We start from the raw sequence: 141,321 nt of genomic DNA on the forward strand, positions 1-141,321 counted from the left end.
TGAGTTCTTATCCTGGCTCTGCGAAGAGGCTTGGGCAAGTTCCTTAAGCTCTCTGTGCCTCGGTTTCCTCATCTGTAAACAGGGCCTGATGGTAGTACCTACCACAGGGCCACTGGGGAGTGAATGAGTCAACAATGTAAATGTTAACTGGCACATAGTAAGCTTCATGTGGTGTCTGCTTTTATCATTTTTGTTACTGTCAATATTGTTATCTCCAGGGGCATAGTGAAGGCTGTGAGCTCTGGAGCCACAGGCTGGGTTTGTGTCTTGGTTCTACCACTTATTGTTGGACCTTGGGCAACTCCCTGTGTCTCAGTTCCCATATCCGTAAAATAGAAGTGGCAATAATGCCTGCCTCTTAGGGTTTTTCTGGGGATTAAATAAGATAAAATGTGCAAAAGTGCTTAAAACAGGGCCAGACATGTTGTAAATGCTCAAGAAACTTTATCATCTACTATGATTATTTCTGTCTAATGAGGAGGAAGGTACTATTCTTATTATTTTAGAGATGAGGAAACCGAGACTCAGAGAGGTTAAGTAGTTTGCCCAAGGCCAGCCAGCTCATAAGTGGGTACAGCAGGGATTCCTGTGTGCCCTGGGCTGACTGGCACAAAGGTCTGGGCGCTGAGCCACCACACCGTCCCTAGGGAGTTTAGACAGAGTATAGGAGGAAGAAGGAATCTGCTGCTCCAAACTGGGACTGAACCTCTAGCCTCTGAATTTTTTGGAGCAAATGCTTAACTCGAGGCTGGCTTTCCCCAGGAGCTGGTCCGGTGCAGGACCGGGGGACCTCGCTGCCTCAATTCTTGGTGTTGTCAGGAAAATCAGAGCAAAGGTTAATACTGCATTTTCAAATTCAGGCCCGAGCCTGTAAAACACCCCTTCTCTGCAGATTCCTTAGTTTGGTGTTCCACGCTATTCATTGTCACACCCTCCTTGCCCTTCCAGCCTCATTTTGCTATGTACCCACCGCCCACCCTGCTGTTGCCATCCACCCTGCACTCCGGCCACAGTGGATATTCACCCACATCAAATACGCCTCAACATTCCCAGCCTAGTGCCTTTGCTTATGCTGTGCCCCAAGATGGGAAGACCCTTGTCCCCAGCGAAAATCGTTTTTATCTCTCAAGGCCCAGCTCAAAAGCCAGCTCTTCAAGGTGCCCTCTCTGACCTCTCCCCCACGAGAATTAAGCACTTCCTCCCTGTGTAGCCCCAGAGCCCTCTGCCTACACCTTGATTTTAGTAAGTGTCACGCTCTGCTTGTACTATTTGCTAGCTGCTCCACGTCTCACCTTCCCTTTAGACTTGGGGAGCCAGGAGGGGCTACAGATTGTTCATCTTTGGGTCTCAGTATGGGTACATGGGAGGTGAACAAAACCAGTCATGGAACTGGATTGAAATAGCCTCAGCTAAACGTGACTATGGACAGCAGTTAGTTATGTTAACTCCTCCTTCCAATCATAACGATCTTGAAGGCCTAATCTAGGCACATATATATGATTATAAAGGAATGTAGAATGTTTGATGTAGGAAATTTGGAAAATCTGGAGAAATATTAATAACATAGTAAAAGTTATCTATAAAACCCTCATCCAACAATTGTTAACATGCTGGTAAATTTTCTTCTATGTTTGTAACTAACTAAATAAAAATAAATAAATGGGCTCACGTTGCATATACTGTTTTGTGGCCTCCCTTTCCCATAACATATCATGAATATTCTTATAGGTATTAAATATTCCTGAAAAACAGTTTTAATGGCTATATGGAATTCCATTTGTCTACGCCTACTGTCCACCCCACCACCTTGTAGAGGTCAAGCTGGCGGCCTCGTCCGAGAGGCGGGACCCTTGGAGCCTCATGTTGCCCATGAAGGGAAAACACATGGTTTTTGTAAGAGCAAACTGGGCACGGCTCACCCACCTGTCAGAAGCCAGTCCTCTGGCAAATATTTACTCACTCGTGGGACCTGCCAGCCTCGTGCTGGGAGGTGCGGGCACTGAGACAGGAGACACCTTCTACCTTCTGGGAGCTCGTGCAGAGACCAACAACAATACCACACACTATATATAGGCTGGCAGGATAGACACAGGGACTGCAAGGGAAGGAGGGTTCAAAGAAAGTGCCATGGGCACGGCATTGGCGCTGGCACTCTGGGAAAGAGATGAGGGTCCCTGGGAACCCTTCTCTCAGATGGGAGTCACACTGGCAATCCCATAGGCATCCATCTGGTTATTATCCCAGAAGGGGGGCATTTACTCATTTGGGGGGGGCCACTGCTTCCACATTTCACATGCTTGTTCTTTCAAAACTCCCAAGTGATATTGCTAATTCTTTAAAAGTTTCCTCTGAGTTTCTTGGTCAAATGGTAGAGATGGCAAAAGCGATAAGCTTACCTGGATGTTAACACCAGATGATGAGATGAAGATGGAGAAAGGGATAGGACTACCCAAATTATCTGGATTTTAGCATCACTTTCTTTCCCACCTTGGGCTCGTTAAGCTGCCCCTGGTGGTTGTAGGAGGATGCGAAGGTCTCCTGGTGGCTGGGACAATGTGGTCAATTCCAAAGCCGCAGCCACATGCTCTTGTCCACCATACGCGCCCTGGCATTTGTCCTGGGCTGGGGAAATCCCAGAAGGGAAATGTCCTGTTTTCCCTGTGGTCCAGCTGGAACCTACTCTTTCCAAGCCTGAGCCCCACAGCACTCCATGAACCTCATCGTCGTGGAGAAGTGAGACGTGGCAGACGCTCTCCCATTTCTCTGTGCTGAATATCACCAGAGACTTGGCAAGAGGCTTTCCTCACCTTCCCGTGTACTCCATGGGAACAGCAAGCGGTCTTAGCTGTTCTAGCCTGGGGGAGGGTGGTGGGGTGAGCACAGGAGAAGGGAGGGGCTGGATTGTGGGTTAAGTGCAGGCTAGGAAGTGCCACTCTAAGGCGTTGAAATGTCATTCTCCAAGCAATGGGGAGTCATCCATGACTTTTCAGCAGGACAGAAACATCACCAGTCTACGCTTTAGGAAGTAACTGCCAGCATCGAGGAGGATGGACTGAAACGCAGGGGGCCTGGTAGCCTGAGCAGTGTGAATGGAGAGGCAGCTGAGTCCAGAGAAATTCAGGAAGTAAAAGCCCTGAGTTTGCTTAGGGGTCTGAACGTGAGAGAGGAGGAAGGCAGCATGTGAAGTCAGTAGCTCGGGTGAATGGGAGGTGCCCTTCTCCAGGACAGAGAATTCCGGCAGAGGAGGATGTGGAGATGACAGGTTCCAGACTTGCCATGCTGAAGGTGAGGTGGCTGTGGGATAGTCTGTCCAATGGCAGCTACACAATCCAGTCAGGAGCTCAAGAGAGGGAGCGGGTGCAGGAGTCGTTCATCAACACACTGCACCTGACAGCATTATCATCAGTAACAACACTAGCACTTATCGAACATGTAATGTGCCAGGCACTATGCTGGATACATCACACATGTGCATTTAATTCTCACCACAACCTTTTGAGGTAGGCACAGTCGTGAGCCCCAAATACAGATGAGGAATCTAAGGCATAGAGAGAGTGAGTGACTGGCCCAGAGTCATGTAGCGTGCAAGTGGACCAGTCGACGGTGGTACCCGCTCCGCTGGATTCCCTCTGCGAGAACATCCAGCAAATTGTAGGATTTGTGGAAAGCCAGGGCAATGGCCTGAGGGCAGGGCAAAGTTGGGGTAAGGGTTTCTTAGAAGAGGGCATCCTGTGGTGTTTATAGGTATGAAGCAGAGACAGGGGGAGAAAGAAGGAACTGAGTGTCTCCTGAAGCAGACAGGAGGGTTGGGCTTGAGAGCAAAAAGGACATCTCATCCTCTGACAGGAGGAGAGACAATAAGGGCCTGAACCAGGTAGAAGCTGGAGGAGTAAAGGGTGAAGGGGCATGAAGGAGGAATGAACAGGACCTGATAACCAACTGAATGTGGAGAGTGGGACACTGAGGAATGAGGTTTCCTGCTGGGAAGCCAGAGAGGGAGAAGGCAGCTTGGGGAGGGAATGGCTCTGAGTTTGCTTGTGGCCTCCTTGAGGATGAGGCCTCTGAGGGACCGGCAGGTGGACAGCCTCTGTGGGCAGCTGGGTGTGGGGTCTGACCCGCAGGACAGGGGTCTGGCCTGGGAGCCTGGAGCACGGGGAACAGTCAGCTCAGAGGCAGTGGCGGGAGTGCAGGAGGTTACCCAGTGGTTGTGTGAGGCAGGGAAGGGGTCTGAGGAAAAGCTTCCAGCAAGACAGCCCTGAAAGGAAGCATCCGTTAGCCAGGCCCAAGAAGAGTTCTTCAGGGAAGAGCGTCCATTACAGCGACTGGTTTCATTTGATGACTATGTGAGTAACTATTAAAAGATTTTGTGAGCACTCAGAGGCGAGTGCAAACAGGGAAACCCCCAAGTTTGCAGATGCATTTTCTGGGCTCTGAAACCCCAAAGTGATAGGGAGGAACTGCAGAAGGATCTTGCGAGTAAGCAGAAAAGTGGCCGATGAACCACGCCATGCATGTGTAGGGTAACAAAAGTGGCAGCAGGATCCAGCGAGGAGGCTGAATCCTGAGCTCTGTGACAGCTTCAGCAGAGGAGCCAGGAGTCAACATGCAGGAAGGGCCAGGCCATCCAGATTAAGATCCTTAACCTGGGTGTGTCCACCACGTCCTGGGGTTTCAAGAGCCCTCTGAAACTGAGTGTACCACCAGGCAAAGGAGCCTGAGGAGAGGCAGCAGGAGAGAGGAGATCCTGGGATGCGTAGGGAAACCCAGTCCTGGAGCTCAGCTCCACATGTGAACCCAATGTTGGGCCTCCTCAAGAGGGTGCGGTTCTGAGGTTTCTCCCCCTCCCAGGTTCCCAACCTGCTGAAGAAACCTACCCTTGACATGCAAATGATGGAAACACACTGGTGTCTGGGGCACTTTGGTTTGTGGTTTTTACCATCAGATGTCTCTGTGGCTGAGCATGTTGATGTGTCTCAGCAGAGCTAGGGGACTGCAGGCCCTCAGAGGAGGAGGGGAGAGGGGGCTATTCCCAGGAGTCTGAGCCCCGATGGGCAAGTGGGTCTCCAAGGCAGGCTCTTCCAGGAGGAGGGTGCAGACCCTTCACAAGCTGTCTAGGGGCAGAGCTGGAACTGCATTCTGGCCTTCACCCTCCTCAACAACGAAGGCAGCTCCTCTTCAAAGCAGGTGCTTGGTGGTCACCATGTGCCCCACCCTACCCATCCCCAAATTGGAGTCAGAAACCAAACTACGTGGAGAAAGAACAGCCAAGGTTGATTTCCCATTTATTCAACAATCTTCTGTGGAAAATCTTCTCAGGGCTCATAAACCCCTGAAGTGGCCAGGGATGTTGGGGAAGCAGGAGGGGAGATGGCAAGTGGTATCTGATGGTATGAATGAGGAATATCTTTGATTTCCTGACCCCCTCCCCACCATCTCCTCTGACCTCAGCATTTTATTTGTTTCCTTTCCCGAGCCTTAACTCCCAGAAGGCCGCCCCTCCCCCACCCTTCAGCTGTCCCAGGCCCCAGATGTGCGTCCACACACTGCATTCTCTCGGTGCAGCCCTGCTGTCAGGCTCCCCTCCGAGCCCGGGTCTCGGGTCTCCCCGGCCCTCTCTCTTGGGGGTGCGCCTTCCCAGCGCCGCTCCTCGAGCCAGGGGGAGCAGGACGCCCCGCACCCCGCTCTGCCCGGGAGACCCAGGCTCCTCGCTCACCAGGAGTCACCGCGGCCGGTCCTGGCTGGCGCGGGGGGTGGCGGGGGGTTGGGGGGACACGACCGGGATTTTCCTAATCTTCACCCGGCGTCCCCCGGCCCCCGAAACTGTGTTGCTTTCGGACCCCATTCCTGCTGCCGGCCTCTCTTGCATGGAGTCAGGCGTCGGAGAGGGTCTGGGGGCGCCGCGGCCTGGCCCCCGCCCCGCCCGCAGCCCCGCTCCTCCCCGCCGCCCCACTTGCGGCCCCGCCGGCAGCCGCGCAGGCACAGCTGCATTTCTCGCCGCCCGCCGCTAGGAAACTGGCCTCGCCTCGCATTCTCCGCCTCCCGCGCCCCAGCCGCGCCGCCGCGCCGGGCCCGCCGCCGCCGCCGCGGGATCGCGGCCCCTCCCCCGCCCGCCGGCCCCACCGGCCCGCGGGGAGCGGACGCGCGTGGCGGCTGCTCGGTAAGACCCTCCCTTCGCCCCCGCCGGCGCCCGCCCGGGCCCCGGCCGCGGACCCCGCGGGCCGCCCCGCGCGCGATCCCGGCCCCGGCCCCGGCCCGGCGGCCCCACCTTCCCCGGCCCCGATCGCCGAGGCGCCGCCGGGAGGGCCGGGTCGGCGCGAGTTTGATTCCCGGTGCTACCGCCGCGCCTTCCCGGAGCCCGCGCCGCCCCGGCCGCGTGCGGCAGGTCCGGCCCGCGCTTCCTGCCCGAGCCCCCACCTCATCCCGGGCCGTGGGCGCGCGGGGCGTGCGGGCAGCCGGGGCTGGGAGCCGGGCGTGGGATCAGAGGGGTGGGCGCGGGGAAGGGAAGCGAGGCCTCCCTGCGCCGGTGCCGGTGCCGGCGCCGCCCTGAGCCCCTTCTCCCGCCGCTCCCCCTTTTGTGCGGGCGCCCCTCCCCGCTGTGCCTGGGCCTGGGGGCGTTGACTGGTTGGCGACGGCTGGCGGGGGGCGCAGGGGGCAGAGCTCCTTTTTGGAGGAGGGGAGGTTCGCTTCCTGCCGCCGCCGATGTCACAGGTCAGCTCAGCCTTTCCTGGTCCCACCCGGTCCCCTGGGAGCTGCATCTCCCGCCGGCTCGGCTAGGAAAGTTCAGCACGCACTGTCCCCGCCCCTGCTCCCCCGCCCCTCCGGCGCTAGGTGCCCCGGGCTCTAAGCTCTAGGGGGTTGGTGTTGCCGTTAATTCATTCTCTCCTCTTGGTTTTCTCCTTGCATTGTTGCCTTACACCTAGCGCTGGCTTGCCCATGTCTTTTCCCCTTAAAAGAAGTTTTAGCTCCAAGAATTTATACTGAAATTAAATTCCTGGAGAGGAATTTGTTTTAGGGGGAGGGAGGTTTTAGATTTTACTTTTTTTTTTTTTGGTGAGAATGGAAGGTGAGGGGAGTGACCGCGAGTTTAGAAATAAGATATCCTAGAGGTGATACAGGCTACGAGAAGACCATCTCACTCCCCACCTGACCCTGAGGCAGGAGCATCACCTTCCTGTTGTTTATCCTGAGGCGGGGTGAGCCACCTGGCCCAGGAGAAGGGACTCCAGGAGATGCTCTGGGCCTCTTATCTCTTTTCTTGGCCAGGCATGCTCATCTTCACAGCCTGGGTGGAGTTAGCCAGGTGTGCCTGAAGGAGGTGAGGGACGCCAGGAACTCTCATGGGGGAAGTCATCTCATCATGAGGTTCGGCTCCTGTGGGATCATGTGTGAAATTGGGCCCTCTCTCTTGTTGGGGGTCGATGCCATTGGGACTTCAATTTGAATGGAGGGTGGCATCATCCCAAAGATGGCTCAGGGCTCCAGGAAGTTGGAGGCTGGGTTTGAAACCCCTCTGTCCACTTTCTGCAGCTGGAGGAAGCAGGAGACAGGGGAACAGGAGAGGTGCCTCAGGCCAGGGCACATCCCTGAATAGGAGCGAGACCGTGGACCACTAGGATGGCCTGGGGATGATATTATTATGACTAGGGGGGAATTTGGGGCCAGAGGTTGGATGGGCCCATTTGAGAATCTGATGAAAGCTCTAACTCCTTCCTCCTCAGAAACTTGCCTGCCTGCAGGGACACATTTCCTATGCAGTATCAGAGGGTTACTCTACCCGTTGCAACTGGGACCCCTGTTAAGACCCCTGATCTAGAGTCTGTAGTCCAGCCTAGGCCGTTCAGAACAGTTCCCTCCTTTGTGAGCAGTCCGTGAATAACCCCCAGGGTGCGAAGAGCAGACCTCTCAAGAGAGGTCTTTTCTCATGACCTTCCACTGCAAATGTGGGCTTGTGGCCCATGGAGATCTGGAAACTCTGGACCAGATCCCAGCTCCTTACGGATAGCCAGAGGATGGGGGCAGATGGGGTGGCCCTTCTCCGGGGCTGATTTTGCTGTGCCTGTGGGTGGGAAGGCTCTGGGCGCTGGCCCAGAGAATTAGGTAAATACAGGGATTAGGGTGAGGGATGGATGTTCTGGTGTTTCAATTGGCTGTAGGAGCCAGGTGCTTTAGGAGCCCCAGCTCATTCTTGGGGAAATGGGGTGAGGTGGGAGAAGGTGCTTCAGTGGAGAGTGTAAGGGGGACACTCTTCCTCTTGAGGAAGTGTTGGGGCAGAGTTGTCCAAGGTCAGGATCTAGGTATTGTAGGTTCCTCAGGTCCTTCTGGACTTAAAAGGCAAGTGGGGGCCAGAGGGAATGGCTGTCACCATCCCCAGGGCATCCCCGAGGGCGCCTGGCCTGCTTTTTCTTTCTTAGCCAGACTTCACTGGGCTCTGGGCTGCTGCTCAGGTGACTGTGGCATCTACACTCGCCGGGGATCTGGAAGAGCCTGTAGTAGGGTCTCGCGTCTGTGAATTCCCTGCCTTGGTGTTGAGAAGCCCTTCTTAGGCTCAAGTGCCTGCAGACAACTGTAGCTCATGGGGGTTTTCTTTGTCTAACTAGCAGGCGCCATGTTTGGCATATCGTAGCACTCACATTTGTTTCTTCCCTAAAAGCTTCCTACATTTGCTCTGCCTTGATGGATTTCCCCATCCTGGCCATAAGCAACATAGGCAGGAGTATTCTAGTACTCGGGGGCAGGAAGCTGGGAGGCAGACAGGGACCACCTCTGACTATACAAGGTAGCCTGGAAGAGGCGATGCCTCTGTTGTGTTGCTCTTACACTTATGGGAAGTAAGAGCCATAAAGGGCCTTGGGAATGCTGTTGGCAGGTGGTCCCTGACTTGTGACTTGGAAGTTGTCTGGGTTGGATGTAAGGGTCCTATGGCAGTGACTAAAGATTCACCTTCCTCGGTGGCCAGGACTTGTCTGCTGCTGCCCACATGCCACAGGTTGTTGAGTTTAGGATGCTGGTTGTGTTGGCTCACTCAGTGCTTCTCTGATTCCCTCTGCTTCCAGCCTCCTCTGATGTGTCAGAGCAATACAATGGACTCCTAATAATGCAGCTACCACTCTCATCTTTGAAACAGGTCCTAAATGATAAAAATGGTAACAATGGCTGTAAACAGAAACTCCCTTTTCAGAAAAAGTGACCGTTTCACCTGGTTACGGTGGCACCAAGTATCTTTGAGGAATGATTGGTGGGGTAAAAAAGTCCCAACTCTCTCTAACCTCCACCCCCAGGAGACTGTCCGGCCACTTCATGCCCTTTTCCGTCAGAGCTTAGTGGTTTGAGTGTAGGATCTGAAGTTACATATCCCGTTAGAATCCCAGCTCTCCATTTTACTCGAGGACTTTGTAAGTGCCTCAGTTTCTCAGCTTTGGAAAGAGTTAAAGGAGATCTAACATGTATGCCAGACGAAGAGTAAGCATGCTTTAGAGTAGAAGCTGTTGTTATTATTATTATTTCTGCGCAGGGGTGCTAATGGGCTGAGGCTCCTTATTGTTAAGGAAAATCTTTGGTGAAAACTGTAGAGCCTGAGGCTGGCTTTTGGAGGGGTGGCATGGGGTAGGGGAAGGCTCTTAAATGATGAGCTGAGGGGACTGCATAGTGGGGAGCCAGGGAGCCTGGGCTGTCAAGGGTGACTATAGAGAAGTGTGGTTGGGCACAGAACGACTCAGCATTTGTAGCCGGGCTATGGAACCAAGTCTTCTGCTCTTCGGAGAATTTGAGGGGGAGGGTGGTAACTCGTGAGGAGGGTCGTATGGCTTTTTATGTTAGCGCTAGCATTTGTCCTGGAGGAGGAGGGGAATCTCGTGAGGGGGCAGGACCAATATGTAGCCTAGAGTGGAAGCTGCAGGGGGTGGGTGGGGGTTCTGTGAAGGAATAGCTTTGGAAAATAGTCATTCCAACACCCGCTGAGCACTTACTTTAGTGGGTCAGACTTTATTCCAAGTGCTTCTCACGGATGGGCTCATTTAATCCTCACAAGACCCTATGAGATGTTATATGTATTGTTCAGTGAAGAAAGAGAGACGTAGAGAGGTTAAATAACTTGCCCAAGATCGTGTGGCTACAAAGTGGCAGACCCAGGACTTGAACCCAAAAGGCCTGGCTACAGAGCTTACATCCTTAGAGAAATTCTTAGAGAGACCCCTGCTGAGCTCCGCGCTGGAGTCAGGTGGGGATGATGGGGTGGGGGTGGGGGGTTGGAGGGCTTTTGTGCTCTGCTTGAAGGCCTGACAATGCAGTGTTCAAGCATCACTGGAACATGCCTGGAGGGTTCAGCCCAGCACAGTCTGCTGAGAACCACTGGCCAAGTGCCAGATTCTCTCCAGGAGCCTGACCCCAAGTACAGAGGTCACTAAGACATGGCCCCTGCCTGCGAGATGCCTATCGTCTAGTAGGGGAGACAAACATGTTAGCCTAGAGCCCCAGTTGCCATGGCAAGTACTGCGATGAGACAAAGTGCTGAAGAGAGGGGCGCTTTGCCATCTAGAAGAGGAGTTGGGGCGGGGAAGACTTCCTGGAAGGGGAGGCACTTGAGCTGAGTGAGGGTAAAGGTGGCTGCTGTCTCCGGGGCTTTTGATCTGGCCAAGGAGGACATTGCTCTCCTACTCTGTGAACAGTACGTAGGACCGAGGGTCAGATTTTCTGGATCCTGCTGTACCCTTGCCAGGGTGAGGCAGGAACTGGGAAGTGTGGTTGGCTTCCTTGATGCCTTTGTGGTTTTTAATAGTCACCTCCTGTAATGCCTGCAGTGAACATGCTGAAGAAGAAATAAAAATCTCATAAGGAGTACTGCACAGAACACAGTGATTCACGCTTGTCTCTTCATACTTAGAAGCAGAACCAGGGGCCAAAGGAATGTAAACTGCAGAGCAAGGACTCAAGTAAGATATGGGGACCACGTTCCAGATAGGATGTGAGAACAAGTGACTCAGAGGGTCAGAGGGGAGCGGCCTCCCAAAGGTCTTTAGAAATGGGAACAAGTTTCATTTGTCTTTGTGATTTAAGAGCTTTCATCTGGAGACAGGAAGATGAAGTAGAGGCCCCTAGAGGTCTGTGTCAGCTCAGTGATAGGAGGGGAAAAGGAGCTGGAATTTTTGAGCCAGAAGGTTGCTCAAATCTGGCCTTACCCGTCCTTTTACCATTGAAGTGACTGAAGCATGTCCAGTAATGGTGAGTGGCTCATCCATTAATTAGTGAGCCAGGACACAAACCACATCTGCCCCACAGCTGGGGTCTTGCCCTGCGCTGCTCCTGCTCAGATGGAATGCTCGCTGGGAGGGCCCCGCAGCCCTACAGGATGGAGTCCAGGCCTGGTGAAGAGGGCTGCAGGGAGCCTGCAAGTAGTTGACCATTTGTCTGGCTGTTGGAATTGGAGAAAGCACCAGCTCCTCAGGAGATTTTTCTGAGAATAAGTTTCCCAGTTGGAGCTAGAGGGTCATCTTATTCACCCTGCTGGCCCAGCACCTAGAGGAGCTTCTGGTGCTCATACGGGGTCTTCAGTAAACGTTGTTGAGTGAAGAGTACGTAGCAGACAATCCAAAAGTTAATACTCTTACCATATACTTGCTGGGCTGGTGCGTTTACCCTGCCAGTTCTGTTTTGCTTAAGCCGACAGTAGAATCATTCTATAATACCCCCAGCAACAGAGAAAGGTGTCCGGAAGTGTGCTGGGGGCATGGGTAATTAACAAAACACAGTTTAGGATCTTTCTCAAAATTTATAGTTTTCAGAAGGATCATCAAGAGGTGATGTTATGTTCATTTGTAATGACTTTTGCTTTTTTGGTTTGTTTTCTTTTTTTTGTTGTTCCTAGCACAAAAGTCAAGGCTGCATTTTTTCAAATTTAGGAAAAGCATGAAGCATAGCAATCTAAACTGCATTCAGCAAGATGGCCACAGGGATCTCCAAAGAGAACAAGGCTTGGTCCCAGAGGAGACTCTGATTAAGCATGAGCCAAATATGAACTGGTGCTAGACAACGAGTTTAAAATACTGGGTTGTATACTTTCCGGGGTGAATTTAAATTGACTTGTACAAATTAAAGAGAAGCAGCAGCAGAAAACACTATGGCAAGAACTCTTGCTTCCTCCTGTAACCCCGTCATCCCCTATTCATTAAGAAAGCATTAGGTTCTAGGAGGGCACCTATAGAGCTGTTTTTTGGGGGGACCAGCAAGCTGGGTTGGCGCTCTGTTGAGGAGATTCTCTGTGGTCACATAGGGTGATCAGGCATAGGAAATGATTTCACTTTGTTCAGGTCTGAGATTAGTTTCGGTTTCAGGCTGTACCAGGAGCTGAGAGGGCGAGCTAGGGAGAGCGAGAGGAGGGCTGAGCTGGGAGAGAGTTTCGCCATTGGCTGTGTCGGCTAGTGGCAAGGTGGGTGGGCAGGGAACTCCTGTGCTGAGCAGGGAGGGGAAGGAGATGAATCAGAGATGGAGTCGGGGAAGGCAGCCATTGAGTGTCCGTGTATCTGGAGACAGGGGTGCTGATGAGAGAGGGAGTGTGCGAAGATATCAGCAGGTGTGCCCAGGACCAAAACCTGTGCAATTACAGGACTACTGAGCTACAGGCTAGGGGGTCTTAGGGAGGCTGTAACACACGGATTACCTGGATGAGGTGGGTTTCCCATGAGCAGGTGTAGGCCCGAGAGGAAAGCAAGGTGTTAAGTATGCCACAAGGCTTACATGCGTCTTGTCCTGACATCCGTAAAACCAGCCCCCGCTGTGCTGCATTTTCTTCCATTTGACTTTCCTTAAAAAAAAAAAAAGTCAAATGAAGCTTTGAGGGGTGATAGTTGAGATCTTGCAGACCTTTGCAAGTTGGTGCATCCTCTAAGAACCTCAAGCTGTCATTTTTCCTGAGACGGTTTGAGGCCAGGCTGGTTGTTTCACAGGGCATTATTATCCTAGAAAATCGGCAGTGTTCCTCCCCTGTCTGCACCTGGGGGAGGCACACACAAATGTTTTATTCCGTCTTCACAGGGCTTGGACCATCACTGCATTTTATTTCTCAAAGTGGTAAATTCATTTTATTTCTAAGAGAGCGGATCACTGAATTTTAAAGCCGGAAAGGATTTGGAAGATCATCCAGACTGCTCCTGGAGGAATTTGTGGTCCTGGGTCGTTAAGCACCTTGAAAAGACCTATGGTATGTGGTTAAGAATACTGAGTCAGAGTCAGACCACCTGTGTGTGAATCCAGCCTCCGCTAGCCGCTGCTGTGTTCCTGGGGCAAGTCACTCAGTCTCTCTGAGTCTTAGTTTCCTGATGCCATACAATGGGAGGAATATTCCCTAATGGTTGCTAGCGAGGATCAAATACTTATTAAGCCCTTAGCATGATGCTTGGCATATTGTAAATTCTCAGTAAATGTCAGCTGCTGCTGCCGCCGCTGCTGTTATTATTATTATTTCATGAAATCATGTGGCTAGTTAGTGGTGGAGCCAGGGCTATCAGGCTAAACTCTTTTTATTCTTAGCTGTCTCGAGCATGGCCGTAGGTGATTTCATCACAGTCTTGAAATATGTGAAGAGCGTTTATGGAAGTGTTTCTGTAGAAATCTTCTAATGAATGTTCGTAATAGAGCTGGAAGAAATGGGCTTAATCCGTTTATTCGATATAGTGAGACTTTGGGCATGAGGGTGTATCTTTACCCAATAATTTGTTTCCACAAATATTATTTACTAGTGTTTAGAGGTTTCTTAAATGCCAGATTGGTTACCTCTGCTGGAGAGGTTGGGGTGTTTTTTGATGTTTTTGTTGAGGCGTTCTTCTCAAATTGGAAACATCCATTTCAATGAGTTGTGGTGGCAAGCAAGCTTTTGGGTGTAATGGAAATATTTCTGTAGCCTGGCTGCTATTTATCAAGGGTGAAGACAGTACTTGTTTTAAAAAACTATGGGCTTGGCAGAAGTCCACATGTCTTAGGCCATGCCTGCACAAATGTGCTCTCAAATGATTCGCACTGACCCTTTTTGCAAATTGCAGACAGCCTAGGAGCCTCCCAAGGGAGCCCATTTAGTCTGAAACCTTGTTGAGGCAGGTGTGATCCTCAGCCCAGAGGGGTCTTTTGACACCTTTGATCGGGTGGCACCCTCTCCTGTAAGGCTTTGATATGTTTCCTTAGAATATGAAAACAAATGGAAATTAATTTTGTTTGGCAAATCCTGCGACATTCCCTTGAGATACTGCCGGCTCTCTGGGGGTTACAGACTTTAATCTGTTTTTGATGCCGATCCACGGGACTTCTCAAATTTCCATGTCTGAGGGAGGGAGTGTGTTAAAGTGTGAAATCTGTGAGTGTTTGATTTGGAGTCCAAAAACCAGAGAGCCAGTCTCGGCTCTGCCACGAATGGACTGTGTCATTCTGGGAGGATCACTTAACTTCTTAATTTGTACTTTTCTTGAGGCTAATGTATTATTATACCCACAGCAACAAATGCCTATTGAACACATCTGTTACATAGAGCTGGTAATCATAGTCCCTACTGCACAGGATTGTTTTGATGGTCTAGTAAGAGCTAACATTTATTACATGCTATTGCACGCCAGGCACTTTTCTAAGCATTTTACGAAAATTTATGTACTCAGCCCTATATGAGTATAGTATTATCACCACTTTACACATGAGGAGACTGAGGCACAGAGAGTTAAGTCGACTTGCCCAGGGTCACACAGCTAGTTAGTTGAGGAGCTGGGATCCGAACTCAGAAAGCCAGGCTGCTGGGTCTGTAGATGTGTTTACAAAAGGGCTTTATAACTTTGCAGCATTGGGCTTCTTATTCTTTGACTGTTCCTCTTCTTATTTGACGAGCTGTGGGAGGGATAAGCTGAGCCTGGTGGTAGATTAAGTGTACAGATCACAGTGTTGGAAAGAATGAGGAGACGGAGCATATGAGAGCTTTTTTTGGAGTTAAAGGGAAACAGCTGTTTCTAAGTTTGGGCCAGAGCTGAAGAGAGCCGGCAGGGACAGAGGACATTTTCTGGGCGGATTTTTACTATCTGCCTTGAGGGACTGCAGGGTCTGTGGACTTAAGAGCCACGTGTCTCCTCCCTCTCCTATCACATTTTATTTGGAAGCCCGTCTTTAAATCCCGACTCAGCCCTCAGCTGTGACAGCTTTAGAAACTTAGGAAACTGCCAAGGATAGTGAACTCTTGAGACATGAAAGGAGAGGTGAGGGATGGGCTTTTTAGTCGACTTTCTTCTTTGTTGTTTCGTTTCTGTGAAGTGCGTATGGGGATGAGCCATGGGGTGGCTTGCGTTCCTCAGAGAGAGGATTGCGAACTTGGGTGACTTCCTTTTTTCTTATGAGGCAACTTAATAAGAGAATGAATCATCCTATTAGCTTTCATCCTGGGAAAGAAAAAAGAAAGAAGAGAACGAGTGAGTGAGATGGCATTTGACTGCAACCAGAAGCCTTCTGTGTCCGTCTCCCAGGGCAGAGGCTGACAGTGTGGGCCCTTGGTGGTTTGAGCCAAGGGTGAGGTCCCTCTAGGGACTTTGGGTCGGGATCCCAGCTTCCTGTCACTGCCACCCTCAGCCCTCTCCATCCCTGTGCGGCTCTGGGGAATGAATAGGCCTTAAGGGGAAATGAATAGAGTGTGTCATTTTATAATGATAAACCACTGGTGAAATTCACACACAGCAGTGATAATTTTGAAAACATTAACATAAAAATTCCTTACATAAAACTAGACAATTCACAAATAGCTTTTGACCCTCAGGGATGTGAATGGCTAGTCATACCCCTTTCCGTGAAGCAGGCAGGGGCCCTCTCTGTGCTTATGCCTGACCCTGGGACACCTTTGGGGAGCTCTTGTTCTCTTTGAGGACTCCTTCCAGGTGTGAGAACTCCCTGCCCAGCCAGCTGCACCCCCCACGAGCCGCCCTGCCCTTCTCTGAGTTTGCCGGGAGGCTGGGGAGCACATCCTTTTTTGTGCCACTCTTTATGACCTTGCTGTGGACCTTAATCTGGACTCTGAGCTGAGGCTGGGGTCCCCAGAAGAATGTGAAGTCTGCCCTGGAGAGATGGGTTGCAGGAAAGCTCCCTGGGGCTCAGCCCCCTGGAAGCCCGATTCAGGAATGTTAATGGGGTGGTCGTGTTTCAGACTCTCTCTGGCTTCCTGGCACACATTTCCCAGACTGTGTGCTTTTCTCAACTGTGCCCAGTTCCTGGCAGAGTGATGATTTCTCTGGTTGGTCCTCAACTATGAGGGGTCAGGGGAGGAAAGCTCAGTCACTGGGGACTTTTGGGGCTAAAATAAATTAAGCAGGGGGGTGATCCCCAGAGGAGATACTTCTGCGGCAGAGCGGGAAGGCAGATGAGCTGCGTCTTTTGCTGCTGCTGTTTTTTATTAGCCACCTGCTCTCTGGATGACTCCTCCTTGATGCCTTCTCTCCTCTGTTCCGTGCCCAGGGCAAGGGAAGCACTTGTGTCTGGCCACGAGGCTGGCGGCAAGGGAGCTGGGAGAGCCCAGGGTGTGAAAATCTGGTGTGAACTCACTCTTGGCTGCCATACTCCCGGAGTTGTTGGGACAAGCTGTCTTTGCCTCCTGGCAGCTTACCTCTTCTCTGGCTCAGTTTAGCCAGTGGCTGGGTGGGAGGTCCTGCTTTCACTCCTGTAGCACCGTTCCTTGTAGTCCCAAAGTAGGGCCTGTGGGGCACCAGATCGGGAGCTTCTTGAGGGGCAGGATTGGGTCTTTTTTTACCACTGTGCTCTTGGCTGTATCCGTTACAGCATCTGGCATTGGTGCTCTAGAAATATTTGTTAAACAAACGAGTGCAGGATCCTGCACATCAGAGAAATGTGCTGATGGGCCCAGGCTGAATAATTTATGTGCTTCAGTCAGAAGAGGCTGGACTATGCTGCAAAAATAATCAAACCCTGACATCCCAGGGGCTGGACACAATGAAGATTTAATTTGTGCTCATGGAAAGTCTGATGTGGGTTAGGCAGTCTCCTCCTCCCCCCTGCCCCACCACGCCGGATCTGTAGCCACACCATCTGGAATATGGGGCCTTCAGGGTTACCACAGGAGGGGAAGAGAGAGATGGAGCCAGCCCCTGGCTTTTAACTGTCTTGGCAAGAAACTGACACCTGTTACTTCCATTCACATTTCATTGGCCAGAACTAGTCACATGGCTCCAACCTAACTGCAAGGGATACTGGGAAATGTAGAGGGGACAAGGGCTGTCTTCATGGTTTCAAAGGAGAGGATTTTGTATTTCTTGTTCCTGGCTTTAGTCTATTGGAGTGACTAGCCTCTGGCCTAGTTACTTATCCTCAGTTACCATTTGTTACACTGACAGGAGGGGAACACCTGCCACGTCCTTTGATCCAGGGAAGGAGGCATGAGATGGCATTGAAGGACAGTCACATAACAGGGAGTTTAACCTCCCCTTTATTACATGTTGGTCATGTGACATTCCTTTAGTCACTTCACCTCAGTGAGCCTCTTTCCTCATCTGTAAAAGAAAGAGAATAGGGGGGCCGGCCCCATGGCTGAGTGGTTAAGTTCATGCACTCTGCTTTGGCGGCCCAGGGTTTTGCTGGTTCAGATCCTGGGCGCGGACATGGCACCACTTGTCAAGCCATGCTGAGGTGGCATCCCACATGCTACAACTCGAAGGACCCACAACTAAAAATACACAACCATGTCCCGGGGGGCTTTGGGAGAAAAAAGAAAAATAAAATCTTAATCTAGCCCAACTCTTAGTTCAACTCTACTGATTGCAAGTAACAGAAACCAGCACGAGCTGTTTGAAGTCAGGGGGAAATGGAAGACTCAAGAGCAGGAAATATGTCTTTGTCTAGAACTCCCAAGTGTCTAGAACTGCAGGCTGCCACTGCTTCTGTGGACATGTGCCAGATGTCATGGCCCCTCATCTCCCAACTACACTTGTCTGGGTCCCAGTAGACATCAGACTGAATTTATCTCAGAACCTTGATTCAAATTCCTGGGGAAGGAATCTGATTGGCCCATTTGTGTCAGCCATCTCCCACTGGTCCAATCAGCTGTAGCTGAGAAGACATGGTCCTATAGTCCATCATGGCTTGGGGGCCTTGTCTGCGAATGGGGATGGAAGGAGTACTCAGAAAGGTGCTGCTGCTTGCCTGGTTCAAGGGTCATCGAGTTGATTGGATAATGTCTATGATAATGTCTGTAAGAAAGCTCCAAGAACTATGTGCTGCATAAATGCGAGCTGGCATGGTGGCGGGATTTCTCCTTAGGAATCTTGGAGATTGCACTGCCCTGAAGACGGGCGGGAGAGATTATAATGGTGTGAGAGAGAATTTGAAAGTCTTGGTGCAGGAGGGGGAGCTGTTCGTTGGAAGGTCATGGCGCAGGGACTCGAGGCAGTGGATAGTACTAGCAGGGGGCATTGCCAGGCTGGATTTATAGGTTATTAGACCATAACACTGTAAAAGAGAAAGTACCTTGAGTATGCTCTCACCTGCGTATATATGGATGCTTCTGTAGCTGAAGCTGTGTGATGGAGAAAGGATGTTAGCCTAGATTATGGCACTTTGGTCCTTGGCTGAAACTGGCCCAGCTGGCTCTGTGACTATGAGCAAGTCACTGCACCTCTCTGAGCTTAGTTCTGCTCTTTGAAGATTCAGCACGTGCAGCATATGCATATTTCTGTGTAAGGTGAGGGTTAACGCGCGGCGTCTGCAGTTAGCTGGATCTAAGTGCTTGTTCTTCACTTGCCAGCTATAAGACCTGGGGAAGTTCCCTAACCTCCCTGAGGCTCGGTTTCCTCACTTGTGAAATGAGGATTTTCGCAGTACCTCCCTCGGTTGATTGTTGCGAGGATTACATGAAATGAGTGCTCAATAAAATATCAGCTAATACTCTTAATAGAAGCCAAGCTGGCCAATTCCAGGGACTGGGCGGTGTGGTGATGCTGTGTGCCCAGCCGTTTGAGTCACAGGGAACCCGAGGGCTGCGCAGGGGTGGGTGGGGGGTGGGAAGGGCGCCGGGCAGCCTGTGGGACAGAGGCAGGTCTGCGGGCTGACGCTCGGTCTTTGGGAAGGAGGCGCTCGGGCGCACAGCTGGTGCCCCGGCCCTGCCCTGGAGAGCCCGCCGCCCGCTTCCCAGCCGCTGCAGCTGCGCCCCGGCGTTCGCCGAATTCGGGCCGGCCCCGCCGAAGTTCTGGAGCTTAGCGGCTCCTTCCTGCAGTCCTGGGCTTGGGGCTGGGGAGGCGCTGGGTCTTGGTGCAGGCGGAGTGGGACTAAGGTGCCCCCTGGGGTGAGCCTGCAGATCGCGGAGAGTTAACAAAGAAGCGAAGACACCTGTGACCACAGAGCGATTTGCGGGCTGAGTTATTTGGGTGCCCCGCTCCCCCTGGCTTCTCCGGGGGAGGGGACAAGAGAGGAGGGCGGGGCCGGCGAGGGCTGAGGCGCCCGGGCCGCTGGCGAGCGCCGGGCCCCATCGTTGTCCTTGGGCCGCGCGCTGCGTAGTTCAGGCCGAGGCCCAGGGTCGGCCCTCCCGCCTCCCCGCGCCCGGGGCACGTCCCCGACGCTGCCCGCTCGGGACGCGGCGGCGATGAGCGACAGAAGGAAGTCGCCCCCAGGAGCGGGCGGCGGGCGGGGTGGTGTGGACGCGGAGCCGCATCCCTGGGCCGCGGGCGGGCCCAGTGGCCCGGCCTTTGTCTGGGGAGCCCCAGGGAGGTGGCCGCTGGGCCCGCTGGGGGAGCCTTAGTCCTCCTTCCTCCCATTCAGAATGCGGTTTTCCGCCGAAGACACGAGGAGAATCAGCGCTTCCAGCCCCGCGGGGCTCGGGAGAGGGTGCTGGGGGCCCGACGGGTCCCCTGGAAGGCGGTCGGGGCGGGTGTCCGCGCTGAGGCCGGCTCTGGCCCGCCGTGGCCCGTGGCCATGGCAACCCCTGCCCGGCCGGTAAACACAGGCTGTCAAAGGGGGCCTTGTTCCCTGTGGGAGCCCTTCAGTTCCAGCCTGCTGGGGCCTTTCAAACCTGGGAGGAAGGGGAGGGGAGCCGGGACGGACGGGCCTGTGTGTGAGGAAATGTCACTCCGGGTTCCCCCCTTCTCACCCGCCCCGGGCATGTTTCCTGCAGGCCCCAGTTTCCAAAGCTCCTGCTTCTGGAGAATGAAAAGAAGCCTGAGCATCAGGAATGTGTTCAGTCTCCAGGCAACAGGGTGTGTGTGAGAGTGAGGGGAGGGAAGGAAGCTTGGAAAAAAAATCACCATCCCCCTAGGCCACCTCAGAATGGAAGCCTCAGGGCCCTGCACCCATTTCAGTATATGTGCCACAGAAGGGAGCACCCAGACGGAACTGAGCTAGTTAGCCAGGGCCACCTGAAGCAGATCTTTAAGACTTACTCATCCTTTTGGCAGTAAATATCAAATGAGTATAATCTCCGAGAAAACACAAAATCATTCCTTAAATGTAATGCAACCGCATTGGCTATTTGGTTTCTTAGGTGTTAACCAGTGAGTTTTAGTGAGAATGCTGATCTTGGGAGCTGCAGTAGCCTCTGCTCTCTTTGGGGGAGCTTGGTCCTGGGATTCCCTCCCATCGTTTTGTCTTTAAGCCAAGTATAAAAATCGAGAAGGATGGTGTGTCTGCTCTCTAAGCACCTCGATCACTTATAAGGTACTCCATATGTTTGTTACTGAATGAGTGAGTGATGAGTGCATTTCCACTTAGGGAAGATGGGGGTTAATAATCAGATCTTCTCCTTGGACTCTGCATTCCTCTTTGGCTTTGTCTGAAGGGGTGACCAGCAGGGGCAGCCTCAGGTGTGGGGAGGTGGGGAGGCAGGACACAGACCCGACTACCTCTATTAACTGTTAACATTGGCCGGGCCTCTCTCGGTCAGCTCGCCAGTCCTCATGGGGATTCTTGAGGGAGGTGTGGGAAAAGATCCCAGCCTTTCGCACTCAGGAAGGAGCTGATTCTGGGCTTGGGTGTGTTTATTTTCAAGTCACTGTCAGCCTGAGGAAAACAGCATCCAATCTGGTAGATTGGAGTTTTTACTACTGTTATTGACCCCCAGCCTCATGCCTTCCATTCTGGTCAAGAGGGATGGGGAGCCATAAACTTAAGTATGCATAGGTGGGCGTCCTGGCCACTCAGCAAAGTTTCCTCACACTCGAGAATGCATGAACCGGGGCTCATTCAGAGGCTGGACACTGGGACCAAAATCAGGTGGCTGGATTCTCACAGACTCCCATCTCTTCCGTCCCCTCCTCCTTTTGAACTTTGCAAGGTTGTAAATTCTTCTTGTCATATGCTGTTGAATTGGGGGGAGATGGTGCCATTTGACGTGGCTTCGTCATCCGAAGTGGGGATGGAGGGGGCTCAGTAACTTTCCAAAGCTTTCTGATTAGCATAAGATAGGAGGAACTGCATGGAGCAGTGTCTAGAGCTTTGTGGAGGGAGGAAAAAAGAAGATACAGTTCATGCTTCTATAGAGATTCAATCTAATGGATGAACCAACCAACACATTAAAAGAACATTAAGGGCTTGTGAAGTGACAGACACTCTTGTTTACTTGTAGAATCTTAGACCAGAATCAGAGTGTGTGTGGGGTGGGGGCCCAGGCATGGGTGAGTTTTATAAGCTCTCCAGGTGTTTCTTACGTGCAGCTAGGGTTGCAGGCCATCCCTCTAGTGCAGTGTTCACAAATGGGGATGATTTTGTCCACCAGGAGACATTGGCAGGAGACAAAAGTGTCTGGAGACATTTTTGGTTATCATAATTGAGGGGAGGGTGCTACTGACATTTCTGGGTAGAAGGCTCAACATGTTCCAATATATAGGAGAGCCCCCCAAAACAGACGATTATCTGGTCCCAAATGTCAGTAGTACCCAAGGCTGAGAGACCCTGCTCTTGTGCCTGGACCAGACCTGGAGATTTGTGTTAAGCAGAATTCTGAGAGAGGGAAGGACCGGTGGTTGGGTGGAGAGGGGCAGGGTGAGACCATCTTGTAGGGAAATAGCACATGGCGCGGTTTGGAGATAGGAGAATGTGGTTTGGTTTTTGCAAAGGAGAAAGGGGCTCATGGTTTCATGAGAGTCATCTGAGATCTAGAGGTTTCACAGCCTGATGCTGCCTGGAGTTGGGTTTGCTTCTTGTCCAGACACTTTTGGTTCGGACATCAAGCCCCTCTGACTGTTTCTGTGTGTGTCCGTAACCCTCAGGCCTTTCCTCGCTCTGTGTGAGTCAAGTGAAGGAGCCCCTGTTGGGTACCATCAGCTTCAAATGCCCAGTCCCAGCTCGGGCTGACTTTCCGTAAGTCCACGCGTATGTGAAAGCTAGTGTTCAGGAGCTCGCTTTCTCCAGCTCCAGGAACAGGCAGTGCCCTTTGCCTTAGTTCACGGCTTCTTGGCCCCTTCTGTCATTTATTCCTGCTTCTCCAAGAAAGGTATGGAAAGGGCCCTCATCTGACAGGTCCGTGATGGTGCCTGGCACGTAGCAGTTGCTCCATAAATGTTTTTGAATGAATGAGTGCGGCTCTGAATGAATGGGAGGTCTGGGCCTTTTACTGTAGGTTGCTCTTAATAAGTCCATAGTCCTTCAGTGCTTGTGCCATAAGTTGAATTAGGAGAGACTGAGATCGTAATGAGGAGGAAGGCCTCTACGGTCAAGAATTGCCATGAGTAGGACAGGTAACCTGAGGCTTACCTGAAGGAAGTGGGGACCGCTTCCCTTTAGAGTTGTGCTGCTCATGCCCCTTTCCGGCTGCAGGAGTGGCCACTGAGGAGCCACTTCTGCACTCCTGAGGTGACCCACGTTACGCCCCTTCTTCTGAGGCTTCTAGCTCTTAATTAGATTTCTTAGCTCTCACAATAGATGCGAGTATCCTTTTTTAAGAAGTAAAAAGTGCTGTCCGAGTGTGCGTGTGTGGTAATCCTCCCAGGGCATCGCTGTGTGAGAGCCAGCCGCAGCCTGGCACAAGCAGAGCTGAGGCGGGAAGCACAGTTTTCTCAGAACACCTCCTCTCCTCGGGTATGGCTACAGGTAGTATTCCTCTGAGCATTCGCAAATGCTTCTGAGCTGCTTCTCTCTGCCTTCTGTCAAGCCTTTGGGACAGAAAGGACTTCTGTCTCTGCAGCTCAGCAAGAAAGGGCCCCTGGGTGTGCCAGGCTCAGTCTGGAGTGGGGGAAGAGTGTGTGGCCAGGGCTGCCTGTGAGGCGAGCCTCATCCGCACAAGACCTTCTGCCCTCCTCGCAGCTGGTCCGCACCCACAGGGGAGCCTGCTCTCCGGCCCTTTGCTGGGCTCTGGTTGCCTTTGTCAGGTGGAGTTTCCGGCACCAGCCTCATCTGCCCCGGTGTCCTTGTGCAATTAGAGCTTTGCTCCTCGAAGTCCAGTCCCCAGACCAGCAGCACCCATGTCACCTGGTTGGAAATGGAGAGTCTCGGGCCTCACCTGGGACTGCCCGAGTCAGTCCACCTTTTAACAGGATCCCCGCGTGGTGTGTGTGCTTGCTGAAGTCTGAGAAGCACCGTGCTAGAAGACAGGGTGCTGAGGGGTGACTGAGGGCCTCCTTTGAGCAGGTCTTTGCAGGGCACTTCCCAAACTCTGAGGTGAAGGACAGGTTGTTCCTTCATTCATTTGGGGACGTATCTGTGGTCCCAATGAGCATGACCAGCCTGCACAAGTCTGATGGTGTCTCAACTGATCTGTATGCATTCCTTCTTCAAAGAGGCAAGTTCGCTGTCACGCCTCAGATGATGTGGCAAGGTCAAATTGCTAGAAACATTTCCAAATCCTTACTTAGTTTCTTCTCCTCTCCTTATTTTGCCAAGAACTCATAACCAACAGTTTGTGAGTGGTCTGCGGACTTGCTTTTACTGGTCCTGGTCCAGGGCCCTATCTTTAGGGTCAAATAGACCTGGGTTTGAATCCTGACTCTGTCACTTACTTGCTGTGTGTTCATGGGCAGCTATTTAACCTCTCCGAGGCTTAATTTTGTCATTGTAAGTCAGAGGTAATAATGCTCCTGCCTCATAGGATTGGGATGAGGATGAAATGAAGTAAGCATGGGGAAAGCATGGAGCCCAGTGCACAGAATATGCGCTTGATAATATTGGCTGTCAAATGTAAGCAGCAGCACCATTGTTACTGTTTGCTGTCTTGGAGCATCTGAAAATGAGGACAATGACCCCAGTTGAGGAATACTGTTGTTTTTAGAAAGACAGTGGTCTTTAAAACTGTAGCAAATTAGTTTGGAACAGGAATTCTTTTTCCCTGCTAATTTCTGATAGTTTGGGCTTGCTGGTAATGAATTTTCCTCTATATGGATTCAAGCAAAAGCCAGGATCAGAGTTGGGACACTGCTGGAACTTGTTTTTAAGTGATGGAGAGAAGTAAGAAACACTGTGTAGAAAATCCCTTCCATCCGCAGGGCCTGGCTGTTAACCCCCCCCCCCTCCCCTCCCTGCAGAATATCTCCTGGATACGCACTCAGGGCCAAGTTGCTGAATTCTAGACTGCCAGTGCATCCTCCCTTTCTGGAGAAATTCAGACTGCCCTCTTGGTCATTTGTGCAGAGCAAAGATGTGAAGTGAAAAAGTAGAGAACTCAAGTCAGAAGATCTGTGTTCTAGCGTCAGTTTAGCAAGGCATTGGAGTGTTACCTCATTGGCCCATGGCTCTTAGCCTCTTTTCGGGTCCCAGACCCCTTTGATAATCTAAAGAGAACTCTGACACCCCCTTCACCCTGAGAACAGCATGCACACACAAACACATTAAATTGTGCGTTTGATTTTGGGGACGGGGGTCCGTGGACCTCATTGAAACTTCAAGGACCCTTGGCTAAGAACTTCTTACTGGGTTGTAAGCACCACCAGGCTTGTTTCTAGAATATCTGAGTGACCTTCAGCGTGGAATAGAGGTTAAATGCTTTGGAGTCAATGTGCTGGGATCTGAATTGTTCCTCTGCTACTTGCTGGCTTGTTGACCTTGGTTATTTATCTCCTCTAAGCCTTAGTTTCCCCATCTATAAAGCAGGACAAGAATAGCGCCTGCCTCATAGGGTAGCTGTGCGATTAGATGAGGGAATGTTTGTCAGATGCTTACGTTGCGTTGTGTTGCTTTAGCCTACGGAGTGTCCCATTGCCCTCTGGAGGAATCCCACCTTGGTAGCAAGAACTTGCGCCGCCCTTGTTGGAGAGCACCCAGCATTTGGACTGAGAACACGAGGCTTCTCTTTGGATGGGTGGGGAGTGGACCCCTTGACATACCTCTGGGATTCTGGAGGTTTGGAGAACTTTGAGCAGAGCTCCTAGAAGCCCTCTACACCCAGCTGCTCCTGTTCAATAATTTCCATGTGCCGTTGTTGGTTTTGGCTCTCGGTGTGGAGCTCCCTGCCTCCTGCCTCCGGAGCTTCCCTGAAACGAGACGCCCAACCCAGCAGGCTGAGGAGGAGGGAAATGAAGAGAAGCAGACTTTTTTTCTCTCCTTAATTAACTCTGGCTCTTTTGCTCGCCTGGGCTCTCAGGCTCTCCGGCAGCCCCAGCAATTAGTGGGAGTGTTAACTGGGGTCAGGGCAGTGGCAGGGCTTCAGGGCACTCCTGGGGACAGTGCCGAGGAGGAGGAAGTGCCTCTCAGGCCTAGAATGAGGGTTTCACCTCCTGCTGCCCAGACCTCCAGCCCCTTGCTGCCCCCTTTTAGCAGAGCTGCCCAGAAACCCGGTGCCGCCCCCAGTCCCAGCCCCACGCTCTGGCTCAGCTGCTCTGTGAGAATGGCGAGGAGTTAAAGGATTCCAAACATTGCCCCCACCGGGCCCTTAATTACATTAAGGCACAAAGCGCAGTGCCGGCTGGCTGCTCGGGTGCAGCGCCCGCCTGTCCTGGCGGACAATTGCCGGTCTGTTCTCACGGCCTGTTTCCCCCAGCTGCGCCTCCCTTTCATCTCGGCCCTTTTCCCAGGGATGCGGGGCTCCTTCCCAGGAGGGTGGAATCTCTGTTCTAACCTCCTTACTTCTCCCCTGGTTCCATTTACTCCTTTCCCTCTTTCCCCTTCCTCTCTCCGAGCCCTTCCTTTCTCCTCCTGTTCAGGAGGTCAGATGTGGCCCCCAGCCTCCGAGCCCCATTTCACATGTTCCTGAAGCAGCCCATCCAATCCTGTTTTAGACTGTATAGGTGAATAGTTTGAAAAGAAAATTAACCTGCTCCTTTGTTTTTGCTGCTAATTTGCATGTTATCACGAAAGGGAAGCAAAATGCCCCCACCTTATAATGGCACCTCACTAACCACAGTCACACCTTCCGTTTGTTTAGAACTTGATAGTTTTTAGAAGTACCATCCCATACATTTCTCATGGGTCTGCAAACATTGTTATGCAGTAACTAGGATGGATAATACACCTGTTGCAGGAGAGCGACGGGGCCTGCCCCCAGCCCCGCAGCTAGGAAGCAACAGACCATGGACAAGACCCTGGTGTGACTCCCAGGCCCTCCCTGCCTTCCCGACTTCATGAGTTTGGGCCTTTTCAGTCCTCCCGGTGTCTCAGCAAAAATGCTAGTGGCAGGACCACATCCAGGAGGGGCACCGTGGGTGATGGTGAACTTGAGCTCCTTGCCCTGACCCCTGAGTGAGGGACCCCTGGGAACTTGGGTTTCTAATCTCTCTGCTTGACTCTGCCGCGTCCCCAGCTTCAAGGGATGAGGACGTCGCTTTTTTCCATTCCAGGATTGAGCTATTCCAGATGCTTAGGTCTTTAAAATCTCCAGAGAAGGAAATTCTCTAGTCCTCTCCACGTTCCTGTGTCTCCCAGCCCTGGCACCCGGCACAGGCCTCCTGACCTTGTCATGTGGACTTCTTAGTAAGCAGGACCTGTGGAAGCTGCTTTCTGGGCCTGGGCTTCCCTGCCCATCTCAGGGAGGCGGCAGGCCCCCAGCCCCCGTCAGATGCCCTCTGGGCCAGCCACAGGCAGCCGAGCACAGGCGGCTGGGTGACTGCTGGGCCCCTGGGAGCATCTTTGCTTGTGGTACCAGGCCTTGCTCAGGCAGCACAGCGCCTGTAATTAGTGTTCTTTTGGAGACAGCTGGTGCAGTTTTTTCTCTCTAAACCCCCTTCCTTCTTCACGTTTGCACATGGCTTAGGGACCTGCCACTCTCCCTCCCACCAACATTCCCAGGAGGCTCCTGAGCCCCATATGGTGAAGCTTGTTTCTTTTATATCCCTGTGCTGCGTGGTGGTGGGCAGAAATCCTCGTCTGCTGCGGGCCTCCGAGGGACATTGGCTCCGCAGTGGCAGCTGTCTTCTGTCTCTTTGCCGGGGGCAGAGCACCTGACTGCACTGTTTCACTTTGGCGTCTTTCACCAAAATCCTTTAGAGCACTTTAAGGGCTGATGGGCTTTTTGTTATCTTCCCTGGAGAATTTCAGCCCCTTGGGAAGGGCGCCCCCCTGGCTTGCTTGTCCAGGTGTAACCACAATAGCCCCGTGGGCCTCTGGATTACAGCTGGGCCTGTTCCATCTCATTGTTGTGGCTGCCTGGATGGGGGTGGGTTTATGCCATCCCAGCAGGTCTTCATCTTGACTTCTCTGACACCAGTTTTGGTCAGAATGTCTTCCCCTTGCCCTGAGTAGTTTACATGCTCATTAAAGAAAAAGCAGAAAGTGCTTAATTTCCAACAAAAAATGATCATTCTGGTAATTTAAATACCGCCACTGGTAACATTTGGTTGTATTTCCCTCTGCTCGTTTTTTTATGTGCCTAAATTTAAAAAAAGAAGTCTTACTTTTTTTTTTCACTGTGATCTTACTGGTTACACACTTTCATATCTAGCTTTTTGCTGCACAGTGAGCATGTTCAATGAATTGGTGTGGTTTTAAAACATTATTTTAAATGGCTGTATAATATTTCATCCAGTGGCCATGCCAGGGCTGGCTTGTGCATTCCCCTATTGTCAGCCACCCTCCTCCCCAACACATCTTTATTCTAAGCCTCCAAATTGTAGGGAGCATGACTCTCGGGAGCCATTTGTTTGGGTTCTATTGGTGTAGTATTAATCCAGAGTTGGGGCCTCTACCAAGGCCCCTTCTTGCCAAGACACTGGTAGGGGGGCCTGGCCATGGGATAGGTCCAGGGCCTTGATGGGACAGAGGCTCTTAGGATGATCTCATCAGCCTTCAACTCCATAGTCCTTAAAGTGGGGCACTCATTCGAGTGGCCTCTGGCTGCTTCAGGAAGCTTCTGTGGCTTATGCAGGGGGGAGGCGATGGGACACAGGGTCATGTTGGCTCTCAGGGCCCATCAGTGCATCAGTTGAGTGTCTTTTCCAGCCTCGAGCCTGGCACAGTGGCCCAACTGCCAGGACCATGCTCCTGTGACCCAGCTCGGTCTCCTTCCTTGAGCTGTTGGGTTTTTGGACTGTTGTTCTATGCCACAGCCGGGGCCTTCCCCCAAGGATCCCCGGTATTCACCCTGGAGTCATCAGGTGCTGTTCACCCTTTCTCAGAGGGGCTGGGACTGCAGTGGCCTGGGCTGCTGGAAACTGCCTGGGGCCGGTGCCTTGCTTAGCCACCTAAACGTCAGGATGGACACCATCCTTTCCTCCCAGTGTCTCTTCATTACACTTCTTACGATGATAATGATTAATAAGAATTACACTGATGATAGGCATTTTCCTTTGTTCTTGGAGACCCGAAGTTGCTTTCAGTTCTGTTGATTTATACCCTCTCCCCTTCTTCCCTGCTCCGGTGAAAGGGTAAAGGGGGCATCAAGAGATTTAAGAGTTTTGAGCAGCAATGTAAAGTAATAGGGAAGATTGGCCAGGCTTGGGTTCCAATCCTGGCTCTGTCCTTTATAAGTTCTGCTGTCACTTATCCACCTAGCCTCAGTTTCCTCATCTACACAATGAACACAACGATGCCCGACTTGCAAAGTTGATGTAGGAGCAAATGAGAATATTTCTGTAAAACTCCCTGGTGCGTAATAGGCACCCAATCAGTGTTGTTTCATTGATGTTGTTCAGGGTCACAAAACGTACCAACCTCCAAGCCAGAAGGGACTTGCCCACCCAGCCCCCTTCCTGCTCACGTTTCCTCGGAGTCCATTCAACTGTGTACCTGCCGAGCCAGCTCCAGGCAGGAGGCTTTCTGCTTGGCTGATCAGAGGAGTCTGGCTGACCAGAGCTGCTATTGTTTTCAGCTCCTTCTGGCTGGGACATCCTGCCAAGTCAGGCCATGTTCTCTTCCACCCCGCTCATCCGAGTGAAAGTAACTAGGGCCTTTTCCTTCTGGCTTTTCCCCTGGACAGCCTTGAGAAGGCAACTCCACGTGAACGCAGCGTGTGGCGTCACGATTGATTTGCTAGCACGTCCTTGTGGCCACGCTTGTCTGCAGGCTCTTGCTTGGACCCAAAAAGCCAACAGGGGGCCAAAGAGAGAGTCATCTAGGGACAGGCTTTGATTCTGGGTCCCCGTGCCCCAGTTTGAGGTCATATGGTTGATTATTTGCTTCCAGGAGGCAGTGAACTCTAGTCTAGCCAGACAGAGCTGGACTGTGAGAGTGTCCAGAGAAGAATCTTATAAACTTTCCTGCCATCTCCCCAAGACCTTGAGTTGTGGGTGCCATTCCTCCTGAGGCCATGGACCAGTAGCACTGGCATCACCTGGGAGCTAGTTGGAAATGCAGACTCTCGGGCCTCACACCAAACCTACTGAGTCAGAACTTGCGTTTGAGCACGATTCCCCGGAGATTCGTGTGCACGTTAACGGTTGAGGAGCACTGATTTAGATGGGTTCTCCACCGCAGGGGGCGCTCAGAATCACATGTAGAACTATTAAAAAAAGTCCTGATTCCCTGGGTCCCACCCCAGACCAATGAATCAGAATCACTGAGGATAAGATCCAGGCATTGGTGTTACAAAAAAACCAAAACTTTCCTAGGTGATTCTAATGTGCTGCTGGAGGGGAGAACTGACCTGGACCCCTGTTGGGAGGGATGGTCCCAAACGAAGATGATCATGATGGTAATAGTTGCTGTTTATTAAGCTCCTACTCTGCATGAAGGATGTAACCCTTATCTAGAGTCTTTGTTCCAGACGGAAAGGCGGCAGTCCCCTCACTGTCACTGAGTGATTTTTCTCAGATGTGAGAAAACTGAGGCTCAGAGAGGTGAATCAAGGCACCCAGGGCCACGTAAGCAGTGGGGCTGGAACTGTCTGCCCAGAGGTTTCTCTTGCCATTACTTTCCTGTAACCGGAGCTCATAATGGTTTAGACGGGCCTGGTTCTCCTTGGAAAATCTGGCAGGGGATTCTTTTCTGGCTCAATTTCAACGATACTTTCAGACTGTGTGGTTTTAGGATCGTTTCATTTGAGGAAAAGCACAGCCGCTTTTAGTCCTCAGCTTTGGGTGTCTCCTAGAATGAAGGGACAGAGGGGCGAGGTCGGTGACAGGCAAGTTGCCAACGAATGCGAGAGAGATCTTAAGGAGGGAAGGTGTCTCCAGAGGTCACAGAGACCTGGCCCGGCTCTGTTTATTTTAAGCTCCCTGTGTGGGTCTGAGAGGTCACTGTATCCCTCTATGCCCAGCCCTCCCGCCCGCCTGATGAGCGAGGGGTGCCTCTTGCTGCTCCTTCCAGCCCTGCCAATCTGAGTTCTCTGGTAAAAGCTGGGAGGCGGAGACGCTGGCCAGAAGGAGCCACACCACGACCCCGAGTCTTTTGCTTCAGGAGCAGGTGGGAGGCGGCGCTGGGGATGACTGGCTGGGGACGACTGCCCTAGGCGGTCGTGGGCAGCAGAGCAGAGCACGGGCGCTGTGCCCCAACAGGAAGTGCACGGAACCTGCAACAGAACCTCCCCGGAGCTGTGGGCCCACAGAGAAACCAGGCGAGCAGAGCAAAGAAAATGGGCCAGACACTGAGAAACAGCCCTTTCTCTTTGTGTTTTGAACTACGTCCAAATTGAACTTTTAAGTTCGAATAAGGATTTGCATTTCAGCCTGCGGCTCCCGTGGAAACTCCGTCCAGGTTACTCTGTATGTCTTCCTTATAAAGTCATGGAGTATCTGTGCAGAGAAGGGAATGAGTGAGGGTGAACATTTCGCAGCTCTTTTTCATCGCTTTTCTTTCCAAGAAAACACTCAGCCCTTGCATTGTACGGCATCTTGCTGTTCACAGGGGCCGTTCATGCGTCTCAGTGCAGGGTTGATCCTGTGGGATCAACACTGTGGGGCTGGAAGGGTGTGTGGGGGGGTGATCCTCATTTTATAGCGGAAGAAACAGGCCTACAGATGCTGAGTGAGAGCCTTGGGGTCCGACAGCAAATTAGGGGCCAAGCCTGGACTTGAATCCAGGTCTTCTAACTCCAAGCATAGCACTCTATTGTTCCACCAACGCTTCCCGTTGGCTCCCTCCCCTGGCTTTCCAGGGCCTGGAGCTGGGGTCTGCCAATAGCCTTGGGTAGGTGTAGCTCATAAAGTGCAGTCAGTTTCCACCAGGGGCTGGCCCCGTGGCCGAGTGGTTGAGTTTGTGTGCTCTGCCTCAGAGGCCCAGGGTTTCGCTAGTTCGGATCCTGGGTGCGGACCTGGCACTGCTCATCAGGCCACACTGAGGCGGCATCTCACATGCCACAACCAGAAGGACCTACATCTAGAATATACAACTATGTACTCAGGGGCTCTGGGGAGAAGAAGAAGAAGAAGAAGAAGAAGAAGAAGAAGAGAAAATTCCAGTGATCTGAACTTATGTTTTAAAACATGCTTTCCTTTCTAATTATATAACCAATACATAAGTGCATTATTGTTAGTAAAAATTTCAAATAATACAAATAGAAAGCTCCCCTTTGACCACCATGTCTCCCCATCCCATACCGCTCCTCATCACATAACTACTGATGACAGTTGGATGCAAATCCTCCTAGCCCTTTAAAAAAATGCATTTCGCATGTGTCGCTGACGGATTATTATAATCCCTCACCATCTTGCTTGCTTTAATTGCCAGCTGTGTGTGTGTGCGTGGAGAAAGCAAACATTCTAATATTACCTTCCGCAGAGAAAGCCAGGATGGTGAGTCAGCGGGACGGGTGGTTTAGAGCAGTGATTCTCCGAGTTGGATGTGCGTGTGAATCACCCGTAGGTTTTGCTAAAATGCAGGTTCAGATTCAGTGGGTTAAGAGTGGGTGCTGGGATCCTGCATTTCTGTTCAGGCCCCGGTTGGTGCAGATGCTGCTGGTTGCAGGCCATACTTGGGTTTGGAGCACAGGCTCTGGAATCAGACAGACCCCCTCCGCCTTTCATTGCTGGTTGATGGAGCTGGGCAACTGTGTAAGCTTTTCACGCCTGTGAATCGGGGCTAAGAATGACACCTTGCCCATAGGATTGCAGTGAAAACACAATCAGCTGGGGCCTGTGAAGCACTCAGTCCAGTGCTGCACATAGTGAGCACTCAATAAATATCACTTATTAATGTCGTCTAGAGGCAAATACCATAAAGTTGTCCAAGCCAAACAGAAAATGCTTGTTGGTTGGCTGCTATTTGGGGCTGTTTATGCGGATGCACTTCTCCATTATTCATTTAGTATTATCATCATCATCAGGATTTTTTTTTTCTTTGTGAGGAAGATTGGCCCTGAGCTAACATCTGTGCCAGTCTTCCTCTGTTTTATGTGGGATGCCACCACGGCGTGGCTTGACAAGTGGTGTTAGGTCCACACCCGGGATCCAAACCTGTGAACCCTGGACCCCTGAAGCATAGCACTCAAACTTAGCCACTACGCCACCAGGCTGGCCTCCATCAGCATTTTTAATATGCCTTATATGGTATTATTCTCATTTGCTGTTGGGGAAGCTGAGGCTCCAACGGTTTGGGTGATGTAACCAGATCCACACAGCTACAACGTAGCAGAAACAAACCTCCACCCAGGCTCCAGGTCTAGTGCTTGTTGTAGACACTGTGGCTGCCTTCTCTCGAGAGCTTACTACTGGCGTGGCCCAGTGGGGCTGCCGGTGGCCTGGAAGCTAGAGCCTCTGAAGCATGGCTCCAAGGAAGTGACGCGATAGGCTTCATTCTGTTTTTCCTCCCATACCTGTGAAAAGGCTGCCAAAAAACTGTATCCCCTTACACATTTTAAAATTCACATATAAATTTCTTATCTTAACTTGAAGTAGAGTGTATTTCCAGGCTTATTGTAAGTCATATACTTGCTTCAAATATATTTTTGTCAAAGCCTTAGGATGGCAAACTCAGCTCAGGCAGTTATGGAGAATGTCTGCCGTAATTCCTAACTGGCGGAGCTGGACCTCGCCGTTAGACCGGTGGGCGAGTCACGCTTCGGGGCAGAAAATGTCTGACTCGATTTTTTGATTCCAATAAATGTGTTAAACAGGTGTCCCTGTGTCAGCTTCCTTGCTTCCTAATTCTAAGCCTAAAACAAACGGATGGGCGGTAAGATAGATAAGGCCTTGGTAAAGAAAGGCCAGCCCCATCTCAGTGTCCATCCTGGGGGGGGAGGGCAGGGGCGGCTCCCCCAGGAGTGCTCTATTCTCCATTGTCCCTTTGTTTGGTGGCTTTTTCACCCCAGGGCAGAGCATGAGTATAGTTGGGATGGCTGGGAGGGTGGCTTTCCTTTGAAATGTTTAGGAGGGCCCTTGTGAAAGAGAACTGGTGGACCCCTACGGTTCCCAGCACAACAGTTTACGGGAGGCTACGAGAGGAAGTGGAGGGTTGGAAATTGATTCCCTGAAAGCCAACCATGTCTGAACACCCCCAGGAAGTCCCCGGGTTTCCCGAATGTACGCTGGTGGGAAGACCATTGGACCAGCTGCTTCCTGGAGAGGCTGCCCAGGGTTTGCTCTGTTACCTTACGCTGCTCTCTCCAGGGCTGTGGATCTTTGGGAATCTTTGCGGAGCTGGGACGGAGCCTTTTTTTCCTACAGGTTCCTTGATGACAACCCTGGACCTTGTCCCATGTTTCCTCCCAGTTCCTCTCTCTCAGTGAGGCGGTGGCGGGGGGCTCACACTACAATGATGCCTCCTTGTCTCAGAGGGGTAAACTGAGGCCCAGAACAGGAGAATGACTTCATGGCCACAGAACAGTCCGTGTACCCCACTGAGAAAGCCTTCCCGGGGAGGCTTCACAAGGCAAAGAGGCCTTAGGGGGGTCAGGAGAGCTGGTCTTCAGAGTCCATGCCCTGCCTCAGTGCAGGTCACTTGCAGTCTCTCATCCTCGGCATCTCCTTCTGTGAAATGGGCTGATGTGGTAGCATTTAGCCTGGTGTTCACAGTCTTTGAAGTCGGACAGGCCTGTGTCTGAATCCGGGCTTTGCCACTTAATAGCTGTGTGACCTTGGGCAAGTTACCTCTCTCTCTGTGCCTGTCTCCACATGGGTAGATGGGGCTAAGAATAGTGTCTCCCTCATGGGGTGGATGAGAGGATAAATGAGACAATCGCTGTTTAGTGCTGGAGCCACACAGCGTGCTCAGTAACTATTATTGTTGTTGTCGTGGTGGTTTCTCGTTCCGTAGGAATTGCAGTCAGGAAAAGACTGCATGGAGCAAAGGCCTGGTTGGGACTCTCCAAGGGCAGGGCTATGCTGGTGCGTGGCGTTGTCCCCTTCCCAGGATGGCAACATGCGCAGAGAGGCACTTAATACGTGTCACCTGATGAAAGGCGAGAGCAAGCCAGGAGGCTCTTAAGGCTGCTCTTGAGCCCCACCAGCTGCTGATCCCCGACTGTTGACTGTTGGCATCTTCCTCTGGCCTTCACCCCGGAGCATTTCAAGCCTCTTGACTTCTTGTTGCTGCGGGAGGTGGGGGGGGGGGGGGTGGGCTGCCCTCTTACTGCTCCACACATTTCCCCTCAGCCTAAGGTCTTTGAGAGTGCCCTGCTTTAGGGGTCCACCCCACTGGGGACCTGTTGGAAACCTGTTGCTGCCCAGCCTCCTCCACTGCCATGGAGGTTCCTGTGCCCTCCCTGGTGAATGGCCGGCCGGCCGCAGGCGCTCAGCTCACTCGCCTTTCCGTTTTAAAGCTGCTCTGTCTCAATTTCTTGTGGGCCTCTCCCAGCAGATGTTTTATAAACAGAGTCTTGTCCCCACCCCTCCAATCCCTTGGGAATTTTGTCATCTTTTCTTACAAACTTTCAACTGGAAGTTACTCCCTTGTCTTCCTCCTCCTCAGCTGCAGAGAAATAAATAATGAGACAAAACAGGGCCCTCCAGTCCACCGTGGGCTTTTGCAGTTTCAAGGAATCCCTTTGTCAAGCAAAGAATCCTTTTGTCAAGTGAATAATCGCTCACTTTGGATTTCTGTTTGGGGTTTTTTTGTTCGGGATCTTTCTCAAGAGTGGGGCCCAGGCTAATTCGTAGGCCTGGGGGCGGGGGAGGCTGCTGCCTCCCTCTCCACCAACTGAAAGGGCTCCCGGTTTGGCTTCTAGATCTTCTGATTGCCTTTAATCCTTCCGATGTCTTCCTGTCGGGGCTCTGGCCCGCCATCGATCACGCTGGCCCGGAAGGTGGTGACGGGTTTGTGTTTCTTGCTCTGTTTTGTTCCTTTGCTTCGCCAATCACGTCTCCATGGAAACAGGTGCAGCCTTTGTGCTGCCTTTGCTTTGGGCGAATCGATGCCGAGGCCGCGGCCGACTGGGGATTTCTCTTTGCTCTCCACCCCGCTCCCCTCTTTGGGATCAAAGGGGGAGGTGGGGGCAGTGCTGGAGGCCTTGTGGTGGCCTGAAGCACCAGGGGTGAGGGAGCTATAATCAGTCCTCCAGCTGAGGACCCCGGAGCATGGCTCCTGGCCTGGCCTGCCCTGCGTGCTCGCACCTTGTTCCTCATGAGGCCGTTGGATGGAGCGGAGTGTACAGTGGTCTATAGACACTCTCAGCCCCCCTTGGCCCACTGTATTCTCAGAGGCAGCTGCTGCCACCTGGGTGGGAGGCTGAGTGTGAGAGCTGGCACCAGCTCTGATTCTTTGGCAGGACCTTGAGGGCGAGGCCTTGAACCTCTCCCGGCCTTGGTTTCTCCTTAGGGGGTAGAGAGGTTTTGAACCTCTTTCGTAATGTGACCCCTTTTACCTTAAGGAAACCCCACATCTGGGTAAACTCTGCAAAGTTATTGTCATAGGATTGTTCTATGGTGAATAGTAAAGTCAGTGATTCAAACCGGTGAATTGCCTGGTTTGAAATGAAACTTCAGAATCGGGAACCTCTCTTTAGACTGAGCATCTTGCTTATGATCCAGCCCCCAGATGGCTCATCCTCCTGCCCAGGGTGTCCTGCATCCCGGGCTGACCACGGCCTGTTAGGGGAGCCCTCTGTTCCAGGCCGAAGTACAAGCGTTGGCCGGAGCAGCCGGGACCACAGCCGATCGGCTCTGCGTCCTCACGGTCCTCCCAGCAGTTCAGCAGTGAGTGGGCGAGGATGGTTACGCAGGATGGGCTTCCTGAGGCCAAGCAGCAGTTTTCTGCCAGAGCCATTTGCCACCCACACTTTCCGTAGTCATCTCGGTCACTGCTGGTTGGACGAACTACATTACCCAGCAGGAGAAACAGTAGGCTGAGCGATACGGTCCTGCACTGTGCTAACCCTGCCCAGTCACATCCACCTCATGGATGAAGCCAGCCAATGCCACGCTGCATTTTAATATCTGAATTCTCTACCCATCTGCTTTTTAAATTTAGCAAAGGATGTGTTTAACCTCAGATTTGCATTGTCCAAAAGCCCCGCTCAAGACGGGAGCTGGAGCTAAGCTGCCTGCGAGACCTCTGAGTGTGATGGGTGAGGCTCCCATGGTGATCAAGGTCAGCTTGTTCAGTCTTCTGCCTGCAGAATGGGCACCTAATGGAGCCGCTACTTCCGGGATCTGTCCCGGGAAGTAATACATCTTTACAGTCCCCGGGTTTCTTCTGGAATCTAACCTAAATCTCATTTTATTTTGTTCTGTCTTTAAGAAAGATAGAGAACAAAGAGCAGGTATCCTTAATGCTTTACTCAAAGACCCTTAAATCTCTACTCAGCCTTGGCCAAACACACCCGATTTTTGAGGGTTGCCTCCTCGCCTTCTCTCCTTCCAGCAGAACAGTGCCCTAGTTTCCTGTTGTTAAGACAAGGAGAATAGTAGCTGCCTCATTGGGTTGCTGACAAAATTAAATAAAGACTGTGGGGACGCACCTAGCCAGGTGCCTGGCATATGGTTCGCTTTCAATTACTCCAGGTGACTCCAAATGCATTTTCTTTCCTGTCTACTTTTACACCACTCTGGGCCCCTGCTTTTCGTCACAGCCTCTCCTGAGTAGATTCCCCTGGGCTAGTGGGACAGCCAAGGCCTTGGATGGTGTTGTTCCTGTCCTTGTTTGCAAAATGGCCTGCAGGAGCTCCCAGTTGGGACTGCTGACTCCCAGGCTCTCCCAGTGGATGCGGCAGTGTCCCTGGTACCTCATCGCGAGAGGCCTTCCGCAGACACAACTTGCTCCTGCTCCTCTGGACAGCACCCTGGATCTGTGCTTTGTCCAAACTGTGAGATATGGAGTCACTGGGACCCCTAAACCACAGGGAGCAAGGACTGCAGAGGTAGCTATTTTCTTCCAGATTTTTAAAACTCTATCTCCCTTGGAACTACAAATACCATAGCAGAGTGGTTGAGAGCAAGGACTCTGGAGCTGCACTGCCCGGGTTCTCGCCCAGCTCTGCCACTGTGGGCACCTTACCTCCCTGTGTCTCAGCCTTCTCTGTGGCACGTAGGAAGTGCTAAGAAAAATATTTGCTGTAATTTCCCTAGAGCTTTGAAAAATTTGCCTAGTGGAGCTGTTTGATTTAAAATTTCCTCCCTTCCCTTTTCTCTTGATCAGCATAAAGATACATGTCGCTTGCCTGCTCTGTGCTGGGCACTGAGCTAGGTTTTGGGGACAGAGAACTGAATGAGGCCAAAAAAAATCTCTGCCCGCCCTCCAGGTGGGCACTGTCTATTGGGGCCACCAACCTGGCACATTGGTAATTGTGGCATCACGTGACTAATGCTGCCCCCTCGATGGTGCAGGAAGAGAGGGAATCTAACAGGTTGAGGCCATGTGGGGGTGAGCCAAGGAGGGTATCTGGAAGACTTCCTGGAGGAGGAGGTCTGCAGTCAGAATCCTAAAATAAAGAGTTACCGTTGACCAGGGTGAGGCTGCTGGGGCTGAGGGGTGAGGGTGCAGGACCAGGGAAATGTGCTGGGATGGGGTGTGGTCAGCGGTGGCCGGAGGAAGGAGCTGCCGAGGACTTGGCCATGCTGTGGCTGACGCAGCAGGGCCCTGGAGGACTGGTGGACCTGCACTAGGAGGATGATAGCTCCTCTCCAGCACCAGATCTCTCGGGCGGGGGGCAGAAACGAAGGGCTCCTCAGTGTTGACCTTCCTTCTCCTCTCTGGCTGGTCTCTGGGCTCCTCTGTTGCTTTATAGCCCCTGAGGCCACTGCCTTTCCCTCTTTTCCTCCTACAGGATGATTTGCCCTGGGATGGCGTCTCCTAACTGGGAGTAGCGCAGAGTATCCCAAACCTCTTTGACTTGCTAGGGTTTGGGGGATGGGGATGGCGTGCACCCCAGGAGATTCTGACTCACAGGGGGTCCTGGGCCTCTGTCTTTCAAAAGCTCCGCAGGGATTCTGCTGCACCCTCCGGCTGAGAATCGCTGCTCAGGATGCCTGTGTACAGTTAGGGTTCCCCCCTGAGCCGCTGATGGGTCTTCCCTGCCCCGTCTCCTTCCAGTTTCTCTTTTTCACTTTTACAGAGTGGCATTATTCTCATTTGTTTTTGAATCTCTCCTTTTATTCTTCCAAAAGGGATCTCCATCAACTCATCTTTTGGCTTTACTACTTTTTAAAAAGATATTAGTGAAACTGGGGCACAAAGCGGTCAAAGTGGTCCAAGGTCACGAGAAGCCAACATCTGCCTTACAGAATCCATGGTGTCTTCAGCCTGCTCAAAATGGCTTGGGGGGCAGAGGGCTCAAGTGTCCAGAGCCCCAGCCGTTTGAAGAAATGGGGCAGGGGTCTGCTCCTCAGACACTTACCGCCTTTTAATCAGGAGGCAGTGTCTTCTTGCCTCCCCCCAGTGGGTTCCAGGCCTGCACAATCACGGCCATTGTTCCCAGTTGCTCTGCCCGCTTGCCTGGACATCTGTTCTCCTAACAATATCTGCCCATAAATCCTGTCCCCGAGTCCAGGGTGGCTTAGCTGGGGAACAACGAAGCCTGCGACTGGCGGCCAAACCTTCACCATGGCTACACGAGGGTGTGACCACAACTGTGTGTGTTTGCTGGCGGGCACCAACACCTGCATCTCAGGCCAAGGTTGTGTGTGCGTAGCGGTCTCCAGGCTGCAGGGGCGGGGGGCCGTTTGGCTGCAGTTAGAAGGATTCCTCACGGAGCCTTTCTGCAGGCTTCTGTTATAACTCATGCTATTGCAATTCTTGGTCTCCGTGAAGAAAGGAGATTTTTTTTTTGCTGAGGAAGATTAGCTCTGAGCTAATGTCTATTGGCAATCCTCCTCTTTTTTCTTGAGGAAGATTAGCCCTGATCTAACATCTGTGCCCATCTCCCTCCACTTTATATGTGGGTTGCCACAACACCATGGCTGATGAGTGGTATAGGTCTGCACCTCGGATCTGAACCCGTGAACCTGGGCTGCCGAAGTGGAGTGCACGGAACTCAGCCACTATGCCATGGGGCCAGCCCCAAGAAAAGAGATTTTTGTCCTGTGTATCCTGACATACAGCAGGTCCTCACTAAGTGTTTTTGACTGACAGTGAATGAATGGGTGAATAATTAGAAGTCTGTTGTGAATGTCACTGGGGTGCCTGTGATGAAACAGATTCCGTTCACTGGGACATGTAGAACACCTCCTGGGTAATGTGGGGTCCCTGAAGAAGTGTCCCTGCCAGATTCCGCCCTTAAGAGCCCATAGGATAGAGAGAGACAGCAAACGATAAAGTGCCACATTGCCCATCATCATGGCCACTAAGTGCCCTCTCCCCTCTTCCAGACCACCAGACCACTTTACGTGGCATCACTAGTGGTGGTCTGGAAGAGTGGAGAGAGATCAGTATTGGCGAAGTTTCCAGAGACTGCCTCCTGAAAAAGGGGAACTTGAGCTAGGTCCTGAAAGCTCGATAGGGCTTGTTGAGAAGGACAGAGGAGAGGTACAAATCATCGTTCTAAAATCTGGTCCCTGAACTGGGGGCGTCAGCGTCACCTGAGAGCTTGTCAGATATGCAAATTCTTGGGCCCCACCCTAGACCTAGGGCACCAGGAGCTTTGGGGGTGGAGCCCAGCAGCCTGTGTTTAACAAGCCCTGCGGGTGACCCTGATGCTCCTTGAGTGTAGTCACCGCTGGTACAGAAAAAGGAAGGAGTCTGATCTTTACACGAGAAGCTGAGGAGCTGGGAAGTGACCGGGTATGTTTTGGATGGGTTCATCTGTTGGTGGCACAGAGAGAAGACAGGAGGGAGACGGGAAGAGCAGCTAGGAGGCACCCAGGGAAGCAGGCTTGGGATGCTGAGGATCTCAGCTGGATTGGTGGTGGCCGTGGAAACAGAGAGCACAGCCAAGTGGTCCTGTGAAGGGAGAGTGGACAAGCCTGGTGACACATTTGATCTCATGTCACACTTTAAGAGCACTCTTTTCTTTAAAATGTTTAAAAACCACTTGTCCCCATCACATTGTTATGTGCTAATTGTGGGAAAATATAAGAGAGAAAAAAAGGGAGGGGGAATGCAGAATTCCACCGTGCAGGACGACTGTTAATACGTTGGCATATTTTCTTCTGGTCCTTCTTCCTATGCATTTTTTCTTTATGTAGTTGAAAGCATACCATACGTATCTGTTCGCATCCTGCATTCTTTGCTTAACAAATATCATAAGCATTTCCCGATGTGCTTCCAGGCCGTCTCCTTTTATTGTCACGGGAGCCCCGTAAGTTGGGCAGGATGATGCTGGTCAGGAAGAAGTAACTGAGGTTCAGAGAGAAGAGGAAACTGGCTCCAGGAACTTCAGACAGTGGGGAAGTCGACAGTCAAACAGCCTAGGTTCTTCAGCTCATAAATTATAAGGAAGAAAATGGATGAAGGGGAACCTGTAGGTTAAAATAGACTTAAAACAACGGGCAAGACGAGAGTGTCCAGGGATGTACACTGGAGTGATAAAGAAATGCAAGCAAGTGACGACTGCGAAAGTCGGCTTGTGGCACGTTGAGGGTCTTGGAGTGGCGGCAGAGTTTCGGCTCTTGACATGAGTGGTTACAAGATGTTTGCCATATGATAATTCATTAAACACTCATTTGTGTTGTGCAGTTTTCTGTATCTGTTTTATTTTATTAAAAAAAAAAACGTTAAGAGGAAAAAGGAGCTTGCTCGAGGATCCATGTGGCAGAGCCAGGACCCGAGCCCAGGTTCCCAGGTCCCCCTCGGGGTCTTCGTTCCCCTTGTTCCCACGCTTGGTGGGTTGTCTACTCACCTCCCAGCCCCCAGCTGCACTTGCTGGAAAAACTGCAGGTTTACAGCTCATTTTGGTTTACCTTCAGGGCGAAGCTGAGGCAAGTTGCGGGGAGAACAGTGATACCCTTTGACTCAAATGGGGAAATTCTTAAGGAGATTGGTTAAGTTCGGAGTGAAAGTGTCTCAGCCATTTCGGACCATCATGTGCAGTGTGTGTTGCAGGCGAGGAGGTGCTTGACTGCTTTCTCTCTCTGGTTAGTTCAAAGATTCAGGCCCAACACCCAGGCAACTCTGCCTTCTCAGAACCCCTTTCAGTTCATTTCCTTAGCCTGACCCATCGGATTCCTTGAAACGATGTTTTTTTCTTTAGTAAGCACTTACCCCCTGGATCCCCAACCCTCACACACGAACCACAGCCCCAGTTGCCTTGTTTCTCTGACTCCTTCCCATTGCTCTGGAGAAGCCCAAAGAGGCAGCGCCCGGGCCACCATGGGGCACACCCAGGAGAGGGGACAGTGAGGGAGCCCTGCCGATGCTGAGCATCCCCTTCCTCCTGGCGAGCATGTTGCAGGGCCTTTTCTGAATCGGGTCCTCTGAGCCCAGGGCCCTGCGAGTGCTGAACCCAGAACTGGGCTCCCCATGGCCTCTTGCTTCTCTCGCCTGGGGTGTCAAGTTTCACGGGAACCAGGCCAAAGCTTTGATCTTGAATGCGGCTGGGGCCACCAGAGGGGGCCTAGTGCTCACTGCAGGCCAGTGCTCTGCCTGCCCAGGAGAAGGGGGTCTTTGCACTTACCCACCCTTCCCAGAAGCATGTGGAAGGGTCCTTCTGTTGGGGCTCGGTTGTCCACAGTCCTTGGTCTTCCCCAGATAATGTAAGAAAGCCCTCAGTTAGGTGAACCATGGCTTCCTACTGGTGAGGAGGGCTGCCCTTTCCGTTCTGGAATGGCACTGTCGGATAGAACTTCTGCCATTGGAAATGTTCAGGAATATGTACTGTTCCATACGATGGCCACGAGCCGAAGTGGCTATCGAACACTTGAAATGTGGTAGTGTGACCGGGGAACTGAAGGTGGAATCTAATTTAAGCTTAGTTAGTTAAAATTTCAATTTATATCGCCGCACGTGACTAGTGGCTACCTTCGTGGACAGTACAGTTCTAGAAGGAGTAGGTCTTTGAAGGCCACACGTGGCCAAGTTGAGATGTTTCAGAGTGCCTGCCCCCTGCTCCCTGTGTGCACACGCACACACATTACACATTTCAGGAAGGCCCTGGACACGATGTCCTTTTATAACACAGTCCGCTGTTGATATATTCTTATCTCAAATGAGGCAGAGCTGCCACTGACCACAAATGGGGCCCCATGGGTGGCTTCTCGTTGTCCTTGCACAATTGGAGATAAGCGGGGTAAGGCCTGAGGAAGTGTGCACCGAGAAGCGTGAGCACAGCAGTCTCGGGCCCCAGAACCTGGTGTCCCGCCCTGGCACGCCCATGCTCCTCCCTGCGTCTCCCCTTTGGGAAGAAAGAACCTGGTATCGGTCGATGCCTGGTGACTGGAGACAGGCATCTTGTGTGAATAAGGCCCTGTCCCCAGGGTGGTCAGCCCACGCCAGCAGTTTTAACCTTATTTCCTCTTCTGGGTTGAACAGCTCGGCCTCAAGTAAGAGGGATTTTCACCTTTTGCGAGAAGGTGGAGGCTGGGGGCAGCTTTTGGTTTCTTGATTTACATATGTATATATTTTTGAACAAGGCGGAGGATGGGACTGAAGGTGCGCTAAAGTATTTGCCGGATGAGTTGGTCCTCTCATCCCTCCCCCCGCCCCCGCTTTCCCACTGCCTAGTGCGTGGGAGCGCTCTGTGATGTTCGTTGAATGAATGAGTGAGTGATTTCTGCCTGCCAGAGCACCCTCGAGAACAGACCTCTGCTTATCCTCTCTCTCTCTCCTCCTCCTGCCCTTCTCTTCCTCTCCCCCTGCACTATAGGCAAGCCATCCCTCCTTTCCCCTCCCCTTCTATCCGAGGCTCTCGGATGTGTGCCTCGTTTTCCAGCACACTAGCCTTTTCTAATAGCTGTTTCCTAACGTATCCTAATCCAGCTACTCCAAACGTCCAGAAAGAACCCCTGCACCACTGTCTCCCGCCAGCCCCGTGGCGTGTGTGGCTCTGCCGGCCGCGTGAACAGTCCTCATCAACAGGGGTGGCATTGTCCCCGGCCCACTCCGTGCACATGGGGACAGAGCCCTTCTGTGCAGGCAGGATTTCCTGTGCGCTGGTTGCCTTGTGTCTGAACAGCCCAAGAAGTGCCCCCTTCTGCCCGAGGCCTCACAGTGCCTTCTACAGCCCAGTGCCCCACCCTGCCTCACGTGTGTCTTCATTTATTTTTATTGCGGTAAAATATACATCATGTAAAATTTACCATTTTCACCATTTTTAATTGGCACCTCAGTGGCATTAAGTATATTTACAATGTGGTACAACCATCACCACTATCCATTTCCAGAACTTGTTCATCAGCCCTCACCGAAACTCTGTGTTCATTGAACACTAACTCTCCAATCCCCTGTCCCCACAGCTCCTCGCAGCTTGTATTCTAATTTCTGTCTCTAGGAATTTGCCTATTCTAGGTTCTTCCTAAGAGTGGAATCATACAATATTTGTCCCTTAGTGTCTGGCTTTTCGCATGTTTTCAAGGTTCATCCATGTCATAGTGTATATCAGAATTTCACTCCTTTTATGGCTGTATAATATTCCGTTAGTCCATACGTCTATACCACATTTTGTCTATCCATTCATCTATTATGGACACTTGGGTTGTTTCTACCTTTGGACTATTGTGAATAATGTTCCTGTGAACATTGGTGCACAAACATCCGTTTGAATCTCTGCTGTCAGTTCTTTTGGGATATATACCTCAGAATGGAATCACTGGATCTGTGGTAATTCTGTGTTTAACTCTTTAAGGAACCACCAAACAGTTTTCACAGCAGGTGTACCATTTTACATTCCCACCAGAAATGCACCTTATTCTTTTTTTAAATTCTTAATTTTAAACTACAGAAACAATTCATGTTCACTGAAAAATTTCAAAGGATGCAGAGGAGCATTAAGTAACAGCAAAAGATCCCCCTCATGCCACCCTACCTTTTAGACAACTGCTGCTTAGTATTTGGTGCGTATCCACTCAGACATCTTCCTGCGCATATGCACGTATCCGGGTATACACTTGGACACGTCAAGAAAAATAGTGGAGTGTACAAGTGGTACCGCAACATGGTGTTTCATGTCACTCCGTGTTGGCACTGATGGTCTCAGCTGCATGTGTTTCCTCCGTTTTGTGGATGTACCTTGTGTTATTTATTGGTTACTGTGTATTGAGAGTCAAGCAGGTGCTTCCCCCTTTCTCGCTCTCACAAACTGCTCTGTACTTACAGCTTTGCGCACGTGGGCTGCCATTTCACCGGACTGCAGCCTGTTTGGGGAATGGGAGCTGAGCTTGGCAGTGGGGAGGCCATGCAGCCCAGAACCAGCTTTCACACCAGTCTCTGCTATTCTCTAGTTACTCTGCACCTCCAGGGCAGCTGGACTAAGCTGAGCTGGGAGCTTGTTTGTGGGGGAGGGCCACCCACTTGGCCTTAGCTAGTGGGCAGCCCAGGCCAGGAATGCCCACCCCTCTGGGAATTCCAGGAGCCTGCCTCCTCGGAAATAAGGAACTCATAGCTGGGCAGAGAGGTGAGCAGCGGGCTAGAGTGTGTATATGTGTGTGTCTCTGGGATCTAGTAGTTTGGGGCCGGGTTTCTTTTTGGGGCTATGAGGAGGTGCTTGTGAGGCCATCAATCCCCTCACCCACTTGGAAAGACCCAGCTTAGGCTTGGCAAAAGGCCACCTTTCAAGCCAAGGAGCAGGCTGGCTTTTGCCAGCACCCTTTTCTGCAGAGCCCCAGGCAGCTGGTGGGAGAGTACACAGAGGCCTGGAAAACCCATAAACTGCATAATCAGCCCCTGCCTCTTGGCCGCTTGACTCTGTTTATTGCTTCCTGTCCCCAAAGCCCTTCACAAACAGAGCGGCCTCCAGGGGGTGAGTTGGACCTGGTGGGTGGCCTGCCCCTGCCAGACGCCCCACAACACTCCCTGAGAAGCCAGCTTCCTTCAGCGGGCCTCTCTACCTCGTGTTGCCATCCCCAACGGAGCCAAGGAGTGTGGGGACCGGGGGGTTGTCTGAGAGTGTGAGGGGACCCCCCAAAGGAGGGCGATCCCCCAGAGAGCATTTACTTTGTAATTGACAGAAGACAAGGGTCTCATTTCTACCAATTTCCTCAAAGGCCTGGAGCTGAAGCTCTAATGAGGCGCAGGAGGGGAGCAGGGTAAAACTTTAGCCTCTGACCGAGCCCTGCAAGGAGAGCAGGGGCCCTTTCTCTGGGATCGAGGGACAGTCCTGGTTCCAAGGGCTCATGGGGCTTGCTCAAAGCCTGTTTTATTCTTGTTGTTTGTATTACATTTTCTGAAACAGATTTTTCCTTGTCCACTGACTTCTTTCCTTCCCTCCCTCTCACCTCCCCAACCGTCATTCCCTCCCCCAGAAGTGACTAATTCACTTCACAGCCTTTCCCACCACCGCTGGTGGCTGAGATGTGCCGCTTTCAGTGGGGAGCCGCAGCCCTGAAGGCTGCCCTAGACGCGGTGTTTCAGGACGTGGTGGGGAGCCTGTGAGGCTGTGTGCTGTAGTTTCCTTGCATCTGGGAGACACGGGGTCGGGGGGCACGTGACACCTGCATGGTTAGAGGAGGGATGCTGTCTTTTGGGAAGAAGGGGGTGCAGGAAGGCAGTCTTCCCAGGGCTGAGGCCGCCCCTCCCAGGCAGATGTGGGGCAGTTGTCCTTCTCTGGGACCTCGGGCTCCCAGCATGGTGGTGGTCAGAGGCCTGAGTTCCCACCCTCCCTCTGCCGCCTTTCTGCTTCCTTCCTTTGCTTGGCTTCCCTGACTTGAAAGTCAATTGACCACAAAGCCCCACTCACCCGCTGTTGGAAGTGCTCTCTGATTTAAAAAGCAGTGGGGATGGGTTGGCCTGAACACTCCCTCTGTATGGACCTGCCGTGTGTGAGGACTGGTGGGTCAGCCTGAGCTTTTCCGCAGGGGGCCCGTCTAAGTAGACTTCCACGTGGGACCTGTGTGTGTCTGAGCCTGTGCTTTGGTTGTGCAATTCTGAGCCTGCCCCACCCTCCCAGCTCCTTCCTGAAAGTGAAATGCTACAGTCCTTGCTCAAGAACAAAAGCCCCAAGTTCAGCCCTGCATGTTAATGATTTTCAAGTGTGGCCACTTCCTCCTGCCTGTCCTGACTCACTCTGGCTGCTGCCTGATGTGGTTAGGATGGAAACACAACTGAAGAGACCCCAGACGGGGACAGGGAGGCCCTGCTGGGGGTGGGAGCGGGAGCCTGGCACAGTCCCCTCCGGGCCTGGGACTGCTGTGGCAGAGGAGGCATGTGGCAGGACTAGCCTGCTCAGCTCTGAGCTGGGGTGCCCCCGCTTGTTTTCCAACCCCTGCTCCCCAACCTCCTCTGTGCAGCCACTTCTCTCCTGCTCCAGGATGCCTGGAGGTGGGACCATTGCTAGGCTGATCCCATCTTCCCAACCCTCCTGGAGCCTCGGTTTCCCTCTTTGCCCCATGCAGAGGTCAAAGGCTCAGCATTATAAGTAGGGTGACAGTGCAGTAAGTGGTTGAGAGTGTGGGCTTTGGGGCAGAATCCTGACTCAGCCACTTCCTGTCTGTGGGACCTCGGGCAAGTTATTTAATTCCTCTGTGCCTCAGTTTCCTCCTCTGCAAAATAGCACTTCCTACCTCGGAGGATTGTTGCAAAGATTCCATGGAGGTAACGTGCCCAGCATAGTGCCAGGGCGAGTCCCCTGCAGGGTGGTAGCTGTAGGGTCCCTGCCTGGCCTAGAGCCTGGCTAAATGGAAAGGGCGTGTGCACCCCGTCGCCCAGCGCTGGAAACTGTTAAGTGCATGCACGTGTAGAGCATGACTGTTTGGGGCAGTCAGCATGCTCAGAGTGAGAGAATGATCTATTTCGGGATTTTTAAATGACGGGCTCAGCAGAGCCTGGCTACAATTCACGGATATTCCCACTGTGGAAGCTGGGTTTTCCTTCTTGCCCTTCCTGTTCGTCCTTCCTCTTTGGCTATTTCACATACACACAGGTTCACCATACACCAAAGGTAGCAGGAATCAGAATTCACCTGCGAGCTGTGGTCTGATAACCCCCACAGCTCCTCTGTTAAGGATTCCTAGACCTTGAAGGGCGAGTCAGTCATATGATTGCTGCCAGCAAGCAATGCTTGAGCACTAGCTGAATACATGGTGTTTTAATGGTGATCAGCAAAGAGCCAAAGCACTGAGGAATGTCTAGCTGCTTTTGGAAGTTTCCAGCAACTGCTGGGTGCTCCCTGTGCCATTGCCTCACACGCATTAAGTCTGGATAACCTTGCTACCCATTTGTAGACCAGGACCATTCTGGTGGCACCCTCTATTTGACCCACCCATCATGCCCCTTCTGTGACAAGAGGGAGTGGAGGGTCCACACCTCCAGGCTGGCTGCCTCCCCGGGAGAGACAGAGTGGATGCGGGTTTGGGCTTGTGGGGTGATTTGGCAATGCTTTTGTTTAATGACTGTTAACTAAGCCCAGGTGTGCAGACCCAGTGTTTACAGAGTTCTGGTTGGCTCAGGTTGGAATGAAGAAGATAGACGTTTGGGGGAGTGGGGAGGTGGCATGAATAATCCGAGAGCCATTTGTTTAGGGCCTGGAGCCAGAGATAAGGTATTTTTGCAGATCTCCCTAAGTCACCCAGACAGGAACTCTTTTGAATGTGTGCCTACAGTGTACATTGGCTGCTACCGGGACCAGGTTCATGCACTTGTGGACCATCTGGGGACTCAGGGCAGCCACAGAGGATGTCAGGGGTGAAAGGGTCTTAAAGAGCATCTAGTCCTTCCTGCCCATTTTTCAGATGGGAACTGAAGGTCCAGGAGGCAAAATGACTTGCCTAAAGTCACTTGGCTGATGGAGCTAAAAGCAGAATCCAGGGCTGCAAACTGCATCCTCCTGCCTGGTAGTGGTCCTCACACTTTATTGGGCATCAGAATGACCTGGGGAGCTTGCTAACATGCAGATTCCCAGGGCACACGCTTAGAGATTCTGACTTAAAAGTGGAGTGGAGAATATGTGTTATTAGCGACACTGCTGGGGGTTCTGATGAAGGTGTGTCCAGCACCCTAGGAGAGACACTGCTATAACACACAGAGCATTTCCTTCTTAGACTGATGGAAAAGCACAAGGGGCACTTCCTAGAGCCACGTGAGCTGGTCGTGGGCAGTGGGGGAAACAGGCAGGGGTGCAAAGAGCTCCGGAGATGAGAGCACGAGGGGTTAACCCCAGGTTTAAACCACATTCCAGAGTGACTCTGGCATGTCAGGAGTCTTGACAGGCACACTGGTCTCTGCTGTGTAAGGCCATGCAATTTGGATGTGGCATAACCCTGGACAACCTGTAGGTCACACGTGACTCAGGGTCCCTATCTGTAAAATGGCTCTGATAATGGTAGAAGGAAATAATCTGCAGTACTAGATTATCTTGAGGATGAACTGACACAATGCACGAGACACACCTTGCCAGCCCTCAGTAAATGGCAGGCTCTCTGGCTGTGCATAATTGCTAGGGGAATAAGGGGCAGGGGCACAGGGTGGGGGGCAGGCTTCTGCTTAATGTCTTTATAGAATGGACTTCTGCTGAGGATTTCATTTGAGGAGAGGAGTTCCGGTTCTGTAGTTAAAGAAAAGGTACAGGTCCTTCCGGACCTGGGCCTGAGATGCAGCCACCTCCTTCTGCAGAGGCGTCCTCGTGGTTTGTACTGCGTATGGGAGTGCCTTTTTCTGGCCTTGACCCATCCCACCCATGTCCTTGCATCCCTGGCAGGTTCCAGGGATGGGAAAGGTCAGACTGAATAGGGACTGTTTCTCTCCATTTTCTGGAGGTGGAAACTGTGGTGCCTGGAGGCTAAGAGGCTAGTTATGGGACCCTAGGAGCTTCTGCCCCATTCTTCTGACTGTCACATTGGAGGGTCAGGGCTACCAGCCCCAGCTGGCCTGAGGCCCCTGCCTGAACTCCCTTCCAGGAGCTGGTCCTGCTGGCAACCAGCAAGCCGGTATCTTGGCCAGCATGTGCCACTTTCCCGTTCTGGCCAGTTTTGCTGCAAGTCAGGTTGGCCCAACCTCATCCTCGCTGCACCAGACACTGTAGAAACCATTCTGGGCACAGATGGGTAGAGAGAGAGGGATCCGGGCCTCATCTGGCCCTGCCGTCAGCTGAATGAGGGAGTGGCTTGCAGCTGGGCTGTGGAAAGGGTGAGGGTGCTATGGGTGCACATTAGTGTGTGTAAGAGAGTGTGGCTGTAATTTTAAAAACACGGCTTCAGAGTTGGGTGAAGAGAGGAGTAGACTGAGTGCCTGGCCTGGATGGGAGGGTTCAGGAAAAATCTGAAGAAGGTGTCTGTGTCCTATGGCTGTGAGGGCCTGAGAGGAGCATGTGGCGCTGTGTGAGTGAACGGGTTTGAGTGAGCTGGTGCGTGTGGCACACGCAGGCACATGAGCTGTGTGTTGGCACGTACTGGTGTGTATGCCTGCTCAGGAAGAGAGTCCTGGCCCAGGAGTCACAGCTCTGGGTTGAAATCCCAGCTCTGCGACCACTGAGCTCTGTGACCTTTGGCAACACGCACCATCTGGAAGTGAGAACATGAGGTTTCTTCCTGCCTTCCCAGCCGTGGCGTCTCCAGAGGGTGTGTGGGTACGTGGCGGTGAAGCAGTGTGGATGAGGGAGGGCCTCAGGTGGGGAGAGGACGCCTGGCAGCTGGCCTCTGGGAGCCCCAGGCTGTGGAAGGGGAGCTTTGCTGCTACACAGACTGAGAAGGGGCAAGGGGAGGCGAGGAGGAGTGAGCAGCCTGTGGTTGAGGGGAGTAGCTGGCCTGGTAAGTGGCTCTAAACAATCCTGTCTGCTGTCTGGGCTGGGCCCTTCTCCAGGGGTGGAATTTCTGATGTGTCCCGCTGCCCGAGGCGAGGCGGGCGGGGCATGGCCCTCCCAGCTGCAGCTGCCGCCTGCTCTTTTGAAGCTCAGCCACGGGCCAACCCCCTCCCCAAGCCGTACTCCCCAGCCGGGCCTGCATTCCTCAGCTGCCTGAGGCGGCACTTCTGAGACTGCCACTCTGCTGTGCTCCTGCCGCCTGGGGTCTCTCAAGTCCCTCCCAATAGGGCAGGCCCCTGTCCAGCTGTCCAGCCACCTCCTACTGCCTCCCCCTGCCTGCCACCACCACCCCCCCCAAGCAGGAGTGGGAGGCCCGGGCAACCCAGGGCAGTCCAGTCACTTCTTCTCCCCGGGAAGCTTAGCTAGGGGCAGGGTATGGGCAGGAAAGGGCTGTGGCCCAGCTCTGCACTCCACTCAGGGGTCCCAGAGCCCCCCCAGCCTGAGGTCCTGAGAGGAGGCCTTTGTGCTGCACACTCTCCCCCTCCAGGGCTGAATACAAGATCATAACCCCAGGCCCCTCCTGGGTCAGGCTCTAGACTCAAACCCTGAGAACTATGTGGCCTTCAGGCCTGAATGGCCCATGACAGTCTTGCTAACAGCTGCCTCCCACTGAGAGCATCTGCGTGTGGGGCCTGTGTGTGCCCATCACATGAATCCCCCTCAGGAATTCATCCGAGGAGGAGTAGGTATCCCGTTCTACAGATGATGAAACTGGCTCAGAGAAGTCCGCTCACCCAGGAGGCAGCAGGATCGGGATGTGAGCTGAGGCCGGCCGGAGCTAAAGCCCCAGTCTTAACCGTTCTGCCCTATGGCCTGGTGCCCCAGACTCAGGACCGGTAAAATCCAACTTGCCATATATCTTCCAGAAGGAGCTTCCTGGCCAGCCCTGACCCTGCTCTGCCCCTGTGGGGCCCCCACCCAGTGGTCTGACCTCCGAAACAGCTGTGGCATGGATCATGACCTTGCCCACTGGGCCTTCATTCTCCTCTGCAACTCCACCAGGAGGTTGGCGGGACCCTGACCAGGAGGGCTCCAGGAAGCCCCGTGGGAGGAGCAGTGCCTGGGTTCCCACTGAGGCAAGACTGGAGAAGATCTGTCGAAACAGTGGCAGCAGGAAGGACTGAGTCGGGATTCTAAGGATGGTAAAGGTTTTAAAGCCCCAGAGGCTCTGGTTTGCTTTTTTCTTAAGATTTTTTTTTCTATCATCATTCAGTTTTTGTTTGTTTGTTTTCTAAAGATTGGCACCTGAGCTCATATCTTTCCAATCTTCGTTTTTTTCTTCTTCTCACCAAAGCTCCCCAGTACATAGTTGTATATTCTAGTTGTGAGTGCCTCTACTTGTGGCATGTGGGACACTGCCTCAGTGTGGCCTGATGAGCGGTGCCATGTCCACACCCAGGATTCGAACCGGTGAAACCCTGGGCCGCCGAAGCGGAGTACGCGAACTTAACCACTCGGCCATGGGGCTGGCCCCTGTTTTTTTTAAATAAAGAGACAATATAAGTGGAGGTTAAGAAATGCATGGACTTCAGAGCTAGAATTTGTTTGGATTCAAATTCTGGCTCTGTGACTACTGTGAGACCCTACCTACCTACGTAAGTTATTTAAATTCTCTGAGCCTTAGTTTCCTTATCTGTAAACTGGGTGGAATAATTGCTTTCCTGTGGGGCTTTGATGAGATAAGCATGCCAAGTACTTAGAAAGTCCTGGCACATAGTGAGTACTCAGAGATATTTGCTATCATTGTCATTAAAATCTCATTCATGTCCTTTGTAGATAATATATGTATGCAAAAACACCATAAAAAATCACTGCCTATGCTGTCACTTTGATATCCTTTATAGGTTATTTGCTTATTTTATTTTTAAATTAATAAACATGAGTAAAAATTTAAAAGGTATACAAGGATTTACAGGGAAAAATTTCCCTGATCTGTCTCTTACGACCCAATTCTCTCCAGAGGAAACCTACATTATGGGTCTCTTGTGAACCCTACAGAGCGCTCCCCCCTCCCCCTGCAGACATACAGATGCTCTCATACCATCATGCTCTACAGTGTAGTGACTGCTCACTGTTTTGTGCCTTGCATTGTTCCCCGTAGCAATATAGAGGCATAGAGATGCTTCATCTTTGTTTACTGTTATATGGTGTTTCATTATATATATTATATGAATTCCATAGGAGTGGAACTCATGGATCAGTGGGTGGGGGCAAAGTGTGTGTTAGTGTGGGGAAAGGGAGCAGGGGTTGGGACTTCTGTTCCCAGGACCCTCCTCTGCTCACCCTGAGCGCCTCTCCCTAATCTCGGTTCCTTGGCCTGGACTCCCTGGGCATGCTCAGGTACAAAGTGTGTGGCAGCCTCAACTGACCGCCTGTGCCAGGGCCCAGAGACATCTCCTGTTGTTGTCCAGACCATGCAGGCCACACCTGTGGAGGGGCCTTCGGCCTCACTGCCTGAAGGAGAGGCCCAGGGAAAGGCAGCTGGCCCTTCTTTCCTAAGGAGCCGGACCTGAGTCGGCATGAGCTCATGCCTGGAGCCAGCCCAGCTTCACTGGCCCTGCACCTGGGCTGCCAGTGGTCGCCTTCTCCCAATCTGGGCCATTGCACTTGGTCCCAGGTACACACAGGTTCCTGCCAGTTGAGAGGGGCCTCCCAGGGCTGCAGCCCTTGGGTGGGGCAGGACAAGCAGCAATTGCTCAGTCCAGCGAGGTTTGGTCTCCTCCCAGGTGCCTGGGTTGACTGTCTTGACTGAGCTGGTAGCGTTTGTTGATGGAGAGAGGGACTGTTGTGGAAATATTCCCAACCAGCTCAGGTAGAGATGGAAAACAGTTGGTGCTCAGGCAGCCTGACAACCTTGGTGGGTGGGGAAAAGGGTTTTATAAGGACACTACCACGGCTCTGGTTCTGTTTGTCCTTCTGAAAGAGGCTTTGCCTGCAGACTCCGCCCTCACTCCCTTTACAGGAGCACCAGGCACCCCAGCCTCTCCATGGGCAACTCTGCCCCTTTAGAGCTCAATTCAACTGACAGTTACTGAGTTCTTGCTGTGTGGCCAGCTCTGTGCTCAGCTCCAGGGCATACCAAGCAGTGGTCCATCCTGATGTGTGAGTGAGTGCTGACTCTGGAATCGGACCTCCTGGGCTCACATTTTAGCTTGGCCTCTTAGCTGTGTGACCTTAAACAAATTACTCAGTTCTTCTGTGCCTCATTTTTCTATCTGTAAAGTGGAACTAGCAGTGGTAATAGGCACCTCCTAGGGCTGTAGAGAGGATGGAAGAGTTAACAGGCATAAGGCACTTGGAACAGTGGTTGGCACGTAAAGAAGCAGGCAGTGAGTGTTATTATTATCCCTAATACTGTATTTCCATTATCCTACCAACATGAGCCAAACAAGTGACATGTTGCTCATGCCTGAGGAGCTTCATCCTGGATCTTTTCAACTGGAAGGCAGAGTTGGCTTCTTGATGGTACCCTTTACGGCCACCAAGCCTGGTCTTTGGGCCTCAGGAGCAGAGATGAACGACGATGTCCTTAGGACTGAGGCTCGGGGCCAATCCTTCCACAGGGGAAGGACCTTATTAAGTTCCTTTGAAATCTCTTACCCTGGTCCTGCCCTACAACCCTCCTTGGTGACAGACCTGATCATAGAATTTGAGGCAAGAGAGAGAAAAATTAGGCAAGAAAATATCTTCTTTCTCTTTTTTTCTTCTGAAGATTTTTGGAGGGGAGGGGAAACGCCTTACATTGGACTAAATGATGGGGGATGGCCCAGAGAGGTGAGTGGCCAGCCCAAGATCACACAGCAGGGCATGGCAGAGTGGAGTCTGCCTCTCCCTCTCTCCTCCTCCTCCTCCTCTCAGATCCAGCCTGGCCTCCTTTCCCCAGTAGCTGTGCCCGAGGGTCCTTTGCCCTTGCTGGCCAACGCGGGGTGGTCACAGGTGTGGCTGCCCCGACGCCCCGGGCATCCTGGGAATGAGGCTGGCTTTGTTGCGGCCCCAGCAGCTGCGGCCCTTGGAGTTTCCATTAAGCCGTTTCCGTGCCTTCGGCAGGAGCAGGAGGCTCGGCATTTAAAGGTCACCCGGCTTTTGAAGCTGCAGCGACATTAATAGCTTGGGAAGGAAACAAGCCTGTGCAGGGGCAGGAGGACAAGGCGCCTCTGTCAGGGCTCCCCCGCCTCCTCCCACTGGGTGCTCACACACGCACACATGCACTTGCACACTTGTACACACTCACACAGACCCTGAGAACCTCTTTCTGTCTCTTGTCCCCCTTCTCTTCTCCCCCTTTTGGGGTCCCTCCAGCGCAGAAGCCAAGAAGCTTGGGCAGACTTCCCTGCGCCCCGCCTGCCCCCATCGCGTCTGAGGCGAATATCGGACAAGGATGCAGCTGCCGGGGCCCAGCAGCTTCTCCATCAACACTGCCATTACCCACTGGAGGTTTCCCCTGGACTTAACCATGGTTACACAAGCATCCCAGGGGTCATCTGACCTCCTCTGGCGCCGCTGGCTTTTGCAGCCTGGGCTCCTGATGAGACAGAGCCCGGCCAAGCCTCCTCCTCCAGGAAGTGAGAGGGCTAGTGAGCAGGTGGCGTCTTGCCTGCCAGTGCTAATCTCTTGGTGGTGGCTTGCCCAGAGCACCCTGTTGAAAAGGGTTCTGAGGTTGTGTGGGTTCATAGGACAATAATACCTGGATGGATTAGTGATGTCTGCCAAGGACACGGAATAGAAAGTGCTGGCAAGTGTGCCTTGTATTTCCCACCTTGGGAGTCAATTATTTTGAAACTCTGCAAGCCTTGGATTCTCAGACCTCTGGGGCGGTTAGGTAGTTCCTCTCCCTTTTAGTCAGTCTGAGAGTGGAGGTGGGGTACATTCTTGGGTTCTGGGAGAGAATCTGCTGGTTGCTCTTTTTCTGGGAGCAGCCATGGCTTGAGCCCTGGGACACCACCTAGTGGCCTGGCATGGTGGTGCCACTGGGCTGGGCCCAGATCTTAGGCAAGAAGGGACAGCAAGTCCCTCTGCAGACTGGGATCACAGCAGTCACAGATGGATCACGAGACCGGTCCGTCGCTGGTCCCTCTGGAATTTTCAGAGGAGGGAGCCAGGGGTGTGCCGGGACAGAGCTGGCCTGGGGCAGTCTCACTGTCTTTCAGAAGAGTGACCCTGGGGAGGGGGCAGGAAAGTGCTGGCAGTTGGGACCTCTAGCCTCCTGGCCCCACACTTTCTCCTGAGGCCTCCTGTTCTAACCCCACCTTTCAGAGTTGGGTCCTTGTCCTCCTGGGGGCAGTGGAAGGTCAAGTCAGATCTCAGAGGGGGTCGACCTCCTGCCCTCTGGAGCTCACGCTGGCTTAGAAAGAGAACCAGCCTGCCATCAACCTTGTGTGCCAGGGAGGGGGCCCTGAGGCCAGGCGGCAGAAGATTCATGGGACCCTAACCACGTCATTGACCGCCTTGGCCTTGGTCGCTTCATCTGTGAAGCGGGATAGTAATGCATGGCCCTGTATAATGACAGCTTGCTGTGAGGACTGAGAACACAGAGGAGAAACTAAACGGCCCCCTCCACCCCTCCACTTGCTGTGAACCCGAGGAGGAAGGGAGGGGAAGACAGCCCGCAGTTACTGTGTTCCTTCTCTCTTTACTTACCCACGTTACAAATGTCCACAGACAGTGCCGGGCACTGCTTTAGACCCTGGGGCACTACAGCGACTAAAGCAAAGACCTTGTCCGCATGGAGCTTACATTCTAGTGCGGAAGACGGTCAATGACAATGAAGTATATAATCTCTCAGGTGGTCTGTTTGATGAGGAAAACAAAGCAGGGTAAAGGGTCAGGGAATGCTGGCAGATGGGGTGCGTGGTATTGCCTCTCTGATATGTTGATGCTTGAGTAGGGACCAGAAGGAAGGGACGGAAGGAGCCCTGAGGATATTTGGGACAAGAACATGGCAGACAGTGGAAAGAATAGCTTCAGAAGCCCCTGGATGGGAGCGTGTGTGGCTTGTGGGTGGACTAGCGAGGAACCAGGATGGCTGGAGAGAGTGAGGTGGGGAGAGAGTGAGGGTCTGTGTGTGTGCGTGGTTTGACGGCAAAGTCAGAGAGGTGGCACGGGCAGGACCATGTGGAGCCTAGTGGGCCACAGTAAAGCTCTGGGTTGTGTTTTGAGGACATAGAATGCGATGTGGGGTTTGGAGCAGAGGAACGACATGATCCCTGTGATGAGTAGTCTCACGGGAGAGACAATGAGGGAGGCAGGGAGACAGGCAAGGGTGGCAGCAGTGGAGGTGGCGAGGAGTGGCCAGATTCTGGAATCATTTTGAAGATGGAGAAGACTGGATTTGCTGCGATGGGATGTGGGGTGTAAGAGAACGCAGGCACTCAGGACGACTCCTGTCTTTGGCCAGAGCCACTTGGAGTCGCCATTAACAGAAGTGGAGAAGGTGAGAAGGAGCAGGTCGGGGCTGGATGGAACCGTGAAGCTGGATGACCTGTTACGATGGAGGAGCTGCTTTCGGCTGTCCCAGTGGAGGCAGCAGGTCGGATGTGTGGAGGTGAAGGGCGTGTTCCCAGGAGACCTCAGGGCAAGAGAAACTTGGGAGCCAGTATCCAGTGTATAGACGGTATTTAAAGCCATGGGACTGGATAAGATCTCTCTGGGTGTGAGTGCAGCCCAAGAAAAGAGCCAAGGCCTGTGCCCGAGGCCACGCCAACTGGTCTCATTGGGTGCTTACTATGCTCCAGGTGCCTGAATAAGTTCTAGCACAACACCCCTTCCAGGTCCGTATTATCCCTGTTTGGACAAACGAGGAAGCTGAGGTTCAGAGAAGTGAGGGAACTTCTCCAAGTCACACAGCCTCACTTGGCCCAGTCAGAATGGGAACTCGGGCCTCTGGCTCCTGGGCTCTCACATCCCCCATGTGGGGCCCACCTGGCCCTGCAGGAGACTGGTGGGGATGACCTTGAGCAAGGTCAGGAGAACGACGCAGCATGCCTACCTCCTGGGCCAGGCCGGGAGTGACTCAGGCCTTGGCTGTCTGCTCAGCCTGGAGTGAAGGTTGGCCATTTGCCGCCCTGCCAGGCCTGGATTCCTTTCTGGGGAGGTGGAAGGTCTGGCTCCCTGGGACCTGGGGGAGGACAGGTGTGGGGTTCTGCTTCCCAATCCCCAGCTTGCTCACAGCTGTGAGTTCAGGAGAACCTTTGAGTCGGCCTCCAAAGATGCCTAATGGGCTCAGCGGGTTTAATTTGCCTCCTTTTTCAGAAGACTGTCAGGGGTTATTTCCCTCTGTTTCCCTGCCCGCGCCCAGCAGCTGGGGTTCAGAGAGGTGGAGTGGTTTCCTCAAGGTCACAGAGAGGGCTCTAGGGCAGAGCCAACAGACACCCTTCCTCCCCTCCCTCCCCCAGTGCTGTCTGGGTCACATTTCCTCTGCTGGCGAGTCAGCCAGGCTGTGCCCAGTCTCCTGAGCCTGGGGCACACGTGGCTGCATTTCTGAGGCTCCTTGGCTCCTAGCCCTGTAAGCCTGACTTGGCATTTTTGGCTCTTAGGAAGTGGGTTTCCTAATTCTGGCCTCTCTACATATTGGCTGTGTGACTTTGCAGAAGTTCCCTAACTTCTCTGAACTGGTTTCCACAGCTATAAAATGGAGACAATAACATCTATCTCCGGAGTTGTAATAAAGATTAAATGTGAAAGCGCCTGGCACAAGCTCATAAACCTAAGTTGCCTGCCTTAATTCTTTCATGTGTTTTAAATTGCTTTTCATTTGAGCTGTGCTGGTTGCAAAAGGCAGGGTGGTGCGGATGACTCTGACCCCAAGGACAGTCTTTCTCTCTGCTCCCAGCCACACTAGTCACACTTCAGCCCTGGCCGCAGACTCTGCACCTGAGTTCAGCGAAGGGGAGGGGGACGGTCCTGTGAGAAGTGGGGGCCCCCACAGCCCCACCTGGTGCTAATTATAGGCAGCCTGGCTTTCGGGAGTCTGTGAGTCCTTGCAGATCAAGTGAAAATGGTATTTCTGTACATTGAGTCCTGTTTGCCTGCGTTTCTCATCACTGTTTCTCCTCACCCACAGAACTGCCCTTTGATGGAAAAGTCTAGACTTTGCCACCCCTGGCTCTGTGACCTTGGGCAACTCCCTCCTGGTCTTGGGTCTCATTTCTTCATCTGTAACGTGGAACAGGGTGTGCGGCCGCCTTCAAGTTGTCAGCTGTTTATATGTTGCAGCACACACACAAAATGCTAGTTCTCAAGGCTTTGCACCTGGGGTAGGAAGAGGCTGCTTGAGCTGCGATGTCTGGTCCAGCTGCCCAGGTCAGCAGAGGGCTGAAGGAATTCCAGGAGTTGACATCCAGATGCTGGGGGAGCATCTCCTGGAGCCCCCACCCCATCCACCCCGGGTAGCAGCCTGGCTAGTATACCAACTGCTCCTGGCTCTTGCCAGCCTTCTGGGGCAGGGGCAACAACAGTCAAGCTGCTAACCATGTTCCAGGCACGGTGCTGATGATTATCTTGTTTAATTCTCATCGAAGCCCCATACGATAGGTGAGGGCATTGGGCACAGTGGGGAGAGGAGACTTGTATGAGGTCCCCCAGCTGGGCCTGGCGGAGCAGGAATTGCAGCCTGAGTCTGAAACAGGGCATTTACTATAAATGGCAGGAGTGAGGGAGTGCCTCTCTGGGGCTTCCCAACAGTCAGAGAGGCTCAGAGCCCGAGGGACCCCTAAAGAGGGCTGTTAATGGGGGAAATGACGGCCTCATCATCTTCCTTCTTCCTCTGCCAAGGGTGGATGGGGTCCTGGCTTCCTTCTCCAAGGGACTGCCCTTGGCAAAGTGAGAGCTGGGTCCCTCAATCTCTCTTCCTAAATTACTGAGGGGCAGGGAGTAGGCGGCTTGACTCCAGAGGCCTTAGCACAAGGCACTGACCCCTGTGTCTGACGACACCAGGACAGCAGATGGCAGCCCGGGGCACTGGCTTCTGGGGACTTCTGGCCCTGAGGTCCTCGTTAGAGGCCTCAGGGCAGGTCTCCTGAACACAGCACAAAGGCAGCTGCCGGGGTGGAACCGCGCCTCGGAGGGGTTGGGACAGAGTCGAGCAGCATCCTCGACCTTCCAGCATGTTGAGAGCGGTGGGAGGCGTGGAGGTGGGGAGCTGGGTGTCTAAAGCCAGCTGAGGGAGGCTGTGTCATACTTGGCCACCTTCCCGTGTTCATTCTCATAACAAAATTCTTGGACTGATCATTTGAGGTCACCCCTCTCTGTCTCCTTGGGAAATGGCTTTGGCCTCTCTGGGCTGTGACTTCCTCATCTGGGAAGAGATGGGGTGGAGGAGGTTAGACAATAAATCATACTTCACCCAGTCAACAGAATACTACTCAGGCATTAACAACGATGAAGCAGATCTATATGTTCTGACCCGGGAAGATGGCTACAATAAATTATTAAGTGGAAGAAACAAGTTGCATAGTAGAATTTATGGTTTGATCACATTTCAGTAAAATAAATTCCGACATATGGCAGTATATGCACAGAAAAAGCATCTAGATCTCCCTACACCAGAGTGTTAGCAGATTTTCTCTAGGGTTGGGAGGAGATTATTGTCCTGTAACATCAGTGTCCGGAGGCTGCCTGGGGCCCACGTGCTTCTCGTGTCCTATTCTTGAAGAGGGGCTGCCTCCCTCGGACTAGGCAGACAGCCACCCAGCAAGGCCCAGAACAGGAGCCCTGGACACTTTCCACGTCCCCCTAAGGAGATGGAGGTTTGAAGGAGATAAGAACTCAGCATGGTGGCTCTGGGGCACTGGGGGACAGTAAAATGAGGTCCCATTTTACCTCTGAGGGGGCTGACCTAGAGGGACAGAGGGAATCAGTGGTAACGATGGGTTCTCTGGCCCCGGGGTGAGAGCTGGCACGTCCACCGCACCTTCCGCACCCTGCTGGTCTGGTCTTCCTTACGTCATCTGTTATTTGACTGCTGAGATCACGGCAAGGAAGACCATCCCGTTGATTTGCTCACACCAACTTTGCTTTATCGGCTGTTAAGATTAAGACCCCAAGTCCCAGAAAAGGGAAAACAGGTTTGCACCCGTTTCATCAAACTTAAGAACGTCCTTTGATGGAACAGTCCCTTAAAATAAAGCTGCTACTTTTCTACAATTAGCAAAATTACTGTAATCTTGGAATAAGCATGAGAAAGTCAGAACTTGCTGTTTTTGGACACATTCAACTCTCAGTTGATGCACTAACAGCAGTGCGACCTTGGTGGTCACTTCCATGTCCTGTTCTGTGTGGGCTGCAGGTTCCCTGCCGCTGATTTCCTGGAGCTCTGCACACATGGGACGCCATGATGGTGGCACCATGATGTTGGGACTGTGATGTGGGGAGATGAGGAAAGCAGGGGCTGGATGTGGCTGGAGACCAGAGGGGCAGTACATGGCCTATAGAGAGCCCCTTCTGCCCCAACCAGGTCCTCAGGGGTCCTTGGCAGTGTGTGTATTGGTTGAGACCAGTGGCTCGCGGGCCACAGTCCTGGGTTCAAATCCCAACTCCTCCACTTCCTCAGCGTCTAAGCCTCAGTTTTCCCATCTGCATAATGGGGATACTAGCACCTGCTTCATGGCCGTGTCAGGTGTTAGCCCACACAGAACACTTAGATGGTGCCTGGCCCAGAGTAAGCCCTTGCTGGCTGGTAGCTCTCCTGTGTTAGGAGAGAACTCTGGCTGCAGCTGGAGAGAGAGCAGAAAGCAGCAGTTCCCCCGGGGCAGGGGTCGCCCTAATCCCCCTGAGCTCAAGTTGATTGCATTGTGCCCCTGACTCTGTTTCCCCTGGTTTCAGGTGGGACCGTCCGTCCGTGGAGCCGGCCCCAGGATGCCCCGGGGGTGTGGATGACCAGCCGTGAAGCCCCACCCGGCCCAGGCCCGGATGCCGCCGCCCAGCGAAGACCACTCGCCGAGGGCCGCCAGTGGCCCCGCGCCCTAGTCTCCTGACCCAGGGACCTCGCGCGTGCGGTTCCCGCCTGGCCGCCCCGGGGGAGGCGCGGGAGTGAGCTTCCCGACCCGCCCCGCCGAGCGAGGGCAACGGCGCAGGGAGCGGCCCCGGGGGAAGGGGCTCGGGCCGCCTGGAAACATTCTCCCGCAGCGGCTCGGCAGGATGACCAGCCTGTTCCGCCGGAGCAGCAGCGGCGGCGGCGGCGGCGGGGGCGGCGGGGCGCGCGGGGCCGAGGGCAGCGCCGCGGCCGCCGCGCAGGAGCTCAACAACAGCCGGCCCGCGCGCCAGGTGCGCCGCCTCGAGTTCAACCAGGCCATGGACGACTTCAAGACCATGTTCCCCAATATGGATTACGACATCATCGAGTGCGTGCTGCGCGCCAACAGCGGCGCGGTGGACGCCACCATCGACCAGCTGCTGCAGATGAACCTGGAGGCCGGGGGCGGCAGCGTCTACGAGGACAGCTCCGACTCGGAGGACAGCATCCCCGCGGAGGTAGGGGCGCGGCCCGGGAATTCACCAGGAGCTCCAACAACTGTTAGGACCTCTTAGGGGCCTTAGGTTATACCCCTGTCTGGGTTCTAACTAGCAAGCAGCCTTATTTCTCCCAGAGAAACTGTACCCGAAGTCAGTAAGTGGACTTATTTTATGGGCAGAAATCATGCAGTCATTCAACAAACACTGAGCACCAACTCAGTGGTGTGCCAGGCACAGTACTAGACTCTAGGTCAGGGGTCATCTGAATCAAGGAGCTTGTTAAAAATGTAGACACCTGGGCCCCACCCCAACACTGAATCCCAGTTCCAGGCTGGAGCCCTCTAGTCTGTATTTTTCAAGAAAGGCTCCTCTCACACCTCTGGGTATCCACTTTGGCCAAGACAGAAACACAGTCTCTGCCCTCACAGAGCTCACGGTCCAGTGGGGACTAGAGGCAAGAGTCAGGCAATCCCAGTCCTGAGTGGTGAGTGCTATGATGGGAGAAATGGAAGCAGCAGAGAGGAAAAGATGCCTAAGCTGAGACCCAAAGGAAGAGTGAAGAATGAGGGGAAGGGTGTGCAGGCATAGGGAACAGCTTGTGAAAAGGCTCAGAGGTGAAATAGAGCATGAGTAGTTAGGGAACTGGCAGCAGGAGCCTCTGTTAGATTCCTAGAGTCAGCAGGGACCGGGAGGTTGACAAGGCTGCTCGGAAACAGTGGGGCTGTATCCCCAGGGCATGAGGAGCCACGGAGGAGAGCGATGGATCAGACTAGCTAGCTAAAGTCCTCTGATCATGGGGTGATGGAGGCGGTAGTGAGCGCCACCCAAGAGGTTCTCTCCTCTCTCTGGGGAGGTGGCTGGGGGAGAAGTCACCACCCCACTGCATCCAGGCCCACCTGCTGGCCGTGGCCAGTCCTCCCTGGCCCCATCTCAGACTTCAGCACACGTTTGGACCCCTAGTCTCCACGGGACCTGTGGTGCTGGGCACAGAAGGGACACAGAATCTTTCAGTGCGAGGGTTCCTGCCTGCAGGGGCGTCTGGGACATGCAGCCACGGGCAAGGTGGAAGGAGCCAGCAGAAGGGGTTTAACTCTGCTCTTCACTGAGTCACATCCTGCGCCAGGCACCCTCCTACAAGCTTTAAGTGTATCGTCTCTTTCTAATCCTCATGAACTTTGTGAGGTGGCATCATTATTACCCTCATTTACAGTGAGAAAACCTAGACCCAATGTGGCCTCAGAGTCCTTCTCAACACAGCCCTGCAGGCAGCCGCTCTCCATCAATCAGAGTCATCCTGCAGGTCAGAGCCCACTTGCTCCTCCTCTCTTAGTGGGTGCTGTCTGAGATTTCTCTCTCCAGGTAGAGGAGCAGCTCTGTGGGCCATGACATCTGGCTCATCCCTATTTCACTTGCAGCACCCAGGACAGTACTGGCACGTAGCAGGCACTCAGGGAGTGTTTGTTAAATGAATAAGTATTGCTGCTGTCTTTGCACAGCTTTTAGTCCCTTTTCCTGGAAGACCACTCCTGTGATCTGCCTGGATTAGCCAGTGGAGGGAGTTTTGGAAAAACCAGATCCTCTATGTGAAAAGAATGTGTGAGTGTGAGTGTGTGTTTGCAGATACATACTTTAAATGTGAGCTGGAAGGAAAGTTCTCTGTGAACTCTGACCCTTTCTACAGTCTCATTTGTTCTGACAGTCTGGCAGGTAAGATATTTCCTCCTTTGTCCCTGGCACCCACAGCCTGTGAATCTCCACAAGGCTGCACCATCCGCTAGATGGGCCCGCACTGTGTGTGCTTCTCTTTCCCTAAGAACCTTGCTCTCCAGATTGAGCCCCTTCTCAGCACCCCTCCTCGGCTGTTCCCCAACCCCCACCTTTGGAGGTCCGCCTGGGCCCATCGGCAGGCAGTTCCTGAGCCAGCGGAAAGTGCTTTGGAAAATTTATGAGCAGCAGCTGGAATGACAATAACTGCTGACTGGAAAAAGCCCCCTCTCTGGGGGCTGATGGATGGTGGGCTGGCCTAAGGGGTATCCTTGCCACGGAGAAATATCTCCTGTCAGATAAATGGCCCAGACCCTGGCCCCGAGAGCACCTGGCAGGCATCCATCACCCACACTGAGTTAAGTCAGGAGGCTGCAGAGCTGACAACTTCAGCACCTTTGGAGCCAGAAGAACCACCTCATTGTGGCTGGTGGAATTGGGGAGAGAGAGGCTGGAGGAGGCCAGAGCATGGCTGAGGGTACTCTGCCCAGAGAAGTGGGATCAGCCTTTCCCAAGCGTGCCTGGCCCGCCGCCTGGCCCCTTGGCGTTTCCCTGTTCTGCTCCAGGAGCCTCTGATGAACGTCTGGTTCGTGCAGCCCCAGGAGGCCATGCTGAGGAGCTGAGAGGGGAGGGGGCTTTCTGGTGCCGCCTCGGAGAATGATCTCCCTGAGTCTGGGGGGCCCACTGCTACAGGCCACAGACGCAGGGAATGCTGAGAAGCTTCCTTCTGGAAACAATTCCTACCGAGCTCTCCCCTCCAACTCACTCAGACCAACCTCAGTGGGGACAGGCCAGGCCAGCCGCTGAGGGAGCAGAGGCTCAGCCTGGACCGCTGTCCCCCGGTGCTGTCCCGGGCTCGCCAAAGAACAGGAGTGGAGCTTATCGCGATGTTTTTTTTTTCTTGTGGAAATTTGGGGTAAACAGAGCAGTGGCCAGCAAAGCAGCTACATTCTTCTTTTTCTGCAAAGCATCTGTTTAAATACTTTCCGCCTCAAAGGAAAGAACGTTAGTGCATTCCAGGGCGGGAGGCCTCCTTAGGTCAGGCTGGCTGTGTGTACACAGAATGTGGCAGTATGTGTGTGTGTATATGTGTGTGCACTCATGCGCATGCTCACTCCTGCGAGTGTCCCTTGCAGGTGTCCCTGTGCATCCCCAGGTGCCTGGGCATGGCTGGGCTCAGGCCAGGCATGTGCCAGTGCAGCCCAGGCTTGCAGAGGCAGAAGCAGGAGTGGGTTAGCAGTGACTTCTGCAAACTCCTTTGGGGTTAAAGCATCATGGGGCTTGGGGATTTTGGGGCTGACTGACCGCCTCTGAGCCCTTCCCATGTTCTTTGGTCTTGGAGGAGATGGAAACAGAGCTGGGGAGGAGAGGAGAGGGGAGCAGGAGGCTAAGCTGTAGGCTGGTTGAAGTGCGTGTGACCTGGGATCTCCTGGTCAATGGCCGCCTTCTGCCCCAGACTCCTCTGTGGTCCTCTGGGGAAGGGTCCAGGTCAGTCTGTGTAGCAGGAACCCAAGCCTTTGCCCAGCCTTGGCCTCTTCCTGCCCCTCTTTCTAGCATCTGGATGAAGAAAGGAGTGTAGGAGGGAGAGCAGGCATCCTGGGCATGCCCCTGGCCTCTCCCCTGGCCACTATCCGCCCTGAGGATCCCGTCTGGGTGTGCAGGCATCGTGCCGCAGGGAGGGACCCTCGATGCAAGACCATGTCCAAGTAGAAGACTCAGTTCTGAAAACAGTGTGTGGCTTTTGCCATGCCACTTAGTCAGCCTAGGCCTCAGGTTCTTCATCTGTGAAATGGGGCTGACGATCCACATCCTCCCTGCTAAGTCATTTGAGGTTAAGGTGAGATAATCGACATGGACGTGCTTTGAGAGAGGGCATGAACGACGTTAAAGTTATTTAGCAAAAATAACCCATGTCCAGAAGAGTCCACGCATCATAAGTGTGCAGCTCAGTGAAGTTTCAGCAGCACCTAGGTCAAGAAGCAGCATCTACAGAGCCTGGAGACCCTTGTGCCCCCTGCAGCCTTCCCCACCCCACAGAGGTCACATGGCTCTGCTTCTATCACTGTGCTTTGTCTGGCCTGTTTTGGAACCTCCTTTGGATGGGTAATGCTGCTCCGAACATTCTTCTGGGGACGTGCGCTTTCATGTCTGTTGCGTGTGTTGGAATCGTAGCAGCACAGGTAGCCGTGCGTTTGGCTTTAGTTTATAAAGCCGAAAGCGTTGCGCAAAGTGGTGGTTGTATCAGTTTACACGCTCCCCAGCAACGCAGAGTTCCCGCGCTGCACCTCCTCGGCCATGCTTGATTTCGTCTGAATGTTACTGACATTCAAGGAAGGATTGTTAATATTTCTTTCTTTATTGCCTCTGATCTAGATCCTGGAAAGGACTTTGGAACCTGATAGCTCCGATGAAGAGCCGCCCCCTGTGTACTCCCCACCGGCCTACCACATGCACATGTTCGACAGGCCTTACCCTCTGGCCCCCCCCACCCCGCCTCCCCGGTGAGAGTCCACCTCCTTTCAGAGTGCAGGGCGGTGGAGAAGGGGACCGGGGTTGGGGTTGAATACAAACACAGTGGGAAACTTGCCTGGACCCCTCAGTATATTATTACACCAAAAAAAGACTTCCATTGCAGCAAGAGACATTTTAGCTAGATAACAAGGAGAACTTTCAAAATGTAAGGATCGCAAGAATAAAGCTTCACTAAATTCCCACTCTAGGTGCTGAACACCTTACAGGACACTGAGTTCAATACAGTAAGGCTCGGCCTCTGCTTTCCGGGAGCTTAGAGTTAAGGGACATGCAGAGTGGGAATGACAAACTCATGGAATGTGTACTGACACTTCCCCTCTCGAGCCCACGCAAACAGTACTGATTGATCACTGTACTCTTTCCTGCTGACTCGAGACGGAACCTCAGAATCCTCCTCAACACAGCACTCCCAACAGTCATCAGTAATTGATGGAATGGTATCTATTTGCCATCCCTGGTCTAGAGATGCCGGGAGGATTTTTAAGCAATAGGAGCAAGTCTCTTCTTCTGGGATAGTTGGACAGCTAGAGGCAGGCAAATAGACTGCTAGGTCCCCAGAGACTTCTTCCATGTCAGGGACTCTGTAATTTGGAATTTTAAAGTGAAGGTGGTTGCCAGCCAGTTCCCATCGGTCTCTGAGGTGCTGGCTTCCTGTGCCCCCTGTTTGTGGTGGGGCTGCAGGAGCCCGGGTGCCTCTTTGTCCTTGAGCCACTGTTCCTTCGAATGACTCTGGCCGGGGGTGGTAATGATGGGTCAGGGGGCTTGTTCCAGTGGATCCTTCCTTCTGGGGATCTTGGGAGCCCCAGACAGGGGCAGTGGAGGATGCTGTTGTCATCCAGGCGTAGGTCAGAAGAACAGCTACGATTTACAAAGCGCCTTCGAATGCCAGAAACGTTCGAGGTCCTGGATCTACACCAGCACATTCCAATCATCTAACAACTTGCGAGGGAGGCACTGTGGTCATCCCCACTTTCCAGTGGAGGAATCCGAGCCTCCGAGAGGTCTCGTAACTTCCCCAAGACCTCAGAGCTGGGATTTAACCGAGGTCATTCTGACTCCAAAGCCACTGCTCTTCACTGCTGTGTCCTTCACATGCCTAAGGAGACAAGTCTCTGTGCTTGCAGCTCCGGGAGCTGAAGGAGGCACCGAAAGTTATGGGGGGAGCGGGGGAGGGGCAGTGTTTCAAGGCAGGGACAGGAGCAGAGCTGGGGGGGGGGTCCTTCCTTTATCACAGGTGGCACCAGGAGGCTGTCATGGTAATAGTGGGAGGCAGGGAGTAAGTGGGTGGGTCTGGATGAGGCCTTGGCAGGACTTGCGACCGGAATGGGTCACAGAGCCCAGGGCTAAATGGTTTTCCTTTGACTTATGTTTTTAATATCCTAAGATATTTTTACAAAAACCTCAGTTTCTGTTAGGCAGAATAGTTCTGCCTATTTTTCAGGAGGGAAAACTGAGGCTGTAAGAGACAGAATCCCAGTGTAAACCTGGCCTGGCTATGCTGGCCACATCCTCGCTCCCCTCTGGCTGGGTGTTCAGCTGCTGTGGCTGGGGTGGGGCCTTGGGCAGGGGGAGTGCACCCAGTGATGGGAGCTCCAGTTGGGGGCAAGGTGACCTCAGCACTAGACCTAGGCTCAGGAGGCCTCGTTCACAGCCTGTGACTCTGGACAAGTTATTGCCCTTGCCTGAGGTTCAGGGGCCTGACTCAGAAATGAAGGCTTTGCTGGGCTGGGGGTGGATGTAGGAAGAAAACTTGAGTTGTGAGTCAGACAGAAGCAGAGTACTCTCCCCATCCCCTTCCTTCAGCTGCCTAACTTCTGATTCTTTAGGTACCTTTGCTGTGTGGCCGTTGGCTCACTACTAAACCTCTCTGAGCTTCATTTGCCTCATCTGTGAAATGGGAATACTAATCCCTGACTCAGCACTGTTGGGAGGATTGAATGAGATGTTGTGTGTGGAGCACTTAGTGCAGTCCAGGTATGGCCCAGACCTGCCATCAATGGTTTACTGCTCCTTCTACCCCATGGCTGCTTGGCTGGCCTCGGAGGTCAGCTCTAACATTGAACATTGAGACCAGTGGTGAGGCTCCCCTCAGAGACCAGTGTTCAGAAGAGGCAGGGCCAGCCTCTGAGCACATGCCTCTTTACCCCAGGATGGCCCTGCTCGGCCCAGATCCATCCCAAGCCACTTCCAGGGCCTCACTCAGTCTCTCCATCCAGGACGTTCATTTCCAGCATTTATTGCGTCACCTGCAATATGTGTGATGTGGAGATGAACACAGGGACCTTGTATTCATTGGGTTGAATACCAAGGAGCCTCCAAGGAGATCAGAGTCTGGGGGAGGCATAGACACAGGGAAGGCAGCCTAGAGGAAGTGAGGTCCAAGCTGTGACCTGGTGAAGAAGGAGGGCGTTCCAGGCAAAGGAGACAGCATGTGCAAAGGCCTGGAGGCAGGAAAGAGGGGACCACCTGGGGTGCTCCAGGAAGTATGGAATGGCTGGTGAGGCTGAAGAGGCCAGTAGATCATGGGGGGCCTGGTGGGTCCTCCAAGGAGTTTGACCTTATCCTGCAGCCAGCAGGTTAAACTAGAGAGTGATGTGACCAGGTTAGTGTTTTGGAATCTCCTCTGGCTACTGGGGGAGATCAGATTTGAGTAGGGGGTTCAGGGAGGAATGGCCTGGTACCCTTCTGCCACCTCCAGTCACTGGGGTGCCTGTGAGACTGCAGATGGGCCAAGTTTGGGAGCGTGCCCCATGGGGACACAGAGAGGCAGGGTGATCCCAGGGGAGTGTGCCTGGAAAGCCAGGGTCCCTGGGCCCAGGGTTTGCCTGGATGATCTGTGCACCCCGAGACAGGGCCTGACCCCATTTGCACCTCACTGTCCAGTCTTTACCAAAAGTCCTGCCTGGAAGGTTTGTCTCTGAAATCCTTCTGGGGTCTGATGTCCCGTGGTAAACCTGGGGCTCTGATGGGGCGTGAAGTTCTAGTTTTGGGGTCCAGGGGCAGAGGCTCTGGGCCGCAGAGCCTCCCCAGCCTTCTCTCTCCTTCCCCTCCCCCAGCCTGTCCTTCCCTCCATCTGCTGAATGGAAGACCGGCTCTGAAACTCAGAGGTGCCCCTCCGCACGGGCCACCTGCTGTTTTTCCGCTGAAATTACAGCCTTGGAAGTTTTTTATTTGCCTCTCAGCTCATTTCTGACATTCCTTTCCGACCACAATGGAGTTGCCTGGGCCGCCTGGGCTCCGGGGGGGCCCCCCTGGCTCTCGCAGCTGCGGGCTGACCTCATCTCCGCCTGGTGCCAAGGCAAGGGGCCGGGAGGGGGCTGGGGTTGTCCTTCCTCCAGGACCACGGGCCCAGCAGCAAGGGGAACTTGGCTGAGGACGGGGCCTTCCGATCCTTGTCCCACTCCCCACTTGGGTTCTCAGTAACAAATGGCTGGAGGCGTCCAAATACAATACCGGGGCTCTCCCCGTGAAGCTCTGCTGGGTGGCTCTGGGTGTGGCTGAGTTGGAGTGGGCACCCGTGTCCCAGACGAAGACCCTGAAGCCCGAGGAAGGGTGGTGACCCTGAGAGAATTCTCCTTGCTGGTCTGCAAGTCCCTGAGAGCTGGGCATCCCCTCGCCTGCCCTCAGGCCCTTGGAGAAAAACGCAGCTTCCAAGAGTCACGGAAGGCGGCAGAGTGATGTAGAGAGAAATTTGCCCAGGAATCAGAGTCCCGGGTTGTGATGCAAGCTCTTCTGGGGACCATTCCCTCATCGGTGCCGCGAGAGGGTGGGCGGGGCGCGCCGGGTTTCCCTTGGCTCCAGTCTGCGTGCGCTGCGCTCCCACCGTGCTCTTAGCAGCTTGTTAGCCCGTCTGCTGCCGCCCCCGCCCCTCCCCCTCGCCCCCGCCAGGCCACCCGCCCAAAATAGAAAAGGAAAGGAAGTTATTTCCATAGTCAGCGGCAGCCCGGAAAAGCTCCCCTCCAGTGAGGGGGCGGGCGGGATTCCTGGAGCTGGAGGCCAAATCAAAGCCAGGCCGAGAGCGAGAGTGGCCCCCACCGCCCCCGGCCCTCGGCTGCCTTCTGTGTGTGTCATTTCCCTGATTCAGCAGAACACGTGTCCTGCGGTTGCCACGCTGCAGGCTGCCCAGGAGCTGTGGGGAGCTCCTGGCCGGGCCCCAGGCTGCCCTCAGGCCCGGGAAGGCAGGCCTGCAGCCTGGGGGTCAGGCAGGGCGTGTGCCACCGCCTCTCCGCCTCTCCTCCCACGTCGCCGGCGGCCGCTGCCCGGGCCCAGACCCCTCCGGGGCACCTTACCTCTGAAGAGTGGCTCCTGAGTGCCCCTTGGACACAGACCCCTCGCACTCCCACGCGGCAGTGTGCCTTTTCAGAACGCCATTCCGCACAGCCTCCTGAGGGGCTCCCACCTGCTTCGGCAGAGAGGCAGCAGTTTCTAGATGAGGAAACTGAGCCCCAGCCCAGAGCAGGGTCTTGCCCAGGACCACCCTCCTGGCTGGTGGCTGAGCCAGAACTGGAGCCTGGATCTGCTCTACTCTCTCTAGGGATCCTGGTGTCCCTCTGTTCCCCCACCCCAGCAAACCAACACTTGGGCAGGCTGCCCTGTTGGTGGCGTATGGGTCTATTCATATTACCTGTTATTCATCAGCCATGAGCTCACTGTGCCGGGTGCTAGGATATAAGGACGAAAGGCTATGACCCCTGCTGTCTTTAGAGGACTCTCATAAACATCGACTTCTCAGGCCACAGTGCCCAATGTGAGTGCCATGAGCACCATGGGCAGAGAGGGCTCTAGGCCTCGGGACCTTGAGGGCACTGAGCGGTTGGAGATGGGTGGAACTCGGGTGCAGCAGGAACCCAGGCCAGGGGCCAGGGGCTGGGGTCAGCCAGGCCTGATTGAGAAGATGAGCTAGAGCACTGGACCTTTGTCCTGGAGGCAGGGGAGGCCATGGGAAGCTTCAGAGCCGAGCCCCATTCTGAGCAGGATCCTGGTGCGATGGGCAGGGACACCTGTGTGTGGGCCTGACTTCCCTCCTCGTTGTCTCCTCTCACCCCCCAGCATCGATGTCCTGGGCTCTGGACCCCCTTTGAGCCAGAGGCGCTATCGAAACTGGAACCCACCACTGCTGGGCAACCTCCCCGATGACTTTCTCCGCATCCTGCCCCAGCAGCTGGATAGCGTACAGGTAAGGGGGCTGCCTCCCACCTGCCTGTCAGCGTCTCTGCTTGCCCACATGGTTTGTGCTAGCCAGTTTCACTTCCTGATGGTTAAGCCCAGGCTGAGCTATTTCTGTTGCCCCGGGTTTGCAGGGAAAGAATACTGAACTGAAAGGCCCATTCTGTCTGGGTCTAGAGGTCTCCTGTTGGGAGGTGACAGCCCTGAAGACTCTCTGGCTGCACCATCGCCCCTGGCTGGAGGGAGGTGGGCATGGGGGCAACCAACGGCACAGGGTGGCAGCACCTTCCTTCCCTGCCCTGGGAAAGGGCCAGAGGGCTTCTCCCCAGATGCTGGCATGTCCCAAGGGGCCTTGGCAGGAGCGGGGGTCTCAACCTGAGTACAGGCAGAGTTTTGAGTTTGGGAATCCATGTGTTGGCTGTTGAGCTATTTGCAGGTCACTTTTCAGGACTGTCCAGGTTGTAGATGAAGGGATGGGGTGGTCCAAGGGGCAGGAAAAACAACTTTTAAGTCCTTGCTGCTTCCCCAGCAGAGAGGGCTCTGGCCTGTGCAGTTGGATTTTGGCTGACGACTAGCTCCCGCTAGGAGGTGCAGGCCGCAGGATGAGGCTAGAGGATCCTGGGAAGGGACGTGTGTACACCCAGGTGTGCATGGATGTTTGTGGGTAGCCATTCAGCATGCTTGCTCCCCTCCTCAGGGTAACCTCGGGGGCTCCAAGTCCGTGAGTGGAGAGGGAGGCCTACCCCCTGCAGCTGGACCTGGGCCCCGGGACCAGGAGAGCCGCTGGAAGCAGTACCTGGAGGACGAGAGGGTCGCGCTCTTCCTGCAGAACGAGGAGTTCATGAAGGAGCTGCAGCGCAACCGCGACTTCCTCCTCGCCCTGGAGAGAGGTGGCGCACCGGGTGGGGCGCCGCGGCCACTCTTCTGGCTGAAGAAGGCAGTTGGTGTTGGCTTTAGCCTTGGGGCTCAGAAGGGGCACTGAACTGGAGACTAAGGGTGGCCTTTGTCCTGTTGAGACACAGCTCTCCCCAAGTTATCCTTGTGGGAACCCCAGAATGCCGCCAACGGGGCCCCGAGTCACCAGCCACCCCTTCTGCTTCCCCTGGGACTCAGAGAAGGAGGGGTATGTCCCCTTAGGCTCTCTCCTTCCCCCTGCACATCTGCTCTGTGCCAGGTACTGGCCTTGGCATGACGTGTCTGGAGCTCCAGGAACAGAGTGACTGTGTCCAGGGGTTCAAGCAGACATTGGAGCTGGGACTCTTGAGTTTTTGGGGGCTTTGGGTTGTCTTTGGGCTTGGAACCCTGCTCTCCAGCCTGGCTGCCTTTCCCCTTCAGGATGGGAGTGTGTTTGGGGTGGGGTACAGTGAGAGAGCTGTGGAGGGTCTGTCTTGTGAGGGTCACAGTGTGTGTATATTTGTGTGTGTGTGTGTGTGTGCGTGTGTGTGACTGACAGCGGGGGGTGAGGGAGCAAGGTGTGCAGGGAGAAGGCTGGCCCTAGCTCTGCAGCAAAGGTGCTGCAGGGCTCGGGGCCTTTCCGTTTAAAGGAGGGGCTGGTCTATAGGACCCCTGAGGGTCCTTCTAACTCTGACATTCTGACATCCCAGGTGCTCGTCAGGGCAGTAGTTTCTATGACATCGCTCGTGTGTGCACATATTTTCTGTGTGCTCGTGTGCGACTGTGGGGATTTGCCCTCCAACACCGTCCTGTGTCTCAGCTCAGGAGCTAATTTCCCTGCCCGGAATGTGGTCCTTTTCCAGATCGATTGAAATACGAGTCCCAGAAATCCAAATCCAGCAGCACAGCTGTGGGCAATGACTTTGGCTTTCCGTCTCCTGCCCCAGGTAACCGTGCCCTTCCTGGGGGAGAAGCCTGGAGGGTGTAGGGGCCCAAACCCAGCTGTGCTCTGTGTATTTGGAGTTTGGGGGTAAAAGGAGGAAATAAGCTTGAGGGGAGGTTCTGCCCCTACCACACTCTCCCCGGAGTGAGAGGTCCCTCCTCTTAGCAGCCCTGGGTTCTTACCTACTCAGCTGGCGCTCGAGCCCACCGCTGGGATTGGCAGGAGGCTGGCTGACTCCTTAGAGGTGACTGGAGCATGGGCAAGAAGGGGACACACATCACACTGTATAATGTCCCATGGGGTGGGAGGGACTGGGAGACTTAGACAGCTTGGTCTCTGCCCTGGGGAGCTGAGGGTCATGTGGGGAATGCAGGAGCTACATCCAAGAAACAGGTAGAGTGGACCAGCAAAGCTGAGGACACACTCGTTGACGATAGCAAGCACATGGCGAGGAGAAGGGCAGGATGCCTCTGGGGAGGGTTCCCTCATTCATTCGCTCAGTATCTGGGGAATATCTGCCATGGGCAAGGCCCTGCCCTAGTGTTGGAGGAAGAGAATTTTGAGCTTCATGTACAAGATGGTGAGAAGCAAGAATTGCATCAAAACAGGGTCAGGGGTCGACAGCAGGCTGTTGAGATGCATAGATGAGGGTCGAGCTGGAGTTGGGAACGTGGGGCCGAGAGGTCCAGAAAGGCCCGGGTTTCACACTCGCCATCTGGTCTCTGCCTGTACATGTGCATAGCGGCCCCTAGTCAGTCAGTGCCCTTCACACACACACAGGCTGCCTGCCTCAGAGAACGAATCAGCCCCAAACAGACCTTACATGGCACGGTGGAGTGAGGGTGGGGGAACAGAAGGATGATGAGCTCAGCTGATCCTGGCTCGAGGAGAGAAAATCCCGTGGAACTGATTCATAAGCAGCGGGCTGGGAGCCTAGGCCCCACCAGAAGTGCATCTGGGGATTTTAAGGACAGCCTCTTGTCCTTGATCCTGAATTAACTGTAGACACCAGGGCTGCTGAGATGGATCAGAATGACTCACAGGGGACTTAGCAGGCAAGGTGACTCGGGATTAGCTGAGTTGCTGGGTGGAGAGCAGGGGCTTTAGAAGAGCAGAGAGAGACCCGAGTGGGTGCTGAGTGAGCGGGGACACTGGGTGACTGACTGGGTTCGGACTTGGGGACCAGCCCCATTCTCATTCTCACTCATTGTCTAACAAGGCAGAAGCTCTGCCTCGGGGGAGTCATGGAGGGGGCTGGCCCTGGAAGGAAGGGGACAGGAATGGCCAGGGGCAGGCGAGGGCCTGCTCTGTGCCCCACACCTTCCTTCCATCCCCCTCATTAACTCTCCCACCATGTGGGCATGCAGACCAGGCAGCCTCGTGCTGGTGAATGTTTAACAGTGGGTCGGGGTGCAGGGGAAGCCCCAGTGCTCCGTGTCTGGTGACTTCCGTGGTGTAAATACTCCCATCACGGCTGATTTCAAGCTACCAATGCGACTTCATGGAACAGGGAGTTGGTCAGAGAAGCAGAGCCTGGAGCCCATGTGAGTGGCTTCTCTGCACACACAGCTGACCACAGGACTGTCCCTCATTCTACAGAGGGGGAAAGCGAGGCTCGGGTGGGAAAAGAAATGCTCCTCGAACTCCGAGCATCATCCTTGCTTTGAGCTCCCTCCTGGTCAGGGAAGAAGCCTGCTCTTTGCTTCCTCCCTCAGATGGAAGGGTACGGCTGAACCCCTGTCCTGCGGGGACAGCCCTGACCCACTTCCTGAGGCCTTGGGCCGCCACCCTTCCTCGCTTCCTGGCCCTCAGAGGTGTCTCCCCCTTCCAGGAACCGGCGACGCCAACCCTGCTGTGTCTGAAGATGCCTTATTCAGGGACAAGTTGAAACACATGGGAAAATGTGAGTCAAGCTGATGTCCCCCTCCCCAACTCTTCTAAGACAGGCCCTGGGGCCTCATGGGAGGGAGGGAGCCACCCAGAATTTTTAATGCAGCTGACTCTTGGTGAACCGAAGTGACATTTTAATCGCAGGCTGGCTCCCTCAGCCTTCCTGCCTCACTTCCCTCTGCAGCTGAGTCTGGATACAAATTAAGTTTTAAATCCTCTCGAGCCAGCTGTCTGCAGAAGAATAATGTGCTGCCCTCCACCCCCAACCCCCCTTTTAGTGTTCTCTATGGCTTGAAGGGGCTTGGCTGGGCCTGATCCAGCGGGGAGGCCTTCACTAAGCCCACTTTCTGCAGGCGGTCCCACAAAGTCCCAACGGGCCATCCCAAACCAACCCCCACCCCCCTGCCCCCCGCCCGACACACAACCATGTGTGAATGAACCTGCCATCCTTTCAGGCTCCATTTCAGGGAAAATCTTGGATTAGTTTTGGAAATCCCAGAACCAACTCAGGAGGTGGCGAGGGGAGCGGGAAGGCGGCAGGAAAGAAAGCCAAGATGTGTCGTTGTCTGTTGTAGCTGGATAGGAATACCCGGATCTCTGGCTGCCAGCCACGGTCGCTGGTCCGGCTCTCCATGGCCTCTGCTGCCCCTGCAGGCTGACCCAGGATGGCAGCCTCCTTGCCCCGGGGCACGAGCCTGGCCCGTGTCCCGGATTCCTGTCACGTCACCTGCTCCCTGGGTTCCCAAGCCAGCCTGCCCACCTGCCCCCTCCCTGGGGGGCCTGCCCCAGCCTCCCCCCAGCCTTGGGGGGCAGCTACCTAGTGCCCAGGCTGCTGGCTCACAGGTCTGTCTGCCCCCAGCCACCCGGAGGAAGCTGTTTGAACTGGCCAGGGCCTTCTCGGAGAAGACCAAGATGAGGAAGTCAAAGAGGAAACACTTGTCGAAGCATCAGTCGTATCCTTTCCAGCCTGGCACTGGGAGGGGTGGGGGACGCTAAGGGCACCGAGGCAGTGGGCTGGGCTCCCTGAGGCTGCACCCTCCCCCAGGAGTGGGACCAGGCTCTGAGGCCCTCTCCTCTCCTCCGTGAGCCCTGCTGCGAGTCTGCTGCCCCCTCTCTCAGTGCCAATCTCGCCCTCCACGACCAGGCCTGGGGAGTGGGCCAGCGTCTGCTGTCTTCCTTCTGTAGGCTCAGAAGTTGTCCTACAACTTTTCAACTTTTTGTCTGGAGTAAACTGCATCTTGGGAGAAAACTTGCTCTCCGATCAGAATCAGCAAACCTTTCCCTCATTTCTCTAGTGTAGCTCATCGACAGATCTTTCCACCTCCTCATCTCAAGCATTTTTGCCCTGACTTTCAGTTCCTTAAGTAAAATAAGGTTTTCCACATTTTTACTCAGACTCCCATCCATGCTCGTCAAACAGGGCCCCAGGATATCAGAAGCTGAACAGCCAAAGAACAGGGAGAAAGTCGCTTCTCTGTCCCCAGGATGGGAGTGGAGTGAGAGAGTCAGGACCTGGCTGCTCAGTTGAGCCCAAGAAAAGGAGGCTGGGGGAGGCATTGGGAGGCTGGGGGATAAGGCTGGTATGGCAGAAGTCTCCTGAGCTTGGAGTGGGTGGTGGAGGGCTAGGGGCAGGGAGTGGGAAGACTATGGCAGTGCCCACCCATCCCTGGAAAGTTTTCCTGAATGGCCGGGCAGGCTGGGGGCTGCAGTGTCAACAGCCAATCTCCTGGACGACGTGGAGGGCCACACGTGTGGTGAGGCGGGGGAGTGGGAAGCTTGAGCTCTAAGTTGCCTGTGATGGGTGGCTGTCCATGAGGAGGGCCTGGATATTGCATAAGTGGACCCAACTTGTTGGGGAGGGAGCACTTAATCTGGGGGACACGTTAAGGGTTGCTGGGCAGGTGACCTAAAGAAATGGGTCCTCCCACTTGGTCCATATTGCCTCTCCCTTCCTTCTGCCCCTGACAGGGGGCCCCAGCCACACCTCCACTAGATCTCTATCTGGAGCACAAAGTACCACGTGCTGTTTCTGGGGAATATTCTCTGGAATGTGAGGGGACAGACAGCCCTATCCACATGGAGGGGCCTCACCTTGAGAGCCAAGCACTGGGCAGGTTCAGTCTCTGGGCCCAGAGGTCTGTCAGCGATCATCCGGCCCCTCCCAAAGGCTACACAGGCCAGAAGAGGCAGCCTTGGACCCTACCAAGCCCACAGCCAGACCCTGAGCCTCATGCCTAAGAGCAGAGGGGCCCTTTGGTGGTCAGGAGACATCCAGAAGCAAGGGCTGGAAGGGCCTTGGAGGTCATCTAGATAGTCCAACTTCCCCATCCCATTTTATAGACGAGGAAACCAAGGGAAGAACTTGTTGAAAATCTCAGAGCTCAGTCATGGAGCCAGGCCAGCACCCAGCTGTCCTAACCCCCACAGTGCCCTGCTGCCTCTCACCAGACCCACGTATCACCCCCTGGGATCAGCATGTGCACCAGCAAAGAGAGGGCATGGAGAGAGTTGGGTCAGCTCTCTTGCCCAGCTTGGGGGACATGCTGGCGCGAGGCTCTGCAGGGTGGATGATGAGGCAGCTTCTCTCTGCCTTTCAGATGAAGACTTCCGGGGAAGGCGACAGGAGGCGCCCAAGGTGGGGGAAGCCGTAAGGGAAGGACAGTAAGAGGTAAGGCCTGAGGCCGGGCCTGCCGGGCCCCACACGCCAGGGGGCTTCCAGGGCTCTAGCAGCATTGGGCTCAGGCAACTGGTTAGCACAGGCCCTGGGTTTCTTCCTTCATAGTTGTGGCAGGGGATGTGGGCTTCTCTGCATGCAAACTAGGCTTTGCGTTTCTTTGACTTGATTATTTATTCATTTGACAGAAGATAATCACACCTGCCTATGCCAGATGCTGGGAACAGGAAAAAAAAAAATCAGCTTTGACCTTGAATAGTTTACAGCCCAGTTGAGAAGACAGTCCAGGACACACACAGCACACTAAGGAGACAATTTAAGACAAGCTGAGATGGCTTCACCCGGGTGTGCACACACAGAACTCTCCCATTGCCTGCTTGGGTCGGGTGGCGTAGAATCTGCCACAACCAGAGGAGGCAATCGCCCCTCTCAAGGCAGCTCTGGTTCTGGCTGCAGCCCTGGGCCCCCAGGCTGCTTTCCTCCTCTTCCTGTGCATCCCCGGGGGAGAAACAGGCAATGTCAACACCTCCTCCAGGACACAGTCACACTTGTCCCTTCTCCAGCCCCTCCCCCCATCAGGAAGCTTCCAGCTGGCCCTTCCCCCAGCCGCTGTCCTGATCCCAGTGGTCAGCATCTACAGTGCTTTCTTGAGCTGACAGTGTGGCAGGTACAGCCCTCTTTCAGACTATGGAGAAATATTTGCTACCCTCAGGATACTTGTAATGGAGGTGAGATAAACCAGGGCACTGAGGACACAGCCAGGGAGGATACAAGTGCCCTCTCTCCTCAGCCTGGGCGCTGGCCATCACGTCACCTCTGTTGACTCCTTGCCACATCCTCCACCAGACACTTCCAGATCCCTTCTGTTCTCTCAGGCTTTTTTCACCCGAGGAGCTACACCCACGCTTCTCACTTCTCTGGAATGCTCACATAAAGCCAGCCAGGAGACAGGCTCCCCCTCCCCCTCAGGGTTGCTGCCATCTCCTTCCCACTGGTCCCTGGGGAAAATGTATCCGGCCCAAAGCCACCCCATATCAGGACTTGGCTCATCATTTATTTCACTCCTGAGTCTTCCAGCGTTTCCCTTTCCAGCTCTTTCCTCAAATCTACATCCTCCTCCTCCCCCTCTTAAAAACCAAGAGTCCTCGATATTTTCCTTCAACATCCAACTTGCAAAAAGGTAGCATCCTCCTTCACCCATTGCAGGCTGGCAGTCCTTCCCTCACTCCCAGATTGACTCAAGAAAGGCACCCACCAGCACCAGAGCCTTTTACTGTTCTGCATCCTCTGGTGCTCTCTTCTGCACACCATACCCATCATCTGGAGACTGCCCTCCTTTGGCTCCTGTGGCCCCAGGAATCCTGCGCCTCCTTGCTCTCTGCTGTTTATTCCTGTGTGCTTTCTGGATGCTCCTCCACTCCCTCAATCCAGGCTCTCCCCGCAGCTCTGCCCTTGACCCTGTCCAAAGTCTTCTCACTGCCCTCTCTCTTTAGCGGTGCCACCACCCTCTTTTACAGCATCAGCAATACTTCTGTGCAGTTGGCTCCAGAATGTGAACTGCCATCTCAGTCAGTCCTCCAAGTCTGCTCTGTATCCCCAGCTGCACCCATGATTGTCTTTTGAGCCCTGGATGTCAACTCACTGAAAGCCAGACAGTCGTCCTGACTTCCCCGTTTCAGTTCTCTTCCTTATTCCTTCCATCACTGCCCTGGGAGACTCATCAGCTGGCTGACAGTGGCTGGGCTCCTCACCGTCCCTCCTCTGCTCACCCTGTCACCCTATGCTTTACTTCCATTTCTTCCTTGCTCTCAGAATGGGGCTTCTGAGTAAAGGCATATGAACTCCTCAGCCTGGTGTAGGGCCCACCAAGTTCTGAACTCAGTTTACTTTTCTGCCCCTACAGATGCCCTTGGTCTAGCGCAGCTGAGTTGCCACTGTACCAGAACGGACCAGCCAGTGCCCCACCTCTCAGCCCTTCCCAGACAGCTTCTGCCACCTGGAATTCCAGCTTCCCCACTCCATCTCTAGCTGCCAGAGTCCCTGCTGTTTCTAGGAGCTTGGACTGGGGGGAGGTGACCCCAGGCAGAGTGCCAAGGCTGACACAGAGTCCTTGGAGGAAAGAGAGGGCTCCTTTCTTTGGTAGCTTCTGCCTAAACCCCTCTTGCCAGGAACCAGTGATGAGGAAACACCCCTGGGCTCCACTGAAAAAGACTTCTTCCATCCTTTTTCCCTACCAGATGCCAGCAGTTCCTCCTTGCCGGAGAAGATCTGACCCGGCAGAGGCAGCCGGAGAGCAAAACCGGCCCCCAGCTGAAGAGCCAGCTGCAGCTGGACAGATGGTGCTTGAGTGCCGAGGCCCAGGGATTCTCCGGCCACAGTCCAGCCCAGCCACTGCCACTGCCACTTTCCATGGGACTTGGAACTTCGGAGCTGTGTGCTGTGACTGGATGAAGGACCTGGGGGGCGGCAGCCATCGACAGCCCCTTTTGTAGCCAGGCTGTTCTATGGGCAATGAGTGGAAATGCAGGATCCAACCTCCAACCCTCCTTCTTAAAAAAAAAAAACAAAAGTCCCAGAAAACAGGCAAAAATTGGAGTGCCCGAAAGGGCAGGATGACCCTACCAGAGGCTCTTTTGCCTGAAGGTAGAGCCCCTGCCCTTGCCCATCTCTCCTGCTGAGCCACAGACACTGCCTGGTCCCCACCCCTGACCCCAGCACCCTCTGGGCACCTTGGTCCCTTTATTCCCACGGCCTCCTGCATCTCAGCCTTTCCTGGGGCCGCTAACCCTCAGCACAACCCCTGCACAGAGCTCTTGGTGGGGGAGCCCTGGGCAGTCACTTGGGCTCCCTCTGAGGAGTGATGGGCCCCCGAAGAGAGGTATCTGCTGACTGCCCTGCCTGGGCCCCTCTGGCTGCCTCCGTTAGGGGCTGGCTAGGGCCCCCAGCAGGGATGGGGAGGGTGGCCACCCCGGAGCTGGAGGACTTTTGCTAGGCAGGGGGAGTCTTTGGCAGAAGACAAAAGCCAGTTCTGGATGGGACCTTGAAGTCACACAACAGTGAGGGCTCACAGGAGCTCTGACCCCCCCTGGCTGGACTAGAAGTTCTTCTGCCACTAAGGGTGGGCAGCAGCGGGTTCTGAAGTGATCCTGGGGAAGGTGCAGGACTGAGAAGCAAGGTGAAGAGGCTGCCAGCCTGGGTGGGAGGCCTGGGGCAGAAGGGCTTGCTGGGTGCCCCTTGCCGAGAGAGCGCGACAAGGTGAAAGATCCGAGGAGGAAAACTCTCGGTTCTACAGAGCTTACCGACACCAACCACTGCCAGCGGGAGGGAGGCTGTCCCCGTCTCTCCGGCCGCCGACGCGACGGGAACACGCTGACCTCTCTCACCGGAAAGCCGGGAAGCCTAGGCAGGCACGAGGCTTCGGGCCCCCGGAGTGTGGAACCAGCCCAGCCCGACCGCCCGGGGTTGGAGCGGGAGCCAAGCCTTGGCGGGGCCCCGGCGGCCGCAAGTCACCCCGAGATAATGAGGGCGCGGCAGCCGCCCAGGGCCAGCGGCGGAGGCCAGACCGCGATCGCGCCGGCCCGCCCGCCGCTCCGGGGGCCGGAGGAGGGCCCCGGGCCGACGGGGGCGGCCGAGCTTCCCCGGCTCGGGAGAGGCGGCCGCGGGCGGGGCCAGCCCCGCCGAGGAGGGGCCGCCGCCCTCCGCTGCTCCCCGCGGCCGGGCTGTGGCCCCCGACGGCCCTCGGCCTCCAGCCCGAGCTCCAGAGGGGTCTGACCCCGAGGGGCCTCTGGGCTGTGGCCCTGACCCCTCCCCGCGCCAGGCCCGGGCGCATGGCGGGGAAGCCCCAGCCCCATGTCTGTGTGTGTTGCTTTGTTAGTTTTTTTTTTTTTCTTCCTATGTGTGGGTTTTTTCTTGGAGCTGTTTCATAGGAATTCCTGTAATAAAGACTTGGTGTTCTCTTGGTGCTCTCATGTGGCCGGCGGCGTGGGCTGGATATCCCTCTTCTCTCCCCTGCCTGGGTAGGGTTTGGCCCCAGGAGCCCCGCCTCGCCCCGGAGGGCCACCTGCCTCGCCCGCCCCGTTAACCCGCAGCGTCTGTAAGGCCCCAAGGGCTCAGCCCTCCCCGCGGTGCACTCACGAGGTGACACCTGCTGCCCCTAGGCAACCTCGCCAACCTGCTGGCTTTGCTCGGCGCTGTCGCCTTCCTGTTTGCCCTGGGAACGTAAACCGCTTGCTGATAGGCAAAGGAAACACCGAGGGGAAAGCCAGTCTGTTGCGAAAGCTCCAGTCGGTCACCTCCCTAAATAAACAGACCGCTTCTGGAGTAACGGCTGCGCTGAAGGCTGCACGGATGTGCAATCTCAGACTTCAAAGGGTCGGCGGAAATCTTCCAGTTCAAATGTCTCTAGCTTTCCCCTATTCCTCCGCTCAGCTGGGCCACCTCCCAGCCAGGGAACTCGGTGCTGAAAGAGGAAGCTGGTGCCTTTCCAGACAGGACATTTCTCAAAGTTAAAACGCTCTTCCTTCTGTTGAGCCTAAAGGCCTCCTTGTGGCTTCCACCCTCACGTCTTGTTTCTGGGCTCCGGGTCACCCAGCACAAGGCCACTGCTCTTCCCCCTGATGCCATGGTTGAGCTCAGTGGCTCCACTCTCTCCTTCTGGACAAACAGCACAGTTTCCTCCTGCCTTCTCTACAAGAGGGCCGCCCCTCACCCCTTGGCCATCAGGGTCTGGTCCCACGTTAGAGGGAGGGGGGCTTGTAAATTGGCATACCTGAGACAGCTGCTGATACTCCAGATGTGCTGTTTGGACCTGAGAAAGGCAAACCAAGACTGTCCTCTAATCCTGGCTCTGTGCAGCCTTCGCTGATGTCTGTGTACTCGTGTGATCCCTGGAACACAGCATGTGCGCCTGGGACCCTGTTAGAAATGCCCATTCTCAGCCGCACTCCGGACCGACTGAGCCAGAAACTGTGGGAGTGCAGCCCAGGAGTCTGTGATTCTGCTGTACACTGAAGCTTGGGAGTCATGGTGCCAGCCCAGTACCCAGCACTGACCAGACAGAATTACCTGAGTAGCTTTAAAAAAAAATCCTGATGCTCAGTACCCCAGACCAATTAAATCAACAACCATAGGTTGTTTCTTTGGAAGCTCCTCAGGTAATTCAAATTTGCAATCAAGTGTGAGGACCAGCACACCGAGCAGTCTGTCAGGTGTTTCACATTAGCCCAATTAATCTTGCCCAATAATGGCCACTTTACAGATGATGAAATGACAATTCAGAAAGATTAAGTAGCTTATCCAAGATCACAGAGTTAGCAAAGTGTGAAGCCAGAAAACAGGGCCCAGGACTGCCTGCCTCCAAAACTTGTGTTCCACCCTCTACATCCCTGCAGCTTAAAGTGTGCTCTGTGGACCAGCAGCATTGGCACCGCCCATGAGCTTGTTAGAGATGCATGCTATCGGGCCCCACTCCACATCTCCTCAATCCGAGCTTGGGGTGTATTTTACCAAGCCCTCCAGATGATTCTGATAACACACTCATGTTTCTACAACTCTGCTACTCAGTTTGGTCTGTGAACCAGGAGCGTCTGTATCATACAGGAGCTTGTTAGAAACACAGAATTTCAGGCTCTACCCCAGGCCTACTGAGCCGGAACGTGCATTTTAACAAACTCCTCAGGCGATCGGCATGCACAGTAAGGCTTGAGAAACGGTAGTCTAGAACACTGCTTCTCAAACTTGCTGTACACTGGAACCATCTCTTATGCTTGGGGCCCTTTCCCAGAGGTTCCGGTTTAATTGTTTCTGGGCTCTGGGTCACCTAGGACAAGGCCACCATTATTCCCAGGATTCAGCCTGGGAATCAGATGGTGAAACTCCTCAGGTGATTCTAACATACAGCAAAGTATGAGAACCATTCACCATTTTGCTTCTCAGGGTAGCTGAGACTGAAAGTGACCATAACCAGAGAGTGGGAGGTGGGGAGAGAAGGCAGAGAAAGCTGATTGGGCCCAACAGGAGTGCAGAAGATGAAGCCCCTGCTCCATGTTGAGTCCCTTCCGGTTGAATAGTGTATATAGGACCCCAGAGGGAGTCAGGCTGGGCCAGATGACCGCCCTAGCCATCCACCCTCACACACCATGCTCATCTGCAAATGCTGGGCTCCTGGTAGCCACAAGGTGATACTGACAGATTCATCTCCTGCAAAAATGCTGAGCCGCACTATCTGGAGTCTGGTCCAGCCAATGCCCCTCTCCCTTTGTATGCTTTGGTGTCCCCAGGGCTCAGCCCCTACTTGAGAGGAGATCTTGTGTCTGGAGCACTCTGTGCCCAAAAGAACTGGCCTGTTATTACCATGCTGGGGTCTCGACCCTCTCTCTGCTCTCCTGAAGCACCTGGTAGGGACTGGAGGCAGGAGGAGTGACAGCAGGAGAACTTGGAGGGCAGAAGGCAGAAGACAGGCAAAGTGTGGGGTGATGACGATGATAGCTGCTGATGACCGCTTACAGTGTGCCAGTCACTTTTCTGGGGTGCTTTACATACGTTATTTTACCTAATCTCCACAACTATTACATGAAATCAGTATTATTACTCTCATTTCACAGATCAGGAAACTGAGGCACAGAGCTGTTAAGGCCCTTACTCAACAGGACCCTCAGTAAGTGGGAGTACCTGGATTTGAGCCCAGGCAGCAGAATGCCAGAGCTGGTGCCCAAACTCTAAGCTATATATTGGGGTGGGGGTGGGGGGCAGGTGATAAGACCTAGAACCCCTGCATACATGCAATTTGTGGAGCACAGAAAGGTGCACCTGCTTAGAAAACCCTCTCCGTAGTGATGCATGACCCAACAGTGGGCCTGGAATTCACCTGTTAGCATTCTTTATCTGATTTTAAAAATAATCTCTTAGTATTTCCATTAAATGGCAAATATGCTATTGAGAGAGAAACACATGAACTCTTTTTGCCCATTATCACAGCATAGATTAATTTCTTGGATTAGCTGGCTGGGCCAGCTGGAGGAAGATTTGGAAATTTCTGGACATGGCGGGGGGAGCTGGTGTTGAAGGGGGCTGTGTAAATCTACTGCCACCTGGTGGTCATCTCAGAAGTGGCAGCCGCTGGCCACTGAGAGGCCACCACCATTTTCCCAGAAGGAAGAGGCCAGCACCCGTTTGACCTAAAGCCAAATTTACTTTGTTCCCATCGTCATATGTTTTCTAAAATTTGCAAAACAAAGATATTTTTGTACTTATTTTCTTAAAAGAACCACTAAGATTATATAAGCTTCAGGCCCCACAAAACCAGCATTTACCCTGTTGTCATTTCTAGAGAGTCAAGAGTCACAATTCTGTATCAGGTCAAGAGGATTATTCCAGGGCCTCTGAAGTGAGGGGTTGTGAAGCTCAGTACAAACTCAGCACTGGCCTGTCCTGTTAGGACCTTGCGACGCAGAGTGTGGTCTGTGGAGATGGTGACCAACCATCCTGGTTTTCCAGGACCGAGTGGTTTCTTCGGATGAGGAATTTTCAGTGCTAAAACTGGGAAAGTTCTGGGCAAGTTGGCTACTCTATCGACAGACTAGCAGCATTGGCGTCAACCCAGAAGCTTGTTAGAAATGCAGAGTTTCATTCTCACCCCAGACCTACTGAGTCAGAATCTGCATTTTCTTCGAGAGCCCCAGGAGGTTCAAGTGCACATTAAAGATTGCAGCACTCTGCCTTCCACAAGGAGAGACGGGCCCACTCTAGCCCTGAAACGTCTGCCTTGACGGGCCCCATCCTCTGCTGGGAAAACTCCACAGAGTGATTCCAACTGGCCCTGAATTCTAATAACAAAGGCCAGAGTGTTGCTCCAGGCCCCGCGCGGCTCCGGCTTCCTTGGCGACAGAGGGAGCCACAGCGATGCTGACGCCCAGGGCAGGTGCAGGCATAAAGTGTCTGTCTCTTCTCTCCCTGAACTGGATTCTCCCTGGGGGCAAGGCTGCTGTTTGCTGAAGAAATGAATGGGCAGCCATGTGTGAAAGTGCCTTGTGAATTGTTAGCTGTGATTTAACTGTAGGTGTGATTTACTAAATTGTGATTTATTGTTTTTAACTGGGGAATGGTCAGAAATTATCATCGTCACTCTATTTATTGAGTGGTTACTATACACCAGGTACGGTTTTAAGCACTCTGCAAGTATTAACCCACTGACTCCTCCCAAGAAGGCAACATGGTGGCTGCTATGATTATGCCCATTTTACAAATGACAAAGCTGCTGAGGGCCCGAGGCTTGTAAATGGGATCTAACCATCAGCGAGGTACAGAGGACAGCCAGAACTGGAAATGACGAGGTGCATGGTGGGGTGGAGAGTTACCTCCATTCAACCAGAGCTTTCTCACTATTGGTGTATCTGGGAAGGCCTCCAGGAAGAAGGGCTGAGATTGCTGCATCCTTATTTGTCCTAACTTGACTTTATTCGTCCATACTGTTCACTAGAAAACTCTAAGAGCCAGATCTGGGCCAGGCAGCAGGCTGGGTGTGAGGAGGCAGAGATGAGTCCTGGTTTCTGTCCTCAGAGAGGCCCAGTGAGACAGACCCAGGCAAGTAAACAGAGTTACAACACCCATGTGAGGTAGATAAGCTTAGGGAGGGAGGGAGCAGGTCCCGGGCACACTCACCCAGTCTGCTGAGTGTGTGCTGGGGGCTGAAGTGCCTCTCCACCTGACTCTAGAAAGGAAGCGGAGGTGTGGGCCTCAAAGGAGGGCGCTGGGCCAGGAGAGGGAGCAGGCTGGAGGTGGGAGATGGCACTCCTGCCTCCTTGCCCTTCATCCTCCTGGTCCCTGTACTGTGTGGTGAATATATACTATTGTTTTCCTCCTCTTTTAAAGCAACAGGTTATTGCTCCCTGATCTTGGCTCTCTGCCAAAGGTGAGTAGCAGTATTAATGATTTCATCAATATGCTGGGATTTTCACTTACCAAAACTGTTCCGCTCTTGGGGATGCTCTTCCTCTTTCTGGCTGACAAACTCCCCAGCCCTGTTTACAAAGATGTGGGGAAGAGTGAAGGGAAGCCACAAGGGAAGGCTTAGACCCTGTGGCTAGCAACAGAGGGACACCATTTGCCGTGTCTAGACCTGAAGGGGCAAGGAGGGAACAGTGACTGGAACCTGGTGAGAGAGCTCCGTGTGAAGAGGCCGCTCTGCAGGAGCTGTGACTTTATGTTCCTGGATTGTACATGGAGGGAGCCAGGGGAATGGAGAATGACTTCACTCTCCTCCCTCCTTCCAGTCCCCGGCCACTGCCTCCCATTGATGGAACCAACTGGAACCCAGCTGGAAGCAGAGGGCAAGAGGCTGGGGGATGCAGTCCATAGAAGTTAGCCTCCTGGGGCACAGAGCAGGGTGAGGAAGGGCACAGAGTGGGTGTGGATCTGGATGGGCAAATGGAAGCTATTCAGCACAAGTACTTATCAATCAATATTATGGGCTGAATGGTGTCCCTCCAAAATTCCTATGCTGAAGTCCTAACCCCTAGTATCTCAGGATGTGACTGTGTCTGGAGATAGCGTCTTTAAAGCGGTATTAAAGTTAAAACAAGGTCATTACGTTGAGCTGGAATCCAACATGACTGGTGTTATAAGAAGGGGACAAGACACATACAGAGGGAAGACCATATGAAGACACAGAGAGAAGACAGCCGTCTATAAGCCAAGGAGAGAAGCCTCAGAAGAAACCCACCCTGCCAACACCTTGATCTTGGACTTCTGGCCTCCAGAGTAGTGAGGAAATAGATCTCTGCTGTTTAAGCCCCTCGGTCTGAGGTACTTTGTTATGGCAGCCCCAGCAGACTAATACAGTCAACAAACTATTCAGCACACAACTTATCAATTAGGAATTTGCCTCTCCATCTCCCCCACTGGACAGTCAAGCTTCTCCAGGACTCAGCACAGGGTCAGGTGGGTGCTTAATATTTGTAGGATCAATGGATCATTTAACAAGAAAATAAAACAATAAGGCGATCTATGAAATATCATCAAAATGCTGCAGTCCAGGTGGCAATCAATGGATTACAGGACACAGCAGCCACAGTGATGATGTAACAGCCATCAGACTTCTTACTCAAGAGCACTCCCTGTGTGCCAGGGCTGCGATTAGTGCTTCACGTGAATGATCACTTGTACTCTTGCAACAAGCCGCACAGATCGTTGACACGGCCATCCACATTTTAACAGGTGGGGAAACAGAGGCTTGAAAAGTTCCATAACTTGCCCAGGGTGACACGATTAGTGGGCCCATCTACAGTGTGAGGCAGTGGGACCAAAATGGGGCTGCGCAGTGGAAGGAACATGGCCTTCTGGAGAGTTTACAAGCTCTATTTCCTTGTCTGTAAGACTGTCAGGACATTACCTATGGCATCAGGTAGTTGAACAACTGAGTGAGACAATCCAGCTCCTTGGTGCAGTGCATGGCATGAGTGCGTCAGCCCCTGGCAGCCTCGAGAGGCCCTGGGGAGAAGACAGAACGCCTCTAATAGCCATTCCGCCTGCCCCCAGCTGCCCAACACCGTCCTCCTATATTCTGAATGAACGCTTGCTGGGGTGCTCACTTCCTGTTGCAGGCTCAGAGGATTCCCAATCCATCTCGCTCCCACATCTCCATGGTCCCCCCACTCTCCCCACCAGCATTCTGCTCTCTCAGTCACAGAAGCATTACATATGATGCTGGAGGGGAAACTTTAAAGACTTGGAAGAGGACAGAACTCACCCAGGAAGATCTAGAGAGAAAATTCCTGCCCTGCAACTCCTCCCCCATTGAGGGTTTGGGTCTTTGGCTCCCCTCCCTGAACTTGGAATAAACCCTTCTAATTCTTTAGCAGCGGTAACTGCAGTGGCCTATGGGGGCAGGCTCAAGTGGGAGAAGGGAAGTGTGTCTGTGGTCTGGGCTGGCAGCTAGCTCTGACTTGGACGGAATTAGAAACTTGTTAGGAGTCCTGGGAAGACTATATTTAGCTGGGAGCGTGTTTGCTCTCTATAGAGCAAAGTCTTCTAGACCTTTCAAGGACTGGGAGACTGGAGCCTCCACACGAGCTGTGCTCTCTCTTCCCTGTTCCAGAGCGCCCTGAGGCAGCAGAGAAACCTAACTTGCAGCTGAGCCCTGGGCCTCAAATCACCCTGTCCCCTGCCCCTGGGGCTGGTTTGGCCTGACCTCCTCAGTCCACCAGTCTCCAGCTTGAGGCATAGCTAAAGAGGCATTGTGGGGTTCTGGAAAGGGCCTGGGCTGGGCTGGAAGCCTGGCTCTGTCAGTTACCTATCAGACAAGTTAACAGACTTAACCCCCTGTGGCCTCACCTTCTCATCTGCAATGAGGATAATAACAGCCACATTGTTGGTAGGTGTGGGGATTCTGTGAGATAACACAAACAAGCAGTGACAGCTCATCAAACATTCCTTTCCTCCTCCTCAACAGCTTTCTATAAAACAAGGAGAGACTGAGATGATTTGATGCTCTTTCTTGCTGACAAAGATAATGGGCTCCTGGGAGATATTTTGTGTGTATGTGATTCAAAACATTTCACTGGATGAAAAAGTTCAAGTATGAATGCAGACGGTTTACAGGTCAAACTGAGGAGTAAAGAAAAAATTCTCCCTTCCCCTCCTGCAATTTCACGGGAGAAAACCAATGTTCACAGCCTTGTGTGTCCTTCCACACAATCTCCATCCTCATACAAACACAAATACATACAACGGTTTTTCTTTTTTAATAGGTTTGGATCCCACTAAAGGCGTTTCTCTGCAACTTCCTTTTTCATCTAACTATAAGTCATGGGCATTCATCTACACATATGGGTCTAACTCGTTCATTTTAACAGCTGCATAGGATTCCATAGAATATATGAACCATAATTTTCCAGCCATTTCCCATTTTATTTATTTGCCATTACAGACAATGCTGCAGTGACGATCCTTGCACAAATATCTTCATGAAATTGTGCTTTAATTTCTATGGGGTACTTTACCCCAAGTATGATTTTTGGGCCAAAAGGTAACCCTGAGAGGTTAGTTTCCTTAGAATTTTGAGCTTCCTTCTCGCAATTTGTCCCGCACAGTCTCACTTTTCAAGCTCCAAGGAGGAGCTGGCCAGAGACGCCTCCCGCGGAGAAAACACTAGCTGCCGGCAGCATCCCTATTAGAGCGGACGCAGGTGGCGCTCCAGGGCCAAAGGGTTTACTGGGGAGCGCGAAACAGCAGAAGACGGAGGACAGAGGCTTGGGCTCCAGTGTGACGCTGGGCAGGTGACCGCCCTTCCCCGAGCCTCGGTCTCCTTCTGCGTAGTCTGTGACTCCAACCAAGATCAGGCGCAGCCCAGGCCTAGAGCTGGTGACCTCTAGTCTCTGCCTTTACGTATTCCATGGCTGGTTGGCTCCCCAGGACGTAGGCTGCGCCTGCCTCCTACCTCCCATTACCTTCCCTCCGCGGCCCCACCTTCTCGAGAGGAGTTGGCTCAGCAAGGCAGAAAGCGTTAAGTCACTACCGTAATTAATCCCTCCCCTGGATCGGTCATTTATTGCTTCTGCCGGGCTGTGGCTCGCTCCCTCCCTTTCAGCTCGGCTATCGAGGGTTCTTGTCTGAACCTGGCAAGCCGCCTAGGAGCGCGCCAGTTCGGCCCATCCTTTGCTTCTGCCTGGCTCCGCTCTCCCGTTAGGGCCGCAGTCTCAACGCCGCGATCCTCGGCTCGGCCAGCCGCTTACGCCCACTTTGCCTGCCGCCGGCGCTTCCGGTTCCGGTCGCAACGGGCCCTGCTGGGTCCCAGGCGCCAGCCATGGCGGGCAGCCGGTTGGAGACCGTGGGCAGCATTTTCTCGCGGTGCGTGCTCGGAGCCGGGTGGGGCTGAGCCGGGGTGCGCTCCTCCTGAGGTGGGGCTGAGCAGGGAGGGGCATTCTCCGAGGCAGGGGGCTGCGCCGGCTCAGGTCTCGTGCTCTCTCCCGCTTCTGAGTACTTGTGTTTGATGGCGTCCCTCCTTCGTTTCTTACGGTTCCCGTTAAAGATTGCACTTGCCCCCTCCCCGAGTGGAGGTCTCCAGGAAGAGGGAGGGAGGGAGAGGCTGATGGGTCTGGCTGGACCGTCCTTGTATTTTCCATGATGGGGTGAGGCTGGGGGGCGCGCGTAAGAAGATAGAAGGACTTGACCCCTGAGCATTGTCAGTTTGGTTTGGGATATGAAAGATGTTACCTGTAGGTGGGGGGCCCTTTGCTCCCCAGCTCTTCCCGTTCTGTGTTGCGGACTCGATGAGCCCTCTGATGTCCCAGGCTGTGGCTGGACTGATTCAGAGGTTTGAGGGGCTGTGGTAACCGACGACCTTCGTTCTTTTCCCTTCCTGAAGGACGCGGGACCTGATTCGGGCTGGAGTGTTGAAGGAGAAGCCCCTCTGGTTTGACATATACAACGCCTTTCCCCCGCTGAGGGAGCCGGTCTTTCGAAGGCCCCGCTTGCGATATGGCAAAGCCAAAGCTCCCATCCAGGACATCTTTTACCACGAGGATCGGATTAGAGCGTGAGTGCGAAGCCCGTACGGTGGACAGGAGGCCCCAGAACTTCACAAGGAAAAGTTTAGCTGGCAGTCTGGTGACTTAAATTAGGACCTGAGTCAGGGCTTGCCCTGTGGAGACTGTCTTGTATATCTAGCGAAGTTAGGGAATGCGTGCCCGTCCCCCATGGGAGAGAAACGGAAGGTCTGAGAAGCAGAATCGGGAGCCCAGCGGTTGACTGATCGCTGCAATTGTAGCTTCCTTTCTGCGCATGTGCTGTGTGCTAGGCACTATGCTAAGCCCTTAACAAACATTCTCTTTTTTAGGCCTTACTCTAACCCTGCAAAGGAGGTATGCTTGTCTCCATTTTATTCATAAGGACACGAGGCTCAAGGAGGTCAGCTGACTAACTTCCTGTGTGGCTACACAGGAGGCTGGCAGACCTGGGAGTCACATCTGTGATGCCAAGCTTGTGCTTGGTCCTTGTGCCTGCCGTCTCTAAGACTGGGGATAGGAACATGGTCTAGGGGTCCAGTCAGCATCTTTGAAGCTGCTTCAGGAAGAAGGAAACTTATGGATCCAAGGGATTTAAAAATAATCATCACTAGGAGTTTGAGGAAAGGTGCTTTCTTTCTTTCTTTATCATCTATTTTCTCTTTTAGTATAGAAGTAATACATGTTCATTGTAGAAAATTTAGAAACAAAAGGAAAAGCATAGAAAAGAAAGCACAAATCACCCCTCATCCCACCATCTAGAGATCGTGTTTTGAAGTCAAGTCCTGCTACTTCTAGCTGAGCGACCTAGGGCAGATAACCCTGTGAGCGAGCTTCCGTTTCCACAGAGTAAAATGTGACAATAATAGTACTTAATAGAGTTCTCAAGGTTAGATAAGATAACACATAAAAAGCTTCTACTCCAGTGCTTGGCACAAAGTAAGCCTTCAATAAATGGTAACTATTATTGTTATTATTAGTAACATTTGGGTCTGTTTCCTTCCATTCTTTTCTCTGTGTATTTGTGTCTATTTATTTGGCTAGTAACATTTGATACAAATAATTTGTGTCCTTTTTTTCCTACTTAACATTATTGTGTTTTTTCATGTTACACATTTTTAAAAATATGTTAACCTATTGTGAATTTTCTGTATTTAACCATCTTCCTAGTGTTGGACATTTATGGTGTTTATATAATATAAGCTGTAATAATTAGCAATATTTTTGAATATATATCTTTCTCTGTGACACTGATTGTTTCTTTAGAGTGGATTTTTTTGAGTAAACTCAGCAGTCTTTTTCTGAGTCACTTTCCAAGTGCAAATCAGGTGTTGAAACTAGTAGAAATATTCGTCCTTTTACCTCCTTCACTCTCCTTTTTCCCCAAAACCTAAATAGCCTTGGAAAAGGTACTTCTCATGGTTTTCCAGCAACATTCTTAAAAATGTCTTTACAGCTCTTTATTTTTTTCATTTGAGTACCTATAAACCTTTTTGTGGCCAAATCCTTAGTTTTGTAATGGTAAAACAAGAGGAACAGCTCAGCTGTCACATGCTTTTCATGACACTTCTCTGATGCCTCCCAGAGTTAGCATCTCCCCGTTTGTACACCCTGAGTGCTTTGTCCATGTTGCCCCTGACATGGCCTTAGCCTGTTGTTAATAACTCTGTGTGCCAAACGTGCTGTTCTCATTCAATAACAGACATTTATTGAGTGCTTCCATGGGCCAGGCGCTGTCATATTCATCCTTCTAACCTCAGTGCCCAGGCCAGGGCGTGGCATGCAAGTTGCTCATTATTTGTCTTGTGAAAGAAGAAATTAATGAATTAATTACTGAATGAATGAATCACTATGCTAGCAGAGGGAGGCATAAGAGAAAATTCTTTGGTGAGGAGGAGTGGAGGGCCCGGATTCGGGCTATTTGGAGAACAGCCATCAGTTTTATTAGTTCCCTGAAACAGCTTCTGGAACAGTGAGTTAGAAAGCACTCTGGCCACCGTTAATCTCGCTGTGCACGTATTTGGGCTCTAATAAGTGGTAAGTCTTTTCCTGGGAATTCACTGGCAAAGCCCGTTCTCTCAAATATTGATGCCGTTCATTTTTAGTACCTAGCATTTGTACGGCTCCTTTTCTCTTAAACGTTAAGATCAGAGATTGTGCCTAATTGAAGTTCATACATATGCGTTATTGCTACTGCTAGTCCTGAATGTAAGAAAACAGTTGATAAAGTCATTATATTCTCTACTGAGGTCCAGGCAGCTTTCATCTGAGGAATCTTTTTTTTTTTTCCACAACACGCCTTTGAGGTAGGAGAACAAGTATGTTCTAGCTGTACTTGGAAATTTTAGGATGGGACACGAGATCTTTGGGATAAATACTTTTTCAGCACCTTTCCACTCAGCTCCATGGCAGGTACCTTGGTCAGGATGCTTTTGAGGTTCATCTATGCATTAAAATCATTTGTGCTTCTCCCGTGTGGAGAGCAGTAGAACTGTGTGGTGGATTGTTGGAGAATGTGGAGTATTTTACTGCTCCCTCTTCTAGTACTGTTAATGCCAAAGTAATAACACCCTATGTTTAAATAGGTTTTGAATCTTTATCTTTGTGGCTTTTGTTTTTTGGTGTTTTTGATATTTTTAAGAACTTATAACAAAATAAATTCCAGATGTATCAAAACGTAAATGTAAAAAGTGAAATTATAAAAGTTCTAGAAGAAGACATGGGAGAATTTAAAAAATAATCTGCGTGATAAAGGCTTTTCTAAGCATGACATAAAACCTGGAAGTCAAAGTGAAATTATTAACATTTTCTGCACCCTGTGGCTGAGTGGTTAAGTTCATATGTTCCGCTTTGGTGTCCCAGGATTCACTGCTTTGGATCCTGGGCACGGACCTAGCACTGCTCATCAGGCCATACTGTGGCGGCATCCCGCATAGAAGAGCTAGAATGACCTACAACTAGGATATACAACTATGTACTGGGGCTTTGGGAAGAGAGAGAAAAAAAAGGGGGAAGATTGGCAACAGGTGTTAGCTTAGGGCCAATCTTCCTCACCAAAAAAGCATTAAAAAATCCCCAACAAACAAAATTTTCTGCACAAAAAAAGTACCATAAGCAAAATCAAAAGTCGACTGATATACTGGGAAAAAATTTTTCAACATTTATGACAAAAGGCTAATTTCCTATTTATACTTTACTATAAAGTATGCTTGTAAGTCAGTAAGAAAAAGACTGCCATGTATATAATGAATATTATTCAACCATAATAAATTGAGAAAATCCTACCATTTGCAACAACATGGATGGACCTTGAGGGCATTATGCTAAGTGAGATGAGTCTGACAGAAAAAGACAAATACTGTACAATCTCACTTACATGTGGAATCTGAAACAAAAACAAACTCAGAAAAAGAGATCAGATTTGTGGTTACGAGAGACAGGGAATGGGCAGGGAGAATTGGAGGAAGAGGTCAAAAGGTATAAGCTTCCAGTTATAAGTGCTACGGACGTAAGGTACAATGCAGTGACTGTAGCTAACACTGCTGTATCATAGAGTAGGAAAGTTGTTAGAGTGAATCCTAAGAGTTCTTACCACAAGGAGAAATTTCTTTTCCTTTTTTTTGTTGTATCTATATGAGAAGATGGTTGTTAGCTGAACATATTGTGATCATTTCACAGTACGTGTAAATGAAGCTATCATGCTGTATGCCCTAAACTTAGACAGTTTACAAGTTTATTGAATCAATTATTTCTCAATAAAACTGGAAGAAAAAAAAAAAAGACCACCAAATGGAGAAATGGACAAGAACCTGGACAGGTCACAGAAGAGGAAATTCAGTTTGCTTTTAAATATGAAAAGATGTCCAATCTCTTTTATAAGAAAAGCAAAACTACAATGAGTTATAATTTTTCACCCGTCAAATTGATGGTCAAAAAGTTGGAGAATATAATTTGGTCAGGGGATGGGGAAGGCAGCCATGTATGTTACTGATGTGTGTAAATTGACACAGCCGCTTTGGAAAGCTTTTTGGCAATTTGGAAGGCCAAATTACAAATGTGCATTTGTAATCCCAGAGGGGAGCTGGGGGGTTGGGGTGCAGAGGTGAGAAGTGGCGTTAATTTTCACTGGTTACCCTCTTGTAACATTTGATGTATTTCTCATGTACTGTGTGTTAACTTATTTAACAAAACAAAAGAAAACAGTGATTTGTTAGGCTCAGGCTGTGTAGGCCATGTTATCTTAACTCGTCAGGGTCTAGCAGTTATTCTTTATGCCCTTCTTGGCCACGATCTATAATTGGAGATTTATATTGTGATATTTGTATTTTCTAGGAAATTTTATTCGACCTATGGATCTGGTCAAAAAGCTTTTGATCTGTTCAATCCAAACTTCAAATCTACGTGTCAACGGTAAGCCATTTTGCAAGTCCTGGGTTATGTAAAAAAAAATTTCTTTTAAGAATTTAGTTATCAGTTTGAGGAGTTTTATTGAATTCCACTTGAGGAAAACGATCAAGATCTGTTAAGGGAATGCTTGATTCTGTGAAACACTGTGTGTTGGCAACTTGCAATGTTTAAACCTAAGATGTGATTGCTTGGCATTCCAGGTTTGTGGAGAAGTACATTGAGCTACAGAAGCTCGGAGAAGCAGATGAAGAGAAGCTATTTGTGGAAACAGGGAAGGCTTTATTGGCGGAAGGTGTCATTTTAAGACGAGTAGGAGAAGCAAGGACTGTGAGTATTTTGTTGTTAAAATTGTTACTAGAATTAGTTGCCTGTTTGTCAGAGTTTAAGGGAAGGCTTGGTTTTCTTTCCCCAAGAAGAAAGCTCGTGTTCTTAAACTTCAGATCAAATACTGTTCGACTGAATATATTGGAACTTGGTGGTAATGGCTGCTTCTGGGAACAAGCGAGTTGTCAATAGGACTTTTGAAACTGTGATTCTATAGAGATTTTTTTGTTTGTTATAATAGAGTTTGACCTGAGATACTAACGTTGAATTTTTGACTCAGTGATAGAATGTGCCTAGTCATAGGCTTCAGTCTAATTAATGAGTGAAAATGGTAACATCTGTGTGACGTACTTATGTCTGGTCTTTGAAGCACCAAGAAGGTGGTCCCGTTTCCTGGAAATCTGAACATGTGGATGGCAAACCCCAAACTGCGTTGGAAGAAAACCAGCCTCTGAAAGAAGTTCCACAGGACCAGCATCTGGGGGCACCTGAAGAACAGTCAAAGGGCCTCTCACCTCCCTGAAGAGCTGTGCTGTGTATACTGACATCCAGACTGTGTGCACTGAATGGATGTTGAACTATTTTTAACAGTTGAACTGTGTAAATGTTTCTTGATCTCTAAGGCATTATGCTTGCCTTCTTTTAGTTCCTCTTTCTAGGTTGTCATAAAGCTCAGTATCATGGTTTGAAACAAACAGTTACGTGAACTTTTATGTTAGGATGGACGGTATTAAATAAAGAATTCTCTAGCTGCTTATAAAGTCAGTTTACTTTAAAATTGTAAATAACATGAGGAAACCTTTAGAAGTACTGTTTGGATGGGACTCCTTCTGGGTAGGTTTGCCTGGATCTTTGTGGCTGGCTACATTTGATTCTCCAGTGTGTTTTTCTTCTCTGCACCCATCAGACTTTACTTACACATATGCTGTGGTCCCTTGGCCAACTGTTTCTGTCTGCAGATAATCTGTGTACCTTTTTTTTTTTTTTTTTTTGGTGAGGAAGATTGGCTCTGAGCTAACATCTGTTGCCAGCCTTCCTTTTTGCTTGAGGGGGATTAGCCCTGAGCTAACATCTGTACCAATCTTCTGTTATTTTGTATGTGGGATGCTGCCATAGCATGGCTTGATGAGCAGTGTTTAGGTCCACGCCGGGGATCCAAACCCATGAACCCCAGGCTGCCAAAGCAGAGCGTGTGAATTTAACCACTCTGCCACTAGGCCGTCCCCAGTCTTTGTACTTTTTGCTATAGAATGATTGGTCTTCAACTTGAGCAGCCAGGCTGACTTGCGGTAAGAGTGAGGACCCATCATTAATGATAGACAAAGGCCAAAACTATAACTTTAATCTCATGGACTGAGTGTGCTGGAGACCATTAGCATAGGCCCACACATAGCAGGCCACTTAGTAAAGATTTGTTGAATGAATGAATGATTACATCCAGCTAAAGACCAAATTCAGATGACATCTCTGTAGGTAACTGGATTGCCGGGAGGGCCAGCTAATTTAGATGATGCTCTCCATCAGCGTCCACCTGCCTCCCTGGTGTTGAGGCGTGCGTACAAGTCCTTGTCAACTGTCCTGCTTTCCTCATTTTCCTGTCTTTTACTACATACATGAAATATTCCTCTGAGCTAGTGGCCTTTGTGATCGAGCCAGTGGTTTTCAGTTGCTGGTAATAACCTGCTTCAGAAAGTCCTTATTTTAAAGCTTGTGTAGCTTTTTATGTTTTATGTGAGTGTTTTATGTGTACAGTCTCTTCTGTCTCCTAGTGGACTAAGGGCGGGCCCACAGCTCACAGCCTGTACGCCTGCTTGCACGTGGGTGCTCAGCTAATGGGAGGTCCCTGAGTACATGAGGCAAAAGCAGTTCTCAGCTGTGCCCCGGTCCCCCATCACTTTTTGTCATTGCTCTTGTTTGAGGAATGCTGTGCTTTGAGATGGGGAAGTGAATTTCATCCATTCAGGAATGTTTGGCAACCAATGCGTGCCAAATACCCGGCAGGGCCTCCAGAGGAGCACCTGAGCAGGGGAGGAGCTGGTTCTCTTCTCAGAGGAACAATCAGGGTCCCTCGTCTCTAAACCTTATGTTTCTGGTGTTTAAAAGGCAGTTTCCTTGCCGTGGTAATGAGGACTTTAAAAAGTTATTTATTGCAGAATTCTTTACAAAATTATACATGCACGTGGTTCAGAATTTAAAGATTAAGGCCGGTCTGCCTCCCACCCTTATCCCCCAGCCTCCCATTTTCCCTCCCCTGAGGCCACCACTATCACCATTTGCTTGTGTGGCTTTCCAGGAATATTTTGCGCATATATGCAAGGATACAGCATACTGCTCTGTACCTTGTTTTTCCACTTACTGTGTCTCAGACCCTTTGTATGGATGCGTAGTGATTTAATCAGTGCCCAAGAGACAGAAATGTTTGGGTCTGTGATTTCTGGTGCTGCAGCTGGGCTGTATGGCGTTGGGATGTGTTCTCACAGTGGTATTGCTGGATCAAGGAATAGCACATCTTCACTTCTGATACTATCCTCCCTGGAAATCATGCTAAATTATACTCCCACCAGCAGTGTATGGGGGGGGGGGGGGCCTGTTTCCCCACCCCCTCTCCAGTACATTCTGGTCTTGTTAAACCAGACTGGGACTCATGAGGAGGGCCTCAGCCTGGTAGGAGGGAGAGAGACTATCCTTTATAGCAAGCCTTCTTCAGGTTGAATCTCAGTGATCAAAACAGTGAAAGGTGCAAAGCTTCCTTGAGGAGTTCAGAACTCTTCCCACAGTCGGGCTGAGCAAAAGCACTCATCAGGTCCCTGTAGTGTTTGGGGTGGATGGAACTGTGACCTCATTCTTCCATTAAGCAGCTTGAACTGTAGTTGGGAAGATGAGTGACTTGTGAAACAATAAGATGAACAGGGATCCTTTTAAATTATGATACAAAAGTCTGGCGGAGAGTCGGGGAGAAGGGTCAGCTCTGGACTAGTCTAGGGCTGCTGCACAGGGAGCCTGGAAGGACGAGACGGCTGGGATTTGAAGTGTGTGCTGTTTCTAATGCCAGCTGCACCCTCCCTGCTACCACGTCTTTAGAAACTGTGCCTTCACTGCCCTTTTCAAATGGTGTCCCTGCTCGGAAGCTTTACCTAATGTTCAGATCAAGTCTCTAGTCCTTTTGAGCCCCTTACAGGTTGCACTGATACGCCCTTCAGTGCAGTGGGCACACCTGGTCCACGGCGCCCTGCCCCATTTACCCCAGTCTTCCGTTCCAGTGTCACTGTCCTCTCCCTAGTCAGAGTATAAAGAAGGGCAGAAATTCTCATTTGTATCTACTGAGGCTTTAAACACATCCTTCAGGAGTAGACCCTCCTTGTGGGTTTGAAGCTGAGGAAGGCATGTGTCCAGTGAAGTTTTTGCAAGACATCTGAAGATGTGGGTTCTAGTTCTGGTTACTCCAGTTTTTACTAGTGTGACCTTGTGCCGGTCACAGTCTCAGACTACAAAATAGGAATAATGTTTGCCTCCTTGGCTTCTGGTTAGTATTGTGAGAATTAGTTGAGATAATGAATGCAAGGTCACTTGCAATATAGGTGACAGGTGCTTCTATTACTCTCTTGAGGAGCAGTGGAGAACAGTTTGAACAGATAGGATGGGGTCAGATCATGGTGGCCTCGATAACTAGACAGAGGAGTTCAGTTGGGTGTAAGAAAGTTCAAGCAGGGAGGCAACGTGTTGAAAGGAAGCAATGTCAGGTGGAAGGAAGTTTTTCCTGGATGTGGTATAAAGAGGGATTGGAGTGTGCAGGGAGGAAGAAAGACATGGTCTCTCTCCAGCGATTCCAATTTGGAGGCAGCAATTACAAACCCAAGTGATCAGAGAAGAGCAGCATCACCAATAGACAGCAAGGTGAGGAAGAGGAACTGGCACTTTCAGAGAAGACCGCTTCAATTCTGTGCATACTGAGTTGGAGGTAATGGTGCAACATCCAAGTAGCTGACAGAGATACGGGCTAGGTGTCTGGGAGGTGGGGAGCAAATCTAGCACAGGGGTAAGGATTGGAGACAGGACAATGAATGAGCTCTCCAAGGGGAAGTGTAGAGAGACAGGCTGATGGGGGCTGAGCCAGGTGAATGCTCTCAGTTAAAGGACAGGAGGAAGGAGAAAGCCAGCAAAGGAAATAGGTCCCACGTCTTCCATCATCTGAAGAGCAAGCCTTGTTCAAGTGGTCCTGGATTCACCAGGTTTTATTTATTTGCTTTTGTTGGGTAGACCCGACCCTTGGTTGTGTGTCCTTAAAAGGCAAGCCCAGGGGCTGGCTGCGTGGCCAAGTGGCTAAGTTCACGCGCTCCGCTGCAGGCAACCCAGTGTTTCATTGGTTCGTAATCCTGGGCACGGACGTGGCACTGCTCATCAAACCACGCTGAGGTAGCATCCCACATGCCACAACTAGAAGGACCCACAACGAAGAGTATACAACTATGTACCGGGAGGCTTTGGGGAGAAAAAGGAAAAATAAAACCTTTAAAAAAAAAAAAGGCAAGCCCAATTCTTTTTGTATAATATTTAGCATTGTTTTCTCTGACAATGAAAGTGGTATTACAGAAAAATCTGTGCCTCCAGAGGATTCCCAATTTTGTTAAAATGATAACCTTCTCTCTGCGTAAATGATGGCTTACCACTTAAAAACGTTCGACACATTCTTTTTTTAAACAGTCATTCAAATGGGATGATAAGGTTCTCTGTAAGGCTGGCACTGGTGCCTGCCTCTGCTCTTGGGAATCCAGACCAGGCACGCTGGAGCTGTGGGGCCTCATCCACCCTTCCAGGCTTTCACCTGTGACCAAGCCTGACTCCACACTGGGCTGGCAGTTTTCCTGACGACATGGGAGCTAGGGCATATGCCATGGTGTGGCTCTGATAGCGAAAGCAAGCTGGCACTGCCTCAGCTAGAGGACGATGGAGCTCGGAACAAGGAAAGGTGACCCGTGTAAGGGGGGGCGAGGTCGTTACTTTGTTCCTGAGCTCCATTCCAGAACAGCCAAAAGGTAGAGGACTGACGGGCTAGGTGAGTCAAGTGTTTGAGCCTTTGACGGGGCTCGGTGAGACTGATGCCAGGGCAGGTTCAGCGAGCAACTTGAGTGAGGTCACCTTGGCTGGTGGAGGAAGGGCATCTGCCCTCCTGTGAAACACAGGAAATGGCTTTCATGTCACTCCTAGGGTAGCGCTCAATGTGGCAAGAGGGCCTCTGATTGGATGAGCCCAGCACTGGAGCAGTTTCTGTGGAGATGCTGAACCAGACAAGTGGTTATTGCTGCAGCACAGAAACGAAAAGGTTGCCAGGGGAAGGCGAAGGAGGCAGGAAGTGAAGTGTTTTGTCCCCTACCAAGCGTCACCAGCACCGCCCCCCATCTGAACAGATTACAGAGAGGGGACTTCTGTTGAATGCGAGCTAACAATGAAATTACATTTAGGGTACAATTTTCCCCTCGATTGATGCTCTTCCTGGACTGGAACTTAAATGTCAGTCACCTGACCTTCTGGTTGCTCAGTTCTTTTAATTAAAAGATGGTTCTAAGCAACATCCAATAGTGGTCTATTTATTATTTATCAAGCATTTTCCTTCCAGCAGTTAGTGAAAGGTCAGTGGCTTCAACAGATGCTTTGTTTTTGGTGAGCAGCTTAGATGAAAAAGATGCACGATCAATCTCCTCCCTCCTGTTTGCTCATGGGCAGGACACTGTTTAATAGTCATTGTGGCATTTAGGACCGCAGGCCTCTGAAACATGCAGAAAAGTGCGTGTGTATCCCTCACTGCTGAACATTTCTCCAAAAGTAAACATCAGGTTGTGATTATGGTTAGTAATGAGATATTGATTGTTGGAAAATGTCACTGCCTGGGACTGTTGGCCCTGGCACCACTAGATGGCGCTGCATTCTCATGCGCTTCCACTAAGGGGATTGTATTTCCTTGCCTCAGGGTACCTTGCCTTTCAAGGTTGGCGAGTGTCCTTGTAAAATAATGTTCTGGCTGAGATTTAGGAAGCTGAGGTCCTAGGGTGCCTGGGATAAGGTAAAGATGGGAGTGGATAGGCTACCGGACAAATGACAGAGACCTGCAGGGCAACCAGCAGTGCTCGTCCCATAATAGGAGCAGGAGAGGAAGGAGCTACCTCCAGAACCCCTGGAGACTCTGTCCGGAGCCGTGTTTCCTAACCTTCTCCAGTCAGTGACACATCTGCGAATTTGCTGTGGAGGACAGAGGGAGAGGACATGCAGGCAGGGAGGCAGTGCGGAGCTGTGGAAAAAACCCACACCTCGGAGAGACAGACCCGCCTTTGAAACCCTGATCGATTGCTTTGTCTTGTGACATTGGGGGAGTTAGTGAAAAACTTGAGCCTCAATTTCCTTATCTGTAAAACAGGAACAACACATCGACCTCATCGAGTTGTTCTATGGATTAAATGAGAGCATGAACAGAGTTCTTCGTGCGGAGTCTTTGCTCTCACTGCCTGGAAGGCTCTGGGCAACTGTTGATTCCCACGGGGCGGGGGACGGGGGGGAGGCAAATGTGCATGAGGTTAAAACGGAGAAGAAACCAAAACACGGTATTGTGTACCTTTTCACCAGCCACTTGTTTAACCACCTGTCTTTTCTCAACCATCTTCCCCCAATAGTTACTATCTCCTTTATCTTCTTCCAACCTCCTAGCACCAAATCAATCAATCAATCAATTAAAAAAACACAGAGGAGGAAACCAAAGAACATCCTGGGAACGGTCCACTGTTGGAACTCACCCAGTACTGGTAAGTTTCACTGAAAAACTTGCTGCTGTTTCATTATATCTGAGGCAGGCTGTGTGTGTAGAAACTAGTGCCTTAAAGGCAGGCATTCCTTCTGTCTCTTCTTTCCTTCCTCATTGTTGCTCCCCGATCCTCTGTGTGGCAAACTTTTCTCCTTTCCTTCTCCCCTGCTGTGCCCCAAACTGTGGAGGGAAGCCAGAGGGTCGCTACCTAGAGGCCAGGGTCCAGCCTCAGAGATGTTGTTCCTGGGACCCGGGCTGCTGGGCAATTGGGGCAGGAATTTCTGGAACTCCCTCTGGTCTTCCTCCCAGTGAAGGGCAAGGTGCTGCCAGGGCTGAAATGGTGGGCGGGGTGGGAGTGAGGCCTGGAGGCCAGAAGGATCTATTTCTTCCCACTGTGCCACGGTTCTCTCACTCCATTTGACCCCGGCTGGTCTGCGGGTGGGCCACGGGCCCCCTCTGCCTCTGGTCACCTGGGATGCTAAACCCGAGGAGCGCAAGAGCTAAAATGCTACCCAGGTGTGTGTGTACTCTGGGCCTCTCCTCTCTGGGTCTCAGTCAAAAGAACCGGGTTCAAATCCTGGTGCTGCCACTCCCCACGTGACCGTGGCTTTAGACAAGTCACTTAATCCTTCTGATCCACATCCACCTCTAGCGCAGGATCTGGAGCCTAATAGATCTTTGAAAGTGTGTTTGAGTGAATGAATGAATAAATGAATAGATTCCCCATCTATAACATGGGGATAATAATATCTGCACCAAGTATGTCTGGGAGTGCAGTGCCCAATAAGATGCTGGGTGTGGCAGAACTTTGTAAACTCTCAATTTGTAAACAAAATAAAGATATGGGGAAGAAGAAAATAGCTGTGGAGCTGCCGGGGCTGGGCTTCCCCCAGAAACAGCAGAGCCAGGCGATTGTGGACTCAGATGGCATAGCAACAGGTGAGGGTGACTGGTCTAGTCCCTACCTGCTGATGAATTCTGCAGGAAATGCCAGATTGTTCTTCAAACCCCCTCCTGGGGTGCTCAGTTTAAACCCTAAGCATGCTCAGGATTGTCTCTTGAATACTAAACACGGAGACAGAAGGATCCTGAGCTGCATCACCAGCTTCCCCTGGCTCCTGCCAAGTGAGGTGAAATGGCCCTGCTCCATCTCCAGCTCAGGGCGAGGCTCTCAGCCCTCCTGGAGCTCATCCCCTTCCTCAGGCCTGGCTTCCCGCTGGGAACCAGCCCCCTGTCCTGGATATATGTCACTCTGGTTCCTCAAAGCTTCCAGCCCCTTCAGGGTATGATGTCAGGGACGATGGGCTTGTGTTACCGCGACTGCCAGAGTCACAGCCTAACTCTCATAACGTGAGCAGGGTCTCCCTTTTCAGACTGAGGAAGGGAGGGCTCAGGGCTCCGGTGTCCGGTCACCTCAGTGAGTGTGCCTGAACCCCGTCTCGTTTCCCTGTCCAGCCACACTCACGGGGCCCCTGAAGTTAGAACAAGAGGCAGCTGGCTTAATCCCAGAAAAATTCCAATTTAAATCCTAAGAGGACAAAGCTTGTCTTGGGCAACCCTGACCCATTCTTAACGTCCGCACTTTGGGATGTGAGAGAATAGAAAGGGGCCATGGGAGACAGGCCAGGTGAGGAGGAGGGGCCTGAGAACCTAAGCTCCAGGCAAATAAAGGGCCCCAGAATGTCCCCCACCTGCAGCATTCGTGCTGTGCCTCTTCCAGCCTGTTGGGCAGCCTGACCTCCATACAGCATCTTCGCAGGGTTGGGACTGATTGTTCTTCCTCTTTTTATTACTGAAGTGCTTAGACTGGCTTCATAAAAGAACCACTTCAAATACCTGTAAAGTCAAGAAGGTCAAATTTAGGGAAATCTCATCTATAAGACTTAAGTCCCTTGAGCCACTGGCTACTTATAATTAATATTAATGAAAGATAGATGACAGATGTTTATTGCTCAACTGACATACGCATTGCCAAAGCCCAAAGGGGCTACTTTAAGATCTAAAGGACTTGAGTGAACTTTACTGTCACGTTGAAGACGATAAAGCTTTCAGAGTATAATCAAGATTTCTTACACATGAGAACTCAATGATCCATAGGCAATGTCTGCCTAAAAAAAAAAGAACTGAGTGTACTGCCATCCTTTACTGACATTTAGAAATAGCTCCTTTAGCCTAAAAATGGGGCAGAAGATGGCATGGGACAGTAGATGGCGCATTGGGTGAGGCTCTTGGAGACCCCAGCCTGGCCCCAGCTCACCCTCTAAAGGGCTGTGTGACTCTGGAAAGTCATTAAGCCTTTTTAACCATTCGTAAAATAAGGGAGTTGAACTACAAGAACTTCAAAGACCTATTCTTTGGGCTACGGGTCCAAGAAGAGGTGCAAAGATGGGGAGAGCAAGCATGTTCCAAGACTTATTAAATATTTATTTAAAATCTTTTCGCTTTTTAAATTTTGATGATGGAAACACTCATGTAGATAGAATAGTACAATGATCCTCCATATATTCGTCGTGTAGACTTCACCACCATTAATCTTTTGCCATATTTGCCCATCTACATTTTTTCTGAAGTATTTTAAAGCAAGTCCCGACATGACCTCCCTCACCCAAGGCTTCAGCCCACTTCTCCGAAAAATAAGACCTTTTCTGCATTGGCACAATACCGTCATTAAGCCTAAAAAAATGGTAATTAACAGTAATTCTTTAATATCCCCTAATCCGCAGTCCATATTCAAATTTCCCCGAAGTCCCCTGAACAGGCTCTCCACCACCTCCTACCCCGGGCCTGTTCCTGGGGCCAACCACTGTTGACCATTTCTGGTTTTCGTCCTTCAAGGGATTACCTTCATGCAAGAGTGAGTTTCTACCATCGCTTCTCACTTTACCAACTGCAGTCTTTGTCTCTTGGCTTTCCGCTGTGACAGATGTGGGGCAGCTAACTTAGATCCCCCTTTCCTTCCACTGGCATATTTCCACGTTAGTTCCTCTGTGTAGTAACACTTACTACGCTTCTGTATTGGGTTGGGTTGTGTCCTCCTAGAAGATATGTTGAGATCTTAATTGCTGGTGCCTGTGAATGTAGCCTTATTTGGAAATAGGGTCTTTGCCCACATAATCAAGTTAAGATGAGGTCATACTAGAGTAGAGTGGGCCCTAATCCAATGACTGGTGTCCTTATAAGGAGAGAGGGATTTGGAAACAGACACACACAGAGGGAAGACAGCCATGTGAAGATGGAGGCAGAGATTGAAGTGCCACATCTATAGGCCAAGGAACACCAAGGATTGCTGGGAGCCACCAGAAGGTAGGAGAGAGGCAGGGGACAGATGGTCCCTCAGAACCTTCAGAAGGAACCAACCCTGCCAACACCTTGGTTTCAGACTTCTGGCTCCAGAACTGTGAGAGGATAAATACTGTTGTTTTAAACCACTCAATTTGGGGCAATTTGTTATGGCAGCCCTAGGGCACTGACACTGTTCCTCTGCCTTTGGAGTACTACATAAGTTATGCCTCTCTCTCTTCTTGTATCGACTACCTCTTGACTCCCTCCTTTGTAAAATGAGGATAAGAGCCTTTAGGTTTAAACCTTTAAACCTTTAGGTTTAAGTAGACTGCTGGATGGGCCCAGCATCCGAGAAGTCAGACTGATGCTGAGCAGCTCTAGACAAAGGGTGGATGCCTTCTGGTCCCAGGGCGGCAACTTCTCCATCTTCGAAGCCTGTGGGGGTACCTTGACAGTGCGTCCACAGCTGTGTCCCAGGGCCAGGAGAAGGAATTTGAGGGACAGTCCTGCCCCAAGTGAAGTTGATCTCAGGACTCTCCAGGCACCAGTCCCCAGGGTCTGCCTGCTTCCCTCTTGCTCCACACAGGCCTGTTTCTCTGGAAATGTGCCAGATGTTGGCTGGAGACATGGGTCTCTCCTAGATCAGCTTCTTCTGAGTCCTGCTTTGACAGTAAGCCGTTGGCAGGCCTTGGCGGACACTAGGAAATGGTTGTCTGATGCTCCCTTTGGTTTTTTTCTGTAGGAATGTTATTAACCGTCTTTTCCACTCTGAAGACCCATGGGAAAAGTTTCTTTCACACCTTGATTCAAAGGAAACCTGTGCTTCTTCTGCACAACTGGGATGGCTTACTTTTGTGATCTTGCCCAATTTGGTATCTTAGTTTCCCTCTTAGCTTTGGCTGTGAGGAAATTCAGAGTTAACTTGACAGTCACGTGCAGCTCTGATATAGGAGCTTATGATGGCATTCGCTCTGATTATTCTGAAATATTTCAGGCATACAAAAATTATAGAGAATGTATAACAAACATTCACATACCCACCACCCAGCTTCAGATGTAAAACATAACAAATACAAATGAAGGCTCTGCGCGCACAGTCCCGACCCCAGCCCTCCTCTTCCCCATCCCTGGGGCGAATATCTTTGTGGACTGGGTGTTTATCCTTTCTATTTAAAAAATAATACTTTTTCTACAAATGTATGCATCTGTAACAAAATATAGTATTGTTTAGCATATTTCAAAACATTATGTAAGTGGTTTCATAGTATATGTAACCCTCTGTAATTTTTTTCTTTTTGCTCGAGAATTTTGTTTTGAAACATCTGTGTTGATGCATGCAGCTCTAGTTCATTCATTTTTCACTGCTGTATAGTGTACCACTATCAGACTAGACAAATGATTATGTAGTTTTTAAGAGCATGGCCCTGGGGCCAGAATGGCAGGGTTCAAATCCTACCTCTGCCACTTACTGGTTCTGTGACTTTGGGCAAATTAACCTCTTAGTGCGTCAGTTTCCTCAGCTGTAAAATAGGGCTAATGATAGCACCCACCTCATAGACTTGATGTGAAGATTAAATAATGTAATACAGTCAAGTGTTGCTTAAAGACAGGGATACGTTCTGAGAAATGCATCGTTAGGCGACTTCGTCATTGTGTGAACATCATAGAGGGTACTTACACAGACTTAGATGGTGTAGCCTACTACACACTTAGGCTACAAGGTACTAATCTTATTGGGCCACCATCGTATATATAGTCGGTCACTGACTGAAGCATCGTTCTGCGGTGCATGACTGTAGATGTGGAGCGTTTAAAATAAGCCTGCTACATAGTGTGTACTGTTTAAGAGCTGGCTATCACTCTTATACATTTATTTTCCTCTTGGTGGACATTTCAGTGGTTTCTTGTTTTTTGCTGCCTCCAGGATGTTGTGGGGCAACATTGTTATATCTGTTTCTTTGTGCATGTGTGCAAGAGTTCCTCTGAGCCACGGCAGGCAGCTAGAGGTGGGATCGCTGGGCTGTAGGGTGTGCCCACCTTCAGCTTTCTCAGTGATGCCAAGTTGCCCTCCAGAACGAGTGTGCAGATCCACACTCCCACCTGGGTGGTGAGTGTGCCCACCACTCCCGCCCTGGCCCATTCTTGGTGGTGTTTTATGCACTACTTTTGTTTCAACTTGTTTAATCTTTCTTTCCTTTTGCCAAATGCCCCATCTCTTTATTTTTATCCTAGTATACATTTCTGTAAACATTCTTTAATCCACTGTCCTCCCTTTTTTTTTAATGAAGCAGGGTACAAATACATAAAAATTAGGCCCCACAGAACGAAGAACACAGTACACAGGGGCCACCTGCTCCCCCAGCCCTGGACTCTGGGTTTCCTGGCTCTCAGGGTTTGCTAAGGTTGCTCTCAGGGTGGCTGACACCTGAAGAGTGTTTACAATGTGATAGGTGCTCTCCATACATTTTCTTGTTTTGTCTCACAGCAGCCCCATGAAATAGGACCATTATTCCTGGAACCTGGAGTTCAACGAGGCTGCCTGAGACCAGAGTCTGTGCTCCTAACTAGGGCCTCTTACAGGGCTGCCATTGTGGTGACTCGGGCTGCTCGTTGCACAACTCTAGGGGGCACTGTCTGCGCAGACTACATGTGAATGGCACCCCTTGGAGTTGAGCAGTGCAGTGGCCCCGGCCTTCTACTAAGTTAGGGCTTAAAGAAAAGGCTTCCTACCTCTTTGACAGGCTTAGAAGGGTAGACCCCACTACCCACTGAGGGGCTTTTCTGCTTGGGATTTATAGGACTTTCTTAAGGTCCTGGTTCTTCATGTTTTAAAAGCCTATTGGCATGAGAGCCCTCCCAGCTATATAAACCTTTGTTTAGGAAGGAAGAGCCCAGCATGGACCCTGGGCGCTGACACCAACCATGTAAGGGCACGGACTCGGCCGCAGTCCGTGGCTTTCCCCCTTGGCCACCGCGGACTTATTGAGCAATATATTATGAGTGTGCCTCGCTCTGATGATGTGTTATGGATAAATCATTAAGGAGGCAGCTCACTGCGGTGATGTATTGGTGTAATAGATCATCAGAGTGAAGTCTTCTGCCGACATACGGGCTGGCTCAAAGGGTGGTGTCATTCAGGGAAGAATTAGCCCAGCAGCAGATCTGGCTTAATTACAGGATAAAAGGTTTGTGAATGATAGGCTGAAGTCGGCAGCACCAGCATTTTGATTCTTGATGTAAAAATATAATTGGGCTTCCCGAGAGAATTTTTGATTATTTTCAAACAGCCTTCCTCTTTATCACAACAGCACAACTTGCCACGTGGCTGCAGGGGTACCTTTTATCAAGGGGGGATCTCCTTCCCTTTCCACATCTGAATTATTGTTGTCCTTTCAATTTGTAGGTCACAGAATGAGTTAGGGAGATAAAATCCAGAGGCCTGCCTCGAAGGCCTTCGGAATGATGGCCTTAGCAAACAGACCACTGGAATTGAGTGATTTATTCAAATCATCGCTAACTAAGGCAGTGGTTGACCAGATCTGCGTACACTGTGGGGAAGACAGGCAATCTGGTGAGTATGTGTGCGTGTGTCTGAGGACATCAGCATCTTAGGGATAAAAACAATAATCACGTTTATCAGTCATTTATTGTGCTAAAGGCTTTGTGTGTATTACTCCGTCTCATTTAATCCATGTGACAACATTGTGACAACATTGTGCGACAGGCATTCTTCTTCTTCTTCTTCTCATTTTCCAGATGAGAAAACCAGCCCAGAGCTGGCATTATTGGCCAAGGTCGCACAGCCAGCGAGCCTGGTAGGGCAGGTGCCTCTTACCATCTTCCTTTCCTGCCTCCAGACTCCCTTCTTTGAGGACCCCAAACCAGTGCTTCTGTGAGCTGCAGACTCAGTGAGCACAATTAAAGATGTGTGTGTTGAAAAATTGATGATTTTGTTTTAAGACACGTACATCAAATTTCCCAAATTTGATCTGAGTCGGTTATTTCTTGAGAAGCTTTGAGGATGAGACTTCCTAGCAATGGTGGGCTAGACTATTTGGACCAACATTCCCACTGGAGACAACTATGAAAGCTGCATAAAATATTTTTTGAAAACTTCTTAAATAGTATTAAATTGCTGGCAAGACAACAAGAAATGACTAGGTCAACAGAGCGGGAAGAATGGGAACCAGAAAGGTGAATGAGGATGGAGGCTGCTTTTGTCCTGAGAGTTACTGATCCTGGATGGCCTTGCAGCCCACTGGGCAGAGAGGGCAGGATGGAAGCCAGGAGGCAGCCCAAGGAGATGAGGCCCTCTCCACAGTAAGCTGGGAGCCCCAGGGCTACACCCTTGGGTGAGGGTGACCTGGAAGTGGAGCAGCCTGCATGCAGAATTACAACCCAGGTTCCAATTACCCAGATTGTCCAGGTCCAGGAAATCTCAGCCTTGGACTTGGTTAGGTGAGCTCAGATTGGTATGGCTCCAACACATTAGAGAAGCAGATCTCGGGGCATAGGTACCTTTACATTAGGCCTCACATTATTCCTATAAGTAATTTTTAGAATACTGGACTATGGGCCATAATAACCAGGTGCACAAGGAAACCTGACTCCATGAGTGAGAACCAGCAAAAACAGCCAATAGAAGCAGATCTAGAGAGACTTTAGTTATGGAAACCATCAGACTACAGACAATAAGTAACTTTTCTTCCTTATTGTGTTTAAATAAATAAAAGACAAGCTTGAAGATATCTTCAGAGAACAGACAACAATAAAAAAGTTGTTATAGGACAAATATGAAGCTATCTATCCGGAGTTCTCCCCTCTCCCTCCACCCAAAGAAGAAAGAGATTCTGGGCAGAATTCAGTATGGAGAACTCACTTGGAGGCTGGCCCCATGGCTGAGTGGTTAAGTTCACGTGCTCTGCTTTGCCAACCCAGGGTTTCACAGGTTCAGATCCTGGGCACGGACATGGCACCACTCATCAGGCCACGCTGAGGTGGCATCTCATATAGCACAACTGGAGGCACTCACAACTAGAATATACAACTATGTACCAAGGGGATTTGGGGAAAAGAAGAAAAAAAAAAGATTGGCAACAGATGTTAGCTCAGGTGCCAAGCTTTAAAAAAAAAACAAAAAAAAATTCACTTGGCTTGGTATTAGGCAAACTAGAAAAGACATTGTCCTATCTTCAATATGTTCATTTTCTACAAAGAACGTCAAACACAGAACTTCCTTTTGGCTTTTATTTGTGACTTTAAAAAAATATAATTTGAATTTTATTATTAATATGGAAGTCAGAAATACCTTTAGACAAATTGACCGAAAAATCACAAAAACAGACAACAAACAATATACCACACCCTTATCCCACAAGAGAAGGGGGTATACAACCTTACATTTTTAAATCGTCACAGAAAATATAATATTAAATTTGATACGTAAGTGTTAAAATCTGAAATGTAAGTGCCTATGATGTGTAGATGACATTGCCAAAAATCCTCTGGATATTGGAGTAGAACATCAGAGTTAAAAACACGGGCTCTCCCTCAGACACACTGGGTTGAGGGTCCAGCTCTGATGCTTAGATTTTGTGATCTTGGGCAAATTACTTAACTTCTCTGAGCCTCCATTTGCTCATCTGCAAAATGGGGATAATATTAGGACTGCACCTGCTTTGAGGGGGTGTAAGAGTCTAACGCGATCCTGGATGGAAAGAGCATTGCATTCTGTCCACAAGTGAAACTTGCCAGTGTAACTTTAGCTTCTTGGAACAGCACTGCTGCATCCAGGTGAAGTCTGCATTTGCATTTTGCTTGCATTTAAATCCAGGAAGGCTTTATGAAAAGAGACTGATTCCCTCTGCGTGACTCGTCAGAAAAACTCTCTCACTAGGAAAAGTTGATGAGACTTGGCCTTCGGGGACTGGCTCAGGGCTGCTCAGGCCTGGCCATTTACAGTGAACCTTTTGATAAAAAAGCTGCTTATTCTGGCCTCTAAAATCAAGGCCATCTCCTTGTGAAGGGTAGAAATCCAGGTGAGATAAGATTGATAATCCTGCATCACAGAATTTATTAAAGATGTCCAGATTAAAAATTGGGTTGGCTGTCAATCAATCAGCCTGTTTTCTACATTTTTCTCTGTCATTTACTAAAAATATTCCTAAATAACACTGAACCCACTGTAGACATCATAAACGCTAATCTCCCTTCCCTTGCCTTCAGAAGGACAAGCTTGGTTGTGTTCCCTAGCAGATGTCCCTAGATTTGTCCTTGTCTTGCTGAAGACTTTCCTATTATTATTTAAAGTTCTTCCCGAGTCATGTGATTTCAAGTGAGGAAGAGGGACACATGAGTGGAAGTCACCAATGAGTTGTGGTTTAGGTTGCATTATCCTTTCTTTGAGTAATTTCTTTGAACCCTGGTCAGAGGGGACAGGTTGGAGACAACCAACATGAAGATCAGTCTAAGGCCTCACTATTGATTGGTAAGTCATTGTGCAATTGTTTGGGTTCCTTGTGTCAAGGAACCAAGTCAGCATCATTTGAGTTTCCCCATATCTCTGCCCGAGCTTGGGGGATGTCTAATGTTGGGTCCCCTGGAAGCAGACTCTGGGATGAAGAGCTGAATGCAAAACTTTAATTAGGAGTGTTCTCGGGAGCTATACCTGTAAGGTTCCTTATGGTAGTATTCCAAAGTGTGGACTATGGTATGTCCAGAGCCCGATGAGGCCTACCAAGCATTGTGCTTCTTGGTTGGTGTTGGGAACTGATGCTCCGAAGCTGGGATGGCTCTGCAGAGCTGTTCCAGATGGAGACAAGGAGGCTGAGCATTTGCATCCCCCCCTCAGCCAGTCCTTGGCCATAGGCTGCCCCTTGGAAGGGGTGTAATTTTGGGCAAGGCAATTCCCTGTCGCCAGAGTAATTCCCAGTGACAGATGTAGCTATGAGCCATCATCAGCTGATGGTCCCAGCAGCTGGAATGGGTGCAGAGGGGGTCTGAGCCGAGGACCACTGTATCCACCACAAGGGATCAAACTCCTGGGCTGAGACTTGGGTGAGGCCAGTGAAGTACCTACGACCCAAGTTTAAGGAGTCTCTCAAGGTCAATCTGTCACTCTCAAAGTCATACAAGTGCATTGACACTTGCCTCACCCTAGTCCTGGCCCTGTCAAACACCTGTGGGAATCTAGTATCAGGAAATGATAGAAGTTTCAGGTTGACCAGGATAAACTTCCCAGTCACCATGAAGTCAGTCTCTTTCTGGAACTGGTGGAATCTTGGACAGCATAGTCCTAGAATCTTTCCTTTCCACTTCTCTGTAGGGGACAGGGAAAGACGGACACTAGGGAAAGGTGTTACTTGTTACTACTGCCAAAAGAAACTCAAAACACTTTCCTAGTCAGCCAGTTATTCTATGACTTTATTTGTCTAAGCCCGTGGTCATTTCCCCATGATCTCCGTATTATGGAAATGCAGTCAAAGGAGGGAGTTCAAGCTAGAAGGTTCCTGTTTCCTTCTGTTATTATGGCATTGAAGACGTTGTCCAATCCTGACCCTACTGACCAGCTTCACTGGGTTGGACCAGTCTGGAAGTGCCAGGCCTCACCTGCAAGAGGGAGAAGATTCCAGAATAGTCAAGAGAGAAGACCAGCTGTGCCACGGTAGGAGAACAGAAGGTGGTTGGAATGCCAGAGAAACACATAAGTAGGAATCAGAGTTGCAGCCCAATAAGAAGAAAAATCAGGAGTTGAATACAGAGCAGGCTGAGAGGAGGGGGCCATGGGCATGGGGTAGGACCATTCCAGGACTGATCCTGAGCCTACTGGCTTCTGGCATGGCATCCATGGATAGTTTTTATATTTCTGTTCTACCCAAAGAGTCTTGGGTCGTGCTTCCCAACTTAATATATATAGTTAAAGCAATTTTAATCAGATCCCATTGCAGTTTTTATTTTTAGCTTAACAAAAGTTCACCTGGAAGGATAAATGCATGAGAACAGCCAATACAATTCTGAAATATTAGAATGTGATATTATCTACTAGCTATTAAATGTATTATAAAGCAACAATAATTAAAACAGCATCATTCAGGTATAGGAATAGGCAATTAGACCAGGGGAGTAAAACAGGAAATCTAGAACAATCTGTGTAAGTATGACTATTAAATATGTGACAAAGATAGCATTTCACATTGGTGAGTTAAGGATGGATTATTAAACAAATAGTGTTGGGAATAGGTTGTGAATTTCAAGGAAAATTTAAATTTCATTCTTTATCTGGTACCATGCCCAAAATAAATCCCAAATGGATTAAAGATCTAAAAATAAAAATTAGAACTATGAAAGTACTGGAAGAAAATGTAGGGCCTTTTTGAGCATGACATGAAGCCCAGAAGACAGCAGGGAGAGTGACGGTCTGACTACATAGAGCAAACAAACAATGACAATGACTTCTGCATGGTGAAAAACACCATACACAAAAGTTAAAGAACAGAAGACAATGTTTTAAACATATACACCAGACAAAAGGTTAACATCTATAATATACAAAGAGCTGCTACAAATCAATAAGAAAGAGAAATACTGTGGACGAATGAGCAAGGGCGATGAACTGGGAATTCACTGAGGTAGAAATGCATGCAGCAGACGAAGCAGGAAAAGATGTGCAACCTCAGCAACAACCAAAACAACACGAAACAAAGTGAGATGTGTCTTCTCTGTCAAAATTTGGCAAAAGTTAACCAGATTGCTAGTACTCAGTGTGTGGAAGGATGCAGATAAAAAGGCATACATAGCTGATGAAACTGAAACTTGCTAGGACATTTTTGAAGAAGCATTTGGCAATATCAGTCAAATTTAAAATACCATTGCCTTTTGACCCAGAAATTATACTTTAAGGAATTGATCATACAGAAACCCTCCTTCAAGAGGAAGAGACATATGCAGAGGTTTATTAACCTAGCATTATTTGTTATGGAAAAGCACTACAAATAACCTAGCTGCGTCAGAGAGGTGGGGCGATGGTAGAATATCTGTACCGTGGAAAACTACCAGAAGGAGTAGCGCTGTTCCGTGCTGCACAGACATGGAACAACGTCCACAATAAGCTGTTAGTTAAAGAAGACAGCAAATTGAAGAATATTACATAGAGTGTGAGTCCACTTTTTAAATAGTTAAAAAAATAAAATAGGATTTAAAAATTTAAGCTATTATTGTAGAAATTTTCAAGCACATAAAAAGCAGAGTATAGTGTAATGAACTCTTCTGGTCCCATCACCTTGTTGCAACACTTTTCAACTCTTGGCTATTGTTTTTCCATCCCATTCACTGGCTTCCCCCACCCATGGATTATTTGAAGCAAATCCCAAATATCCTATCATCGTATCCATAAATACATCAGGTCCACATTCACATTCAAAAGATGGTGTGGGCAGGAAAGAAGGGCTCAAAGAATACATGCTATGTTGATGTCACTGGTCATCGTTGGGGAGTGGAATTCATGAGGGTGGGTTTTATTTTAAACATTTCAGTATTATGTGATTTGTTTTTGCATTATTACATTAAAAAAACCCAGTAATTATTTTTAACAGAGAAAGAGAGAACCTCAGTCATCCTATTTATCTCTACAGAACCCCCTTCTAAACTTTAAAAAAGCAAGCAAAATAATTGTTACTTGATTTTTTAAAAAGCCACCTCCAGGGGCCAGCCCGGTGGCATAGTGTTTAAGTTTGCTTGCTCTGCTTTGGCAGCCCAGGGTTCACAGGTTCAGATCCCGGCATGGACCTAGTACCACTGGTCAGGCCATGCTGTGGCAGCATCCCACATAGAGGAAGATTGGCACAGATGTTAGCTAAGTGATAATCTTCCTCAAGCAAAAAAAGAGGAAGGTCTTCCTCACCAAAAAAAAAAATATAGAAAAAAAAGCCAGCTCCAATCTTTTATAGGATGGTTTGGAATTAATACATCAATAAAGATAGTAAAACTTGAATACACAATTAATACGTCTTATCATCAGAATATCCAGTTTAGGTCAAGGTTTTGAAAGCTGAGTTGTAGCCTTTATGAGCTGTGTGTACTGCAAGTATATTAGGATATAGAGAAGCTCTCATAAAATTGATGTTGCTGTGGACCGAAGGCCTGTGTCCTTCCCAAAGTCATGTGTTGAAATCCTGCTCCTCAATGTGATTGTATTTGGAGGTGGGGCCTTTGGGAGGTGATTAGGTCATGAGGGTGGAGCCCTCATGAATGGGATTAGTGCTCTTACAAGAGACCCCAGTGGGCCCCCCACCTCTTCTGCCATGTGAGGGGAAGAGTGGAGATGGCCATCTGTGATCCAGGAAGCTGGTTTTACCAGACACCAGATCTATGGGCACCTTGATCTTGGATTTCCCAGACTCCAGAACTGTGAGAAATAAATTTCTGTTGTTTATAAGCCACCCAGTCTATGGGATTCTGTTGTAGCAGCTCAAATGGACCGAGACAGCTGTGTACATTAAGGATCCTTCACTGCAACTGAGGTAGCTCAAGGCAAAGTTCCCAGAAGGAGAACTGGGTTGGCCCACCTTGGGTCAGCTGTTCACTCGTGGCCCAGTCAGCTGTGACCGGGGAGGGGAGGGTTGTATAAGGTGGGGTGGCTGTGCACTGGGCACACATTTCTCCTTCACTAGGGCTTTTTCTGTGCTTCTCCCTGGTATTTCCTTCCCTCATGTTTATTGACGTAACTGCCTCGTGCAGCTGGCAGGAGTGTGAAGAGAAGAGCACGGTGGGAACATAGAGGAAGGGGCTTTGAAAGCAGACAGTCTGGGTTTGAATTGACTAACTGTGATCTTGAGTGGGTTCCTCATCTGTGAGGCTGGCTCCTCACTTTAGCTAAGAGTGATGAGGAGAAAATGCTTTACGGATGAAGAGTACCAAGTACATGCCTGGCACGAAGCAGGCCTTCAATGCTCCTTTATCATGAAGTGTGAGCTTGGGCTTCTTGTTCAAGGACGTGTCCTGGAACATCCTGGCATTGGGGCCTTGGAGCTGATGCCGCACAGGCCTTGTTAAAGTAGGAGCCATTGGAAGGCCTCCCCTTTGCCCCTCCTGTGGGCCGACAGGACCACGCATGTCCCCAGCCCATGCAGCACTGTCTTCACCACCAGGGGCTCCTGTACTCTTCCCAGTGACCTTGGAGTTCAGCCCCCAGGGCCCTTCCTCACAGGCCTAGCCTTCCCACTCAGGCCCATCTCCCCTCACCACAGGCCTCTCCACAGACCCACTCAGATATGCACTAATGCCATTATCTTCCAGAAATTAAAATCAAGCCTCAACCTATAATGTTTCACGGAGAGGGAATTGGGGTTATATATTCCTGCGTCGAGCGGTATTCTATTTCAGTCATAGCATTTAATTATGATTGGTATGTTAGTGCCCACCGGAGCATAACAAATTGTCATTATGTTATTCTGCTGAGTCTAATTTAATTGGCAAGTTGTCACAAAAGCAATTATCCATCATTTATTTTGTTGCCATAACCACATCTAGAAGAGCACCTGCTGTCTGCGAGGAGAGATGCGCCACAGTCTCTCAGCCCTGGATCCAGGCCACTTAGCTGACACAAAGACATTGCTTCCCCTTCTGATTTAAAAATATGTTCCTCATTTCCTGCTGCGGTCTCATGAATTCTCCTGGGGGAGCATCAAAGTGCCAAAAGAAATTCAGAGCTGGGAAGTCGCCTGGGCACCCCCCCCCCCCCGCCCCCTGGGGAGGCTGGAGGTCGGCCCTGCTCTGTCAGGGTGTGGGTGGGAGGCATGGGAGGGAGCAGGCCCCATGGAGGGTCCGGGACCTGACAGGGCGTGCTTTGCTCTGTCAGCTGTTTCAGCTGCCACTTCAGTGATGGATTTGTAAATATTTGTTGCTCTTTTCTCCCGAGGCGTGCTGTGTGCTCGCTCCCTGGGAAGCAGGATTGTTTGGCCATTTCACAGAGAGGGAGCCTGAGGGCCTGGAAACTGAAGGCCCAAAGTCATGAAGGAAACCTGGGGAAGAGCCAGGATGACGATGAAGATCTCTCGAGTCCAAGGGCTTTTTCCATTCTTTGGATCAAACACGTGCAGGCAGAACCAAGGTACCTTCGAGCCTGAGAGTCCCAAACTGTGTCTCTGGTGCAGAAGGACATTCGTCTGCCCTCCTAAGGGCTAAACTTCATCGGCCTTATTTCACATGGACACATCAGTAATAGGGGCTGGGGTGGGGGCGGGGAAGGAGCAGAGGGCCAAGAGAGGAAAAGGGGAGGGAAGAGCCGCTGGGCCGCCTGCCCGTAATAGGAGGCTGAGATGGGCACTGCCCACCTTCCCAGGAGCCTCTGATTCCAACTCTCCAGGAGGCCCTGTGAGCCCCACCCAGACCTAGTTGCCTCCTGCAGACCCGAGCCCAGTCAGACTTCCATGAGTGAGGAAGCAGAGACAAGCAAAGTCTGATTCCCATGATTTTTTCCTTCCCTGAAGTGGGAAGATAGCTATTCCTAAGGGAGGATGAAGCCTGCAGGTCTGTCTCTGTTCTGTGGGCTGGAAGCAGGTGGAAAAATAACTAATCTTGTTCTTGCCTCCAGGATGCTCTTATTAGCCTAGTCAACAAAAGGCTTGTCAAAAACGAAAACAAAACCCAAACACAATGACCTCTATATTGCAAAGGGGAAAAAAGAACCAGACCTTTAAATCAAGGCTTTTCCCTCTGGGTCAGTCAGCTACAATTCTCAGCCTACCAATTTGGGGACACTGGAAAACTACCAGCTTCCTGAACACAGGCAGATCATTTCTTGCAACTCTTAAAAAAAAAAAGAATCTCTCATTGTAATTACTGACTAAAAATAAACTGGAGATGAGTCAGGTTCCTCCCTCCTGGACCGGTGTCATCCCTAAGGAGTGATCCTCATGGCTGTGGAGCCCCACTCAGTTTCTGGGGCCAGAACTTCTACCGTTGATACCACAGCAGGAAAAAGTCTAATGTGCAGGGAGGGGCAGGGAGGAGGTCCCTGCTGGCTGGTGGTGGCACAGGGTGGTGCTTGACTGTAAGTGGGCGAGTAAATTAGCTCCAACTCTCTGGAATGTAAGTTGGCTAAATGGGTCAACAGCCATAAAAATGTCCATCGTCTTTGCCCTGGGAGTTCTGCTTAGGATAAGCAAATTGCTTCAAAAACAGAAGAAAGATGTTTGCTCCGGTGTTGTTTACAAGCGCAAACTCAAAATCTGGACTGAGAGCAAACTGACTTAGAGCACATGGATACTGATAGAGTTCAATCTGTGTTTCCTGGGAGGGATGTTGGGTCATGAGGAATTCTTCGCGCCATTACATTAAGTGAGCATTTATTGAGCACCGCAATAAACAGAGCTGGGTTATGTGCGTATGTAAATATGGGTGAGACATGGTCCCTGCTGAGCTTCTTATTGCTGCTGCATCAAACTGCCTCCAACTTATTTATTACCAGTACATATTTATTATCTTACGGTTCTCAGGGTCAGGCATCTAGGACACGTCTCGCTGAGTTGGAATCAAGGTGTCGACAAGGCTTGGCTCCTTCAGGAGGCTCCAGGGGAAAATCAGTTTCCTTGCCTTTTCCAGCTTCTAGAGCCTGCCCACCTTCCTTGGCTCATTGCCTGCTTCCTCCATCTTCAAAGCCAGCAACAGTGAGCCGAATCCTTCCCACTCTGACCTTCCTCCATAGTCCCAGCTCCCTCTGACTCCCCTCTTCTGCCTCCCTGTTCCACTTTCAAGGCTCCACGTGATTGCATTGGGCCCACCAAGATAATGCAGCCTAGTCTCCCTGTTTTAAGGGATGATGAGCAACCTTAATTTCATCTGCTACCTTAATGCCCCTTTGCCCTCTAATGCAACATAGTCAGAGGTTCCGGGGATTGGAGGCGGACATCTTTTTGTGTGCGTGTGGGCATTATTCTGCAAACCACTCTCCAGACCAGGAGCTTACAATTTAGTGAAAGAGACACATGAACACATCTTTAGAGTACATGGCAGAATGCCAAAATTAGCCAGTATGATCTGAGGAGGCAGTACGTGGATTCAGAATAATCCAGAAATTCCTTGCTGGGAAGTTAGATCCTGTCCCGCTCGGTTTTGCCCCTCCTCCCAGCACAAACTCTCTGCTCCGGTCACTTAGCCTCCCCCTTGTTTCATGATCACCACGTGCTCTTTCCCAGGCCCACCCCTTTCTCCATTGCTGTCCTTACCTGGCTGCCCTTGTTTCTTCTTACTCCCTGCCCGAATGCCCCCCACCCGTCAAAATCTAGATCAAGCGCACGTCCTCCGTAGCTCTTCCCTGTGCCCCCTCACCCAGGACTTCTATAACACTTATATTCTCAATTACGTGATAGTCTACTGAAGTGTAATTGCTCTCATGTGCTATTGTCCCCATTTCAGTGTGCTCTTATGTCTTGGCTAGATTTGTTTTTTTTAAAGATTTTATTTTTCCTTTTTTCTCTCCAAAGCCCCCCAGTACATAGTTGTATATTCTTCGTCGTGGATCCTTCTAGTTGTGGCATGTGGGACGCTGCCTCAGCGTGGTTTGATGAGCAGTGCCATGTCTGCGCCCAGGATTTGAACCAACGAAATACTGGGCCGCCTGCAGCAGAGTGTGTGAACTTAACCACTTGGCCACGGGGCCAGCCCCTCAGCTAGATTTTAATCACTCTGATATGAGGCATCATGTGTTATAGTTCTTCTGTCACCTCCATAGCACCTGGCACAGTGGTGCTGATGAAAAGTTTGCTAAATTTGTTCAAGCCATTCTTTGAACAAACGGACTGCTCCCAAAGTTGCTAGACCCTGGGAATGGACATGTGCCCCAAAGGGAGCCCTGCTCTAAAGGAGCAATCACTCTGGGGGGGGGGCGGTTACTGACAAACAAACCAGTGGGTTACGATATGATGTGACAAGAGCTAGAATAGAATTATACACAGGAGGGTCATCTAGATCAGCTGCTAGGTGGATCAAGGAAGGCTTTTCAGAGGAGGTGATGTTTGAGCTGAGTTTTGAAGGATGAGTCAGAGTGAGCTAGATAAAGGGATGTGGGAGAAGGGTTCTATGCCAAGAGGAGGAGGATCGTTTAAAGCAGAACACAGACTGAGTGACTTCTGGAAAAGCTACTCACCTCTCTCCCTACCAGATATGAGTATTAGAGATGCTGACGCTGTCCCACTTGGTGTTGCCAGCCTCCCAGTGCAAACTTGCTGCTCTGGTCACTTGAGTCTCCTCTCTGTTCTACAGTCACAACATCTCTTTCCAGTCCCACACCTTTGCCTATTAACTTGGAAAAAATGGTGAAAGCTGACATTCACAAGTGAAACTGACAGAGAAGGGGAAAAAATGATCAAGTCCCACTAAGTCAAAAGACTAACGATAATGCCTAGGACAGACAATAAATAATACCCTTAATATATAACCTGATAAGGAAAAGATAAACTTAAAAAAAAAATGGACAAAGGGGGCTGGCCCCGTGGCCGAGTGGTTAAGTCTGTGCGCTCCGCTGCAGGCGGCCCAGTGTTTCGTTGGTTCGAATCCTGGGCACGGACATGGCACTGCTCATCAAACCATGCTGAGGCAGCGTCCCACATGCTACAACTAGAAGGACCCACAACGAAGAATATACAACTATGTACTGGGGGGCGTTGGGGAGAAAAAGGAAAAAATAAAATCTTTAAAAAAAAACAAATGGACAAAGGATATGAACCAAGATTTTACCAATGAGAGAATGCAAATGGCCCATAAGCAGATGAAAAGACACTCAACTCTGTTTGCAGTCAGGGGTGGCAAAATAAAACAACAATTAATACCGTTTTCACTCATCAGATTAGCAAAAATTAAAGACAGATAACATCCAGTGTTGTCAAGTATGTGGGTAAACAGGGACTCTCATCCATTGCTAATGGGTATGTGAATTGCTAAACCCTTTTGGGAAAGTAATTTCAACGTGACTGTTAGAAGTGAAAATGAACACATTCTTTGATTCTAATTTTGAGAATGCATCCTATAGAAATAATAACATCAGTATCTATATAAAAATGATATATGTAACATATACAATAAGATATACAGTATTGTATATATACAATAAAAATATATATCTATATACAAGACTGACCCTATTTATAGTAGGAAAAGCTGGATAGAATTGGGATTTGCCCATCAATAGGAATGTTGAATAAATCGTAGTACTTATAGAATATTACAGAAGAATATTATAGAATATATAATGGTATTATAGAATACCATTGAGATATTAAAGAACGAATTAGATACATATGTGTTGACCTGGAGGAACCCCCAGGATACCGCGATATCATGTTAAGTAGCAGGAGCAAGGTTATAGTGTGGGAGGGGGAGGAGAGACATAATGGGGAGTGGCTGTGCATGTTTAAATGATCGCAAAGAAAGGTCCAGAAGGCTATATACTCCAGGGTGTTAACACTGATTACCTCAATGGACTGGAATTGGGATACAGTAACTTCAAAATTTTATATTGTTTGACTTGTTACAATGAGCACAAACTATTTTTGTAATTGCAAATATTAATAACATTTAAAAAAAAGTACTGAGGAAAGAGTTCAGCAGTGTCTCGGTGTCAAGGGGGTGAGGAATGATTCGTGTGGGCAGGTGCCTGAGTTCAGGCCTGTTTGTCTCCCCCTGGCTTCTCTTCTATTCAAATGAGCTAATTAAATAGGCATGAGAGAGCTTTCATTTCCTTGGTTAAGTGCATTTAGATCCTGGGATTAAACACAGCATCATTTACATATGTAGTGACCCTCTCTTTCTATCACTGAACTCCAATAATAAATTAATTAGAGCCGTGCGGTCCCAACCTGCCTCCCTGAGGATGGCCTTTCTCTGGATGCACGCCTCTGTCGGAGCCAGGCTCAGGGCGAGGCATATTGTTAACGCTTCTGCTCCTGAGAAGCAGGGTGAGCCCAGCATCAGCCCCCGTGCATCTGAAGTTGTTTGAGCACTTCTGCACGTCTCCAACGCTAAACCAGTTAAATATCTGCCCAACTGACCAAGGAGAATGCCATTTACATCTCAGCTCCCTGCTTCTTAGCCACACTGGTGGAAACCGTTTCTCCTGAGCCAGAGCTCCTCCGGAGGTCACCGTCCCACGGTCACCATGGCAACTCCCTTCAGGGTACGACTGAGGGGGCCGAGGAAAAGAGTCAGAAACTTACCAGGGGGCCGCAGGAGAAAGCCACTTTCATGGAAAGGGATTTCAAAGTCTCAATTACTGGGTTGCTATACAGGGCACTGCTTTATATAGGATACGTTATTTCTGGAAAAGTTGCTATAGGTCAATTTTTTGGGGTAAAATTTTATAATTTGATTTTAAACACACAAGTGGAGTTCCCTATATTTAGAACCCTGTTGTGAATTCTTTTATAGAGGGAATAAAAACTCCTATTCTTCTTTTGGTGCAAGCATAGATGTTCAGATGTCAAGTTGTTTTAAAGTTGGGCACACCAGTGGTTTTGGATTTGCAAGGTGCAGGACAGTAGTGTGGGTGAGACCTGGGAAGAACCTACTCTAAGTACTGCTTTGGGTGGTTTTGGATGCTGCCTTAAGGTTAAGGTCTACCAAAAGAAGAGCATGGGCCAAGTGATTTATAAAGGACCTGCTCTCAGAAGAAAGCTGCAGGGCAGTGGGAGAGGCAGGAGAGGAAAGAGGAAGAAACCAAGAGAAGGGCAGATTTCAGGTCCCAGACTGATCCCATGGGGAGCTCTGGAGCATAACTTACACCTCAGAGCTTGCCACCTTGAATTCAAAGAGCTGCGCTTTATGCTCCCAAATCAGTCAGTTACCGGCTGTAGGCTGGCTGTCCAGGGGAAAATGTAAGATTCCCAGAGTGGAGCAGCTTTGGTGCCCAAGGCCAATCCTCTGGAAGTCATAAGTGTAAGCCATTGGCAGCAGAGTCCACAGAGTGGGCAGTGGGCATGCAGAGCTGGTGAAAGGGACCCGAGGGGATCCAGGAGGGGTTTCAAGGGAGTCCATTACAGATACCAAGTATGGTATACAAACAGCTCTTTAAGGGCTCAACTTTAACACAAAATCAGTAAAATGGATGCAGAGTTGGTTAAGCAAACATTTCTGAAGAGTATGGAATGAATGGCTGTTGGATGGAGGAATGGCTCTAGGAGTGGACCACAGGGCTCCACCTGGGGCCCAGATTGTGAAACATTTGTGTCTACATCTTAGAGGCAGATGGAGAACTCAGCCAAGTAAATCTGTGGATTACCCTAAACTGAGAGGAAAGGTAATAGAACAAAGGGAAAAAAGTTGAAAAGGAGATTCCAATGAACGGACGTCTATAAGATTAAAGTTAAAGAGATAAATGCAAACGTAATGTAAGGTTAATTTCATCATGGTTATCCGTACAATGGAATACTACATGGCCACTAAAAATAGTGTTGAATAATAATAATAACATAGAAAAATGTTCATGATTACTGGGTTAGAAAAGGACATTACACTATTCATGAAAGGCCTTTTGAAAGATATTCTAAAATGGTGATGCTGTTTCCCTCTCTAGAGGTGGGATCGTGCTTGATTTTTATTCTTCTCTGTCTTTGCTCATCTCTATTATTTATTCAAAAATTGGAATTTATGAAAAATGCAGTAACAGGTATTTTTGGTTATAGTCTTTTGTTTTTTGCTTCAACTGTATGGGGAAAACATAGCTTAAAAACAAAAGATATTAACAATTCTAAATCCGAATGCATCCAGTAACAGAATTTCAAAAATACATGAGCCAAAAACTTACAGAACTGAAATTGGCAGTGATCAGTAGTTGATAGAAAAAATAGACAGAAAATCAGTAAGGCTCTGGAGACTTGAACAACACTGTCAAGCTAATCAACCTAATTGATATTTGTAGCACATTATCTTGAGCAATGACAGAGTAGATCATCTTTTCAAGTGCACAGGGATCTTCACCCACAGAGACTATATACTTCACCAACAGAAATACAACAAGAATCAATTACTTTAAAGGGACTGACATAATATAGAGTATGTTCTCTGACCACATGGAGTTGAAATAGATTTCAATAATAAAGAGGTATCTAAAATATCTCCCCAATGTTTGATAATTAAACAACAATTAGATAATACCTGGATCAAAGAAGAAATCACAAATATTTTGACGTGGTTGATAATGAAAGCAACACAGACTATCTGGGATGCAGCTAAAATAAAGCTTAGAGAAAAATTTAGAGCTTTAAATGCTTATATGAGAGAATAAGAAAGGTTTAAAATGAATGACTTAAGCCTCTGCTTTAAGATGAAAAAGAAAAGCAAAATAAAGTGAAAATAAGTAGAAGGAAAAAATACAAAGATGAGTGCAAAAGTAAATGCAGTAGAAAACAAATGGTAAATGAAATTAATGGAAACAAAAGTTATTTTAAAAAATAATGGATAAAAGTGATGAACTTCTAGCTAGAATGATCAAGAAAAAAATTGAGAAGACACAAATTACCAAAACCAAGAATGAAAGAGGGGTCATCGCTATACAGCCGACAGATGTTAAAAGGATAATAAGGAAATAACACAAACGACTCTATGTCAATAAATCCAACAACATAAGAGAGATTTACAAATTTCTTCAAAGACACAAATTACCAAAACTGACTTAAGAAGAAATAGGAAATCCGAATAACCTTATTTCTATTAAAGGAGTTAAATTTATAGTTTGAAAAAGCTTCCTGTAAAGAAAACTCAAGCCTCACACAGCCTTGTTGGTGAATTATATCAAATAGTAAGGAAGAAATAACATCAATCTTATACAAATTTTTTTCCAAAAATCGAAAAGACATTGTAACCCAGCGAAAAGGAGCTCATTCTTCTCACCACAATCCGGTGCCAATCAATTGCAAACAAGCTGGTGGTTGAGAAAGGAAAATTTATACTATTAACTAGCATAATCAGAAGCTGGCGGACTAGTGTCCTAAGGAACCATCTTAAAATCATGCAGAATCTTGAGGGAGTTCACAGGGGAAATGGGCAGGGAAGGAGCGGGGTTAGGGATCTTGACTATCCGGTGTGACAAACTTCAAGGCACCACATTATCTCTTTCTTCTGTCATTCATGATGGGTATCGATGCAGAATTTTTCTTTGTCATGTTCCTGGGGAACTCAAAGAACAGAGGTGTCTTATCACAGCTGGGAGATATACGTAAGCAAGAGTGATAGAACTAGCAGATTGTGTATTATGTAAAAGCAAGCGGTGCTGAATCATCTAGGCTATGTTCAGGCTAGAATGTATTCACAGAAACTAGTGAGTCAGGGTCATGGTTACAATATTGCTTCCTTTCTCTAAGTTGGCATCCCTCATGTTAACTAAAGATCTAGCTATTACAACTTCGCAACTGGGTTTATGAAGATAGTGTTGCCTGATACCCAAACCAGACACTATAATGAAAGAAAACTATAGAACAACGCCCCTCATGAACACAGATGCAAAAATTCTTAACAAAATATTGAGAAATCAAATCCCGAAATATATAAAAAGGATAATACATTATGACTTAGTGGGGTTTATTCTAGGAATCCATGATTGCTTTAATATTTGAAAATCAATTAATGTAATTAACTTTATTAACAGAGTAAAGGAGAAAAACTACATGGTTATCTCAATAGAAAAATGTATTTGACAAACTTTCCTCATTTATGATAGATAATCTCAGGAGATTATGAATAGAATGAAACTTCCTCAACCTGGTAAAAGGCACCTAAGAAAAACCATAGCTAACATCACACTTAATGGTGCAATATTGAGTACTTTCTCCCTAAGATTGGGAAAAAGGCAAGGATTAATGCTCTCACCCTATCTATTCAGCATCGTGCTGGAGGTTCTTGCCGATGCAATAAGGCAAAACAAATAAACAAAAAGAAAAACATTCATACAGATGGAAAGGTAGAAATAAAGCCATCTCTATTCACAGATGACATGATTTTTTATGCAGAAAATCCCAAGGAAAGCTATGAGAACTAGTAAGTGAGTTTGGAAAGGTTTCTGGATACAAAGTCTGTTATCTACAAAAAAGAAATTGTAGGTCTATACACTAGCAACAAACAATTGGAAACTGAAATCTTTAAAAATGTCATCAAAAATATTAAATACATAGGGATCTATTTGACAAAAGGTGTGCAAGAAACTAAAAATTTAAAAGAATTGTTGAGAGAGATCAAAGAAGACTTAAATACATAGGGGATATAGGATGTTTGCTGCGGACTAAACTGTGCCCCTCCTGAGTTCAGACGTGGGGTCCTAACCCCCAGGGTGACTGTATTTGAGGATGGGGCTTCCTAGGAGGTAGGTAAGATTAGATGAGGTCATAAGGGTGGAGCCCTGATGCAATAGAAGTAGTGTCCATCTGAGAAGAGACACCAGATCTCTCTCTCTCTCTCTGGTGTGCGTACAAAGAAGTCATGTGAGCACACAGCGAGACGGCCGCTGTCTGCAAGCTAAGAGAAAAGGCCACTGAATGAAACCTACCTAGCTGGCACCTTATCTTGGGCTTCCCAGCCTGTGAGAAATAAATTTCTGTTGTTGAAGCCACCTGGTCTATGGTATTTTGTTATGGCAGCCCTAGCAGACGGAATACAACGTTCATGGATCAGAAGACTCAATATGACTAAGACGTCACTTCAACCCAGATTGATCTGTAGTTTCAACACAATTCCAATTAAAATCCCAGAAGACATTGGCAAGGTGTTTCTAAAATTTGTATGAAAATTCAAAGGACCTAGAATAGCCAAAACAACTTTGAAAAAGAACAAAGCTGGAAAACTTTGGTTTCAAGACCTGATTGTGCAGCCACAGTAATCAAGACAGTGTGGTACTGGTGTCCAGACAGCTAAATAGATCAATGGAACTTAGAGAAAGCCCAGAGCTAGAGTAACACATATTGGGCCAATTAATTCTCAACGAAGCTGCCAAAGCACGTTAAGATTAACAACTTTTATTCACCAAATAGCATGATCAAGAGAGTGTAAGCCGGCATCCAGTCAGGAGACAGAAATTATACCAATAATATGAACAGGGAAATTTAATACAAAGAAAAGGAAAAATGGGATTCATTGTTTACAAAGGTAAAAGAGAATGCTAAGATACAGTAAAGGAAGTAAGGGCAGGAAGCAGCTACTGCCCCAGGGCTGAGGGGAAAGTGAACAAGAAAGGAGCTTAAAAACTTAGAACGGGACCCTGCGGGGCTGCAGGCTGCGATGCAGATCCCTGAGGAGGGCACATGGCTGCCACAAGAACACCCTGTCTGCCACTGCAGTCACAAAGGACATAGGGGAGAGTACCAGCCTTGGACTGCAAGGGCAGCCCACCGCTGTGGTAAACAGAGCCGGGCTCCCGTACCCTGCTCCATGCAAAAATAGAAAACAGCAGAAACAGAAGTCCCTCTTCCTCTTCCAGCCTTGCAATGAGCCTCCGGTATGTTCCACTGACAAATCATATCATCTGGCCAGCTGGCAAAGGAGAAATAGCATCTCCCAAGTCCAGTTCCAGAATCAGAAGCAAGGCAAAGAGAGGTAGTAAATTTACAAGCAGAACAAGTGGGAAGGCTGACCACAGAGAGTGGAAGAAAACATCTGCTGTGTGTGTATCTGTCAGAGGACTCATATCCAGAATATATAGGGAACTCCTACAAATCAACATAGAAAAAAGACACACACCCCAATAGAAAAAATGTGCCTTGTACAGGCACATCACAAAAGAAAACTTCTAAATAGTCAATAAATACATTAAAATATCATCCTGGAAATGCAAATTAACACTACAGTGTGATACCACCGTTCACCCTCCAGGATGGCTAAAATGGAAGAGATTGTCCACGGACCCTGTATCCAGAGACTTTGGTAAATTACTTACAAATTCTAATAGTTCTTGTCTATATTCTTTTGGATTTTCCATGTACCCAGTTATGTTGTCTGTGAATAATGGCATTATGCTTCATATATTTTGAAGCTCTGTTATTAGGTGTATAAATATTTATGATTATTATGTCCTCTTGATGAATTGACTCCTTTATTATTATGAAATGACCCTTCTCTTATTCCTGGTAATATTCCTGCTCTGAAATCTACTTTGTCTGATATTTTATGGCAACTCCTGCTTTCTTTTGCTTAGTGTTAGCATGATATATCTTTTTCCATCCTTTTACTTTTAACCTTTTAGTTCTTTATATTTAAAGTGAGTTCCTTGTAGAGAGCATATTGTTGTGTCTTGCTTTCTTATCCAATCTGACAATCTCTGCCTTTTAATTGAGGGAGTTTATTGATGTGTTGGATTTAAATATGCCATCTTGCTATTTGTTTTCTATTTGTGCCATCTAATTTGTGTTCCTTTTCCCCTCTTTTACTGCTTTCTTTTGTATTAAGTGAGTATTCTTTTTATGATTTCATTTTATCACCTTTATTGGCTTGTTAGCTGGGCCTCTTTGCTTTGTTCTTTCAGTGGTTGTTTTAGGATTTATAATGTGCACCTTTAACTTACCACAGTCTGCCTTCGAGAAATAGAACACCACTTGACATACAGTGTGAGAACCTTGCAACATTCAGCTTCCATTTCTCCCCTCCTGGCCTTTGTGCTATTGTGTTCACACATTTTACTTTTATGCATATTAGAAACTCCACAATGCATGGTTATTATTTTTTCTTTAAATGATCAATTACCTTTTAAGAGATTTAAGTAGTTAGAAAATAAGACTTTTATATTTACCACATACTTACTATTTCTGGGGCTCTTCCTTCCTTTACATAAATCAAATTTTCTTTTGCTATAATTTTAATTCTGCCTGAGGATCTACTTTAAGATTTCATTCATACTGGTGGTTTGCTGGTGATGAATTCTCTCAGTTGTTTTAAGTCTGAAAAGGTCTTTATTTCATTTTCATTTTTGAAAGACATTTTCTCTACATATAGAAATCTAGCCTGGTGCTTTTTTTCCCTAATGCTTTAAAGATGTCACTCCACTATTTCCTCATTTGCTTTGTTTATGATGCAAAGTCTGCTGGAATTCTTATCATTGTTCTTCTGTATGTAACGTGTCTTTTTTTCTCTAGCTGCTTTAAAAATTTTTTTCTTTATTACTGGTTTTAAGTAATGTGATTATGATATGGCTGAATGTAGTTTTCTTCACGTTTCTTGTTCTTGGGGTTCATGGAACTTCTTGTATTGTGGGTTTATAATACTCATCAAATTTGGAAAAATTTTGGCCATTATTTCTTCAAATTGTTTTGTCCCTCCTTCTCTCTCCTCTTGTTTTTGGATTCCAGTTACACATATGTTCCATGATGTGGCACAGCTCACTGATACCCAGTTCAATTGTTTTGGTCTTTTTTTCTCTCTGTTTCACTTCGGATTGTTTTTATTGCTGTATCTTCAAATTCATTAATCTTTTCTTCTGCAGTAATCCCACTCAGAGTATTTTTCATTTCAGAAATATTTTTCATCTCTAGACGTTTGACTTGGGTCTTTTTTTATAGTGTCCGTGTCCATCCTTATCATGATTGGTACTCCTCTACCTTCTTGAACACGTGGGGTAATAGCTATTTTAACACTCTGTCTACTTATCCTCTCATCTGTGTCATTTCTGAATCTCTTTCTGGTGCTTGGTTTTTCTCTTCATTATGGATCATATGTTTCTGCTTCTTTTCATGCTTGGTAATTTTTGAATTCTTCCCTCTCCTGTCCCCAAATCTGATTCCCCAGCACTTCCACCTGTTGACCCTAATTCTGTCCCTTAGAGTTATGTAAACTCATGTTATTGGTGCCTGCAGCACCCTCCTTCATAGCACTTCTCAACCTTTTAAGTGCCACATTCCTCGTGTCATCATTTGACTCGTGTCTGCCCTCCTCCAGACTGCCTCGGTGGTGTAGGCTCCAGGAATGATCATAGCCGCCATTACATCCCAGTGCAGGGCACAGGCCTGCTTCACCAGAGCTCCTTGATAAATATTTGTTGAATGACTGAATGAATGAATGAATGCTTGACTTTGATGATCAGCACCTGTTAAGACTGCCACTCTACTCTGTGCTCAAATTTGGATTTTGTGGTTTCAGAATTCAGAATTCAGCTCTTTGTCTTAAGACATGACAATCAATCACAAATATAAGGACCTTATTTGGATCCTGATTCAAATAAACAAAAAAAATGTATGAGATAATCAGGAAAAACTAAACACTGCCTGGATATTTGATGATATTGAAGAACTATTATTCACATCTTTAGGTTGAGCATGGTATGGTGACTGATTTTTTAAAAACTCTATCTTTTAGATATCTATGCTGAACTCTTTATGGATGAAATGATGTAATGTTTGGCATTTGCTTCAAAATAATTAACAGAGAAGGAGGAAACAGTGGGAGCACAGATGAAACAAGATTGGCCATGAGTTGACAATTATTGAATCTAGGAAAATGCGTATAGGGTTTATTATACTCTGAAATGTTTCTTATAAAAGTTTTGTTTTTAATTTCAGCTTTTTGATTGGCTGGAAAAAGGTACATGGGCAGAGGTGGGGTGAGTGTTCAGGATGGGAGGGCTGTGGGTGGGGAGCAAGTCAGAGGGTTCAAAGACCCAGGACCCTCCAAGCCACCTGGAGGCTGCCACACCAGGGGTGTCTCTGACAAAGTGAGGGGCTTCTGAGGGTGGCCCCCTTTTTATTTGTTTGTTTCCTTATGTATTTATCAACCAGTCCCTTTCATTTGCATAAACAGAACAGTCATAAGGGGAGACTTACAAGCTATCTAAAGCAGGATGCAAAACAGTGCCCTTTAAGCAGCAATTCCCCCACTAGGAGCTCACTGGCCCTGGGCTCCGGGGCGACTCGCTGATTCTTCCTTTTTTTTTTTTTTTTTTTTTTTTTTTTTGTTGTTGTTGTTGTTTTTTTTTTGTTTTGTTTTGAGGAAGATTAGCCCTCAGCTAACTACTGCCAGTCCTCCTCTTTTTGCTGAGGAAGCCTGGCTCCGAGCTAACATCCATGCCCATCCTCCTCTAGTTTATACGTGGGACGCCTACCACAGCATGGCTGCCAAGCAGTGCCATGTCCGCACCCGGGATCCGAACCAGCGAACCCCGGGCCGCCGAGAAGCAGAACGTGTGGACTTAACCGCTGCGCCACCGGGCCGGCCCCTCGCTGATTCTTCCTTGACAGAGGGCGTCAGCCCTTTGAAACAGGAGCTCGGAGCAGGGGCGCAGGTGGCACCGCTGGGGCTTCCTGCCTCACATGCATCCAGTCACTCTCTGACAGCAGCTGGGGGTCTTTAGGACTCAAGGTGGTGAGCGCCAGGCCTTTCTGACTGGTGTTTCTCCTTTTGGCAGGGGCCGATGCGGGTGGACTTCTGAGCGGTGTTGTGAGCACGCAGGTCTCAGACTGTTTCTGCGGGGCTGAAGGGAATGACTTCTCATACTCATACCGTCCTCCTTCTCCATTTCTGCAGTCCTCCCACATCTACATTCTGCAGGCTGCTGGCCCAGAACACAGAAGGCAGGTACTTCTGTAGGATCTGACCAGGAGAAGGGGGCGTTTTAGGCAAATTAGGTCATCCAGTGGAAGATGTTACCTTAACTGCCTCTGGGTGTTCCAGTGAACACGGTGCTCTGTATCTAGCCTTGGACACCATAACTGCTCCTGCCCACCCAATGTCCTCCTTGCTTGGAGGTGAAAGCGAAGGGGACGTGGGCATTTTGAGAGAACAAAGATGCGTTAACATGCTTGGAGTGGCAGAGTTTGAACACTGAACGACTATACAATGGAATGAAAAAAATTCTGGAAAAGTGACTTCTATGTAAGACTTTTCATTTAGATGTTAAAGCAAAAACTCTTATGGGTTTTATAGTTTGAAGACCAATAATCATTTTCCACTTTAAAAGTGAAACGCTCCACTTAAAAACTCTTGGAAACATTTAAAAAAGGAAAAAAACCCAAAACCTAGCCATGATCTCATCACCCAAACACAAACATAAATACATTTTTGTCTATGTTATTCCATTAGTTTTTAAAATGCATTGTCCCCATCTTGTCACGCCCATGGTTGAAAGTCTGGTGTACACAAATTTCTACGTATCGGTCGTTTCCCACATGGTTGTAAAATGCCTCCGTGTTCTGGCGTGCTCTTCATGCTGCCAGGTGCTTCCCTCAGGAGACACACCTGACTTCTCTCATTCTTCCCCTGGAAACGGGCAGATGGCATGTTCACATTTTTGCTATTATAAATAACACCAGAGCAAACATCTTTTTCTGTATTTGGAGCGATTTCCTTAGGATTCAACCCCAGAAATGGGATTTCTGAGTCAAAGATGATGAATATTTTTATGGCTCTTGACTCATTTAGCCAATTTGCTTTTCAAAGATTTGGCATGAATTTATGTTCCCGGAGGAGTCCTGATTTGAGTCTCTAAATTTTGAGTGACGTTGTCCCACGCACCACACCTTCTAGAGTAAATATTTTCCTGCTCAGATTTAAACTTTAAAGGTTCTGACACCTGCGACAATATCCCCTCCTATTTCAAGCCTTCTGGTTCTTTCTGAAAGATGCTGTGAAGCAGGCTCATGCTGCAGTCTATGCTTGCATTCTGTCCTTGTTCTTCTCCCAGTTTTGTCTTAGGCTGCCAGCGGTTACTCCTGCCCTTTCCCCTGGGGGCAATCAGTCATCTTATCCAGAGGTCCTGCAGCCATTCAGAAACCAACTGCCCACACTGGTTTGCCTGGTCCTCCCTTCTGTCTGTGGCCACAGTGGCGACTCCCTGGCTGGGGTTTTTTCTAACGTTTCTGAGTCTGATGGAGCGAGAGGGATTAGAACTGAGTAAGAGGTTAAGAGCTCATTCTAGTTCCCCGGTCAGCTAATTCGCCATTCCTATCCCCTAAGGATAGGAAATGAAGTTGTTTTCAGGTTTTGCCAACTTCAACTCCACCCGGAAGGAGAAAAACATCCCCTCATCCACCCCCTGTTTCTTTTGATACAAGACAGAAAGAAAAAGAGAGATTAAAATGTTTACAAGTATTTGATCTTCCCCCTCTTTTGGAAGGCGCACAATAGAGGAAAGCAGACAGACGTCTGTGAGCAGTTAGAGAGTGGAAGAAAAACCAAACAGGTTTCACCCGGAGCCTGTCAGGTGGTTGGCAGCACCGGCCTGGGATGGAGTTTCTGTCCTGATTGTGTTGTTTTGTTCTGCCCTCGGGAGACGGAGCGTGGCTGTGGGTGCAGAGGGAGGAGAATGCTGTGGGACTGAGGGAACGATCCTCAGTTTGATTTGCTTTGAGAGTGAGTTAAAGTCTTGTGGCAAAAAGTTCCTCCAGAGCAGAAATTTGGGGGTCTGGAAAATGCCAGAAGAGAGAAGCTGGAAAAGCTGTTACAAGTGCATAGGCCGGGAGAAGAAGGGCCAAGAGCATAGCCATGGCTCCTTGAGACGGAAAGGAGGACAGCGGGTCAGGGTAGGAGGTTGGGAAATAAATGATGGTAAGGACGACAATGACGGTGACGGTGACAACGATGATGCCAATGATGCTGACCAGAGCTAATATTTCTTGAGTGCTTATTATGTCCCAGATACTGTCCAAAACACTTTGCATGAATTAACTGTTTATTCCTCACTGGAAACTTACATGGAAATGACTATTTTTGCCCTCATTTATGGATGAGGAAAGTGAGGCACAGAGAGGGTATGTGATGAGCAGAGAGATTGGGTTCGTGAGTAAACTGGGGACAGTTAGATGAAGTGGAGCCTGAAGGTATGGGAGAGAAAGGAGGAAGGGAGAGCAAACGATTCCTTTTTTCTGGGTGTCCGGTCATCTAGGCCTCAAATCTGGGAGCCACACCTCTCCCTTCCTCCCTCCCGTTACTCCTCTCACCTCTCTTCCATCCAGCCCTCCCCACAGCACAAGCCCCTCTACCCACCACTGCTCTACCCGTGTCTTGCCTGGACTATTGCATTAACTTCCCAACTGATAAACCACCTTCAGCCCCTGAGCCGATCTGTCTATTGTATCACCTCCCCGACAGAGTCATCCTCCTCTAGGCTTCCTTGCACCTTGTAAATACCTGTATTTAGTGCATCACACACTAATGGTAATTGTGAGCTTATGTAGTTGTCTATCTGGCCAAATGTTTGTTGAATGAAAGAAGCGGGTCACAGCCAATGGGAGGAATTTACATTGGAAGCCAGAGAGGGTAAACCAGCTGGCACTACCCTAGATGTTCATTTCTTTGAATGTATCCTTGGAACAATGAAGGCTAGAGACTGATGACATGATAGAGCAGAGAGAAAATCTGTGATGGATTAGGTCACAAGTTTTTCTCTGCTCTTATGATGGGAAAAAAAAAAAAAAAGAAAGAAAGAAATCTAATTGGCCAACCCAGAAGTGGAAGAGGCCATATTAACTCAGAATCTTCAAGCCTTATGTAGTCAATATTTTTGAGACAGAAGACTGAGGCTTTATGGCGCCTGTTCTATATAGAGCCCTGTCAATAGGTTACTGGTGACAGGCGAGGCCCGGAGCCGGGAACACATCTCTGACATCAGTGCTGAGTGAGCTTGGGGTCTTCTGCCTCTGTCATCTGGAGGGATAGCTGGTGTGGACGAATTCATTCCTGCAGTCGACACATATTTACTGAGCAGCTACTATTTCTGGGTACTATACAGAAAATAACGATTAAATTTATATGTCAAGTGGTGATAAATGCCATGCACACATTATGGTAAGGAGGAAGGGGTTAGGTGTAGTTTCTGTCCTATATAGAGTGGTCAGGGAAGGCCTCTTTGCTAAGAGGAAGAGAGACTAAATGAAGTGAGGGAAGGAGCTCTGTGGTTTCCTGGGGTCAGAGCATTCCAGAAAGAGAGAACAGTAAGTTCAAAGGCCCTGAGGCAGAATCATGCTCAGCTCATTCCAGCAATAGGAAGGAGGCCAGTGTGTCCCAAGTGAAGTGAACATGGGGGTAGGAGATGAAGTTGGAGGAGAAGCCGGGCAAGATCATGTGTGGCCCCGTAGACCACTGTATTGTATTCTTAGGGAGAAGGGAAAGTTTGTTTTGGAGCATTTTCAGCAAAGGGGTGACAAAATTTGACTCTATCAGTCACTCCGGAAATTTCTGCAGGGAACATAAGTAGAAACTGGGAGATCAACCGGGAGAAGATCATGGCTTGGACTGGAGGTAGCAGTGGAGAATTCAAGAAGCAGTCAGATTCTGGCTACATCTTGAAGGTAACACTAACTGGATTTGTTGATGATTGATGTGGGGTGTGAAGGAAAGAGAGGCAGTAAGGACGACCACGGCGTTTGACCTGGGCAACTGGAAGTATGACATTGCCATTTATTCAGATGGGAAAGCGGGAGAAGAAGGAACAAGAGTTCCATTTGGATGTGCTGAGTTAGCTGACTATAGGACCTCCAAGTGGAGGTGGTGGTGAGGCTGCTGGCTGCGCAAGTCTGGAACTCGGGAAGGGGGAGCTAGAGACATAAGTGTGGCCAGGTGTCTGTGGATAGGAGTTAGAGCATGGCACTGGCGAAGCCATCTAGAGAGCGAGTGGAAATAAAGAGGCCTGGACACAGAGCATCTAGCCAAGTATGACTGCGCAGGACTGGCCAGAGAGGTAGGACGAGAGCCAGGGGTGAGCAAACAGTGGAAAGTGTTCCCAGGGGGAGGGAGTGGTCCATCAGCTATGTCAATGTGGCTAACCGGTGGAGGGATGAGGCCTGAGAACGAGCACTGAAGAGCCATGCAGAGGTCACTGGTGACCATGACAAGGGCAGGTAAAGTGGAGTGAGTGGTGGGCACAAACACCTGATTAAGTGGGTTCAAGAGCTCACAGAAGGAGAGGAAATGGAACCACTGAGCATATTTCAAGAAGTTTGGCCATATAGAGAAGGAAAGAAATTTGGGGTGGAGGGCTAGCTGGAGGGGGATGTGGAGTCAAGTGGTTTTTTAAATTTATTTTTATTTTTTATTTTTATGGGAGATGTTTCAGCATCTTTGTAATAAATGGATATAATCCAGCAAAGTGGGAAAAATTTATAATGCAGGCAGAGCCTCCCCAAACATAAGTTTTCTCCCTTTTCTTTATTGCACAGCTTGGAGCGTTGATCAATGTGTTTAGTAATTGTTTGTGGTTGATGTTTCTGTGAACATCTCTGGCATAAATCTCCCCTTTAGGCAAAGTTGCTTCCCTCAGATATGCCCATGGAACTGGATCAGATCCATTTAATGATGAAAATGCTTTGAAAAACAACCCCCCTGACTTTTGTCCACGAGATCTTATCAGTAGTCATCTTATCACTTAGTTGTGGAGCTGTCAGGGGAATCAATAATAATAGTTACTTTTGTTGAAAACTTACTATGTGCTTTACATGAACAATGTCCTTAAAGCATCTTTGTGATATACGTACTATTGATTATCTCAGTTTAATGATGAAGAAAATGAAGCTTCAGAGGTTAAACCATATGCCCAGGGTCTGGTGGAGCCAGGTTCTGAACCAGACCCCACGCTCTTAATCACGCCACCCTTGAGAACTGACCTCCAGGAGCAGCTGGTTCAAGCCCTTGGGAGTTACAGGCAGATGTCAGTACAAAGAGGTTGCATCCTCCTTCTGCCACGCTGAGCGGCCAAGTGGGTCCTGCCCGGTCCGCGTGCAGCTCCCCGGGTGACCGGCTCTGCCGGACGCAGCCTCCTCGGTGCAGATGCGCTCCCAGAGTCCGGCTGGGCGACACCGGCTGCGCTCGGACAGCAGGGGGCGCTCTCCTGTCACGAGAGGCGGATAACACGGGCCACAGCTCCAGACTGGAGACGCGGAGAGGAAGCCACGGCTCCCTCACCCACCGCCCCAGCCAGCAGGGCTTCCCCCTCCGCCGCTCCTTCCCCATCAGAGCTTATTGCTGCTGCTGCTGGGAAAGCTATTTCACAGGATCAGGAAGAGCCTCTCCGTGGAGATTCGGGGAAAACCTCTGCCCTGGTGAAGGGCCCGGGGGTAGGGGTTGGGACGGAGGTGGGAGGTGCTGGCCCCTGGCTAGCGGGATGTTAAAATAGTGGGGGCGGAGTGGAGGGGGCCAACACGCCGAGGCCTCAGTTCTGCCCCGGAGTCCGGCTAATAGGCATCTAGCCCAGCCCCTGGGGCTGTGTGCGTCTCATGCTTGGCAGGGGCTCAACAAATATCGGCTGTCTTTCCCAAGTCCCTTTCTGAGATCCCAACCGCCAGAACTGCTGAAATACGAATTCCTAGCTGGGACAAGCAGATTCCCATATCTGCAGGGATGCAACAAAGACAGGGAAGCACATCCTGTGACTTTGAAGTGAATGTCACAGGAAGAAGAGTGGAGAGGGAGCAGGTGCTGATAACCCTTCCTCACCCTCCTCTGTCCCTTCTCCAAGGACCCCACTGGCCATTTGCTGCTCTGGTGGCAGGGGAGGAGCAGCCAGCCCAGGGGAGGGCCAGAATCAAAAAGGAAGCCATGTGGTGGGCGCCGGAGCCCTGGCGCCACCACAGCTGTCAGCTGCATGTGACTGCTCCTGCCCTGACCAGGGGCGCCCCAGACCATAGAGGGATGGCGGGGACACAGCTGCTCCCGCTGGGAGTGTGCACTCCTTAGCCCTGTCTGGGACCCACAAGCCCAGACCAGGGAGCAAAGAGGAGAGGGAGGAGGGGAACCGGATGCTCCCCCTTTCTAAATGATTCCAGATTTGGCATGGCTGCGTGGCCCCTTCGCCCCCGTGCCTACTGATTAAGTCCAGCTTCCCCAAGGCGGCCACTCTCTGGGACTCCCAGAAGCAGCTGTGGGTGGCAGGAAGCAACCAGTGTCCTGGCATCGCCCCAGACACAAATCTAGCCGTTGATCTGGCAGCCCTGGCTTGGCACCCTGCTCCACCCCCATCTGTTCAGAATCAGAGGAGCCGCACTTTGAGGGCCATGGGAAGCACCCTTCTGCTGCAGAGTCTTTGCTCTTCCCCTTTGGAAGTAGCCCATCCTGGAGCTGTTCTGATGTGTTTAGAGCTACAAACATTCTACCCTGAGCCAGCCAAGCATAGCTGTGTTTTCTGTGAACTAAACCTAAAGAAACAGAAATCCAGTATGTGACAAGTATCAATCCCTACTGAAGAGAGAAATAGAGCAAGAAATAGAGGCAGCAGCCTCGCCCTGGAGGGGCTTGTAATCTAGTAGAAGGGATGAGATGCAAAGCAGGGGCGGGGAGTACGAGGGAGGGAGCGTGAGAGGAAGAGTCTCCGCCATAGGAGAGAGATGTCACAGGTCCCTACGTGATTAATTACCAAATGAATGGCTCCGACAGTAATTGCTCTCCTGGTCGGAGCAGAGAGGGAGTGCTTCAGATCCGCGTGGTCAGGAAAGGCCACATGGGGCCATGGTGGGAGATGGGCAGCGAGAGGTGGGAGGGAGGCTGGATTTGAAGGCTAAGTACATCAGATATTATTAAAGGGATTCAGGATTTTTTTTGCTTTGGAAAAGATACAGGACTAACCCTCCTTTCTAGATTAGTGCCTGATTCTGGGCCACTGCCCCTCACATCTTCAGGGTGCCCAGAAAATGTAATTTGATAAATAAGAATGACCTTTTTTGAGCACCTACCAAGTACCCATCATTGCAGGGGGCACACTGTGAGAAATTATTTCTGATATTTACAACAACACTCATTGGAAGATCATCCCTACCCTAATCTACAGATGAAGCAAATGGGGCTCAGAGAGTGCAGATTTCTTGCCCAAGGTCATGGAGCAAAGTCAGAGAGAAGCCAGGATTTGAGGCCTGTTCTATCTGATTCCAAAGCCTAGGGTCTTCGATTTGCATAAGGGACCCAGTCGGTAGCTTTTTTCTGAGGAGTTTCTCATACGAGTGCCTAATTTCCTGCCTTCAAGAAGACCTGGCCTCTTGGAGCCCTCCTAAAACCCTGCATAGATGGGAGACCCAGCTTTGATATTATTTTCTTGTCTTTTTTTAGGATAAGGGAAGAGAAACCCAAACAGATATTGTTACTGCTAAGAGACATCAAAACACTAGGGAGGAGCGGGCCTGGAGGTTTCAGAACGAGGCAGAGGGTCTGAGCCAGAGGAGAACATTCAGAAGGCAGGGGTGTCTGTGCCTCGGAGGCCTCTCAGTGAAAATGAATGGACACCCCCCACCCCCAGGCTTCCTGTCCATCACTGACACTCCCTTCCGTCCCTCTCTGTTGATACTCCCGGAGGTGATGCTGATGAGCTCAACTCCAGCTTCTGAGGAAACTGAAACCCCAGCCCATGGAATGAGGAGAGACCAGCGCTTGAAGCCCCCACCCATCAGGTCCTCAGCAGCAGAAGATGAGGCGGGGGCAGGCAGCACCTGATCGAGGTGCAGACACAGAGCTTGCTTCTGACCTGTCAGTCTGCTGGAGTGGAGTGTAACTCTCTCCCCTCCCTCTGCTTTGCCTTCCTGACTCTACAGAAAAGAGGTGATTAACTCCCGCCTCCTCCTCTCTGCTCCCACGGAATCTCTTATCCTCTTGGCTCACGATGAACCTTTCAAAAGCCTGTGTAGTTTAAGATGATATACATGTTGTCTGTTATGAAACTAAAACCAACATGTTCCAGAAAAAAAGACATATACATGAGCACAGAGAAGAGAAGCATGAATCATCCACTCCTTCAAGGATAGCTGCTGTGACATCTGGGTGTGCCCAGCTGAGGGTGTTAAATTTATTTCATACAGCTTTGATGAAACTCAACTTGGTATCCTCTTCATTCACTTAGATTTTTCCCAAGTTATTTATAAACTTTTTTGAACATCATTTTAATTACTATATAATAGTCTATCATATGGATGTATCATAATTTATTTAACTCTGATAGGACTGACTATCTAAATGGCTCTAGCTTTTCGCTACTACAAGTCATGTCACAAAGGACATATTTGTGCATAAAGATTTTCGACATTTTAGTTTATAGCCTTAGGATGGATTCCCAGAAGTGGAATTATGAGGCCAAGAATACGAACATGTTTAAGGCTTTTGATATATTTTTCCAAATTGCTTTCCAAGAGGGTTATATTAATTTATGCTTTATTAGGAGTCTATAAAAATGTTAAACATGTCACACTCTTTCCAGCAATCAATATACTCTGTTAAAAATTAGTTTTTAACTACCCAAGTCTTTTCTCCTTGTAAAACAAAATGTTACAGTGCAGGCTAATGCTGTTTGACTGC

General features: G+C 50.3%; 2 protein-coding genes and 1 long non-coding RNA gene across 5 annotated transcripts; 2 read left to right on the forward strand and 1 right to left on the reverse strand.

The window, feature by feature from the left end:
* Positions 1-5,550: 5,550 nt before the first annotated feature.
* Positions 5,551-81,762, forward strand: CUEDC1 (CUE domain containing 1). 3 transcript variants are annotated; one of them, XM_070482929.1, is made up of 11 exons: positions 5,551-6,157; positions 61,307-61,954; positions 66,074-66,201; positions 71,282-71,408; positions 72,096-72,300; positions 73,156-73,239; positions 75,067-75,138; positions 75,985-76,078; positions 76,821-76,879; positions 77,723-77,793; positions 80,037-81,762. In XM_070482929.1, exons 2-10 carry the CDS (start codon positions 61,622-61,624, stop codon positions 77,788-77,790), a joined length of 1,170 nt encoding a protein of 389 aa, XP_070339030.1. In that variant the 5' UTR covers positions 5,551-6,157; positions 61,307-61,621; the 3' UTR covers positions 77,791-77,793; positions 80,037-81,762. The 3 variants fall into 3 exon arrangements, with proteins under 3 accessions (XP_070339030.1, XP_070339031.1, XP_044600708.1); XM_070482930.1 differs by having other exon boundaries at positions 5,973-6,157; positions 72,096-72,288; XM_044744773.2 differs by lacking the exon at positions 5,551-6,157 and adding an exon at positions 13,172-13,192.
* A 7,929-nt stretch (positions 81,763-89,691) lies between these two features.
* MRPS23 (mitochondrial ribosomal protein S23) lies at positions 89,692-96,790 on the forward strand. Its single transcript, XM_014827158.3, has 5 exons — positions 89,692-90,642; positions 91,160-91,330; positions 95,631-95,708; positions 95,906-96,032; positions 96,400-96,790. Exons 1-5 carry the CDS (start codon positions 90,599-90,601, stop codon positions 96,550-96,552), a joined length of 573 nt encoding a protein of 190 aa, XP_014682644.1. The 5' UTR covers positions 89,692-90,598; the 3' UTR covers positions 96,553-96,790.
* A 142-nt stretch (positions 96,791-96,932) lies between these two features.
* On the reverse strand, positions 96,933-109,487 carry LOC139040035 (uncharacterized). The gene is made up of 3 exons (XR_011493758.1): positions 105,662-109,487; positions 104,511-104,655; positions 96,933-100,508 (listed from the first exon to the last, which is right to left on the reverse strand). It is a non-coding gene; the product is annotated as an uncharacterized lncRNA (long non-coding RNA).
* Positions 109,488-141,321: the final 31,834 nt, after the last annotated feature.

Source organism: Equus asinus, chromosome 13 (assembly GCF_041296235.1).
Source record: "Equus asinus isolate D_3611 breed Donkey chromosome 13, EquAss-T2T_v2, whole genome shotgun sequence".
Lineage (NCBI taxonomy): Eukaryota > Metazoa > Chordata > Mammalia > Perissodactyla > Equidae > Equus > Equus asinus.

Coding starts and splice junctions, on each gene's coding strand:
- CUEDC1 (XM_070482929.1), top strand. CDS start 61,622: ATGACCAGCCTGTTCCGCCGGAGCAGCAGCGGCGGCGGCGGCGGCGGG. Junction 66,202..71,281: donor CCCCCCACCCCGCCTCCCCG/GTGAGAGTCCAC, acceptor CTCACCCCCCAG/CATCGATGTCCTGGGCTCTG. Junction 73,240..75,066: donor CTTTCCGTCTCCTGCCCCAG/GTAACCGTGCCC, acceptor TCCCCCTTCCAG/GAACCGGCGACGCCAACCCT.
- MRPS23 (XM_014827158.3), top strand. CDS start 90,599: ATGGCGGGCAGCCGGTTGGAGACCGTGGGCAGCATTTTCTCGCG. Junction 95,709..95,905: donor TTCAAATCTACGTGTCAACG/GTAAGCCATTTT, acceptor TTGGCATTCCAG/GTTTGTGGAGAAGTACATTG. Junction 96,033..96,399: donor GAGTAGGAGAAGCAAGGACT/GTGAGTATTTTG, acceptor TGGTCTTTGAAG/CACCAAGAAGGTGGTCCCGT.